This window comes from Sphaerodactylus townsendi, linkage group LG15, assembly GCF_021028975.2.
Source record: "Sphaerodactylus townsendi isolate TG3544 linkage group LG15, MPM_Stown_v2.3, whole genome shotgun sequence".
Taxonomy (NCBI): domain Eukaryota; kingdom Metazoa; phylum Chordata; class Lepidosauria; order Squamata; family Sphaerodactylidae; genus Sphaerodactylus; species Sphaerodactylus townsendi.
The window spans coordinates 30324801-30446696 of record NC_059439.1 but is presented as its reverse complement, the minus strand read 5'-3'; the positions used below and the strand labels follow the sequence as shown (position 1 = coordinate 30446696).

General features: G+C 49.0%; 11 protein-coding genes and 1 long non-coding RNA gene across 24 annotated transcripts; 4 read left to right on the top strand and 8 right to left on the bottom strand.

Annotated features, from left to right (window-relative positions):
- Nucleotides 1-385: 385 nt before the first annotated feature.
- Nucleotides 386-13018, bottom strand: GDPD3 (glycerophosphodiester phosphodiesterase domain containing 3). Its single transcript, XM_048517236.1, has 12 exons — nt 12888-13018; nt 12680-12751; nt 11323-11486; nt 10600-10642; nt 10366-10501; nt 9503-9548; nt 8832-8950; nt 7080-7169; nt 5921-6054; nt 2735-2794; nt 1827-1878; nt 386-651 (listed from the first exon to the last, which is right to left on the bottom strand). Exons 3-12 carry the CDS (start codon nt 11462-11464, stop codon nt 517-519), a joined length of 957 nt encoding a protein of 318 aa, XP_048373193.1. The 5' UTR covers nt 11465-11486; nt 12680-12751; nt 12888-13018; the 3' UTR covers nt 386-516.
- A 6132-nt stretch (nt 13019-19150) lies between these two features.
- On the bottom strand, nt 19151-33682 carry MAPK3 (mitogen-activated protein kinase 3). Its single transcript, XM_048517234.1, has 9 exons — nt 33403-33682; nt 27347-27529; nt 26184-26373; nt 25956-26072; nt 24733-24847; nt 24425-24556; nt 22528-22637; nt 22238-22376; nt 19151-20834 (listed from the first exon to the last, which is right to left on the bottom strand). The coding sequence occupies exons 1-8, from the start codon at nt 33564-33566 to the stop codon at nt 22257-22259; spliced, it is 1131 nt and encodes a 376-aa protein (XP_048373191.1). The 5' UTR covers nt 33567-33682; the 3' UTR covers nt 19151-20834; nt 22238-22256.
- Nucleotides 33683-37131: 3449 nt separating this feature from the next.
- On the top strand, nt 37132-52547 carry CORO1A (coronin 1A). Its single transcript, XM_048518234.1, has 11 exons — nt 37132-37224; nt 38441-38643; nt 44262-44384; nt 45773-45902; nt 46021-46205; nt 47174-47293; nt 48541-48645; nt 50122-50267; nt 50384-50441; nt 51184-51399; nt 51537-52547. Exons 2-11 carry the CDS (start codon nt 38446-38448, stop codon nt 51639-51641), a joined length of 1386 nt encoding a protein of 461 aa, XP_048374191.1. The 5' UTR covers nt 37132-37224; nt 38441-38445; the 3' UTR covers nt 51642-52547.
- Nucleotides 52548-53483: 936 nt separating this feature from the next.
- Nucleotides 53484-55776, bottom strand: BOLA2B (bolA family member 2B). The gene is made up of 3 exons (XM_048518278.1): nt 55613-55776; nt 54448-54545; nt 53484-53781 (listed from the first exon to the last, which is right to left on the bottom strand). The coding sequence occupies exons 1-3, from the start codon at nt 55685-55687 to the stop codon at nt 53679-53681; spliced, it is 276 nt and encodes a 91-aa protein (XP_048374235.1). The 5' UTR covers nt 55688-55776; the 3' UTR covers nt 53484-53678.
- Nucleotides 55777-55810: 34 nt separating this feature from the next.
- Nucleotides 55811-60262, top strand: SLX1A (SLX1 homolog A, structure-specific endonuclease subunit). 6 transcript variants are annotated; one of them, XM_048518275.1, is made up of 8 exons: nt 55811-55967; nt 56579-56781; nt 56920-56971; nt 57098-57427; nt 58547-58683; nt 59091-59178; nt 59303-59330; nt 59528-60262. In XM_048518275.1, the coding sequence occupies exons 2-8, from the start codon at nt 56609-56611 to the stop codon at nt 59542-59544; spliced, it is 825 nt and encodes a 274-aa protein (XP_048374232.1). In that variant the 5' UTR covers nt 55811-55967; nt 56579-56608; the 3' UTR covers nt 59545-60262. The 6 variants fall into 6 exon arrangements, with proteins under 6 accessions (XP_048374232.1, XP_048374233.1, XP_048374228.1 ...); XM_048518276.1 differs by lacking the exon at nt 59303-59330 and having other exon boundaries at nt 55812-55967; nt 56579-56620; XM_048518271.1 differs by lacking the exon at nt 59303-59330 and having other exon boundaries at nt 55812-55967.
- Nucleotides 60263-60923: 661 nt separating this feature from the next.
- LOC125443933 (zinc finger and SCAN domain-containing protein 16-like) lies at nt 60924-68093 on the bottom strand. Of its 2 annotated transcripts, none has more exons than XM_048516315.1 (6): nt 67963-68093; nt 66187-67120; nt 65322-65454; nt 63948-64259; nt 63752-63839; nt 60924-62211 (listed from the first exon to the last, which is right to left on the bottom strand). In XM_048516315.1, the coding sequence occupies exons 2-6, from the start codon at nt 66976-66978 to the stop codon at nt 62196-62198; spliced, it is 1341 nt and encodes a 446-aa protein (XP_048372272.1). In that variant the 5' UTR covers nt 66979-67120; nt 67963-68093; the 3' UTR covers nt 60924-62195. The 2 variants fall into 2 exon arrangements, with proteins under 2 accessions (XP_048372272.1, XP_048372273.1); XM_048516316.1 differs by having other exon boundaries at nt 65328-65454.
- A 4996-nt stretch (nt 68094-73089) lies between these two features.
- Nucleotides 73090-83622, bottom strand: LOC125445084 (zinc finger protein 570-like). Of its 2 annotated transcripts, none has more exons than XM_048517924.1 (5): nt 83355-83622; nt 80037-81124; nt 79153-79279; nt 77978-78082; nt 73090-74783 (listed from the first exon to the last, which is right to left on the bottom strand). In XM_048517924.1, the coding sequence occupies exons 2-5, from the start codon at nt 80904-80906 to the stop codon at nt 73522-73524; spliced, it is 2364 nt and encodes a 787-aa protein (XP_048373881.1). In that variant the 5' UTR covers nt 80907-81124; nt 83355-83622; the 3' UTR covers nt 73090-73521. The 2 variants fall into 2 exon arrangements, with proteins under 2 accessions (XP_048373881.1, XP_048373882.1); XM_048517925.1 differs by lacking the exon at nt 83355-83622 and adding an exon at nt 83081-83273.
- A 2958-nt stretch (nt 83623-86580) lies between these two features.
- On the top strand, nt 86581-94065 carry LOC125445085 (translational activator of cytochrome c oxidase 1). The gene is given in 7 exon segments (XM_048517927.1): nt 86581-86663; nt 88525-88661; nt 88663-88744; nt 90592-90698; nt 91342-91472; nt 92514-92691; nt 93354-94065. Coding segments are annotated over 7 exon segments (840 nt in total). The 5' UTR covers nt 86581-86659; the 3' UTR covers nt 93555-94065.
- A 2039-nt stretch (nt 94066-96104) lies between these two features.
- Nucleotides 96105-97057, bottom strand: LOC125444310 (transforming growth factor beta regulator 1-like). The gene is given in 4 exon segments (XM_048516738.1): nt 96105-96349; nt 96352-96487; nt 96489-96853; nt 97018-97057. Coding segments are annotated over 4 exon segments (786 nt in total).
- A 4-nt stretch (nt 97058-97061) lies between these two features.
- Nucleotides 97062-98846, bottom strand: LOC125445086. The gene is made up of 3 exons (XR_007246265.1): nt 98749-98846; nt 98431-98534; nt 97062-97206 (listed from the first exon to the last, which is right to left on the bottom strand). It is a non-coding gene; the product is annotated as an uncharacterized LOC125445086 (long non-coding RNA).
- Nucleotides 98847-102803: 3957 nt separating this feature from the next.
- LOC125445219 (zinc finger protein 850-like) lies at nt 102804-113729 on the top strand. 5 transcript variants are annotated; one of them, XM_048518157.1, is made up of 5 exons: nt 102804-102984; nt 104422-104507; nt 106175-106275; nt 108743-111388; nt 113057-113729. In XM_048518157.1, exons 1-4 carry the CDS (start codon nt 102976-102978, stop codon nt 111124-111126), a joined length of 2580 nt encoding a protein of 859 aa, XP_048374114.1. In that variant the 5' UTR covers nt 102804-102975; the 3' UTR covers nt 111127-111388; nt 113057-113729. The 5 variants fall into 5 exon arrangements, with proteins under 5 accessions (XP_048374114.1, XP_048374112.1, XP_048374113.1 ...); XM_048518155.1 differs by having other exon boundaries at nt 104419-104507; XM_048518159.1 differs by lacking the exon at nt 102804-102984 and adding an exon at nt 103432-103820.
- Nucleotides 113730-116080: 2351 nt separating this feature from the next.
- On the bottom strand, nt 116081-120263 carry LOC125443992 (urotensin-2 receptor-like). Of its 2 annotated transcripts, none has more exons than XM_048516430.1 (3): nt 119972-120263; nt 118746-119830; nt 116081-116882 (listed from the first exon to the last, which is right to left on the bottom strand). In XM_048516430.1, the coding sequence occupies exons 1-2, from the start codon at nt 119993-119995 to the stop codon at nt 118769-118771; spliced, it is 1086 nt and encodes a 361-aa protein (XP_048372387.1). In that variant the 5' UTR covers nt 119996-120263; the 3' UTR covers nt 116081-116882; nt 118746-118768. The 2 variants fall into 2 exon arrangements, with proteins under 2 accessions (XP_048372387.1, XP_048372386.1); XM_048516429.1 differs by having other exon boundaries at nt 118760-119830.
- Between the last annotated feature and the right edge of the window lie 1633 nt (nt 120264-121896).

Here is a 121896-nt window from a genome sequence, read left to right as displayed (position 1 = left end):
ATGTTTCCCTTTATTAGTCCTAATTCTTCCCCCGAGCATTTTCAATGTATCCCCCTGGTTTTAGTATTGTGAGAGAGAAAAATCTCTCTCTTGTCAACATTTTCTACCCCATGCATAATTTTATAGACTTCAACATATCCCCCCTCAGACCTCTCCAAACTAAAGAGTCCCAAACGCTGCAACCTCTCCTCATAAGGAAGGTGCTCCAATCGCTCAATCATTCTTGTTGCTTGGTCAATGGAAACATAATACATTTTAATTACAAAAAGAGAGAAAGACATCTGACCATTACATGCTTCCGAAGATGCCAGCCATAGATGTGGTGAAATGTTAGGAACAAAAACTACCAGAGTGCAGCCACACAGCCCAGAAAATCCAAAATAGCTAGTTAGAATAAGTTTATTTGCTTTATGGTTTTCAAATCCCCCCCATCTTTCTGGGTTTAATACTATACTTCATCTAGCAAGGAACATGTTTGATTCCATTCCCACCCCCAAGTCCGGTTTCCCACCTAAATCATTCATTGAAAAGAGGCGGGTGGCTGTCCAGGTACTTTCGGAGGTAGGAGGGGTAATCGGTCATCACACCGGAAATCCCATAGCTAAAGGCTTCATCAAAATCTTTTTCTTCGTTCAAAACCCAAAGAATAACCTATGTAGAAAAGAGAATCCATCTCAAAATTCAGTTCTCACAAAACGTTAAGAGAGGTTTTATTCTATGTACTTGTAAATGAACAGATCCTGCATGTGAGCTCCCAAAGGCACCTGGTGGGCCACTGTGAGTAGCAGAGTGCTGGACTAGATGGACTCTGATCTGACCCAGCAGGCTAGTGCTTATGTTCTTATGACCAGGTGCTTGGGAGCAGCAGCATCAGAAGGCCATTGCTTTCACATCCTGCAGGAGAGCTCCCAAAGGCACCTGGTGGGCCACTGCGAGTAGCAGAGTGCTGGACTAGAAGGACTCTGGTCTGATCCAGCAGGCTAGTTCTTATGTTCTTATGACCAGGTGCTCGGGAGCAGCAGCAGCAGAAGGCCATTGCTTTCACATCCTGCACGTGAGCTCCCAAAGGCACCTGGTGGGCCACTGCGAGTAGCAGAGTGCTGGACTAGATGGACTCTGATCTGACCCAGCAGGCTCTTTCTTATGTTCTTATGAACACACAACTTTTCATTATCTGATGAAGCGAACACTGATTTTTTTTTTTGAAAGCTTATGCTGAAATAGATGTTATTCCTCTTTAAACTGGCACTGGACTCCTGCTTTATGAAGATAATCTAAAATATTTTAAATTTCAGATTTAAATCTGGTGCCTGTGGAGAAGCTGTGGCAGGTGGCAAGAAATTAAAAGTGTACATTCTGACCCTAAAACAGTGACAGACCTAACGCTTGTTGAACGTGACAAGGTTAATCTCCTTCTCACAGCTGTTGCAAGAATCAACAGTACTGTTTTCTTTGGTGGTCAAAAGTGCCATCAAGCCACAGTTCACCTAGGGTGACCCCATGGGGTTTCTAAAGCAAGAGAGAAACAGAGGTGGTTTGCCACTGTCTGCCTCTGCGTAGTGACTCTGGACTTCCTTGATGGTTTCCCATCCAAGTATTCATCAGGACTGGCTCTGTTTGATGAGATCAAGCACGTCCTTGAACACCATGTAGGAAATACGGGCATCACACAGTTATAACAAGCAGGAATGATGTTTAATCCCAAGTACCAGAATCAAAGAAGATTTTGTTATAAAACATTTCCTTGGACTTTGGCTGGCCCTCAAAGGTAGAGCCTACAGAGTCCCGCAATCCTGACTCCAGTTTCCAACTCTGCCCCCGCTTACCTGTATCCCTCTGTCTTCAAGATGCTTTAGAAGCTTTTTCCTCATGGTCACCCTGTGTGAAGGAGAACAGAAAGAATACCAAGAGTTTAACGAGAGGAGGGATTCACACCGGGCCCTACCTTTTGCCTTGGAGGCCAGCCAGTGAGAGAGCCAAGGAGGCTCAATGGTTGGTTCTGGACCAAGAATGGCGAGGCTTGCGTTCACTCCTCCCACCCCCCGTGCCCAGAGCCCCGTGCCCAGAGGTGGGATCCAGCAGGTTCTCACAGGTTCCCGAGAGTAGGTTACTAATTATTTGTGTGTGCTGAGAGGGGGTTACTAATTGGTGCTTTTGCCACGTGATTTTTGCCTTACTCACGCCCCTCCTCTGCTCCTCAGCAGTAGCGCGCAGAACTTGAAGCAGTCTAGCGGGAGGTGCACCGGCGTGCGTGGCAGCCTGCGCCTGCATGCATTCGTTTCCTTGCCACAGCCCCGCCCAGCAATGCCCCGCCCCCAGAATGCCCAGCCACACACCCGTCGTGCCCCGCCCTACCCCATTGGCGCTACGCCACTGTTTGAATCCCACCACCATGGGAACCTGTTACTAAAATTTTTGGATCCTACCACTGCCCGTGCCCCACCAAAAGGCTTTCTGTGGGGGATTTTGGTCTGTTCCCTGTCTCAGTTTAGCCCGTGTCAGAAGTTTAAAAGGATGGTAGGAAGGATGCTGTAAGCTGCCCTGAATTTCCAGGAGAAAGCATGGAATGGAAATGTTTGAAAAGATAAATAGTTGTAAAAGATAAAAATGTGCAGGAACGAGGAAGAACAGCGTAGCTCTCTGGAGACACAGAAATGAGAAGAAATGCAGATTTGAAAAAGGGCAGAATTGCTTGTAAAACTGAGCAGGTCAATCATTTAATGCCATCACTCACTTGTGAGCAAATTTAGCCAGCAGTGCTCCACAGTATCCCTTTTTCACTGGAAACATTGTCCTGTGGGTGTAAAAAATAAAAAGGGAGGGTTCACTGATAAGAAATGCTGGTTCCCTGCCTTCCACCCTTCAAATGACTGGATCCCTCTTCTCAAAGGAGCCTACAGTCATAGTACCTGCTTTTTCTCCTTTTCTTGTGTAATCACCACTTTTTAATTATGTATGCTCTTTTCCTTTGAGGTTCAACTTTATAAACCTTCATGCACACTTTGGGTGGGGAGAAGAGGTTGGAGGAAACGTTGGCGGAACAACCCAGCGATGCTAAGGAAAGAAGCCTGTCACTCTCCCTAACACCTAAGGCAGTGATGACAAACCTTTTCGAGACCGAGTGCCCAAATTGCAACCAAAACCCACTTATTTTTCGCAAAGTGCCAACACAGCAATTTAACCTGAATACTGAGGTTTTAGTTTAGAAAAAAGGTTGGCTCCGAGACACGTGTTACTCAGGAGTAAGCTTAGTGAAGCAACCGTGTAATGCTTCAAATGGGTGAATCACGATCCTAGAAGGGTTTACTCAGAAGCAAGCCCCATTGCCAGCAATCGAGCTTCCTCCTAGGTAAAGGATCATGCCCAGGCCAGCCTAGATGTGTGTGTGGGGATTTTCCACCCCCCCACATGATGAACTCTGTGCGCGAGTGCCCAGAGAGGGCTCTGAGTGCCACCTCTGGCACCCGTGCCATAGGTTTGCCACCACTGACCTAAGGTGTTAAATTTATCTCAGGACTGTACCACTTCAAACTTTGGATGATTTGTGTGCATGCTTGAATTTTTCACCGTACCAAAGAAATGCCCTCTACTAATGTGGTGGAGAGAGCCCCTCTTCGTGGCAGGCAGCTTTTCAAAGAGACTTTTTTTCCCTTTTATACGTAGGAATATTTAATCTGCAACCCGGAAACAGGTTTACTACCCTATTTCCCTGAAAATAAGCCCTACCCTGAAAATAAGCCCTTGCATGATTTTTTTGCGATTTTTGGAGGATGCTTGAAATATAAGCCCGACTCCAAAAATAAGACCCAGTGACAGATTATATTGAGAAAATAAATGTTGACTGTTGTTCATGGAAAAAATAAGACATCACCTAAACATAAGCCCTGCCTCTTTTGGAGCAAAAATTAATATAAGACCCTGTCTTATTTTCGGAGAAACTGGGTACCTGTGCCCTGGAAGAGGATGAACAGACAGGAAATCCAGCATCTGATCTTCCCTTCCCCTTCATTTTAAAAGAAGCAGCAGTTTTGATGGCAGCACTGTCCCTGAACGAGGGAATATTTAACTGCCCTCTCCATAGCTGCTAGTTCAGAGGTCTGCAACCTGTGGCTCTCCAGATGTCCGTGGACTACAAATCCCATCAGCCCCTGCCAGCATGGCCACAGGTTGCAGACCCCTGCTCTAATGTAGGCCATGCTGCCAGGGGCTGATGGGAATTGTAGTCCATGAACATCTGGAGAGCCGCAGGTTGCAGACCCCTGTGCTAGTGAAATAAAAATACCACTGCCTCCTATACCTTGGCCCTGAGAACTAAGCCTTCAATTCTAGCAAAGGGAGTCTTGACTCTTGAAAGCTTATACCCTGGAAATCTTGTTTGTCTTTAAAGTGCTGCTAGACTTGAATCTTGCACTCATACTGCAGATTAATGTGGCTACTTGCCTGGAGCCTTAAATGGTAAGTGTTCTGGTAGGGGCGCTGTCAGGTCTGTTTCTTGTAATGCGCTGACATGTTCTTCGTGCACATGCGCATGCAGAATAATGCACTTTCAATCCACTTTCACAACTGTTTGCAAGTGGATTTTGCTATTCCGCCCAGCTGCAAAGTGCATTGAAAGTGGATTGAGAGTGCATTGTTCTGCATGTGCGGAAGGGGCCTAAGTCCTCGGTACCTGATCTACTGTACTTATCAGCCCCCCCACTCAATAATAACTTTCCCTATCTTAAGCAGTCCTCCTGCTTTCTGTGACAGACACACTATGGTCCCTTCCGCACATGCAGAATAATGTATTTCAATCCACTGTGCACGCTGCAGCTGGATTTTACTGCGCGGAATAGCCAAATCCACTTGCAAAAAAATTGTGAAAGTGGTCTGAAAGTGCATTATTCTAGCACAGGGGTCCCCAAACTTTTTAAACAGGGGGCCAGTTCACTGTCCCTCAGACTGTTGGAGGGCCAGACTAAAAAAAACTATGAACAAATTCCTATGCACAAATGATTGTGAAAGGTTTGATTTCACCTTTCAGCCTTTCTGTCATGGTCTACTTTTAGAACAGGGACCAAAGTATGTCAAGTACAGGGTGGGCTCCAAATATTGTTGGGGAGGCTGTGGAATACCTTCCCCTGTAAAAAAAAAAAAGCAGAACTTTCCCAATGAAGCATTCCATCTAACCCAGGATCAGGTATCTTCCTGGGCTCTTTCCTCCCTAGCAGCCAGCGAGCGATTCGCCAGCCTGGCTGATGCCAATGGGAGTGAGGCGGAACAGAAAGCCTGAGAGCAACACATGGAGTAGCTGAGAGGGAAGGGCGGAGCAGGCGTTGCCACATGTAAGGTTTCCAACTCTGGGTCAGAAAATTCATGGAGATTTGGGGGTGCCATCATGTAACTGCAATCAACGGCCGTTGGGGCCGGTTCCTCCTCTCCCTCGAGCCCCCACTGCACATGAATGGAGCCATCGCCGCCATGCCTGGCGGGCCGGATAAATGCCTTCAGGGGGCCACATTTGGCCCCCGGGCCGTAGTTTGGGGACCCCTGTTCTAGCATGTACGGAAGGGGCCTATGAGTTTCTGCATCCTAAGACCAATATTCTCACTGTCTGATGAAAAATGAAGCCCTGCTCATGAGACTTTCTTCTCTATTTTTTCTTTTTTTAAAATGGGCCCCAGAGAAACTTCTGATTTTATAGGAGGACTGCTTTTGAGGAGAGGGTAGGCTAGGGTGATGGACCAGTCCCTCAATATTCCCCCAGAGTGAACCGCCTGCAAATCCTGTTGCCATGGTCATTAATACGTGTCACACATATTCCTTCTTACCTCTGGGTAATAAATGGGATCAGATTTTGACATAGGGTTTCTAGTTCCTCAAGAGCCATTGTATTTCTCCTCCCCCTCTGCCCAGCCCAGCCCAACCCATCTGTCATCACCTGTTCATGATGGAGGGTAGAACAAACTCAAGGAAAGATTCTTTCAGTGGTAGGAAAGGCAGTAGTCCCACATAGTAGAGGAGTAGGATGGTGATGCCACGTTGCATGGAGAAGATATAAGGCATCTCTTTATTCTAGAGGATCGGAAAAGAGGAGAATATAAGTTTTTCCCAGTATCTACTAAGAGGGTGTGTAATTTCTAGATTGCTTAATTGGGAAGAAGTAACTGGACTTATTTACCCATGCCAGTCCCTGAAGCTCACAGGTTCTCAGAGTCAACTTGAATGATTTATAGAGGTAACTTCCTGCTCTTTCCCTGAATTGTATGGCGGTGTTCCAGTGACGTTTCACCTGCATCCGAGGATCTGGAGAATGATGCCAGCCACAGATGCAGGCAAAATGTCAGGAGAAGATACTACTGGAACACGGCCATACAATCCGGAAAACTCACAACATCCTAATGATGTTGGCTGTAAAAGCCTTTGATAATGCAGATCCTATTTCTTTGGGGCTCTTCAGTAAAACATAACATATACTGTACAAATGTAAACCTGTTACCATTAAGTCTTCCTTCAAAAATGTAGAAATTGTAGATCTATGGAGATACATCACTCTGTTGGGGATCCCAGGCCCTTTCACAGAACTGCAATTTCCCAAGTTCTTGGACAGGGACCATGACAACTTTTAATAAGTTTTAAACTTGTTTGGGTAAAGTGGTTCCCTGCCCAGGGGCCACAGAAATATTGCACGGGATCTGCAAATCCATACGCACACTAAACTTTCCATTTTTATCTTTTTGTCTTAATGTATTTTCTTGACCAACAGATACTAATAGTATAACTACTATTGTTGGGGGAGAGAGTCCATTAGATGTTTTGAAGTTATAAAGGGGACATCCTACTCAAAAAAGCGGGGGACCTGAACCATTGTTCCAGTATATAATATGGACAAAGCAGTCAGCTGAAAGAGTACAAAAGCATCCCTTGGGCAAGTTCTGGTTAGCTTACTATAATTAAGTACTTTTATCTATAATTTCCTGGTGGATGGAGAGTCTTGTAGAACAATTGGAACCCTGTGTACTCTTCTGTTAGTCCAATTAAAATATTTTCCTGGTTAGAGACAACCTCAATGAAAGAGCTGAAGGGCCATTATAACATACGGCTCTGCGGCATTTCTTCAACACTTCTTCATCAAAGGATGCCCAGATGGTGATGTGAGAGCGGTCGTATTGGCGGACGAGATCTGCTACCTGTACGGAAAGGAGGTATGCATGAGTGGAAGGATACAGACAACTGTTTGTTTCGCAGAAGGAGTGCAGACTTACCCAAGTTGCTGAACTGGTGGGAACAAAGGGGACATTTTTCATTGCCTGAAGGATTTCATTGCTGGAGGATCTTTGCAGCTACCACTCATTGGGAGAAGCTGAATTTGTGCAATGTGTTGTCGAAGGCTTTCACAGCTAGAATCACTGTGGTGTTGTTGGGTTTTGGGGCTGCATGGCCGTGTTCCGGTAGCATTTTCTCCCGATGTTTCACCTGCATCTGTGGCTGGCATCTTCAGAAGATGCAGGCGAAACATCAGGAGAAAATGCTACTGGAACACGGTCATAGAACCCAGAAACCCCACAACACCCCCATTGAATTTGTGCAGTTTGTTCCAACACAGTTTGTTCCAATTTGTGCAGTTCGTTCCAATGCAAACTATCTCACATAGGAGAAACCTTCAGACAACTGAATTCTGCTTACTTGACCCTGATTACAAAGATGAATGTATCTTGGCAGAAGATCTGGTATTTGTCCTGACAGGTCACAGGTTCTGGATCACCGTTCCCTATGGCTGCCAACCTCCAGGCAGCACCTGGAGACCTCCTGCTATTACAATTGATCTCCAGATGGCCAAGATCAGTTCCCCTAGAGAAGACGGCTGCGTTGGAATGTTTAAAAATGGCATCAAAATCCACTGGAGTCCCTCCCCACCCTCCGCAAACTCCGCCCTCCTCAAGCTCCACCCCCAAAATATCCAGGCTTTTTCCAATCCAGAGCTGGCAACCATATTGTTCCCTTCCCTGCAGTTTGCTAGTTCTGCTCTCATCTTAGTAGATCCATAAAGAAGTCTGTATGGCCAGGGCCCAGCATTTGCTATTGAATACAGTGTTTTCCAAAGTGATGAGCCTGGTTTTTGCCAAGGGAATGGAGTATGAGAAGACCAGGAGGGATTCAAAATTGACATTGGGCAGGGCAGGGTGGAATTTGAATGTGTCTAGGCCTCTGCAGTCTCACTAGTGTTACTGGATTATAGAGTGGGAGAGGCAGGAATGGTGTGGATGTCCTTGAAGCTGATCTTGAACTAGGTGTACAGAATCCACTTCAAGAGATTATGCAAATGTGCTTCGGCCCTGTAAGTACCAAGGGGAGAAGGAGGGATCTGACAAAAAAAAGGATACTACTGGGCAACCAAAATAGTCAAGTCTGGAATCCATGCCCTACAAGGAGAGGCTTTGGGAGCTGGGTATGTTTAGTTTGGTGAAGAGAAGGTTAAGAGGTGACATGATAACCAGGTTTAGATATTTGAAGGGATGTCATGTTGGTGAGGGAGCAAGCTTGTCTTTTGCTGCTCCACAGACTAAGACAAAGAGTGTTCAAGATGAAGAGATTCCACCAAAACATCAGGAAAAACTTCCTGACAGTAAGGGCTGTTTGACAGTGGAGTGCATGACCTCGGAGTGTGGTGGAGTCTCCTTCTTTGGAGGTTTTTAAAGAGACGCTGGAAGGCCATCTGTCAGGAGTGCTTTGATCGTGTGTTCCTGCATTGCAGGGGGGTGGATGGCCCTTGGGGTCTCTTCCAACTCTATGATTCTATGACTAGGGTGGAGAAGCTGGAGGGGGGATGCTTGACCACAGGTGTGCCTTACCTTTTGTATAAGTCTGTCATTCACCTCCTTAATTTCAATGTTGATGGGCATCCCAGGGAATTTCTGAAAAACCTCCTCCAAGCGTGCAATACGGTGATCTGAGCCATGGGAAAAACGGCCTGGGTGGGGGAGAATAGGGTAGTTTCAGGAGGAGTGGTGCTTCCTTTGCTGGACTGAAATCCCACCAAAAGTTTGTATTAGTTGTTTCTGTCTTTCCTGAACTGTGAGAAATTCAAGGGGCAACATCAGATGTGTTTCTTTGCATAAAAGAGAGCATTGGAGATTTAGCCTCTTCAATGTCTCAGCCACCCTGAGCCTTGCCTTTGGCTGGGGTGAGCGGGGTAGATATATAATAAAATAAACTACCATTAAACCAGAGGTGTCCAGCTTTGGCCCTCGAGATGTTCATGGACTACAATTCCCAGCAGCCCCTGCTATTAGACTGTTCCCTTTCCCCCTCTGTTTCAGAGTCTTCCAAATTAACAGTTGCTCTGAAGACCAATTCCCAGCTTTTAGGAGACCCTTGCCTGTTCCAGCAGCAACCTAACTATCTTGGACCATTAACCCATGACCAGTCTAACAAAAGAATGCTTGGCCAATAACTGCCAAAGACCACACTTTCCCCTACAGTGCTCCCCCCCCCAAAAAAAAAATCTCTCAGCCCTGCTCACCTGGTGAGAAGGTCACCTCCAGATGATCCTTATAAGGAGGCAAATCCTATGGGAATACAATTAGGATGAAGATTATGGAGCCAGCACTGTCTTAACAGTATTATAAAAGAAGAAGAGTTTGGATTTATATCCCCCCTTTCTCTCCTGTAAGGAGACTCAATGTGGCTTACAAGGTCCTTTCCCTTGCTCTCCCCACAACAGACACCTTGTGAGGTAGGTGGGGCTGAGAGAGTCCTGAGAGAACTGTGACTAGCCCAAGGTCACCCAGCAGGAATAAAGGAGTGCGGAAACACATCTGGTTTACCAGGTAAGCCTCTGCTACTCAGGTGGAGCAGTGGGGAACCAAATCCGGTTCTGCAGATTAGAATCCACCTGCTCTTAACCACTGCACCAGTACATGAGATATGTACTCATACATGCACATGTGGTCACAGAGGTGACTGTGATAGTAAAACAGAGGCGAATGCTAATGTCCTCTTATCATAATGTCCGCCCAGAGCCCCTGGGGATGGGGCAGTATAAAAATCCAAATAATAAATAAATAAATAAATAAAATAAAAATTAACAAATATTGTTCATTATCTTTAGTAAACCACACGCGAAATATGTATTTTCCAATAACATATTTACAGCTTAGTATAGTCTTGACTGATAGCAGGTCACAACATACGTAGATTAGCATTGACCTTCTATGCTTGTGGGCCCCAGGCAACTGCCCAGTTTGCCCAGTGTTAAGACAGCTGTGGGGTAGAATGGGGCAATGTGTGCCAATAGGACCAAGGGTGTTTGAGTTCTATTACTGGGTTCATGGGGGGTAAAGGTGGAGCACAGGGGACAGCCAGCGGCTGCTGGGTGCTGCTCACCTCGTAGTCTGTCTCACTGATCTTGATGTTGTGTCCCGTCTCACGTTCGAGATTGTCATCGTGGGACACAACCACAACTCCGTCTCTTGTCATGAAGCAGTCGATTTCCAACAGATTCGTTCCTTGGCTCTGAGCACTAGGAAGGCGGAGAAAAGGGTCAGGCAAAGGCTAGATAATCACAGTCATGGAAGGGAACCTGATGGTGAGCTGGGGGTGGTGGTGGGCGTCACTCACTGTCTGAAGGCTTCCAAAGTGTTTTCAATCCGCTCTCCACAGCCTGGGAAGGAAAGCAGAATGTTGGAAACCACACTGTCTTTCTCTTCTCAGATTAAATACACCCGTGTATTGTCAAAGGCTTTCACAACCAGACTCAACTGGTTGTTGAGGGTTTTCCGCGCTGTGTGGCCGTGGTCTGGTAGATCTTGTTCCTAATGTTTCACCTGCATCTGTGGCTGGCATCTTCAGAGGTGTATCACAGAGAGAAGTGTGTTACACACTTCAGGGGCGCATCACAGAGAGAAGTGTGTTACACACAGTGTGCAACACACTCCTATCTGTTATACACGTCTGAAGATGCCAGCCGCAGATGCCGGCGAAACGTTAGGAACAAGATCTACCAGACCACGGCCACACAGCCCGTAACAGCCACTTAAATAGCCCATTTTCCCTCTTTAGCCCTGCTGAGGGCTCCAGCTTTCGATTCTAGGAATGTAGTAATACAAGTCTAGAACAGTGGAGCGGAAAAATATATAATAATATATTCTATCCCGGACAGCAACAAGGAATTGAGGGCAGAATGGCTACTGGAATCTAGGACTGCTTTTTGTCTTGGTTGCCCTGATCATGGGCTGTGTTTTATGATTTGGAGCACCCTCACCCGTCTCTCTAAGATGGAGAGAGGGCCCACCCAGGCCCACCCACCCCAGTCGAACGTCCACTCGTCCCAGCTGAACTTACCTCCCCGGTGGGACACGTGCCGGCATCGAACAGGAAACTTGTGCGGTTTATGCAGCAGGTGCGGTCTCTTTCGCAGGTAGTTGGAGGCCAGGGCATAGATCCCCAAGACAGGCAGGCCAAAGAGGAGCAAGGGGTAACTCATAGCGGAAGGCCGGACTCCTGGGCTAGGGTTAAAGCAAGTTAAGAGAAGGCAGGTGCCAGGACACCTGGATTTTTTGGAGGGTGAGCGGTGCTCACTGGGTTATGAGAAAAAAAAGTTGGTGGGAAAAAAAGTAAGGTTCTGTGGGAGAAGCGTGGCACCTGACTGGTTGAATCCAATAATCTGGAAGTCTTGCGCTCCTAGTTCTTAATTGCAAGGAGCAAAGGCTGGGGAAAGCTGACTAGACATCCTCTCCAGGTGTGACTGGCCAAGCAAGCTCATGCGAATTTGAGGCACAGGAGCAGGAAGAAATGTGGGGTGGGTGTGGAAGGGAGGACAGACACTTGCCCCACCTCCTTGACTGGCAGGACCTTCCTTATCTTATTCCACCTGTTCTTTCGCCTGAATGACTATGCATACACACAGCAAGTCATTCTCCCTCGAAGTCCCTCCCCTTCTCCTGCACTTTACAGTGTTGACTCTCAGAGGGTAAAGAGCAGCTCTCTTGGCAGCCGCAACCCAAATCTGGGCTGTCCTTGCCCTAATCTCTCGATTTCGTTCCTTCTCCAGAAACACCTGACAGCACTGTTGCTCACTCAGTCAGGTATGTTTCCAGTGTCTCGGCTCACCTTCTTTTACAAACCAGCGTTTCTTGTTCCTAAATAGGAAGTGGGATGGATTTGATTACCAGTTTGTAAACAATATTAGATGACTGGGATCAGAAATTGCAATCAGATCATTTTCATCGGCAACCGTCTGATTGGGAAAGAGAGACACCTCACGATTTGGAGAATGTATGGTTGGAATTTCTACAACCTGTGGAAGATAGGATCAGCGTTGCCGGGTCGCGCCGCAGAGCCATCGAGTCCAACATCTTGTCTTGCACAACGTTTGCAAACTGTGCATTTCTACACAGTTGGCGTAGATGACCTCTGTGGTACCTTCCAATGCTGATTCTAGCAAGGCGACATTTCTCCCGAATGACCTGTCCCCAGTTTGCTTGTTACATTGTCTTAAAAAAACCCAAAAAAACTTGGAGGGAATTTCTGCATCTGTGAGCTGGAGATCTGTGGAGTGTGATTCTCTCTCTGTGTGTTTTTCTAAGGAGGATATTTCCATTGAAGCTAAACTGTCTGGATTCCTGATCTCCTCTTTCCCTCCCACAGATGACATTCCAGGTTCATGCAAGAGTTATTAGACTCAGTTGTCTCTGCGTACCTGACATAAACCGGGCGGCGTCAGTTAGATAGAAACAACCACACCTTCTGCAGCTCATGTTCCAGGCTGTGCCTGTTAAGAAAGAACAATTCCTTTTCCGGAGCCACCTTTTTCTGCAGAGCACTCTGAACAGATCTTCGGCCGCTCTTTCTTATCCCTCCATCCACTGGGATGGCCCTCTGCACTCTTCACCCCCCCTCCATCTTACACGTGCGCCTTCGATCTCCTCTCCCAGCTAGGACCGCTTCCTCATACTCTTTCTGCCTCCTTGTGTTTCTCTGGTGATGCTTCTCCGCAGCCTGACATGGCTGTATTGCAAAGTCTGGGGGAGGGAGGATGCGAGGATAGTTGGCAAGGAAACCCAGAGGATGCAGTCTTCAGTTGCGGTTGCCTAGCAACCGGGGCATATGCTTGTCCTTGGCTGCCCAACCTGATGAAAAATGGCTGCCCAGGCCCAGATTAGCAGCAGTGCTGCTGCTGGAGAATGCAGACGCAGTGGGGGCATCAGATGGCTCAACAATTGGCAGGCTGGCCTTGTTACAATCAGACTTTGCACAGATACAGGAGGAGGAGGAGGAGGAGGAGGAGGAGGAGGAGGAGGAAAAAGAGTTTGGATTTATATCCCCCCTTTCTCTCCTGTAAGGAGATTCAAAGGGGTTTACAATCTCCTTTCCTTCCCTCCCCCAAAACAAACACCCAGTGAGGTGGGTCAGGCTAGGAGAGCTCTGAAGAACTGTGACTAGCCCAAGGTCACCCAGCTGGAGTGTGTTGGAGTGCACAAGTTAATCTGGTTCACCAGAGAAGCTTGCACAGCTCAAGTGGCAGAGCAGGGAACCAAACCCGGTTCTCCAGATCAGAGTGCACCTGCTCTTAACCACTACACCACGCTGGATCTCTTGTGGGGTGTGATTCTGTCTCTCGGTGGGATTGGTGCCTAAGCGTATATGTTAAGAGAAGGTGGGGGGGGGGGGGGTTGCTTATTTGCTTTGTTGAAGGGATTTTAAAAACATTATTTGCTTTATTGAATGGCCCATAAAAGATGTAGCAAATGGAGTGATAAAGTGTGAAGGATAACACTTGATCCTGCGATGTTTGCTGCTGGTTGCTTGGATACGGCTCCTTCATCTAGGAGAGTCTGTGTAGAGAACAGTGACATTTTTTAAAGAGACAGTGTCAGCCATTTTAGAGCTGAGAATTCGGAAAGTGGCATTTTGGGGAGGTCCCAAAAATTGCTTTGCTGGACTGTGTGGATCATAACGGTGGTCCAGCAGTCTGTCTCCCAACAGTAGTTAGCATATTGCTTTTAAGCAGCTCACAAGCGGGGCTTGACAGAAACTGCCACTTCCTGTGAAATGATCGAAGGTAGACTGTTCCTGAATGTGGAAGTGTTGTTCTTAGCTTTTGTGGGCTACTGCCTCTTTGTCAATTGGTCTAACTGAACAACATTCTAATTCTGTGGCCACAGTATCACCTTGTATACTCTGTGCACATAAAGATCATTGTAGATTGCATATTCCTTTACCACAGAACAAAGCATGGTGGATCTTCTTTATTGTAGAATGTTCTGTCCGGGTCGTAGAGCTTACCTAGCCCCGCTCCCTCCATCAGTTTAAAAGTTTGAAAGTAAACATACAGGTTGGCATAAATGCTCTTGTACCAAGTACTATGTTCAGCAATGCACAAAATAATGGCTTTGACAAAGGCAGTGCGTAAAATGAATGACAATTCTCATATTCATTCGGGACTATATTCTAACGTGGAAGCATACAGCTTTATTAACCGCTGCTGCACCTCAACTGACCAAACTATTATCTTTGTGTGAAACAGAGTATTATAATAGCAATTCCTTTACTTGAATGGCCCAGGCTAGCCTCATCTCCTCAGATCTTGGAAGATAAGTGGATTGGCCTGGTTAATAATTGGTTTGGAGACCACCAAGGAAGTCCACGATCGCTACAGAGAGGCAGGCAAGGGCAAACCACCTCCGAATGTCTCTTGCCTGGAAAACTCCTTGAGGTATTGCTGTACGTCAGCTGCGGCTTGATGGCATTTCCGCCACCAGGAATAAAAAGAACACTTTGCCTTTATGGGGCAGTTCAGATTCTTCAGATACTTTGCGGCATGTGATTCTTACTCAAAACCCTGTACAAGCGGTCAACATTGCCCTCACAGCAAAGGGAAGCCTGCCTTAAGGCGTACAAGCAGTCAACATTGCCCTCACAGCAAAGGGAAGCCTGCCTTATGGCGTACAAGTGGTCAACATTGCCCTCACAGCAAAGGGAAGCCTGCCTTATGGCGTACAAGTGGTCAACATTGCCCTCACAGCAAAGGGAAGCCTGCCTTATTCCCTGTGGCAACTGGGACTGCAGAAGAGATGGGGAAGATGCTCCCCCATCATGAACTGGTGTCTTCGGGCTGGTACCCTGGGTAGCTGCATCACCTCCAGTACAGCGAAAACACGTGCAAGAAAAATCAGCCACCTGACCTTGGTTTGTTGTTCACATCTTTCCACTGTTCTCACAGTATCAAACAGGTCTCCCTCCTCCACCTCTTCTCCCATGTCCTGCCCTTTAAGCTTGTTAACCTGACGGAAGGTCCCTATCTGACATTAATCTATGCACAGCGATAGTGCTCTTAAATTTTCATTGCCATCGGCCCTTTCAGGAAACATTTTGTACATAAGGCGTGAGACTGAGCAAATAGAGGATCGCCTGAAGCCACTTCAGTGATTCACGACAAGAGGAAGCTCTGAACTACACAGCGCCCCTCCCCCCCGTTTTAAGGGTGAGGAGTTAAAATATACATAAAAACAAACATATAACAGCAGTGGATCTACATGCACATTTCTATCAATGGTTTCCTGTCCATTTCACCCTGAAGGATTGGATGGTGTGGATACAAAGATGTATTCTTAAAAGAAGTAAGTGGAGCAAGAAAACATCCAACAATTGATGTCAGTGGCAGGTACCTGGTCCACAAACACATGAATCTATGCACAGCTATCTTACTAATAATAAAGCGCTAAAGGATGGAATGTCCGACAACGAACCCTCCACCAATAAGGGAGCAGAATCCTGGACTCTGCTCCCTTATTGGTGGAGGGTTAGTCGTTGGGCATTCCATCCCTGCCCTGGAGCAGCAGCCCCTTGCTACCACTGCTCTGGGGCTCCAAAAGCCCCCTCCCCCTCACAAGCCCTCCCTGCTCTACCTGCCCTCACCCCTGGCCAATGTGGTGTGGTTAACAGCAGGTGGACTCCAATCTGGAGAACTGGGTTTGATTCCCCACTCCTCCACCTGAGTGGCAGAGGCTTATCTGGTGAACCAGATGCGTTTCCACACTCCTACATCCCTGCTGGGTGACCTTGGCCTAGTCACAGTTCTCCCTGAACTCCCTCAGCCCCACCTGCCTCACAAGGTGTCTGTTGTGGGGAGAGTCTCCTTACAGGAGAGAAAGGTGGGGTATAAATCCAAACTCTTCTTCTTCTATCTAGGCCTGCTGTATCTCTTACCCTACAGCGGGCTTTACTGCTAGTCTTATACTAAATCAGAACATCAGTTCATCGAGGTCAGTGTTTTCTACTCAGACTGACTGGTGCCCTCCAGAGTCACCAGTAGACACTCCAGTCCAAAACGAAAAGGCTCTTGAAATTACTGAGGCTTTGACGCATTTCCAAAAGGGTGTATTAGGGGCTGTCAAGTCCCTTCTGATTTATGGCAGCTCCATGAATCAGTTACCTGTGAAACCTTCTGTGGTTACAACCTTGCTCAAGTCTTGCAAATTGAGGGTCACGGCTTCCTTGATTGACCAGTCCATCGCATGTTGTCTCTTCCTCTTTGTTTGCTGCTTTCACCTTTGCTTAGCATTATTGGCTTTTTCAGTGACTCTTTTGCCTTCTCATAATGTGACCAAACAGCCTCGGTTTAATTATTTTAGCTTCTCGGGAGCATTCAAACGGGATTCGATCTCAAACTCACTTATTTGTCTTTTTGGCAGTACCCATAAAACTCTCCTCCGACATCACATTTCAAATTAGTGTTGTATTTGTCAGCGTTCTTCATTGTCCGACTTTCATACCCATCCTTAAACATAATTATGCTACGGGTTGGGATGTTGCGACGACGAACCCCCAGCCAATGGGGGGCTGGGAGAGGACATGGATCAATCAGGAGGGGGCTGGGGGTTGAAAGTGCATCTCTTACATTCCAATCCCTCCCCCCGCCTTCTCCCAACCCTCGAACAACACGCTCCTCACCGAGGCCAGCGCCTTCCCCATCCCCCCATGCCCTCACCCACCCCCCCCCCCCCCCACACACACAACATGTTTGATGTCAGGGCAGTGACACCTTGGCCCAAATGGTATTGGCTCAAATTATTTGAAATCTTTGGTAAAACTTATCTTGTATCCTAGTTTGCATAAAGAGCTCGTTTGTATAACTGAGACAGAGTAAACACACTTGAAGAAACAGTTGAGGCCATTGAGGAGTTCTAAGGAATTTTAACCACGTATCTTTTCCTTGCTTGACCCTCAAGATTACAAAGGCCACTCAGTTGCACAATAACAAGCTTGCTCTCCCCACATGAAACAGAATGACCATGGGGACACAATGAACTGTGGGACACATTTGAAAGGAGGAATACACCCTACATTGAAGGCCTGAGGCCTACAGGTCACCTGTCCCTGGGATTAACATCATTTCCTGCGACACTTGCACTAATTCTGCAGTTATCTACGTACAGCTATTGTTGGCCTGTTGTTGCCGATTGTTCACAGGATGCCTGTGGTTTCCTGTCGGTGGCAGTCAATGTCTGATTGATATGAAGAGAGAAGGCAGCGTAGAACCACTGTGGGATATTCCACCTCTTAACTCTGTGCGAGCATTTTGAAGAAGTTGACTAGAAGCAGGCAGAGCCTCCATCTTTTTCTTAGTTCTCTACTTATTTTTGTCCAAACTATTTTCACCACGACAGCCCTGTGAAATAGATAGACCGGGGGGCTACTCTGGCGCTTCAGATGTTCCTGGACTACAATTCCCATCAGCCCCATGGACACCTCTGAGGTAGACCAATCACTCTCAGCAGCAAAGAGTAGCCAGTGTGCTTCGTGCCAGGGAGGGAATGAGGATGTGGAGCTGCCAGATCCGGAAGGTTAGCTTGTGCAAGGACAATCTCCTGGCGTTTGCGACAGAGATGAGAGGGGGGGGGGGAGCTACCTCTTTCCCCCATGAGTGGAAACCCCAGGGCTAAAGGGAAGGAGTACCGATTTCTCTCAGATATGCCACAAACAAGATAAGCTGGCAGTTCTTTGTTTCTCTTATTTCCTTGTTGGCTGGAGCTCTACCAGTCAGAAAATTTCAACCCAGAGCACACAACGCAATATCAAAGGTTGAAAGAAAGACACACACCCCACCCCACAACATATATATAGGAATATAGGCATGAACTACAAAAAAAAAAGAAGCAGCAGCAGCTACAAATACATTCCCAAAACTGGCTGTTGTGGGTTTTCCCGGCTGCGTGGTCTGCCAGCTTTTGCTCCATGTGTTTCGCCTACAGCTATGGCTGGCAACTTCAAAGGCATGGCATGGTAAGACGTGTTTCTCTTAGTTATGTTCTTTTGAGAGAAACACATCTTACTGAGACATGTTTCTGAAGATGCCAGCCATAGATGTAGGCAAAAATCTACCCAACCGTGCCTACACAGCCCAGAAAACCCACAACAGCAGCCGATTCCAGACACGAAAGCATCCAACAATATATTCCAAAACCATTAATCAAACTATGTAGTAGTGAATATTTATAATCTGATTATAGCTTTTCGAATATAATTGTAGCTTCTTTGCAACTGACTGTATTCCCATACATACAGTAATCCATTCTAGAATGTAATAGCAGTGAATTCTAGGGCAGCGTTTGGAGCGAAAGATCCGTGCAAAGTCTGTTGCGCTTGAAACCATAACATTAGCACCGATTGTGAAATGCAGAATGCCAGGGGAGCTTTCCATACTTCTGGAAGTTTCTGTTTTGTTTGTGGCGGTTTCCTAGTCCGCCAAGAGCGGAAGCAGTTAGGAGAAGGCTGCCATCTGCCCACATACGACGAGTCAGATAATCCGGTGCTTTTGTACAAATCCTCCAGGTTAACTTCCCTGTCTCGTGACCGACAATCTCTCTCTTACCGCTTTGCAAACTTTAAATCGGCACCAAACCCTTGTTTACTAAGCTGGTGCAGCAATGAATTTGCAAGCGTTCCCAGAATCTCAGTTGTACATTTTTTTTGGTTTCTCATTTACCCTGACAAACCACTTTTGAAGCCGAGAACAAGAAATGTCTTCATGTTGGAGCTAAATTTCACTCTGGAGCGTTAACAGGAGCAGATGACGGAAGGTTTATCATTTTTTGTTAATCGGCACTTACCCCTGTCTGGCCACGTCTTCCCCATCTCCTTCCCAAAACATAAAAATCAGACACCGAAGGAATAAAGGAATGATTTATTTCAGGGTCTTTATACACTTTGAAGCAGAAGGGGGTGGGGAGGCATTAATTCCCTTTCAATCCAAGCTCCCTCAAAAATATTTCACCAGCCCCCCTAGTCGAGAAGCCCCGTCGCGTGTCGTCACGGCTGGGTTCTAGACGAACACGCAGCGCTACCTCGGAGAAACCTCCGCCTCCCTTAACCGGATTAAGAACACCAGAACATCCCACGTCCCAGTTTTCCTGCTGTCAAGAACTTCCTTCTTTCGAGAACCCAGAGATTCCACCGGTCTCACTCATCCAAAAGAGCGCCCCAAAATAGGGGCACTTGGAAATGGAAGGACATCGCCAACAAGTTAGTCCATCGGAGCGGCGGGGAGGGGAATCACGTGTGGACCGAGCGGCTTCCTTCCCACTGGGGGCTTCAGTCTCGCCACCGGCTCCTTCGAGCGCTCACGGATCTGAAACGCCTCCTCCACCCACACAGTCGAGTCGTCCCGGGGCAACTGGGCTGTTCCCTCAGGACGCACAGATGTGACCGTCCGTCATCTTCCCAGCCTCTCCCTCCCTTAAAGTCACACTAATGGATCCCGTCCCTTTCGGACTTGACGCAACCCAAGACTGGGATTTTTTTAAAAAAACCAAAAAACTTAAAACGCCGTTGTTTTTAAAGTACAAATCGAGGGGGAAATAAAAAGGGCAGCCGTTGTTAGGATGGTAGCAGCGAGATGGCAAAAGTGCTGTGCTGTTGTTGAGAGGCCGGTTGGTTTCTTACGAGTCTGCAACAGTCCACATCGGATGATGCAAAGTTGGGGGAGGGGAGGAGAAGTGGCGAACAACCGCAAGCCGGGCTCTGCCTCCCGCGACAGGAAGCAGACAAAATTGAAAGCCTTCCTTTTTCATCTGCACAGCGTCTCAAAACGGTAGAGTGAGCCGAAGGGAGGAAGGGGGAGAATTTGTGCCTCTCCAACACTGGGCACATTTTTTTTCAGTGCGGCTAACATCTTTCCCATGCAGCTTATCAGATGCTATCTGTAGCGATAGCTAAGATTAGCTGTGCATTACAAGTGTTCCAAATTGGCACTGATCGGCAGACAAAAAAACCCCCAAAACGAAACAAACAGGCATGCCCTCCCTCTGAGCAGGAAGAAACCAGGATTCCTGGGTTCAGGTGGAGTGTTACTGGGGGCCAAAACTCCTGGATTCTGCTCCCAATTTTGGAAAAGTACTGGGGTTCAGTGGATTATAGGGGCAGCGCATCCAGGAGCCACGATTTCACGTTCACCTCCCTTTGCGAATAATGCCCAAGGGATCAGAAAAATGGCCCTGCTAAAAATCAGCATTTAGTTTATTAACAAAGACAATAAGATGCCAAAAATAGGAGATGACGTTCCCCTCTTCTGTTTCATTGAAAGGGGAGGGGGACATTTCCTTTCCTTCCTGAAAGGGAGGGGGGGAACCCCCTCCTCTCCCCCAACTTGGGCGCCAGGGTCTCACCCCAATACATCACATTAAGGGGTCCAGAGATGGGTTACTGGGGTTCACAGCCACGTAGCAAAGCGCAGTTGTACAGCAAGTCGACAGGGGCACCCCCAAATCAGTACCCCTCCGAATCCTGTGCTCCCCTCCATAATCCAGTAGGGGAGCTGGGTACAGTCCCAAATCATCTCCTGGTGAAGTAGAGACCTGCAAGGAAAGAGACCCCCCCTTGAGGACCACAACAAAGAGCTCAGGAGCTGTCGAGCTATAGAACTGTAGTTCACATAAAAACAGCAGCATCTAAGAACATAAGAACTAGCCTGCTGGATCAGACCAGAGTCCATCTAGTCCAGCATTCTGCTACTTGCAGTGGCCCACCAGGTGCCTTTGGGAGCTCACGTGCAGGATGTGAAAGCAATGGCCTTCTGCTGCTGCTGCTCCCGAGCACCTGGTCTGCTAAGGCATTTGCAATCTGAGATCAAGGAGGATCAAGATTGGTAGCCATAGATCGACTTCTCCTCCATAAATCTGCTGTCCAAGTCCCTCTTTTAAAGCTATCCAGGTTAGTGGCCATCACCACCTCCTGTGGCAGCATATTCCAAACACCAATCACACGTTGCGTGAAGAAGTGTTTCCTTTTATTAGTCCTAATTCTTCCCCCCAGCATTTTCAATGAATGCCCCCTGGTTCTAGTATCTAAGCACTCGTTCGCAACTTACTGTGAATTCCAAGGAAAGGAGCCTCTGGCCACTATGTGGAAAACAAAAGCCAATCGCCTTTATGCACGCACACAATCGTTACACCCAGGGATCAAAGTCTGGGTAAAATATGTGTTCCTTTTGCCCGTCTAGCCATCCACAGCAAACAGCCCAAATGTTGGATGGAAGCTGCAGTGAATACCTTCACACAACACTACTCCTTTATGGAACGTTCATATGAACTATTCAGGTCAAACACATCTCTCAAACTTTCGTCGCGTGCTGTCCACACTTAGAAGAAGAAGAGTTTGGATTTATACCCCACCTTTCTCTCCTGTTAGGAGACTCAAGGTGGCTTACACACCCCTTTCCCTTTCTCTCCCCACAACAGACACCTGGTGAGGTAGGTGGGGCTGAGAGAGTCCTGAGAGAACTGTGACTGGCCCAAAATCACCCAGCAGGAATGTGGGAGTGCGGAAACAGACAAGCGTATGCCACTCAGGGGGAGGAGTGGGGAATCAAACCCGGTTTTCCAGATTAGAATCCACCTGCTCTTAACCACTACACCACGCTGGCGTAGCAAGAGTTTCATATCGGTTACGGAACTTACAAAACTGGCTGACTACACAGTCTGGCTCCACTATGTGGGAAGCCACCAGGCCAGTGACCGACCAGTTGGGGCGGGGGCGCAGCGGCACCTTGGGAGGAGGCAGAGCCTTTAATGACTTGAGGGGAAAGTTGGTTGTGCTGGCCAAGCTTTTGATTGCAGAAAGCTACCACAAAACAATTGGCCTTAAACCGCGTGAACAAAGTTTTAGTCAAGGTACTATGTGCTGCAGCGGCCTAAGCGGAGATGCTGCAGTAAATCCAGCCCTAGACCAGCACCACCTGCAGCCCATCGGCTACACTCACCAATGGTCCAAATAGCCACTCAAGGCCCTTGGTAGCCCGGCTGGAATCGTGCTGTCTCCTCAAATATCAGTTCTTTCAGTCTCTCTTTGGGCAGGTCGTCCAGCTCCATATCAAAGGTGAATGGTTCCTCAGCAATCGGCTAAGATGGAGAACAAAGGGGGATGTCTTTCAGGAATCCTGGCGATCGAACCTCATCCTCCCCCTCCCCCCGCAAATCCTAATCCATAAATCCTGAGCATCCCCCTCCCCTCCCCTCCCAACAAAACTTCATTCCTGAACCCTCGTGTTACCTCATCCGAGGGGTCGTAGTACTGCTCTAGGTAAGAATGGGCCAGGGACTCCTCCACTGTGATGCGCTTGTTTGGGTTGAAGGTCAACATTTTGTCAAGCAGGTCCAGTGCTAGGAAGAGAGAGAGAGAAAAAAGGGACGCAATATTAGCAATCGGACGGCAACAGGAAAACAAAACGGTGTCATAAAAGGAACAAGTCGGCAAGGGTTTGGTATGTGCGTTGTAACTTGTAACTTGTGTGCTGACCTAACATGGATTGGACCACTAGCACCACCCCATAACAACTCTTAACACCAACCGTGCATCAGTCCAAAATCCTTTTTCCATTAAGGTACAGCCCATATGCTTCCAGGGAACCACAAGACCATGAGGTCAACAGCTCTTCCCACTTTGTATCCCCCGACACACAAGACTGAGGTATCCGGCCTTCAAACCGTGGACATTTCATTTTGCAATCGTGCCTAATAACCACTAAACTGACTGTTCTTCCTTGCATGTGCCTAACCCTTGAAAAAAAATCACCTGGGATAGCAATGATCAAAACCTGTGCTAGAAAACTCAACATAAACTGCTTTAATGAAAAAAAATCATATATATACCCTGTTTCCCCTAATATAAGACATCCCTGAAAAATAAGACATAGTAGAGGTTTTGCTGAAGTGCAAAATATAAGGCATCCCCCGAAAGTAAGCCATAGCAAAGTTTTTGTTTGGAAGCATGCCCAACGAACAGAACACAGGAAAAATAAGACATCCCCTGAAAATAAGACACAGCGCATCTTTGAGAGCAAAAATTAATATAAGACACTGTCTTATATTTGGGGAAACACGGTATATATTTTTAATTCTATAACTTTTCACATTTTGACTTTCTGAAAATCTCTCAAGTGAATGCTTTCTGGCCTCCGGAACTTCCAGTTGCAGTGTGTTATTTTTCCTCAGCCCCACTGTTTACAGACGCTGTAAACAACGGCTAGGATGCAAACCGTTCTCCAAAAATCTTCCACAGCGGAGACTGGAGCCAAGAATCCATTTGGCAGCCTTGCGATTCTTTGCCCTTCGCATCATCAACTGTAGCCGTCTAAACATCCCGCTGCTTCTTCGAGGGGGGGGGGTTCTTATATAGTTTAAATGTTCCTCAAACTCCCCCCCCAGAACACTTAAATCAATTCCTGTTTGTTTCGCCAGATTTTGTATCATTTGGAAAAAAAATCTTCCAATTTTAGAACGCAAACGTTTCTGTGGCTCTTCGGGCACGACTAATGTCCTCTCGAACTCCGCGCTCCGTTCTTCTCTATGGTATGAATTTTGTTGAAGCCTCTGTTAAGATGGTTTTAAGTGAACTGCCAAGCATTGATTCCCCCCGCCCCCATGCTTAATAAGGCTATCACTGCTAACGGCCTTTTCAGGAAGTGAACTGGGGCCCTGCAAATGCCAAAAGGCAGCATATAAATAAAATTACTTTTTTTAAAAAAAGGGAGAGGGAGATAGAAAAAGCGACCACATTCATGAGAGCTGCCCTATTTATTTAGAAGAAGAGGAAGAGTTTGGATGTATCTCCCCCCTTTCTCTCCTGTAGGAGACTCAAAGGGGCTGACAATCTCCTTTGCTTTCCACCCTCACAACAAACACCCTGTGAAGTGGGTGGGGCTGAGAGAGCTCCAAGAAGCTGTGACTAGCCCAAGGTCACCCAGCTGGCGTGTGTTGGAGTGCACAAGCTAATCTGATCCACCAGATAAACAGCTCAAGTGGCAGAGCGGGGAATCAAACCTGGTTCCCCAGAGACAGACAAGAGGACACCCTGGGATGTGGAAAACAGGATTGTCAACAATAATCTATAAATGCCGCAACACAGCTACTCCCCTTGTATCTTCTGTCCTCTTTTTCCGACCACTTACCTTTGGGGTCGGCCTTAGGGAAGAGTTTCGCCCACGGAACCTTGGGCTTTTGGGGCAATGACTGGAGATAGTTTCGAGCCTTCATGTTGATGATGCAGTTCAGATCGTCTTGAGACGGGGAACCCAAAATGCCTGTAGAAAGGACAGATCGGGCACTCGGCATCAAGTTAAGGGGAGAACCCGAGAGAAGACACAGGCTTCCAAACTTCAAAGAAGGCGGTCTCTGGCAGAGAGAAAAGTACAGCCAAAGACCAGGAGAGGGGGAAATTGGGGGGAGTTTAGAAAACCTCTCCCTTCTTCTCTTTTACCCAAGATGTGGTTGAGCTGGTCCAGGTAGTGCTTGCCAGGAAAGATGGGTCGGTTTGACAACATCTCAGCTAGGATGCAGCCCACAGACCATATATCAATGGACTTGGTATAGCCCTGGGAAGGCGGGGGGAGAAGAGAAAGAAAGAGAGCTCAGGATTTGGGGGCTCCTTGGTTCTTCTCTGTCTTCACCTGCCATTTACTATCCCTTACAGAAACCTGAAACTGGGGCACCAGCAAAAGAACAGTACTCAGCCTAGACCAAAAAGGGCATCATACATACGTAAAACAACCCTCAGAAGGATGAGGAGAATGGAAAAAGGTGAAGACACATGAAGTGTTCTGTTCCCCAAGCAAAACTGTTTCTGGTGCCCTGTGCCCAGCCAGAACAGAGTGGGAGAGTCACAAGCAAGGTTTAACAGTTCAAACAAAAGGTTTAATATTTAGCAGAATGGAGACCTAACTCCTCTGCCTAAAATTAAGGACTTGCTTGACTGGACAGTAGAAGCTGTAGACTTTTGTTCTTTCTTTGACTGCTTCCAGGAAAGTCCACTTCTTTAAGTTCCTTGAGTCTTTATCTGGCTACTATTCTCTGTAAACCTCAACTTTGTGCTCTCTATGCCTTTGACATGACAAAATACTGCTGCCTCCTGACGCCTTAGGCACCTGTACTGAACTGAACTGACTGAACAGGGGGATTACTGGGTAATTAAAAAAAAAGACTGCCTCTTGGGAAGCTAACTAAAATTCCCCTCCCTTTGGAGACTATACAGAGGACTAAACCCATGCAAGCTATGGGAAACTTATACAAAATAATGAAAATAATAAAGGCTTCTGTGGGGGCATGACATGAAGGAATAAGGTCCCAAGGCCTTGGAGAAAAGGCAGAAATGGAAAGCCAAAGAGGGTCAGCCGGAGTAAACCAGGACCCCAGACCTTAAACACTGAGTGGCTGCAACCAGGAAGGACTTTGGAGATCACAGTGGTGGGATGTAATAATATGCAGGTGAAAGAATAAAGATTCACACACTAGATACTGGCTGAGTGTTGAGGTTAACTAAGAACCGTTTTCATGCTCCCTTCCACTGTACTAGATCAACCACTGTTTTCTTGCTAGAGGGGTCAGGAGTCCTGACTCCCGCTTAACCGAGTAGACTCAACGTCACCCTCTTTCCCGGATCAGTAGTTCTGACTCCCAGATCCTCCCCCACCCGAATCCTCTTACCTTTGAATTAAGCATGATTTCAGGAGCACGGTACCAGCGAGTGGCGACATACTCCGTCAAGAAACCCGTGTGGTCGTGGTCCGGATCAGCGATCCGAGCCAGGCCAAAATCACAGATCTGGAGAGACAGAAGGATGGGAAGGCAAAAAAAAAGAGGTTACAGCAGAGGAGAAGGCGGTTTGCACGGAAGAATTAGCAGAAGGCCTGATAAAAGGCTGCTGGACGGCACCTTCAGGTCACACGTGGTGTTGATGAGGAGGTTGCTGGGTTTCAGGTCCCGATGAAGAACGTTGGCGGAGTGGATGTATTTCAGCCCTCGGAGAATCTGGTAGAGGAAGTAGCAGATGTGATCGTTGCTGAGCTGCTGAGTTTTCAGGAGCTTGTAGAGATCGGTCTCCATCAAATCCTGAACTATATATCTGCAAATGGAAACAGCCGATCCCTCAGGCGGAGGGGAGGAAAGGGGACGAATCAAGGAAAGGAAGTTTTCATGGCGGTTGTGCAGATGTGTGCAAGGTCAGCTGAAACGCTGCAGCCAGAAGCCAGCCCAGATAGGCAACTTACAGCACTTGAAGCTCCAGCAGAAGACTTTCATTGTCACATAGCAACTGTGGTCTTGCTCCATGCTGTATGGACTTGCTCAGTGTCCATCCCTTGCATGCCACCCCTCCCTCCCCTTCTCTTTCATGCCACCCCCCCTCCTCCCTTGCATGCCACCACTCACTCACTCCCCTCACCCCGCTAGGGAGGGTGGGCCATGTCCAGATGCTGGGCTCCCTCCCTCCCTTCCATTGCAGAATGAGGACAGCATTCTTGGACAGTATAATAACAGGCAAACAGTATAAGGAAGAAGATTTACACCACACCTTTCTCTCCTGTAAGGAGAATCAAGGTGGCTTACAAGCTCCTTTCCCTTCCTCTCCCCACAACAGACACCTTGTGAGGTAGGTGGGGCTGAGAGACTTCCCAAGAACTGTGACTGGCCCAAGGTCACCCAGCAGGAATGTAGGAGTGCGGAAACACATCTGGTTCACCAGATAAGCCTCTGCCACTCAGGTGGAGGAGTGGGGGAATCAAACCCGGTTCTCCAGATTCGAATCCACCTGCTCTTAACCACTACCCCCACAGTGGCTCTCATCAGACCTTGGAAGCTAAGCAAGGTTGACCTGACATGTACTTGGATAACAGACCACCAAAAACCTGCTCCCAACCACCCCACTGCACAGCAGTATGTTTTGTGGCAGCCGAAGCTGCGTAGCTGCATGTCTGGCTCAAAGGCAGCAGAAGCACGAAATCCTGGGCATAATTCAGTCTATCCACATTCGCAACCACCCGTCCTTGTAGTTTATGCCTCCAACACCAGAACAAACAACCATTTGAAAGAAAGGATACACATCACGCATCTGGTCAATGGTAGGTGCCCGCAGAATGTCGTTGATGCCGATGACATTCTCATGTTTAAAGCGCAAGAGGATCTTGATCTCACGCAGCGTGCGCTGGCAGTAGGTCTGGTGCTCAAAGGGGCTGATCTTTTTGATGGCAGCCCGGATCTTGTTGACGTGATCGTAGGCAGAGCTGCAAGAAAAAGTATGACAAAGACTAGATAAACGTCAGAACCGTCAGGGCCGCAGTCACGAACGCACACTTTGAGTTCTCCTTTCATAATTCCCATCGTTTTTTAAAATCTAATTCCCAAATACCTTTTTGCCCTTGGCTCACAATTGAACAAAGCACTTTTTCTGCTCATAATGGTAAATTAGAGACAGCTCCGACAGAACACTGAATTTCAGAATTCAGCCGATAAGATAACGACTTAAGGAAAGGCGGGGCAAATGGCAGGCTCAGGGTATGAGCAATATGGTACAGTCATAGCTATGCATGAGGCCCAGTTATCTGACACAGACTATCGTGAGTTGGGCAAATGCTTTGCCTGGTGTGAAACCTACAGAGGTCCAAAGCAATGCACCCACAAAAACCCTTGAGGTGTGTAACAGGAGTGCAAAACCCTAGCGTGAAATGATCCTAAAAAAAATGGGTGTGTAGTCTTTGGTACGAGAGGACTGAGAGTGTAAATGTCACAGGTGTCAAAGCTTTTAAATGAATGGTTCTATCTTTTGGCTGCTGTGGGTTTCCCAGGCTGTGTGGATGTGGTAGCACAACCACAAAACCCGGCAACCCCACACCAGCCAGATTATTCTGGCCATGAAAAGTTCCATCTTTACTAATTAGGTGCATTTCTTTTAAGGCCCCAAATGAACAACGAACTTGAAGGCCCGTCTCTCTTCCTTTCTATACCACCTGCCAGTTACAATTTTCTTTTCTCTGTGGCCGCTGCCTGCAGAAGGAAGGCGGACAGCAATCTTTTCAACTTTGATCCTGCCCGTCTTACCTACCAACTGCTGTTTGAGACCCAGTCCTCAGACTGGTTAAGAACATAAGAACAAGCTAGCTGGATCAGACCAGAGTCCATCTAGTCCAGCCCTCTGCTACTCGCAGTGGCCCACCAGGTGCCTTTGGGAGCTCACATGCAGGATGTGAAAGCAATGGCCTTAAGAACATAAGAACTAGCCTGCTGGATCAGACCAGAGTCCATCTAGTCCAGCCCTCTGCTACTCGCAGTGGCCCACCAGGTGCCTTTGGGAGCTCACATGCAGGATGTGAAAGCAATGGCCTTAAGAACATAAGAACAAGCCAGCTGGATCAGACCAGAGTCCATCTAGTCCAGCCCTCTGCTACTCGCAGTGGCCCACCAGGTGCCTTTGGGAGCTCACATGCAGGATGTGAAAGCAATGGCCTTAAGAACATAAGAACTAGCCTGCTGGATCAGACCAGAGTCCATCTAGTCCAGCCCTCTGCTACTCGCAGTGGCCCACCAGGTGCCTTTGGGAGCTCACATGCAGGAGGTGAAAGCAATGGCCTTAAGAACATAAGAACAAGCCTGCTGGATCAGACCAGAGTCCATCTAGTCCAGCCCTCTGCTACTCGCAGTGGCCCACCAGGTGCCTTTGGGAGCTCACATGCAGGATGTGAAAGCAATGGCCTTAAGAACATAAGAACTAGCCTGCTGGATCAGACCAGAGTCCATCTAGTCCAGCCCTCTGCTACTCGCAGTGGCCCACCAGGTGCCTTTGGGAGCTCACATGCAGGATGTGAAAGCAATGGCCTTAAGAACATAAGAACTAGCCTGCTGGATCAGTACCAGGAGTCCATCTAGTCCCAGCCCCTCTGCTACTCTGAGTGGCCCACCAGGAATTGCCTTTGGGAGCTCTCACAGGCAGGAGGTGAAAGAAGCAATGGCCCCTTAAGAACATAAGAAAGGCCTGCTGGATCAGACCAGAGTCCATCTAGTCCAGCCCTCTGCTACTGCAGTGGCTCCACCCAGGTGCCTTTGGGAGCCTCACATGCAGGATGTAGCAGAAAGCAATGTTAGCCTTAAGAACATAAGAACTAGCCTGCTGGATCAGACCAAGAGTCCATCTAGTCCAGCCCTCATGCTACTCGCAGGAGGTGGCCCACTCAGGTGCCTTTGGAGAGCCTCACATGCAGGGATGTGAAAGCAATGGCCTTAAGAACATAAGAACTAGGCCTGCTGGATCAGACCAGAGTCCATCCTAGTCCAGCCCACTCTGCTACTGCCTACTTGGTGGCTCCACCAGGTGCCTTTTTTGGGAGCTCACACATGCAGGATGAGTGAAAGCAATGGCCTTAAGAACATAAGAATCTAGCCTGCTGGATCAGACCAAGAGTCCATCTAGTCCAAGCCCTCTGCTACCGCATGAGTGGCCCACCAGGTGCTTCCTTTGAGAGCCTACTCACATGCAGGATGTGAGAAGCAATGGCCTTAAGAACATAAGCAAGAACTAGCTCTGCTGGATCAGACCAGAGTCCATCTAGGTCCAGCTCTCTGTCACTCACAGTGGCCCACCAGGTGCCTTTGGGAGCTCACATGCAGGAGGTGAAAGCAATGGCCTTAAGAACATAAGAACTAGCCTGCTGGATCAGACCAGAGTCCATCTAGTCCAGCTCCTCTACCGTGAGTGGCCCACCAGGTGCCTTTTGAGAGCTCACATGGGATGAAAGCAATGGCCTTAAGAACATAAGAACTAGCCTGCTGGATCAGACCAGAGTCCATCTAGTCTTCAGCCTCTCTGCTACTCTAGTGGCCCACCAGGTGCCTTTGAGAGCTCACATGCAGGATGTGAAAGCAATGGCCTTAAGAACATAAGCAACAGCCAGCTGGATCAGACCCAGAGTCCATCTGTAGTCCAGCCCTCTGCTACTCAAGAAAGTGGCTCCACCAGGTGCTCTTTGGAGAGCTCTCACATGCAGGATGTGAAAGCAATGGCCTTAAGAACATAAGAACAAGCCAGCTGGATCAGACCAGAGTCCATCTAGTCCAGCCCCTCTGCTACTCTCAAGTAGTGGCCCACCAGGTGCCTTTTTTAAGAGCTCACATGCAGGATGTGAAAGCAATGGCCTTTAAGAACATAAGCAATAAGAACAAGCTCAGCTGGATCAGACCAGAGTCCATCTAGTCCAGCCCTCTGCTACCGCAGTGGCCCACCAGGTGCTCTTTGGGAGCTCACATGCAGGATGTGAAAGCAATGGCCTTTAAGAACACAAGAAAGAGCCTGCTGGATCAGACCAGAGTCCATCTAGTCCAGCCTCTCTGCAAGAGTGGCTCCACCAGGTGCCTTTGGGAGCTCTACATGCAGGGATGTGAAAGCAACCGCCTTAAGAACATAAGAACTAGCCTGCTGGATCAGACCAGAGTCCATCTAGTCCAGCCCTCTGCTACCTCGCGAGTGGCCCACCAGGTGCTCTTTGAGAGCTCTCACATGCAGGATGTGGTGCTAATGGCCTTTAAGAACATAAGAAGAACTAGCCTGCTGGATCAGACCAGAGTCCATCTTAGTCCAGGCCCTCTGCTACTCGCAGTGGCCCACCAGGTGCCTTTGGGAGCTCACAGGCAGGAGGTGAAAGCAATGGCCTTAAGAACATAAGAACTAGCCTGCTGGATCAGACCAGAGTCCATCTAGTCCAGCCCTCTGCTACTCGCAGTGGCCCACCAGGTGCCTTTGGGAGCTCACATGCAGGAGGTGAAAGCAATGGCCTTAAGAACATAAGAACAAGCCTGCTGGATCAGACCAGAGTCCATCTTAGTCCAGCTCCTCAAGCTACTCGCAGTGGCCCACCAGGTGCCTTTGGGAGCTCACATGCAGGAGGAGAAAAGCAATGTCTTCTGGCGCTGCTGCTCCCCCCCGAAAGCACACCCTGGTCTGCTAAGGCATTTGCAATCTCAGATCAAGGAGGATCAAGATGGGTAGCCAGAGATCGACTTCTCCTCCATAAATCTGTCCAAGCCCCTTTTTAAAGCTATGTGCGGTTTGCACGTACTGAGCAAAAAGTTACATCAACAGGCTCACGGCTTGATTTACTGGCCGTGTTATCGGCAAAGGACGGTCTTCAAACTGTATAAAATATAGACTCATTGATACTGGACTCCAAAATCTCTGTTGCAGCAAATAAGTCTTCCTTCCCCTTTAATCTGGGGAGACTTTTACATCTACACCAGGGGTAGGGAACCTGCGGCTCTCCAGATGTCCAGGAACTACAATTCCCATCAGCCCCTACCAGCATGGCCAATTGGAGGTGAAAGCAGAGGTGGCCAATTGGCCATGCTGACAGAGGCTGATGGGAATTGTAGTTCCTGGACATCTGGAGAGCCGCAGGTTCCCTACCCCTGGTCTAAACCAACTGGCCTCCTAGTATCCTCTGAATGTTCCCAACCAACGTAGAGTGTTTTCTCTCACCAGATGTCATGTTCTGCCATCAGCGATTTTATCTGGGAGGTTTTATAAAATCCCATATTTGGGTAGGCTCTGTCCTTATACGATGACCTGTGTATACGTATTTTCTTTTGTTCCTTTCATACCAACCTATTAAAGCCACTCTTCAACAAGACTGTGCATAAAAACCTGGCCGTTTGCTCTAGAGCAGGGGCGGCGAACCTATGGCACGGGTGCCAGAGGTGGCACTCAGAGCCCTCTCTGTGGGCACAGAGTTCGTCATGTGATAATAGTGCAATTATTTCAGGGAGATTATTAGCACTAAACCTAAGACCTAGTTTTGGGGAAGGCAGTGTAGGTAACCCTGTTAAGTGCTGTTAAACCCCACTGATTTTCATGGGAAGAACTAAAGCGTGATCTCTTTACCTGAGTAAGCTCGGTTGCTGGCAATGAGGCTTGCTTCTGAGTAAACCCTCCTAGGGTCGTGATTCACCTGTTTGAAGCGTTGCACAGTTGCTTCAAAGCAAAGCCACTGACTACCACCAAGCTTACTCCTGAGTAACATGTGCCTTGGAGCCAAATGTTTTTTCTAAACTAAAACCTCAGCATTCAGGTTAAATTGCCATGTTGGCACTTTGCGATAAATAAGTGGGTTTGGGGTTGCAATTTGGGCACTCGGTCTCGAAAAGGTTCGCCACCACTGCTCTAGAGCATCCCTGGATTCGTTGTTTAACAGATAAACAGTCTTCTGCTAGTCTGTCCAGCACTCTGAGCCCATCAATAAGGTTGAGAATAACTTTGTTCTGGCCTGGTTATGAAGGGGGCAATAACACAGAACGTGGTGTACAGTTTCTGCAGTTTTCAACGTGCAGATGCAAAAACGCTCGCTGCGGGGTGCTTTGCAGCCTCTTCCATCCCTCAATAAAGGATATGCTTTAAACCAGTTCCTGACTCAGCAGGACTCCCGTGCTGCTAAACAGCCTTGTGGCAAGCAGTTCGTCCAGCATCCCTTCTCCAGCCACGGCTGCAGCGCTCAGAAGAAGAGAGCTCCAGCCTCTAAGCCTGTCACTGGAAAAGCTGAAGGCGCACAAAGCGCTTGCTGACACCTTGAGGCTGGCGCAACGCCAGTCAGAGGCTGCTAGCAAGGAGCATGGCAGACACTGGCACAGAAGCACAGCGAGAGCCAAGCAGTGGGAGGGGCTGGCAACACCACGGTGCCCGGGCAGGGCTCGGGCGTGTCTCTGGGTTGCAAAGCCACCTGGAAGGCAGCACCTGCCGGCGGGCGAATCTGCAGCGAAGGGACACTGCGAGTGCAAGGAGTGGGGAAGGGAATCTCGCTGCAAATCCGCAGCAAAGGGGCTCTGCGAGCGCAAAGGCGTGAAAGGGGGAATCTCGCTGGTCGGTGGGGAAACGCGGGAGCTAGGAACCAATGTCGAGGGTCTCCAAATGCCGGGGCCAGTATTGGTAGAAGACAAGCACGAGGGTGGGGGGGGGGGGACATCGGTAACTAGGAAACAATATGGCGGAAGTCGACTTAAGAGGATACAGTTAAAGCGAGAACCCGATCTGCGGGGAACGTCAGCCACTCAGCAGACCTCAGCTTTTTGGCTCGGTACGGCAAGGGGGAAGGGCCACGTCGGGCCGTTCGCGCTCACTCACCAGACCATGCCGTACGCCCCTTCGCCGATGTACTGGAGATCCGTGTAGCGCGGCCCCACATCAAAAACTTGCCCCTTCACCGTCTCCACTCCCAGCCTCGGAGCTCCGGGTACTGGCACGGGCCCTGCCCCACCCGGGGCCGCTGTCGCCGCCGCTGCCGCCATGGCCGATGCAATCAACAGTCTCCTGCAACCGCTCCTATCACGGCTTTACCCGGAACCGACACCGCCCGAGAACACTGCGCATGCGCCCACTTGGGGAAAACGAGGGGCTGCCACTGCCCATGCGCTTCGCGCTAGCTGCGGCTTGGAAAGCCGTCTAGGGCGCACGCGCTCAGTTCGCCCGCTAGCGCCTGGCAGGCTGCAGCGGGTCTGGATTGGAGTCGGACGTCACAAACTCAACCCGGAAGCGCCGCGCCCAAAACATTCCACTCCAGCTACGCCCTGCCCCCTCGAGCGCTTCTACGGCGCTAGGCCCCGCCTCTTGGCTCAGCGCGCCTCCAATCAACTTCTCTGAGCCAGTCGTTTCATCTCCTTCTCCTCAGGCCCGCCCCTAAAGACGCCCTTGTCTTCGTGTCGCGTGTTCGAATCCCAGTCGCGGCGGTTTGCAGAAGGAACAGATGGATAAGGCCGGCGCGCTCCGCCCGTGGAGGGAGGCTGGGCTAGTAGCAGCGGTTCCGTTCAGGGCAGATGTGCTAGTGCCGCCGGTAATGCGGAGCTGTCCAGCGCGAAGAGAGGGAAGGCGCCTGTAATTTTGTGCCTGACAGCCCAGGGGAGGCTGGCCTCATTTCCTACAAGGCGGATCCGGGTGTGGTGGCCTTGCTAAAAGGAAGCGTCCATGCCAGGCTCCAGGATCCCATTTTATTTAGTGAGGCTTGGTCCCAAGAAACATGGCATAGTTCCATTTGCAGAAACCACCTGCGCCCTTGCTTTTCTTTCAGCTTTTCTTTGCAGCTTTGCCAAGCATTGGTCATAGGACTTGGGAGCCCAGGCCGTTCAATTAAGCATCGGTGGTCCCTGTTATTTATTTTTATTTTTCTTCATCTGACTTATATATTGCCCTTTGCCTTGCAGGCTCAAGGTGCCTTCCAGTCTTTCATAACAAAACACAGGACAGGAAAAACAGTAAATAAAATTTAAACTTTAAAGTCTAATCGAAACTGGTGGCACAAGTACAACAATCAGGAAGAAAATCAAACGGGAAGGATAGAAAAAAATAGAAGAAATAAAAGAAAGTGGAATGGGGGAGGCCACAAGGAAACAGCTGTAGCTGCCTCAACAGTATACCTGGTGGAACAGCTGTGCCTTACAGGACCTGGGTCTCACTGGGCAGAGCGTTCCACCAGGTGAGGGCCAGAAACGAAAAAGCCCAGTCCCTTGTTGAGGCTAGCTGGACCTCTCTCGGGCCACAGATGACCAGCAGATTGTTATTCAGTGGTGATGGATTCAATTTCAGTCGATTCTGCTTTAACCATTTCACCACAGCACTCAAACAACTGGGGAAAACATCTGGGGCAGACTGGTTGTTGTGGTTTTTTTCTGAGGCAGAGTCCAGGTGACCACCCATCAACTGAAAAAGCTGGATGTCATCAGCATACTGATGGCACCTAAGCCCAAAACTCTGGATCAGCCTGGCAAGAGGGTGCACCAGAGGCAGACTCGCCCCTTGTGGGACTCCACACACCACTGAATAGCACACAGAGGATCTTGCTCTGACTGCTACCCTCTGGTCTGGTGGTGGTGGCTGATACGATTTCCCCCCCCCCCCTTTTATGAATTGCCTTGAGGAGGTTTTTGGCAGCCTATATATTTTTACAAATTAATAAACACATTTATTTTGTTAATTGAAAGTTGTGTTTAGGTATTGCCTAATTTATACGGCACTTTTCAGTCATTCGCATCACAAAGTCACCTTGTTGAGGATGGAGGCGGGATCATAAATTGATTATTGCAACCCACTGAAACTGTTATCCAGAAATTCTCCTGCCTTCTAAGTTCTAAGCCTCCAGTCCAGGTGCTAACCCCACCCTTTCAGCCAGATTAGTAGTGGTAGCGTGTGAGCCTGGTGTATTACAGAGCATTTGTTACAGAAGTTTCTTTAAAAGAAGAAGAGTTTGGATTTATACCCCACCTTTCTGTCCTGTAATGAGACTCAAGGTGGCTTACAAGCTGCTTTCCTTTCCTCTCCCCACAACAGACACCTTGTGAGGTAGGTAGGAGCAGCAGTGGCGTAGGAGGTTAAGAGCTTGTGTATCTAATCTGGAGGAACCGGGTTTGATTCCCAGCTCTTCCGCCTGAGCTGTGGAGGCTTATCTGGTGAATTCAGATTAGCCTGTGCACTCCCACACATGCCAGCTGGGTGACCTTGGGCTAGTCACAGCTTTTCGGAGCTCTCTCAGCCCCGCTCACCTCACAGGGTGATTGTTGTGAGGGGGGAAGGGCTAGGAGATTGTAAGCCCCTTTGAGTCTCCTGCAGGGGAGAAAGGGGGGATATAAATCCAAACTCTTCTTCTTCTAGGTGGGGCTGAGAGAGCTCTGAAGAACTGTGACTTGTCCAAGGTCACCCAGCAGGAATGTCAGAGTGCGGAAACACATCTGGTTCACCAGATAAAAGCCTCTGCCACTCAGGTGGAGGAGCGGGGAATCAAACCCAGATTAGAATCCACCAGCTCTTAACCACTACGCCACCTGAGGATCTTACAGTTGGAAGGCCAAATTCACCCATGCTACTTAAAACTCAGCTGCTTTCTTGCTGACAGTGTGCATGTCAAACTGCAAGGCCACGAGGCAGATGTTCCCCCAGGCAGCAACTTTGGCACCCCCTCAAGGCTGTTTTTATGCCTGCTCTCTCCACTTCAGCTGTCTGCGGCTAGAAACCCCTTTCTCTTTGCCCACCCCAGTTGCAATCCCCAGTTTTGCCAGGTGCATCGGCTGGAGCTGGGTGGGGGTGGGCGGAGGAAGCAGCCACAGCCATTAAAATCACCTTTAGCACTTCCTTTGTCAGAGCTCAGATGCTAATCCATCCCTTACTACTTGGAGACAAAACCATGTGATGGACCCATTCACAGATAGCAGACAGTAAACTCATGCTAAGAATCTTCACAGCCTGAAGGACTAGACAGTAGAGTGATGACTTCAGTGGACGTTGGGCCGTTCCCAGGTTAAGATCTGGGTTGTTTTTGTGAGCTCTGATGAAATCAAAGCAAACAGGCTTCGCGGAGGTGAATGGATGAGGAGAGGACAGAAAAGTTGAGAAGTGTACACTTTTTAAAGAAACGTAAAACAATCTCTAAAGTGCTTCAGATTATATTGGGGGTTTTTTTTTTTGGTAACCGATGCTGATGGCAGGGTGGAAATTCTCCGCAGAAATCTTCAGGCAGAAGAGCTCTGTGCATCCTGGAAACCTGCAGCCCTGCGGATGTTTTTTTTTGGCTCAGCCAGGTAATCTCAAACTGTTTCTTGTTCTATCGGCTGGGCAGAAAAATCCTGAGCTATGCAGAACTCTCCTTCGGTCAGGAGCATTGACTCCTGCCGCTCAGAAGCTTGCTTCTCTGCCAAATACTGGGTGGCGCAAGAAGGCAACTATAACTATATGTAACGGTAACGGTGGGAAAAAATTATGGGGAGAAAATTAAAGAAACAGAGGCAGGGGTGGAGTGAAGGCTGGAAGATGGAACGAGATGCCACTTGCTGCGCGCTGGCCCTTTAAGAGACCAACCCTCCCAGCTCTGACAGTTCCAGGGCGATGGCCCTGTTAAAAAGCTCTGAGCCGCTTGCTTCATCCTCAATTCATTGTGTGGCACGTCCAATGCACAGGCTGCAGGTGAGATCTTGGGGGGAGATGGTTTGGGATGGTGGGGAAGCAGTGCAAAGTATGTATATATATGTGGGGGGGACTCCCTGCTTGCACATCAAAGAGGGGAGGGGGTTTCCACCATGAATTATTTTTATTATGCCTGTGGCACTTTCTAACATGCAAACCTGGTCCCGATCTTCATCCCGTGAGGCTGGTCATGTTATAATTTCCATTGTAAAGGCTGGGAAGCGGACGGGTGAGGCAGGCTGATTTGGCACGGCTTGACTGAGGCTTTGATTTCACCCATTGGCTATACTTGGAACCTAGTGGTTTTCCGCCAACTTCATCTACCTCGCAGGGTTTTGCAAGGATCGAACGGGATCGTCCTTTGTTCATTCCTGCCCCATGCTCCTTGGGAGGAACGGAAGGACAGAAATGTGTTGAGTACTTAAAATTTGGTATAATGTGTGGCTTGGCTGTTTTTCCTGAGCTATCCAAACGGCGAGAGCCTGCAGCCCTCTACACACATTTACTGGAAAGTAAAGTCTCATTGACTCCTGTGGGATTTACTTCTGAGTAAACAGATTTAGGATTGGACTGTAGTGTTCATCAAAACATGCAGGCACTTAGGGTAAGCTGAGTGTTGTGGGTTTTTCAGGCGGTATGGCCGTGGTCTGGTAGTTTTCACTCCTGATGTTTTTCCCGCTGGCATCTTCAGAAGCATGTCATGGTAAGACGGGTTTTTCTTACTGTACCGTGGAGAGAAACACATCTTACCGTGACATGCATGCCAGCCACAGATGCGGGTGAAATGTTAGGAGCAAAAACTACCAGACCACACCCGCCCAGCCTGGAAAACCCACAACAGCCAGTTAAATCCAGCTGGGAAGCCTTCAGCAGTTTGCTTATACTGTGCTTGCGGAACTCTCTGCCACTTACTATAAAACAGATGGTGTTGGATTAACCTGAAAGTGAGAGCGGGTGCGAATGTGGATTAATTCGTAGAGAAATCTCTCATGTCAAGATCCTTGGTGTCTGCAGCTCCCTGAAGCTGTGATTATGTCCCAAAGAAACTGGACAGGAGTCTGGGGAGGGGACGAACAGTATTCCCATATTGTCTGGGGCACGGGAGGGCTGACTGAAATTTCAGGCCCATCAGCAGCTCTGAGGAGGGCGAGCTTTCGGTTTTCAATTTGGGACCGACCTCCCTACTAACGGTCGTTGTTTGCCCCCTCTCTGCTAGGAGCCATGAGCCGCAAAGTCGTGAGGTCCAGTAAATTCCGCCATGTTTACGGCCAGCCAGTCAAGGCCGACCAGTGCTACGACGACATCCGTGTTTCCCAGATGACCTGGGATGGGAATTTTTGCTCGGTCAATCCCAAATTCCTGGCCATCGTCGTCGAATCCAGCGGAGGAGGGGCTTTCTTGGTCTTGCCGTTGTCCAAGGTAAGTTGGCTCCCCCACAAAAAAGAGGCCCGCCTCAAAACTTCCTGAATTACTTCAGTCCTGGCTCCCACCACAAAGGGGTGCGTTTTGTTCCCCCCTCCCCATAATCTACAGCAACATGCACAGATGTAAGTTCTGTGTGGCGTGGCACCCCCCCCCCCCACTTCGGGATTCAGGGGAGCGTAGCAATGGCGGCCGGCTGAGTGGGTGGGAGGGAGGGACCGGGGAGTTGTGAAACTGCCGAAGCAACAGCTCTGTGGCACTTTTTCTTGCCTTAAATGGCCTGAAGTTTGAACCTGCTGCGGAAACCGGGCCTAGAGAAAGGGAAGTGGGTTTAGGGCAGGCAGAGGGGGAAGGAAATGGGGAGAGCGGTTGGTACATTTTTCAGCTCTAGTCTTGCTTTGCATCTGTCTGTCCCAACTTCTCTTCTCAGGCCTTGATACATACAACCTTTTAACCACCTACAAAAGAGTGCCGGCAAGTTGTATTTTGGTGTAGGCCAGGGGTCTGCAACCTGTGGCTCTCCAGATGTCCATGGACTACAATTCCCAGCAGCCCCTGCCAGCATGGCCAATGGGATTTGTAGTCTGTGAACATCTGGAGAGCCACAGGTTGCAGACCCCTGGTGTAGCCTTTTCCCCCTTTCCAGTCCCCGCCCCCTTGAACTCTAGTAGGCTCCATCCTTTCACAGAGGAGCCAGAAGAGAACCTCACAGAGGCCCCTTCCGCACATGCAGAATAATGCACTTTCAATCCACTTTGCAGCTGTGCGAAATAGCAAAACCCACTGGCAAACAATTGTCAAAGTGGATTGAAAGTGCATTATTCTGCATGTGCGGAAGGGGCCAGAGTCCCCTCTCCCAAGCTTCTCACAAGTACCCCTCATTGCCCTTTCAACTGGCTGAGGAATCTCAAACTTCACTTCTGCCCCCCCCCCCCCCCGGTCAGCTGGTTATTCTTTCATCATATTCCCCAAAGAAGATTCTGGTTGGGTTGGGGGTGAGATGAGAGAAGCGGCTGAGTTTAGGCTCGGGTGGAGCCTTCTCTTTTCTCCAGCGAGGATCTGGGTTTGCCCCCCGGGGATACTAACATCTCATGACTTCAGCGTGATAGATCCAGGAGTGAGGAGCGGCCGATTCGCACTCCTCAGAGCAAGCGAACGAGGAGGGGAGGGGAAGAGGAGAGAGGAGAAACAGCAGCCGTGTGAGCTTTGGCCCATCTAGGGCAATTCCGTTCCCCCATCCAGCGGGGACGAGTGGTCTTCTGCGGGTCAACCAGGGCCCAGTTCAGAAGACGGCGGTCAAGAGCCAAGTGTGAACCCTATGTTAAGAATGGGATGACCCAGAAAGGGGTGGAGACTGAACGAAGCAGAAGGCTGCAGAACTCATGAAGTTGGAGGAAGCAAGGCAACCGGGCTGGGACCTTGATAGATCATTATAAGCCAGGGGTCTTCAAACTATGGCCCTCCAGATGTTCATGGACTACAACTCCCATCAGCATGGCCAAGCAGTAGGGCTCATGGGAATTGTACTCTATGAACATCTGGAGGACCATAGTTTGAAGACCCCTGATATAAGCTCTTCACACCTTGTTTCAGGGCACTGTGTGTGTAATTGGTGAGAGTTCTTTTGGGGACCTTCATCATCTCAACCTGTGGCTCTCCAGACGTTCATGGACTACAATTCCCATCAGCCCCTGCCAGCAGGGCCAATTGGCCATTGTAGACCATGAACATCTGGAGAGCCACAGGTTGCAGACCCCTGCTGTATACCAAGCCTCTGGAGCAGGGGTCTTCAAACTATGGCCCTCCAGATGTTCATGGACTACAATTCCCATCAGACTCTGCCAGCATGGCCAAGTGGCAGGGCTGATGGGAATTGTCGTTCCTGAACATCTGGAGGGCCATAGTTTGAAGACCCCTGCCTCTGGAGTCTTCATGAGCCACCCACTTGCAGGAAGAAATGGACTTGGCATTATCAGGCTGTAATTAGAGAGGCGTGAAACGAAACTTAAACAGGACCTTGAATTGTTACGTTAAATGTTAATACTTGATGAGTGTTATATGTTAAGGAAAACTAAGCAATTTTGTTTAAAACTTAGTTGTTGCAAAGCTCCTTCCGAGTTCTGCCCCGCTGAACCCACAAGCTGAGGTGACAGGAAATGCTTGGTTGTGACAGAAAATGGCACATTTCTCCGTGGCAGCAGGGAGTTTGTGTGTGCAGAAGGATGGACCTGAAACTGTGTTTTAGGGGCACATGGATGGCCAATGTAGAAGAAGAAGAGTTTGGATTTATATCCCCCCTTTCTCTCCTGCAGGAGGGGCTGACAATCTCCTTGCCCTTCCCCCCTCACAACAAACACCCTGTGAGGTGGGTGGGGCTGAGAGAGCTCCGAGAAGCTGTGACCAGCCCAAGGTCACCCAGCTGGCGTGTGTGGGAGTGCACAAGCTAATCTGAATTCCCCAGAGAAGCCTCCACAGCTCAGGCGGCAGAGCTGGGAATCAAACCCAGTTCCTCCAGATTAGATACACAAGCTCATAACCTCCTACGCCACTGCTGTACTTTGACTTTCTGGGGAGGGGGCTGAGGCTCAGGGGCAGAATCTGCTTGGCATGTGGAAAATCATAGGTTCAATCACCGAGATGGCCAGGTAAAAGATGTGATGTCAAAGATGTCCACCTGAGACCCTGGAACGCAGCTGCCAGGCAGAGTAGAAGACCCTGATCTTGACACATGAAGAGCCTGACTTCATGCGTGCTCGCGTGTCTTCGACCAGACTACACATCTACCATTTTTAAAGTTCTACCATTCCTTCAAAGAACTCACAGTTCCCTTCCTCTATATGAGGGGTCTGCAACCTGTGGCTCTCCAGATGTTCATGGACTACAATGGCCAATTGGCTATGCTGGCAGGGGCTGATGTGAATTGTAGTCCATGAACATCTGGAGAGCCACAGGTTGCAGACCCCTCTATGTTATCCTTACAACAACCTTATGAGGTAGGTTATGCAGAAAGAGTGGCCCAAGGGAGCTTCACAGATGAGGGAGGGATTAGAACCCAGAATTTCCCATTCATAGATTGATTATATCACTACTATATCGCACTATATCATAGACTGATTATATCACCACTATATCACACTGCCGCCTAACAGGCTACTGCTGTTCCGTGATGGCCTGCGGATTTGGGTCTAAAAAGCCATTTAGGAGCGAGGGGATAACTCCTCACCTGTGTCATTTGTCCAACTAGAAGTGGCTTTAAACTTGTATTTGTGGGGGAGACCAGACCCCACACTGTGTCTATTCCCCCCTTAAAGTTGCAATCACGGAGTCCAGTCTGGGGTCACAGTGCAGCGAGCATGGTTTCCCCGGTGCAATTTCCCAGATTAGAAATGTGCCCCTTTCCCCGGATAATTCAGATTGCAGTTATAGCACACGTTGGGAGGGGGCTTCAGTCCCCCGCCACACTCCATTGTCCTGACTTGAAATAATCTTGGAGGGTCTGTATTTAACCATCAAGGAAACCCAGGCCCGACATCTCCCAAACCTGGCTGGGATTGCAGAAACGGAAGCAGCCGATTGTAAGTCAGTCACAGCCGCAGCCCCAGATACTCTGGGGTTGCCAACTCCCTGGCAAGTATCCCAAACCCCCTCTTGCTCCTGTGCACATAACCATAGTTTGGGGTGCAGAAATCAACCCGGGAAGCCTGCAGCCAGACGCAATGGCCTCCCTCATGTGATTCAGCTCAGTCGGAAACAATCTATAAATTGAGCAGCTAAAAATAAATATTCCTACTAAGAATATCGGCCGACCGAGAGGCTGCTGAAAGCGCAGGAAAGGGGCTGGTTGGGAATCTGGCCACCCAAGAGTTAAACTTTAAGAAGCGTGCTGTGGATGGGGGGTGAGGGAGAAGTGGTGGTTACATGTGCGCTCACACAAAGGAGCCATGTGTGCGGCAGGGAAGGAAGGAAGGCAGAAAAGCAGGCGCTTTGTTGGTACACCCGGTGTGGAGGAGCACAAAAATTGGACCGGCACCCAGCTTTGCTGCAGAGTTCTTCTCTTTGGTTTTTAAGAAAATGTTGTTGGCTTCCACACATTATTTGGGAGGGGACATGACACTCCCCCCCCTCCCGGAGTTTCAAGATGTGAGACTGTGTATGGGCAAACGCTAATAGTTTTTGAAAGGAGGGGAGATTCCAGTTCCAAAAAAAGAAGAAGAAGAGTTTGAATTTATATCCCCCCTTTCTCTCCTGCAGCAGACTCAAAGGGGCTTACAATCTCCTTGCCCTTCCCCCCTCACAACAAACACCCTGTGAGGTAGGTGGGGCTGAGAGAGCTCCGAGAAGCTGTGACTAGCCCAAGGTCACCCAGCTGGCGTGTGTGGGAGTGTACAGGCTAATCTGAATTCCCCAGATAAGCCTCCACAGCTCAGGCGGCAGAGCTGGGAATCAAACCCGGTTCCTCCAGATTAGATACACGAGCTCTTAACCTCCTACACCACTGCTGCTCTCCCCCACCATGATTGAGAAACCTCAATCTAGAAGAAAACAGAGGCCCCAAACAAGATAGATTGCAGCAAAGATGATTCCTTCCTAAATTATGCTTCAATCTGGCCATGCACATGACCCGCCAAAATTTTTGTTTTGCAGCGTGCAGAGGCGTATCTAGGGAAAATGTAGCCTGGTGCAAAAGCTGAGTTTTCCGCCCCACCCTTGCATGGGCAGCCGCCCTCCCCCACCATGACCAAACAACGTTTTTTTGCACCAGGTCATCTTGAAGTCACCATCGCAGTGTATGGACTTGGGGGTATGGAGGATTTTCCACCCCCTACATGACTAAATGGTCATAGCCCTGGGACATTTGATCCCGTGTACCCCTGGGCAGTACGCCCCTCGCAAGCTAGCAAAGGCACTAGGAGTTTGCCAAGGAGTGGTGGGTACTCTGCCCATGATGCCCCACAGTGGTGGCAAACCTTTGGCACTCCAGGTGTTATGGACTACAATTCCCACCAGCCCCTGCCAGCATGGCCAATTGGCTATGCTGGTAGGGGCTGATGGGAATTGTAGTCATAACATCTGGAGTGCCAAAGGTTCGCCACCACGGCCCTGGGAAGTAATGGGAGAGCCAAGATCCAGAATTCTCCCTTCCAGCTTCAGATAGCCGCCGTATTGGTCTGCAGCAGAAGAACTAGTTTTAAGTTGAGCACTTTCTTAGAGACCAGAAAGATTTCTGCTTGCGAGAGTCAAGGTCAAAAGGCATCTGATGAAAATCTTGCTGGATTTTAAGGTGCGACTGGACCCAGATCTTGCTGTTTCTTCTGGCTGCTTGTGTGTATGAAGTAGAGAGTTGAGAGAGAAGAGAGAGAATATTTCCGTACCTTTAAGCTTGGACAACCGTTTACTTTGTGGCATTCCTTGCGCTTCTTCATTGTGGCCAGGAGGGGTCACCCTAGCTAATTTGCAAGAGTTTCTCAGCTCTGCTGTGTAAAGCAAGGACCGTTTTTAAAAAAAGAGGTTGAATAAATCCGCACCTTCAGGCTAGGGGTGAGTTCTGGGTCCTGCAAAAAAGTTGCACACTTCTTGAAAGGTGTACTTTTCTCTCCCTCCTCCTCCTCTTGCAGACTGGCCGCCTGGATAAGTCCTACCCCGTTGTCTCGGGGCACACGGCCCCTGTGCTGGACGTGGAGTGGTGCCCCCACAACGACAACGTCATTGCCAGTGCATCCGAGGACTGCAGCGTTATGGTGAGTGAGGAAAAGGGGAAGAGCAGAGTGAAGTGACATCAGTTGTGGGGAGAGGAGAAGGTGTGGCTTGGAGCAAAGTGGGTGTGGCTTATGTGAGACATATCTGGCCTTAGAGAAGTAGAGGCAGCCGAGAAGAACACAAGGCAATAAGACAGAGGTCAGAAAAGGATGGGGTCATTAGATCAGGAAGGGACGGAAACTACCAGGGACAGCAGGTTTCCAACAGGAGATCTTACTGAAACTGAAAGGCGAAACATTGCTCAGGGAGAGACAACTTACAGTCTGAAAAGGGCTGCTCTCAGGCAGTTTTCTGACCCAACCCCCTGCACATCACAGAAGAAGAAGAATTTGGATTTATACCCTACCTTTGTCTCCTGTAAGGAGACTCAAGGGGGCCTACAAGCTCCTTTCCCTTCCTCTCCCCACAACAGACATCTTGTGAGGCAGGTGGGGCTCAGAGAGTTCAAAGAGAACTGTGACTAGCCTAAGGTCACCCAGCAGGAGTGCAGAAACAAATCTGGTTCACCAGATAAGCCTCTGCCACTCAGGTGGAGGAGTGGGGAATCAAACCCAGTTCTCCAGATTAGAATCCACCAGCTCTTAACCTCTACAGTACACAGACTGAGGTCGATTCCGCACTTGCGTTATCGACCAAAGTTCGAGCTGCGTTTGACCTAAGTGCTCCACACAACCACTGGGATCGACGTGGTTTTGTACCAGCTTCGCCCCGTGTAACGGTCAAATTTCTGATTCCAGTTGGGAACTACTACTTTTTCAGGGAACCACGCTCGAACTCAGCTCGATTCCAGTAAAATGCGGAATCTCTGGTGCCAGGAGTCCCCCATTCAGCCAATCACAGCTGAGTGTTTCGGGCATGCGTACAGCTGGCCAATCGCAAAACGCCACCTTCGTCCCTCCATTCCTGTGGCAGTTTTTTTAAATAACGTGTGTGGGGATAGACGGAACATGGCCGTAGAACAGCAGCCAATCGGAACGGAGTGGCAAAGAGGCACAGGATGATTCCGCCCTCCGAGCTGGGATTAAGCTGGTTGCAGTGGGGAACAACAATGGCTTCGACCTAGGTCAGTACCCTTCTTAGGGAACTGGGTCGAACCTATTTTACTCGTGTGCGGAATCGCCCTGAGAGGCATGCTCTGCAATCCATCACAATGCTGCTGAGGGCAGGAGGGTGCGATCCAAGTGGTGCATCCCAGTATCCTCTGCAACACTCCATGAGATGCTCTCCAATTCATCTTCCAAAATTTGTCCCCCATCTGCCGCAGGGGTCGGTTGTAGTTCTGCCAGGAAGCAAAGCATTACTGGGTGGGATAAAATCCCTTGGCTGTCCTGCCACGTCTGCCCTTTATGTTGTCCCTTCTCGCTTCCAGGTGTGGGCAGTGCCCGAAACCGGCCTCGTGCGGCCTTTGAACGAACCCCTGGTGACCCTCGAAGGCCATTCCAAACGGGTGGGCATTGTCGCCTGGCACCCGACCGCCCAGAACCTTCTGCTCAGCACAGGTAATCCGCCGGCAGGCACAGCGGGCGACTGTGAGCCGAATCCAGCCGAACTCTTCTCTCAGGTCTATTCATTTTCAAGCCACCTTCATTCGTCTCTGTGACCTCGCTCTCTCAACAGGTTGCGATAATGCAGTGACCGTCTGGGACGTGGGAGTCGGGCAGGCGTCCGTCACGTTGGACAACCTGCACCCGGATGCCATCTACAGCTCGGTTTGGAACCGGGACGGATCCCTGCTCTGCACGGCCTGCCGGGACAAACGGGTCCGACTGTTTGACCCACGGGCAGGGGGTAAAGTTGCCAATGTAAGTGAAATTAGCACGCTTGATCTGGCAGTGCCAGGGGGTGCAGATTTGGACTAGTTGGGACAGGGGTGTCAAACTCACGGCCCTCCAGATGTTCATGAACTACAATTCCCATCAGTCCCTACCAACATGAGCATTGGCTATACCGGCAAGGGCTGATGGGAATTATAGTTCATGAACATCTGGAGGGCCATGAGTTTGACACCTGTGAGTTGGGAGAATGGAAGGATATATACCAGAGGTGGCGAACCTGTGGCACGTGTGCCAGAGAGAGCACTCAGAGCCCTCTCTGTGGGTACATGCGCCATCGCTCCAGTTTGGGCACTCGCAGAGATGTAGCAACAAGAGGACGGGGGTGCGCGTGATGCATCAGGTGTGCACCCCTGCAGGGGCATGGTGAGGGTGTTCCGGGGGCGTGGTGGGGGCATTCCAGGACTGGATGGGGGCGTGGCAGAGGCGCAGGGCACACACGTGCCCCGGGTGTAGTTCCCCCTCCCTCTGCCCCGGCACTCGATCTCTAAAAGGTTCGCCATCACTGATATATACAAACAGTTGTCTTGTTGAATCAGCTCAAAGACCTAGAAGAAGAAGAAGAGTTTGGATTTATATCCCGCCTTTCTCTCCTGTAAGGAGATTCAAAGGGGCTGACAATCTCCTTTCCCCTCCCCACAACAAACACCCTATGAGGTGGGTGGAACTGAGAGAACTCCGAAGAGCTGTGACTCGCCCCAGGTCACCCAGCTGGCACGTGTTGGAGTGCACAAGCTAATCTGGTTCCCCAGATAAGCCTCCACAGCTCAAGTGGCAGAGCAGGGAATCAAACCCAGGTTAGAGTTCACCTGCTCTTAACCACTGTGCCACTGCTGCTCCAGGGCATGAGAATGTCAGAGCTGTGAGCCTAGATGGAACAGGTGTGGCTCTTATCCACGCTGCTTCTGATGCCCTCTGTTTCCACGTCTCATCAACAGGAACTGCCTCGTCCTCATGAGGGATCACGTCCTGTCCGGGCTGTTGTGGTGAACGACGGGAAATTGCTGACCACTGGCTTCAGCCGCATGAGCGAGCGACAGGTGGCTCTGTGGGATCCGGTGAGGAAAAAAAATTAGGAATGGTGCTTAAGCTATATAAACACGAGCCTTTGGTGGCATTAACAGGAGTGACGAAGTCCTGCCCCATCAGCGGGAGTGAAGGAAGGCAGCCCCTTTCAAACACAAGAAATTCTGGTCCCTGCAAGAGTCACAAACAGGATCTTTGACAAGACTGCAGCAGCCATACTAGATAAGTGTGGGGTGGGGGGAAGAGTTGGTTTAATAATAATTTTTAACAGAATACTTTAGAAGAAGAAGAAGAAGAAGAGTTTGGATTTATACCCCCACCTTTCTCACACAATCACAACTTATTATGAATTCCAAGGAAAGGAGTCTCTGGCCACTATGTGGAAAACAAACGCCAAACGCCTTTATGCACACACACAATCGTTACACCCAGGGATCAGAGTCTGGGTAAAATATGTGTTCGTTTTGCCCGTCTAGCCATCCACAGCAAACAGACCAAATGTTGGGTGGAAGCTGCAATGAGTACCTTCACACAACACTACTCCTTTATGGAATGTTCATATGAACTATTCAGGTCAAACACATCTCTCAAACTTTCGTCACGTGCTGTCCACACTTAGAAGAAGAGGAGTTTGGATTTATACCCCACCTTTCTTTCCTGTAAGGAGACTCAAGGTGGCTGACAAGCTCCTTTCCCTTCCTCTCCCCACAACAGACACCTGGTGAGGCAGGTGGGGCGGAGAGAGTTCAGCGAGAACTGTGACTAGGCCAAGGTCACCCAGCAGGAATGTAGGAGTGCGGGAACACATCTGGTTCACCAGATAAGCCTCTGACACTCAGGCGGAGGAGTGGGGAATCAAACCCAGTTCTCCAGATTAGAACCCACCTGTTATTGACCACTACACCATTCCATGAAGTATACAGCCATTCTTTTATCCATTCTTACAATAGTTCTACATGGTAGGGGAGGTGATCCCTGGATTGCTGATTGGGTTTGGGAGAGGCTGTCTCTGAGGGCAACCTGGTGAGTTCATGGCAGATGTCAGCAGGGACTTCCTGGGTCAAAGCTCCTATCTCTGGCTCAGCAAACCATCAGCAGGGCTTGTCCTTTGAGCAACACCAGAATCCCTGGATCCAGCAATTGTGAAGGAGGACGTTCGCATGTCCTGCGGAAACAGAATAATCTCGGACTTGGACTTCAGCACCTGTGGCTTCTCCAGCTGGAGTCACTGGCCCCAAACCACTCCTTGCGTTTAACTCCCCTTCTCTTTGCTCCGCAGAGGAATCCCGAGGAGCCGTTGACCCTCCAGGAGCTAGACACGAGTAGCGGGGTTCTGCTGCCTTACTATGATCCCGACACAAATGTGGTTTACCTGACTGGCAAGGTAAAGGGTGCTGCGACTCGGTGCTTGACGTGCGGAAAGTTCCTGGTTCAAGACCTGGCATCTCCAGTTAAAAATGATCTAGGGCAGCCATTCTCAACCAGGGTTCCGTGGTACCCTGGGGTGCCATGAGCATGTCCCAGGGGTACTGCGGCAACACTACCCCCCCCCCGTTTTTGTGGTGTCTCCCACCGGCACCAGCAAGGACATGGAGCTGGCCCATGGGGTCAGCAGCCACCCCCCCCCCCCCCAGTGCTTCCCTTCACCCTGGGAGGGGAAGGTGGGGGGGTGTGGCAAGCAGGGGCAATGGGAGGGGAAGGTGGAGGGTGGCGGCAGGGGTACTGTAAGATATGAAGAGTGAGGTCAAGGGTACCCTGACCTTGAAAAGGTTGGGTTGGGAAACACTGACCTAGGGGATGGAGGTGATGGGAGAAATCTCTATCTGGGACCTTGCAGAGCGGCTGCCATCTGAGTAGACCAGGGGTAGGGAACCTGCGGCTCTCCAGATGTTCAGGAACTACAATTCCCATCAGCCTCTGTCAGCATGGCCAATTGGCCATGCTGGTAGGGGCTGATGGGAATTGTAGTTCCTGAACATCTGGAGAGCCGCAGGTTCCCTACCCCTGGAGTAGACAATGCTGAACTTGACGGAACAGGGGTCTGATTCTGTATAAGGCAGCTTCGTGTGCTCAGGTGACCTGGATGAGTGCGATTTGGTCTGGGGACAGACTGAAGGAACAGCTGGCAAAGATTTCATTCAAAATGGTCACAGGTCTGGAGCCCATGCCTACGAGGAGAAACTTAGGGAGCTGTTTAGTTTGGTGAAGAGGTGCTACAATAGCCATGCTTAACTATTTGAAGGAATGTCATGTTGGGGAGGGAGCAAGCTTGTTTTCTGCTGCTCCAGAGACTAGGACCAGGAGTCATGGGTTCAAGGTGAAGGAACAGAGATTCCACCTAAACATCAGGAAAAACTTCCTGACAGTAAGGGCTGTTCGACAGTGGAGTGCGCTACCTCAGAGTGTGGTGGAGTCTCACTCTTTGGATGTTTTTAAAGAGAGGCTGGATGGCCATCTGTCAGGAGTGCTTTGACTGTGTGTTCCTGCATTTCAGGGGGTTGGACTTGATGGCCCTTGGGGTCTCTTCCAACTCTATGATTCATTCAAACATGTAGCTGCAAGTTGAGATTATACACCACAGGGGAGACAGCGGGGCGGAGTGGGGCGGGGACTCTGAAACTGACATTGCAATAAGAGTTTGGGGACTAGAAACTGACATTGAATATAAGTAAATAAATGCAAAACAGCAGGCATTGGTGGAGATGGGAAAATAGCATCCCCGGGGGGATCTCTTCTAAGGCCATCTAACCCTAACCCCTAACCCTCACCCCTAACCCTAACAGGACAAAATGGCTTTTCAAACAGGAAAGCTTTAGAACAGCGAAGAAGGATCAGCACTCCAAATGTCCTTCCTCCACAGGGTGACAGCAGCATCCGCTATTTTGAGGTCACAGGAGAGGCTCCCTTTGTGCATTATCTATCCATGTTCAGCTCCAAGGACTCACAACGGGGCGGGGGCTGGATGCCGAAACGCGGCCTGGATGTCAGCAAGTGTGAAATTGCCAGGTACGGTCTGGGGAGGGAGAAACACCGTGATTCTTGGCTCCCAAGACGCATCCTTCTCTCCCCCCCCCACTCCCAAAAACTCAACCATCCTTGAGTGACATTCTTGTCCCTTTCAGATTTTACAAGCTCCACGAGAGGAAGTGCGAACCCATTGCCATGACTGTGCCTCGGAAAGTAAGTCAAGATTCCTGTGTTATTTCAAGTCGGGCTGTAGGGGTGGGGGGGAAACAGATAGTAAAGCGGACTACGCTAGTGTGGTAAACCTCCGCCCTCCCCCCCTCCTGGCCTTTTGTCAAGGTGGCTGAGTTTAAAAGAAAACTTCCTAGAGAGGAGTCTCTCAGCCCCACCTGCCTCACCAGGTGTCTGTTGTGGGGAGAGGAAGGGAAAAGGAGCTTGTCAGCCACCTTGAGACTCCTTACAGAAGAGAAAGGTGGGGGTGTAAATCCAAACTCCACCTCAAGGAGCCAGCTTGGTGTAATGGTTAAGAGCAGGTGCACTCTAATCTGGAGAACCGGGTTCGATTCCCCGCTCTGCCACCTGAGTTGTGGAGACTTAACTGGGGAACCAGATTAGCTCGTGCACTCCAACACATGCCAGCTGGGTGACCTTGGGCTAGCCACAGTTCTTTGGAGCTCTCTCAGCCCCACCCACCTCACAGGGTGTTTGTTGTGGGGGAAGGGCAAGGAGATTGTCAGCCCCTTTGAGTCTCCTTACAGGAGAGAAATGGGGGATATAAATCCAAACTCTTCTCTTCCTTGCCACATTTCTAACCTGGGAGATACTTTTCAGGCAATTCTGGAGGCAGAGAGACTCAGCAAAGTTCTGGAGTGCTTTAAAGTTCAGGAATGGGGGAAAAGCTCTTCATCTCTCTGAAAGAGGCCTTTTTTGTCCTGATTTGTCTGAATTTGTTCTACAGTCAGACCTGTTCCAAGAAGACCTGTATCCTGACACGGCCGGCCCGGACTCTGCCCTGACAGCAGAAGAATGGCTTTCAGGGAAGAACGGCCACCCCATCCTCATCTCACTCAAGGACGGCTACACTCCCCAGAAGACCAGAGAGTTCAAGGTCAACAAGACCCTCCTGGAAGGGCCAAAGAGAAGCCAAGTATCCCAGGAAAGGGCACAACAGGGGGTAAGGAAGGAGAGGCCCACAAGATGTGACTGGGGTCACTTGCACTGTATGGGGCTCAGGAATGAGAATATATTCCGGGGGGGGGGGGGAGAGGTGCTGTGAGTCGTAACCGAAGATGACCGTCTCGTCTCTTGCAGGGCTCTGCTTTAGAGCAGCTCTCGGACGATCTGAAGCGGCTGCAAGCCACCATCTCCGAACAGGAACGGCGCATCTCGGAACTGGAGCACCTTGTGAAGAAATAGAAACTGCTGTGCTCCCCACCGGACCAACCGATCTGCTTCCCCTTCTGTCCCACCAGACTTGATTCCAGCGGTCTTTCAAAAACCCTCCCGTCTTTTGTGGGTGGATCCTCAGGGCATTATTAAGCTCCACCCACTCCAAAACTCAGGGCAGGAACCAGCTTCGCGGGGGGGTGGGGCATCTGTCAGGGCCATTTCCCATTGCAGTTTGCTAGTCTGACAAGCTCCAGGCGTGTCAAACTCGTGGACTACAGTTCCCATCAACCCCTGCCAGCATGGTGCTGGCAGGGGATGATGGGAACTGTAATCCATAACATCTGGAGGGCCACGAGTTTTGACACCTGTGAGTTAGACAAATGCTGTATAATACCTTGGAGGCACTAGGCTTCTGGGAAATTGAGGACAAATTCCGAAGCCCTCCTCTTCCTGAGGCTGTTGTCTCTTAGAGAGCAGGAAGGGTACCTGCTTTCTCACCCTTCCCTTCACCCTTTCCTCAGCCGAGGACTCCCTTCTCCAGAATGTCTTCAGGAAGTATTAGGAGATCAACTCCTTCACTTTGACTTCGGAGGGCAGGGCCCTGACAATTAAGCCGACGGCCCAGTTGATTAGAAATACACCGATCAACTAAAACTGTACCCCTAAGTATGTATATGTACAAACCCTTTTAAAAAACGAACAAGTACTTCCATTGAAAAAGCCCTGCAGATGGTAAAGCCCTTTTAATTGAGAGCCGCGCCCTCCCCCCCGCCGTGCGAGAGGACGAATGTTTCTTCCTTGATGCCTGCTGCAGCAAAATACGCGCGTCATCTCAAAGCAAAACAAAGGGCCGACTTTTTCCTTGTAGAGCTATGGTTTTTTAAAAATAATTTGCATATTTATGCAGATTGATTAAATAGATTAAAACATTAATTGACTACGATTCCTTTGCGTGACTGCCCCAGGTTTGACTCTTATCCTAGGGGACAGTTGGGTTTCTACGTTTGCAGCCTCGTGGGGAGGTCTTGGAGGCAGGACGGATGTTATAATACCACCACCATTTTTTAAAACCTAAAACTCAATCAGGGAGATTTGGCTCTTGAGCACCACCAGAGGGCAGTAAATGTAAATCTATCATTGCACTATTTTCCTGTGTGACACACAGAGCCATATCGGACTGCTACTTCTTGGAGAGTCGTAAAGGCAGCGCTCCACCCAAATTTCCAACAAAGTCCTGGGATTGAAAGGGGGGAAAATTGAACTCCTTTTAGTGCTGTAAACAGCCCATTCTGTTTATCAGTTTCTTAATAGCTAGACTTTGCTATGTACCAAAAGGCCTTTCTTTTTCAGACTGCTAATCTGCCTCTTTGGGGAGCTTGAATAAAGCCTGCACATAACTGCAAGCAGTGTATTGTCAAAGGCTTTAACGGCCGGATTTAACTGGTTGTGGTGGGTTTTCCGGCTGTGGTCTGGTGGATCTTGTTTCTAATGTTTCGCCTGCATCTGTGGCTGACATTTTCAGAGGTGTATCACAGAGGGAAGTCTGTTACACACTGTGTCCAGTGAGAATCGGAAATTCCCAGCCACAGATGCAGGAACAAGATCCACCAGACTACAGCCACACAGCCCGGAAAACTGCAAGCAGTGTTTCCTTGGGCCCAGAGCAGGAGGCAATGGGACAGCTCGACCTTCATCTTCCTAAAAGGTTTTAAAGCATACAATCAGGCTCGATCTCACATACATACACATTTTCATAATCTTCAACTACGTCTGTTCCCATATCTTTTCACTAAAAAAAATAATCACGGAGTTTTAAATTATAGGTAAAAAAAGAAAACTTAACCAACCAGCTAAGACACACACCCCATATACTCAGGGAACCATTTTTATTTGCCACTGCATGCTTTATTTCAAGTCCTCCTACCACTCCCCGCTGCTCGGGGTCGAGGGGCAGGCTAGTGTGCTGGACGGGTCCCACATCTCCCTCATACATTCATCCCACTGCTGTCTCTCCCTCCTCTCGAGGAGCTATTCTGGTTTTCCTGACCATGGAGGTCGCAGCTCTCACTTGGCTTCCTGCTCTTTGGCCCACTGTTCCGGCGTCAGAGTTCGCTGTTCGAAGGCATGGATGTGCTTCAGCTCCTCTGCTAAGACTTCGTTGACCAGCCTGAGAACAGAAAGCGAAAGGGTGGAAATTGGGACTCTCAAATGGAGCGTTCTGAAACAAAGGCGGTCCAGCATGTGGCACATGAAGTCACAACATTGTTTTTTTCTTTCGGTGAGAAGAAGAAGAGTTTGGATTTATATCCCCTCCCCTTTTCTCTCCTGTAAGGAGACTCAAAGGGGCTTACAATCTCCTTTCCCTTTCTCTCCCCACAACAAACACCCTGTGAGGTGGGTGGGGCCGAGAGAGCTCCGAAGAACTGGCTAGCCCAAGGTCACCCAGCTGGCATGTGTCAGAGTGCACAAGCTAATCAGGTTCCCCAGATAAGCCTCCACAGCTCAAGTGGCAGAGCGGGGAATCCAACCCAGCTCTCCAGATTAGAGTGCACCTGCTCTTAACCACTACGCCACACTGGCTCTCTGAGTATAGCAACAGCATGCTGGCCTTAATCTAACAGGGCTCTTAGGTAGAAAATAGGACTAAAAGGAAGAAATAAATGAATAGAGAACAAAAATGGGATTTACAGCCTTGTAGTTCCTGAAGTTGAATTCTTATAAGCCTTTAATTGTCCAGATTGTGAATGCTAAGGCTCTGCAACACAATTTTAGCCATCAAGAATGGTTCATGGTTTTCTCTCAAGCAATGATATTTTTACTAAGTTCAACTTACCTGTGCCTCTGGAGCAGTGGTTTCCCCCGGAATCGTGGGGAAACTACCAAGACTTTGAAGCTTGTTGCACAGCGTCCAGGAGTTGTATCTTCTACTTCCTTTGGGGGCAAGGGGAAAAAAGAAAGATGCCATTTGGAAAATGGAATTTTGAAACAGATGTGTCACCCACTTCACTGCAAATGCATTTTAATTTGGGATACTGGCACATCATGAACTAACTCGGTGAGCTAAAGCAGAGTACGCAGACTGCAGTTCATTTGGGAGAAACTGACACATGTGGAACGAGGGAAATTAAGAAAGAAAAGGTTTTGAAAGAGAGTTAGCCAGGATATTGGTCTATATCGAACCATGCAGTTGTGAAGACTTGCTTGTGCTTAAGTTACAGGTCCATCTTTCTCTTAGACGACTGTGACTGAAGGCAGGTAACACAAAACAATTCAATATTAATCAGTAAATAACAAAGCATTCGATAACTACCAAAGGGCACACCACAGCTTGCTACTCTACCTCCACCGAGGTTCACACTGCACCATTTTTGCAGGCATCACCCTGCCATTTCTTTACTCACATTTCTGAATGAGAATCACACAGCATTTAGTTACCACGTCGCCCTTTTTATCCAGCATGCCTGACAAAATAAGAAAGGTGCTGACAAGGCTCCCTGGAGGAAGGGCAGGGCCCTAAAACACAAAACAAAGCTGCTCCATCCCTATTCCACACCCAAAATTACAACCCGACTCCAGTGTGGTGTAGTGGTTAAGAGCAGGTGGATTCTAATCTGGAGAAACGGGTTTGATCCCCCATTCCTCCACCTGAGTGGCAGAGGCTTATCTGGTGAACCAGACGTGTTTCCGCACTCCTACATTCCTGCTGGGTGACCTTGGGCTAGTCACAGTTCTCTCAGAACTCTCTCAGCCCCACATGCCTCAGAAGGTGTCTGTTGTGGGGAGAGGAAGGGAAAGGAGCTTGTCAGCCACCTTGAGTCTCCTTACAGAAGGTGAGGTATAAATCCAAACTACTCCTCCTCCTTCTTTACCTAGTAGGAAGCCTCATTAAACCCATTGGGACTTCTTTCCGAGGAAAACAAATACTTTTGCAGCACAAGAACAACAGGGGAAGAGTTAACAAGGGGTGGAGCAGCGGCTAAGATCAACCCCGCACTTACCACATGCTCGGCTTCCAGGCCTCGCAACAGCCGCTCCCGCAAAGACTCCGCACTGAGCGCTTCTGACACCTCCATCCTATTTGCAAAGGCTCTCCGAATGAAAGAGAACAGCCAGTAGCTCCATTTCCGCCTACAGTTTACGTCACTTCCGCCCCCAGGGAAGTTGCCTCCTTGTTCAGCCAATCAAGCCCTCGTGGTTTCTAACGTCCCTTCCAAGTTTCTGTCACGCCTGTTTCTTTGAAAGCGCAGAGCGACCCGCAGCTTCGACTTCCGGTGGGCATGGGTGCGGCTCTCTGGGAGTTGAACTTTATGATGAAGTCCAACAAACGATATGATTGACAGCCCTTCAGGACAGGTGGGCGCGCCCTGTGGATGGAGGGATGGATGAAAGGATGGCCCCTGTTTATGCAAAATGGGGAGGGGGCTGTTTGCAAGCCGCAGGGCGTGATGGGAAATGTCAGAGTTGCAAAGCCGGGCTCTGGTAGGAAGTAGCATTGCAAAGGAAGGGATGCTCCAGGCTTCCATTAGCTTTCTCATGTGCTGGGGAACAGGCAGAAGTTCAACATGTGGAGCTCTCCCCGTCCCGCACCCTGGAGATTCTGCATTCATACTTGTTATAATGCAGCTGTTAAACTTCCAGGAGCTGCGTCGGGATAAAGTGGGACAATCCCATTGGTTGGGTTGCCAACTCTGAGCTGGAGAATTTGGGGTGATCGAAGGGCAGGGGGTGAAGGGTGTGGTTTGGATGTGAAGGATATGATGCAATAGTGTCTGCCCTCCAAAGCCGTTGTTTTCTGCAGGGCAACTAATGTCAGTACTTAAGCTGTAATTCCAGGAGGCAACCCTCCCAACAGGGGACAAAGCAGTGTGGGAAACCAGGAGGTGCTGGAATGAAGTTAGAACAAGTGTAACCGAGACACTGCAAGATGGTGGGCTCTTTAACTCACGTTCTCTGTTTCCTTTTAGATCTCTCAACCCTAGCCTGCTTTGGAAGCCATGGTGGTAGAGGTGAGCAGCTTCTATGGAGTCTACCTCCTGTACTGCACCAACCCTCGTTATCATGGCCGAGTTTACGTTGGCTTTACTGTCAATCCTGAACGACGGATAGGTCAGCACAACGCCGGGAAGCGTCGCGGAGGGGCTTGGAAGACGAGCGGCCGTGGGCCCTGGTAACTCCTTTTCCTGTCTGCGCTTTCCTTCTTACGTGTCTTGCTTTGGAGGCAAGCCATTCTGGTGCATGCTAGGAATTGGACCTCCTGAGCTGTGCAGGCTGGGAAATTGATCTCTTCTTTATTCTCTTCTCGTAGGGAGATGGTACTGATTATCCACGGCTTCCCCTCAGACGTGGCTGCCCTGCGGGTAAGGCACTTCTTTGTTTCTACTCTCGGGGATTGACTCACCTTAGCGAGGGGATGTTCCCCACTTTGCTAACTTTACACAAATCTCAGCGGCAAGCTGATTTCCCGTCTTGTCACTCTGCCGCAGTTTGAGTGGGCTTGGCAGCACCCGCACTCCTCCCGACGTCTCACCCACGTGACCCGCCGCACTTCACGAGAGCGCCAGTTTGAATTCCATCTGCGTGTCGTAGCCCACATGCTCCGGGCCACCCCCTGGTGCCGCCTGCCTCTCACCGTGCGCTGGCTCAAGCAGGAATACCGGAGAGACTTCCCTCCAGGCTTGGAACCTCCCTTACACATGCCAGTGGCTTTTGGGCAAGTCCGTGCTGTCAGAGGAACCAAGGGAGCAAGACCAGAGTCTGATGAAGAACTACCGGTAGCTCCGAAACGCTGCAGCGTCTGTCTGAAAAGGTTCCAGGTAACGTCGATTCTGCAGGGTTGGGATCCTCACAGGAGAACAGTGGAGAAGGGAGAGGGGCTAAGAAGCCCGGCCTTTTCCTTCATTTGGGAGGTTTGCTTTATCTAATCCAGGGGTCTTCAAACTATGGCCCTCCAGATGTTCATAGACTACAATTTCCATGAGCCCTACTACTTGGCCATGCTGGCAGGGGCTGATGGGAATTATAGTCCATGAACATCTGGAAGGCCATAGTTTGAAGACCCCTGATCTAATCAAACAAAAGGTCTAGGTCGCTGTGGTATAGCAGCTAAGAGCGGTGGGTTCTAATCTGGAGAACCTGGTCTCATTCCCTGCTCCTCCGCACGAAGCTTCTAGGTGACCTTGAACTAGTCACTGTTCTCTCAGAACTCCGTCAGCCCTACCCCTCTCAAAAGGAGCCTGCTGTGGAGAAATGAAGGGAAAGTGTCTGTAAGCTGCTTTGTGACTCCTTATGGTTTAGAAAAGTGGGGTGCTGCTGTTATTACTATCAGTAGATTGTTAGGTTTGCAGTGTTAAATCACCATCTGAAATTTGGCTTTATTTTAGTCTTATGTATTTACTCATCATAATAATATGTTTTGTTTACTTATGTTGTTAGCCGCCCTGAGCCCTTCGGGGATAGGGCGGGGTACAAATTAAATTGATGATGATGATGATGTACCCTGTTTCCCCGAATATAAGACATCCCCTGAAAATAAGACGTAGCAGAGGATTTGCTAAAGTGCAAAATATAAGGCATCCCCCGAAAGTAAGATGTAGCAAAGTTTTTGTTTGGAAGCATGCCCGACGAACAGAACACAGAAAAATAAGACATCCCCTAAAAATAAGACATAGCGCATCTTTGGGAGCAAAAATTAATATAAGACACTGTCTTATTTTCGGGGAAACACGGTATGTATGAGAGTTTGGTTGTAAGTAAGAGAGTGAGGATCATATGTCCTTCATGCTTCTGGCCAGATGGACTGAAGCCCCTAAAAACTTGATGCTCTGGTATATCCATTACGTCTTTAAGAGCAGCATCAATCTCTTTGGCTTTTCTTGCACAAAACCAAACCAATTAACTCGCTGTAATAGGAATCTCTTGTTCTTGCTCCGCAGGATGGGGAGGAAGATGGCACCCCCTTGCGCTGTTTCCATACCGGCTGCTCCATGGCAGCCCATATTACATGCTTGGCCCAAGCTTTCCTACAGCAAGAACCAGATCAATTCATACCAATAGAAGGTCAATGCCCAGGGTAAGCAACTCCTCCTGTACATGGCCAGAATTAAAGATGTGGCTCGTTGTGACTATTGAACCAGTTTTTCCTCTCAGTGAACACCCCCGTTTAAGAGCAGCAGTGGCGTAGTGGTTAGGAGCAGATGCACTCTAATCTGGAGAACTGGGTTTGATACCCCGCTCTGCCACTTGAGCTGTGGAGGCTTATCTGGGGAACCAGATTAGCCTGTGCAGCACACGCCAGCTGGGTGACCTTGGGTTCGTCAGTTCTTCGGAGCTCTCTCAGCCCCACCCACCTCACAGGATGTTTGTTGGGGGGTGGGGAAGGGAAAGGAGCTTGTAAGCCACCTTGATTCTTCTTACAGGAGAGAAAAGTGGGATATAAATTCAAACTCTTCTTATTCCTCTCCCCCCACCCCTGCCTAGCTGCAAGAATACTGTGCTCTGGGGAGATCTGATTCGCCATTACAAGGGATGCTATGGAGACCTAGAGGCTGACCCCACCTCCTCCCAGGTAAATTTCTGCCAGCAGAATTCTAAGCCTAGTTCTATGTCTGGAAAGTACGACCCTCCCATTATTTCAGTTCACGTGAACCTTTTCTCTTTGTAATTTTCTGGACATGCTTTCTTGGCTCCAGTTCAAGAAGAGTAAGAAAACCTGTACAGGTAAGAAGGTAACCTGTTTCTGAAATTTGGACTTCATCATTCCCTGTCCTAGTCTCATAGAATCATAGAGTTGGAAGAGACCAGAGGGGCCATCAAATCCAACCCCCTCCCATGCATCGGTTCCATTTCCATCAGTTTCACTTTGATGTCTTAATTGCCTCCCGAGTAACTGCCGGCCTTTTCCTTCATGTCTGCAGGAACACTGGGCCAGTGAGCTGAACCGTGAAGGAGTCAGCAGAAACGCATCTAACGGTGACTCTTCTCCTTTGGTGGAAGATGACCTTGGATTCCTAGCAGCTGGGACAGCCCTTCCTTAAACCCCTGCTCCTCTTCCTGGATGGCTGGGAGTCTTCTTACTTCTCTTTCTGGCTGGACCTGTTAAACTTTTCACTCCGCAATCAAGTTCCAAGAGAGAAGACTGGTTTCATTTTAAAGTGGACCAATTAAATAAAGAGACCGAGACTGAGGCAAGATCTCTGTGAAAGGAAGAAAAGGGCGGGGAACCAGGTGCTTAAATTTACTGAGAAGAAAGGATAATCCAGAAGAACTGAACTAGCAAGAACCTGTCTTTAGACGGGACGCTAGAAGTCCTTGTGTCTTGTGATAGGTGTCCAAGTCGTGCCACGGAGGTTCAAAACAGCACAGCCAGAATTAAGTAGCCTGTGAACTCTCACATGCGTTGGTAAAGAGAAAGATCAGTATCAATATTTATATTTGCAAGGAAAAGTGGCATACATGTATTTAAAATAAATTATACGTAATGTGCATTCCTCCCTTTCTTTCTGTTGTAACATCATGTAGCTCCTACCATCCTTCTTTCCTGATATATGTTTTTAGAGGGACTTGTTAGCAGGCGCCATCTTGGTCTACCATTAATATTAATATTAATTTATAAGCTGCATTTTAATGGGGTAGGGTTTATTTTTATTAGAGCCATCTTAATTCATATTTATTGTATTCTAATTTGATTGTGCTCTACCTGTACTGTACACCGCCCTGAGCCCTCCGGGGGAGGGCGGTCTATAAACCCAATAAATAATAATAATAATGACCACAGAATGGAATAACTTGTAACTTGACAATGCTTTGCATAGGGAACTTTAGGTGAGTGTCCAAAGCTCACTGGAGCAGCAGTGGCATAATGGTTAAAAGCAGGTGCACTCTAATCTGGAGAACCAAGTTTGATTCCCCACTCTGCCATTTGAGCTGTGGAGGCTTTTTCTGGGGAACTAGATTGGCCTGTACACTCCTAATACATGCCAGCTGGGTGACCTTGGCTGAGTCACAGCTTTTCAGAGCTCTCTCAGCCCCACCTACTTCACAGGGTCTTTGTTGTGGGGGGCGGGGGGAAAGGAGATTGTCAGCCCCTTTGAGTCTCCTACAGGAGAGAAAGGGGGGATATAAATCCAAACTCTCCTTCTTCTTCTTCATGTGTATTGTTTTAGGAATCCCAACAGTATGGCCGCATGACCATGTCAACGCATCCTCTCCTGTTTGCTATTTGGACATGCTAAAAAATATTCTGAACTCTACTCCAAGGAAAGTTCCAGAACATGACAGACACAGCGTTGCTTCCAAAGATCATCAACTACGGCTGCTTGGGGGAGTGTTGATGATTCCCCCACAGATTTTTATTACAGCAGATATCTGAGTATATGATTATGATCAACACTTTCTATTCAAATCTTGTGATGTTTGTCTCAAAGAGTGGGAAATAAGTTAAGCAGCCACAGAATCAGGTTTTGTTTTGTTTTTAAGTAACCGTTTTGAACATAGAAGCACATTAACAGCCACTAACTTAGAAACAGCAAGGACATGCTCCCAGCCAGCAAGGCCAATGGCAGGGACAATCGGCTTGCTAGGAGGCCCTGAAGGAACCCTTCTTGGCACACATGCATAGAGCAGCATCCCAACAGCGTGAGGCTAACACGCTTCTGGTGTCCCCGCCCATTCCTCCCACCAAGTTCACCCACTTTTCAACCAATCACAGCAGCTGCGCCTTCGACGGCTGTTTCCTCAGCCCAGACCAGCAGGTGATAATGTTCATCTTCCATAAAACCAAACGCGCCACGCATCCACCCATGCACACGGGACTGCACAGAGAGGCCGCCCAATGGCAAACCTGAAGGTCAAGACTGACTGCCCTAGAGTTTATTTCAAGCCGTGGGCCTGGTCTTGGTGCAGCGTCTTCAAACTGTCCCCAGAGGCAACGAGGGTGGGGTTTTTTTTTGCTCTTGTAGCATATTTCGCTCCCCAAAAGCTCCCCGCTTGAGAATGGCTCACTTCAGTTGCTGATCCGGCCAGGTAGCAGAAGCATTATGTCTACCTGTGCACAGAAGGTCGAAGTGCTAAGACGCTTCCAGCCAACACCCACTGTTATTTGTGGGGAATCTAGGGCATCCCTTGCCCCATTTAGGCAACACAGATGTACGCATCAAAAGGATGCCCTTCCTCAGCAAGGGTAATAATATAAAATACCTGTTCAAAAGGCATTAGCACAGCTCGATCTTTCCGGCTGTGCTCATCACTCTGAAAGTACATAAAAAGATGTCCGCCCACCCAAACTGGCAAATGCTGCTTGGATCCTGTTTCTTTCCCTTCAGTCTCTTGCCACAAGGAGGGTTCCTTTCCCCACCCTGATTAAAACAGAAGGCCTTGAAAGGAATGGCTTCTCCTTGGCTCGTCACCAGACTTGAAGTGCACGTGAGTAGGGAACTCTCCCAAGGTCACTCTCTCTAACAGGTTAGCGGACGTTCCCAGCGTCGTAGCCCAACACATCATTGCTCTTGTCCTCTGAACTGCAGGGTAAAAATGCTTCCACGTTCTTCCCTCCGTCGTACATACGAAGTCTCGCCGGATGCTCCATCAAGACCTTCCTTGGCTGCAACCGAAGCAGAGGGCGCATCGTTAGAACAAAGGAAGCAGAGAGTTGCTCTCAGTCAATTCAGGTTATCGTTGAAGGCCCAAATTGAACAAGAAATCAAGGGCGACGGGGCCCAAGGCTAAGAACGACTCAACATGGGACACAAATAGAAAACTATCACTCCAGAGAAAAGGCAAGCATTTAAAGAAGAGGTTTGGGGGAAAACATTATTGGGTTCTTCCTCTAGAGGACAACGGTAAACAAGCTTCAAAAAGCAAAAAAACTTGCCAGCCACTCCTGATCTTTCTTTGCAACGCGCAGGAGCTGGGGAAGGTAAGATGTGCTGTAGGTTATATCTTCAGTACATTGGAGGTGAGAGTGAGGCAAACAACATGGAAACCTAAACCACTGGTCTACAGCTGCTGCAGGAGAACCCAACATTGGGTTGCAGGCTTTGACACACTAGCTCAGTGATGGCGAACCTATGGCACGGGTGCCAGAGGTGGCACTCAGAGCCCTCTCTATGGGCACTCGCAAACAGAGTCCCCCCCCCCGCCGCCCCCCCCCCCGCACACACACACATATCTAGGCTGGCCTGGGCTGCTGGGCTCGATTATTAGCATTAAACCTAAGACCTAGTTTGGGGGAAGAAGTGTAGATAACCCTGTTAAACTGATTTTCATGCGAAGAACCAAAGCGCGATCCTTTACCTGGGAGTAAGCTCAGTTGCTGGCAATGGGGTTTGCTTCTGAGTAAGCCCTCCTAGGGTTGTGATTCACCCGTTGGAAGAGTTCCACCGTTGCTTCAAAGCAAAGCCACTGACTACCACCAAGCTTACTCCTGAGTAACGCACGCCTCGAAAATTTTTCTAAACTAAAACCTCAGTATTCAAATTAAATTGCTGTGTTGGCACTTTGGGCACTCGGTCTCGAAAAGGTTCACCATCACTGCACTAGCTGTTCACAGGAGGTGAATTTCTGACCCGAGGGGACATTTCATTTAAATCCGTGCATACTGAGAAGCCCCTACGAGCCCGCTTTGGCAGAAGAGAGCCAGATATTAAGAAGAATAAGAGTTTGGATTTATACCCCACCTTTCTCTCCTGTAAAGAGACTCAAGGTGGCTTACAAGCTCCTTTCCCTTCCTCTCCCCACAACAGACACCTTGTGATGCAGGTGGGGCTGAGAGAGTTCAGTGAGAACTGTGACTGGCCCAAGGTCACCCAGCAGGAATGTAGGAGTGCGGAAACACATCTGGTTCACCAGATAAGCCTCTGCCACTCAGGTGGAGGAATGGTGGAATGGAACCCGGTTCTCCAGATTAGAATCCACCTGCTCTTAACCACTATGCCACACTGACTTCAACAGGCCTCCCCACTGGTGGTCCAAACTGTGATCAGGCTGCTATGCACGTGGTTTTACAAAAGAGGAATGAGGAGTTTTGCTCATGGAGATCCCAACATTGTTCTTAAATGGGCATCTTACAGAAGGCCCCACCAAACACCATCTGTTCCCAAATGCAACCCTAAAGGGGAGAAAAGGAGGACACTGGTTCTTACCACGAGTGGCGCCTCTGGTGGTTGACCACGTGCGAGCGCCGCGTGAACCTCTTCCCGCAGTAAGTGCACTGATGGGGTTTCTCTCCCGAGTGGATGAGGAGGTGTTTCGTGAGGGATTCGTGGTTCAGCTGCTAGGAAGCTGTTTCCCTTGCGACTCAAGGGGCGAGTAGGTAGGGGTTTCTCAGCAGCTGCGTCGTGTGGATCCTCTCGTGCCTGATGAGGTCCCACTTCTTGCGGAATCTTTTCCCGCACTCCTTACACAGGTGCCGCTTGACTTCCGGGTCAGCAAAGACCCCGTCGAGGTCTTTGTCCTTCAGCACCCTCACCGAGAGGCAGCTCTTCTGCGGTCTCCCCAGGCTCAGCTCGCTCATGGACGCTCTTTTAGGGTCAGCTGTCGGGAAGGAATCCTCTCTAAATCCTCCCTGAGGCCTCCTTCCCGGCTCTTCTACCTGAGACTCTCCCTGGTGGGCCTCCTTGGCCCCAGTTCTGTTTACAAAGTTGCTATGGGCTGGAAAGAAAACATCCAGTGAGTCACGTGAACAAATCGGTCAGAGGTGGGATCCAGCAGGTTCTCACAGGTTCCCGAGAGTAGGTTACTAATTATTTGTGTGTGCCGAGAGGGGGTTACTAATTGGTGATTTTGCCACGTGATTTTTGCCTTAGTTACGCCCCTCCTCTCAGCAGTAGCGCATAGAACTTGAAGCAGTCTAGCAGGAGGTGCACCGGCATGTGTGGCAGCCTGCGCCTGCATGCATCCGTTTCCTGCCCAAGGACCGGCACAGCGGCTGCGTCCTTGCCACAGCCCCGCCCAGGAATGCCCAGCCACGCCCCCGTCGTGCCACGCCCAGCCCCACTGGCACTACACCACAGTTTGAATCCCACCACCATGGAAACCTGTTACTAAAAATTTTGGATCCCACCACTGAAATTGGTATACTGCCATTTCGGACAACGGAGACTAGGGTTCGAATCACCGCTCTGCCACGAAGTCACCTTTGGCCGTTGACTTTCTCCTCCCTTTCCTTCTGAAACTGTCCCCATTAAAATGTGGAATGATTTCTTCTTAATACCATCTGAAGATGTGATCTCTTACTCACAAAAGCTCATGTTGGAATCTTGTTAAGTCTTCAACATGTCACTAGCCCAGGGAAGAACTACAGACCCTGGGATCCACAGTGGAATGCCCCATATTGCCCCCAGAGGATGCTCCAGTCCTCTGATAAAAACCTTCTGGTAGCCCCTGGCCCAAGGGACATGTGACTGGCCTTGACCAATGCCAGGGCTTTCTCTCTCTGCCCTGGCTCCTGCCTGGTAGAACTCTCTGTCAGCTAACAGGGCCTGCAAGACAGAGATGTTTCAGTGCCATTAACCTCTTGGGCATGAAGATTTGGGGTGGAGTATGCAGGGGTGCTACATATCACCTTGGCACTTTGATCCTCCCCCTCTTCAAGGTAAATCCCCCCTCACACTCCTATGGATATCCTTATATTAATTCTGCCCCTCGTTTTTGCTCAGCGTTACGAAGATGCTGATTTTTCCATGGCAAGAAATATTCATCCTCAGCACTTACGGGTACCTTCGGAGCTGCCGTTCTTCTTGTCCGCTTGGTTGGTCTCCTTGGCAGGATGTCTCGGCACTGTGTCAGAAAGAGCCTGATCTACGATAGGGGAGTTTATGATCACCATCTCAACAGGCACAGTTATCTGGTGGGGAAAAAAACAACCAAACAAAACCATGGAGAGTTGGGATAGCAGAGCCAGTGTTGTGCCCTTGGACTGTTCAATAACGAGACCCTACATTCGGATGATTTGTTTTACTGAAATCGGTATCAGGAAAAAAGCATGCAAGACTTCTATTTCCAAAACTGAAGTTTAAGCCGCAAAACAGCCACCATTATGCCCACCCCCCTCCATGTCACATAATATCAACTCTCGGTACCAGTTGCTATGGGGAAGATGGGTGGATCAAAGAGAAAAATTGGTTGAGGTTGGATAAAAAAACTGGCTGGATCAAAACCTTATGTTCCCAAAGCATTTCTTTTCACCTGCAAAATTCATGAGAGCAAATGGCAGGAGATGGGGAAAAGGGTTCTTTGTAAATAGTAAGAAGCTTTCTGAGCTGGAGTGGAAACTTTCAGCTTGGGGAAAGGGTGTGCGCAACCTTTAGGAACCAGTGGAAGATGGTTTTATTTAGGATTGCATGTAAGTAATTTATTGGCAGTCCTGAATCGTGATTTTACATTTTGGTTTTTTAAAGTGTATTTTCTGTATTCTACTAGATGCATTTTATCTATTTTGTAAGCTGCCTTGAATCCCACAAGGAAGAAAGGTGGCTAATAAATGTTTGAAATAGACATGCATAAATATAGAGTTCCCTTCTTAAAAATCAAATCCCGCTGCCTTGCCAACCAAGATCGGAATTTAGAAGTCCCTCACCTGTTGTTCCCATCTCTCGGTCGCTTGCCGTTCCTGCAAAAACTCCTCGGCGAGGGCGACTGCTCTGTCGCAGGTCTCCGGCCCACGCTCTCGAATCCACCTCTGCATTTCCTGCGGCAGAATTACAAGGAACTGCTCCAAGATCAAAAGATCCAAGATCTGCTCTTTGGTCTGACTCTCAGGCCTCAACCAGCGATAGCAAAGCTCCTGTAGCTTCTGGCACGTCCCCCGTGGCCCCTCAGCATCCTGGTAACAGAAATGCCTGAAACCTTGGCGCTGTGTCTCAGTGGCAATGTAGCTGTCCAGCCTCAAAATGGCCACCTTCACTTTCCCATAGTCCCCTTTGTCTTTTGAATCCAAGCTAAAATATGCCTGTTGGGCTTGCCCACTGAGGACAGGCATGAGCCGGGTCACCCAGTCTTCCCTGGGCCACTGGGAAGCATCGGCCACCCGCTCAAAAGTGGTCAAGTAGGCCTCAGTGTTGCCTACTTGTGGAAGAGGAGGCAACTGTGAATTGTCCCACGGTGGGGCAATGGCGGGAGTTTGCACCACCTCCAGCACTCGCTGCAACTGGCAATCCCAGCTGGGAAATTGTTCCTCCGCCAGCTCCTGCTTCACCCTCAGCATGGGTGCCCCTCTTGAAACCTCCTCAGCGCCCCCAGACTGGATCATATAAGGGGCCTTTTCATCTTCTCCTCTCGTGCCATCGTCTGCTTGGCACTGGGCCTCCAATTTCACGTGAATCGGCGATGGCAGGCCCAGGCCCATCGCTTCTTCTGGAGAAGTGGCCATTTTATTTCTCAAGAGACTGTCGTCGCCGGCTTTTCCACAGCAAGGGAATCCTCTCTGCTTCTTCCACTTGGGAGGAAATGTCAGGTTTCTGACTTGGGTCTGCTGTTAGAGAAATCTGCCGCCAGTCAGGGCAGGCATAACCCTGTCAGGGAAAAAAATAAACAAAAGTATTAGTTTTAGTCAAATGATGTATCTCCAGCACTCTTGACATATAGCAGCGGTTCTCAACCTGTGAGTCGCGACCCCTTTGGGGGTCCAACGACTCTTTCACAGGGGTCCCCTGAGACTCTCTACATCAGAGTTCTCCATCTGTAAAATGGATAAATGTTAGGGTTGGGGATCACCACAACATGAGGAACTGTATTAAAGGGTCGCGGCTTTACACTCCCACACACGCCAGCTGGGTGACCTTGGGCTAGTCACAGCTTCTCGGAGCTCTCTCAGCCCCACCTACCTCACAGGGTGTTTGTTGTGAGGGGGGAAGGGAAAGGAGACTGTAAGCCCCTGTGAGTCTCCTGCAGGAGAGAAAGGGGGGGATATAAATCCAAACTCTTCTCTTCTTCTTCTTTAGGAAGGTTGAGAACCACTGACATATAGGGTCCAGGACGCAAGAGGGCAGAGCATCCAAAAGACTGACACCAATCCCGCGTGCAGGGGGGGGGGGCGGGGGGCTTCCATCAGATCCGTGTCTAATCTAGCGTGTCCGGCTGTCGTGAGAACACCAAAGCGGGGCACGCGGGGTTTAATGCATTGCAACCAGCCCAAGATTTAATGCAATGCAACCAGCCCAGGATTTAATGCAAAACAGGCTTCTCGCATCCCAAAAGGATATGGACTCCCCACCAGGAGAAGAAGCGAGAGAGTCTTTGAGGGTCCCCAGGGCTCCACAGCGAAGGAGAGGAACTTCCCCAGCTTGCAACCTTGAGGGTCTTTGTAGTTTCCGCGCAACCCCCCACCCCCCACCCCGCCATGCACCGAGCTCACCCCTTTTCCGCCGCGCAGCCCCGTCCTTCCTTTGCAGCCGCTATTGCAAAAAGCAATTCATGAGCCGAATCACCTTCCTTTCATAGTTTGGGCGGAAAAGGAAAGCGAGGCGACATTTTGCAGCCCTCCTCTAGAGAGCTCGGAGCCTCTCTAGGAGCCCGGCGGCAGTTTTGATTTTTTAACCCTTTCAGGGCCTGGACAAGCTGCAGCCCTATTTGAACGCATGTCCGGGATTTAAAATCCCATGTGCTTGCGCTGCCACTCACACGGCCAGGAGTTCGAGCCCCCTGTGAGTCAGATATCCTGGCAGCTGGCTCATGGTCAACTCAGCCATGCATCCATTCCTTGGTCTGTAAATGAGTACGTAGCTCATAGCTAGGGGTTGAAGAATAGCTGGGGAAAGCAATGGCAAACTACCCCACAAAAACGGCTTGCCTATGAAATCACTGCTTGCAGTGGTACCCCAGGGTCGGACATGACTGAAGGGGAAACATTACTTTATTTGCGCGCAGGGTGGACCAGGGGTGATTTAGTAGTAACACTTCTTCTATCATCGCATATATAATTTGCTTCGATTTTATAGACCGCCTTCGGGGGAGGGCGGTCTATAAACCCAATAAATAATAATAACAACAACAACAACAACAACAACCCTGTAAGGTAGGCCAATGTTACAATCTCTATGCCAGTGGGAAATGTGGGCTAGGTTCGACAAATCGTTTTGTTATTTTGTATTTAGTCATCTAAACGGGTATGTTTTAAAACGAATGGACGTTTTATGATAATTAATCTTGTTCACCTCATCTGCCATCTTGTTTGCTGATCTCCGATCCTGACAAAGGCTGAACTGATGGTTTTAAACGAGTTCTTAAAAGTAGTAACGCAGACATTTTTATTTCCCGTGGTTCAGATTGGAAGCTGGGAGAAAGGGAGAGCCCTGATCACGTGGGAAATTGTTTCTGGAACCACCCAGGCTCTTGTCAAATGGTAAGTATACTGGGAATTCTGAGCTCCCAGTCGTTTTTAAGGCTTAATTCCTGGATATACTGGGGCCGGATTCAGATCAGAACAGCCGTTCATGGAAACAAGGAAACTTAAGTCCCCTCCATTCCAGTAATTGGATGAACAGCATCTTGTCTATTCCTTCACACAAGGTTCCCCATTAGGCAGGTATTGGCTTCTCCTGCCTGTTTCAAGTTGAGAAAACAGGTAAGGGCGGGGGGAAGCTCTTTCTTTCACCCATTGCAATCCTCTCTGTCCACTATCGGCATTGAGACTTTAATGTCATAGAATCATAGAGTTGGAATCGACCCCAAGGGCCATCCAGTCCAACCCCCTGCAATGCAGGAATACACACTCGAAGCACTCCTGACATATGTTCATCCAGCCTCTGTTTAAAAACCTCCAAAAGAGATTCCACAATTCTCCAAGGCAGTGAATTCCACTGTCAAACAGCCCTGACGGTCAGTAAGTTCTTCCTGATGTTTAAGCGGAATCTCTTTTCCTTCACCTTGAATCCATTACTCCTTAGGACTGGTGCCAGTTGAACAACAATTACTGTTTTGTTTAAGTTCTAGAACACCATAAACTTTGAGGATGACAGATAGGCCAGGCTGGAAAGTTGTAGGGAGGTATTACGGCAGCCGCTAAATCAGGATATTTAATTAGAAAGATGGACCTGTACAGACTTGCTACTGAGGCAGTGATTCTATAAGAAGAAGAGTTTGGATTTATACTTCCTCCTTTCTCTTCTGTAAGGAGACTCAAAGGGGTTTACAATCTCCTCCCCCCCCCCCAAAAAAACACCCTGTGAGGTGGGTGGGGCTGAGAGAGCTCTGGAGAATTGTGACTAGCCCAAGGTCACCCAGCTGGCTTGTGTTGGAGTGGACAAGCTAATCTAGCTCACCAGATAAACCTCCACAGCTCAAGTGGAAGAGCGGGGTATCAAGCCCAGTTCTCCAGATTAGAGTGCACCTACTCTTAACCACACCACCACGCTGGCTCTCACAGAGAAGGGCTCCCATACAGAATGGAGCTTCAGCACAGCTGTTAGAACTTGAGTGTGGTTTGAATGCAGTTCGACCCACCCTGAAGCATTTTGAGAAATTTGGGGAACTCTTCAAGCTGATCACTCCTGATGATGGTTACTAACCTTTATGCTGGTACTTTGTACTGGACCATATTCACTCATTTGTATGACAGCTTGAGCCTACCTCAATCCTTTGTTCTTTCCTCTTTTTATCTACTGTGAAACCACAAAGTAGCCATTTCCGGGCGAGCCATGGTGATCTCTCGATCTCTCTCATTTTTATTCTACCTTCCCCGAAGGAGAACAAAGAGGTATACATGTTTCTGACTTCTGTTCACATTGTATTAATATCATCTCTGGGCGACATTAACAAGAAACAATAATACTCAGTCGGTTTAATATGTTTATACATCCGACAGTTTATTTCTCATTTTCATCTAAAGCCCATGGCTTCAAAGTTTAATTCATAGATCATTCCCCCCCACCCAAACTCCAATGCCACATACTTCAAAATAATACATGTTTTGTAATCAGGGAAACTCCAAGGTATAATTCTCCACTACAGTATTAACCCAGCCTCCTTCCAGCTAATTCACCCACTACTGTATTTAGCTTAAATCATATGCCCTGGCCTTGAAGAAGAATTAGCTTGTTACTGGTTGTGGTGAGTTTTCCGGACCGTGTGGCCGTGGTCTGGTAGACCTTGTTCCTAACGTTTTGCCCGCATGTTCCTAACGTTTCGCCTATGGCTGGCCTCTTCAGAGGCGTATCACAGAGGGAAGTCTGTTACATCCTGTAACTGGACACAAGGTGTAACAGACTTCCCTCTGTGATACACCTCCGAAGATGCCAGCCACAGATGCAGGTGAAACGTTAGGAACAAGATCTACCAGACCATGGCCACACAGCCCGGAAAACCCACCACAACCAGTTGAATCTGGCTGTGAAAGCCTTCGACAATAGTTTGTTCCCATTTGCCTGGAGATTATTCTTGTTCATTCCAAGAGGTTGTTTGCAACCCTGAACCAGTAAATCTATTCACTGTAGCTACTGATCCATCCTACCCTGGCATGGATGGCCCAGGCTAGTCTGATTTTATAAGATCTTGTAAGCTCAAATAAGTTCTGGCCTAGTTGGGATTTGGATGGGAGATCACCAAGAACATCCAGAGTGGCTACACAGAGGCAGGCAATGGCAAATCCACTTCTGTTCCTCTCTTGCCTTGAAAACCCTACAGAGTCACCATAGTCGGCTGTGGCTTGACAGTATTTCCCACCATCTCATTAGTTCATCCTAATTTCTGCAGTGTAACTTTTAGTCCACCTGAATCTCAGGAACATTCCCCCAAAATTGGCCTCCTCCCCACCATACTGCACCATTCTTTTATAGTTTATTTTAGCAGACATTGCACCTGTGAATTTGTGAATCTTTAAAAACAGTGGAAATCGAACATTAAATGAAAATATCAGTGGTGGGATCCAAAAATTTTAGTAACAGGTTCCCATGGTGGTGGGATTCAAGCAGTGGCACAGCGCCAATGGGGCTGGGCGGGGCAGGGCACGATGGGAGCGTGGTCGGGCATTCTGGGGGCGGGGCATTGCTGGGCGGGGCTGTGGCAAGGACGCAGCCACTGCACCGGTCCTTGGGCGGGAAACGAATGCACGCAGGCGCAGGCTGCCACGCACGCCGGTGCACCTCCTGCTACACTGCTTCAAGCTCTGCACGCTACTGCTGAGGAGCGGAGGAGGGGCGTAATTAAGGCAAAAATCACGCGGCAAAATCACCAATTAGTAACACAAATAATTAGTAACCTACTCTCGGGAACCTGTGAGAACCTGCTGGATCCCACCTCTGGAAAATATCCCCTTCAATCGGCTTGACCCCAGCAACCAAACGTTTGCCCAAAGTTCTACGGAAGCAGAGAGCAGCTACTGAGCACTGGAGTTCCACTGGCTCAAACTGGGAAAGAAGTTAATCAAACAGTTGCCAGTTCGTCTCAACTGCCTCTTTCATTGCAGCTGTTAAATTCTGGGACTTTTCCAGAACTCCGCATCCTCAGGAGATACAGTGACAGGACACAGACTTCAGCAATAGATAGGAACATGCTATACAAACTTGCGCAGGTGTATAATATAAGCATTCTTGACAGGAACACACAAAATGAACCCAGGCCCACGCACCCAGGCACACACACACCCTCATGCAAATACGTCCAATGGTGTATTCACAAAACCTCCAAGGATGATATAAAGAGCCCTTTGGGGATGGGGCGGTATATAAGTCCAATAAAATAATAATAATAATAATAATAAATGTAAGGAGGAAAAAAGCTATCATGCGGGTTATTCAGTCAGAAGAGCAAATTTGGGGTACAAAATTCCAGTGAAGATGACAATGCGCAGGAACAGACAAGACGGCGGCAACCTTGAAAATTAATCTGCGCAGGTTACTAGTCCACAAAGGTTTACCCAACCTGGCAGCCGCATCATTTTACAAAAGTCTGAACACACAATTCTTTACTTTCTACTTATCAGGGCTGGGCCTATTTTGAGGCAGTTTTCTTGGGTGCCATTCAAGGGGAGCAAATTGTCTGGTATTTATTCTATTGTTATCAAGTATTGTTTATCCTATCGTGTGTGTTGAGCGCCGTCTCTTCCAACTTGTGGCAACCAGATGAACGACCTCCAAAACATCCTATCATCAGCCCAGTTTTGCTCATGTCCTGCAAACTGAGGGCTAAGGCTTCCTTTATAGTCAATCCACACCGTGCTGGCCTTTCTCTTTTCCTGCGGCCTTCCACTTCTTCCAACATTATTGTCTTTTCTTCTCATAACGTGACCAAAGTATGATAGCCTCGGTTTAGTCATTTTAGCCTCTAGAGAGAGTTCAGGCTTGATTTGATCTAGAACCCACTTACAGCCAGCGAGGTGTAGTGGTTAAGAGCCGGTGGATTCTAATGTGGAGAACCGGGTTTGATTCCCCACCTGAGTGGCAGAAGCTTATCTGGTGAACCAGGTTTGTTTCCCCACTCCTACATTCCTGCTGGGTGTCCCTGGGCCAGTCACAGTTCTCTCTGAACTCTCTCAGCCCCACCTACCTCACAAGGTGTCTGTGGCGGGGAGAGTAAGGGAAAGGAGCTTGAAGGCCACCTTGAGTCTCCTTACAAGACAGAAATATAAGGAAGTATAAATCCAAACTCTTCTTCTTCTTCTATTTGTCTTTTTGCCAGTCCTTGACATCCGCATTTATTCTATTATTCATTCACTCAACAAAATCTTCCTTGACCCACAATCTGAGTAAAACGACGCTTCAGAAAGCGAGAAATAAGAGCATGCTTTGTTTTTAGAAGACGGTGCTTGTTGCATCTCGGAGTTCTGTCTTAAAAGAGCCATGTCTTTCTTTTTGAAAGGTGGGAGCCGTCTACAGTTTTTATATTTATGATTTGAAAGATAACTGTTGAAAAAATATATTTCCGGTTTAATCAGGAGCACTCTACTAGACCACTGAGGGGGGTGGTTTGATTGAGTAAATCAACTGCTTTGTGTTATTCCGCAAGGGTCGCTGGAATTCGGCTGCGTGATCTTTTGCCGGCCCAGAGAGGAATTTGTTCTCTGGGACGGTGGCCCCCTGGCCCCCGGGTGGACGCGGGTGTGTTTGACAAGATGTGAAAGCTGGCAGAACCGTTGCTTGCAGACCCGGCAGGCGTACGGCCTCTCGCCCGTGTGCGTGCGTTCGTGCTGCACCAAAGTGGATCTGTCCCCAAAGCGCTTGGGGCAGAAGGAGCAGGCGTAGGGGCGCTCCCCGGTGTGTGTGCGTTCGTGGATGATGAGGATGGAGCGGTGGAGGAAAGACTTGTTGCAGAAGCAGCAGCGGAACGGCTTCCTCCCAGTGTGGATCAGGCGGTGCGTCCGCAGGTTGCAGCTCTGGGTGAAGGCCTTCCCGCACTCCGGGCACTTGTACGGCCGCTCGCCGCTGTGCGTCCGCAGATGAATGTGAAGGTTGCTCGGGTGGCCGAAGCGCTTGTCGCACAGTTTGCAGGCGTACGGCTTCTCCTTGGTGTGGACGTAGCGATGGCGGCGCAGGTCGGCCCTCTGCTTGAAGGCCCTCCCGCATTCCAGACACGTGAGGTCTGAGACCACCGAGGTGCAGAACGGCGGGTGCCACGTGGTAATTTGAGTGGTGGTCTCCTGGAACTTCACCTTTATGGACAGTTCCTTCTTCTGAGGCTGGCTCTTCTGCTGAAGAAGCGTATCGCCTTGCTTCAGCCTTTCCTTCTTCAGTCTGGGGGGGTTATTGGTCGCCTCAAATTTATTTCTCAGTTGGTGGGGTTCCCCTAGCAATAACGGCTGCTTCTTTAGCTTCGGAGGTCCGCCCTGGGGCACCGGTCTCTTCTGGAGCTTACGGGGCACGGGGGTTGCATTCGTTGTGTTGGCTTCCTGATTTCCAGATGTTTCTCCTTGCACCTGAGTCACCTGCGGCCTGGAATCAAGCGTGCTGATTTGGGGTGTCTCCTGTTTTTTCCTTCTGTGAATCTTATCTTTAGGGACTAACGCTTGCCCTTTTGTGGGGCAATTTCTGCCCGGCGACAATCTTGTATGCCCCTGTTCGTGGTGCTTAGGAGACTGTGGCTTCTCAGGGGTGGAAAATTCATTGTCAGCCTCATCCTCTGGGCTCGAATAGTCCTGAGTTGATTCTGTTGCTGTGGACTGACTCATCTCCACTAGCTGGGCTCTCTTGGCTGCCGTCTTCTTCTCCGTTATCAGCTTCTTAAAGGCTTGAAGCAGTGCCTTCCCTGCAATAGAAAGAACAAAAGGTTGGTGCAAGATTGTCTCTGAAGGGACCTCCCCCAATACCGTGTTTCCCCGAATATAAGACAGTGTCTTATATTAATTTTTGCTCCCAAAGATGCGCTATGTCTTATTTTCAGGGGATGTCTTATATTTCTGTTTTCTGTTCGTCAGGCATGCTTCCAAACAAAAACTTTGCTACGTCTCACTTTTGGGGGATGCCTTATATTTCGCACTTCAGCAAAACCTCTACTACGTCTTATTTTCCAGGGATGTCTTATATTCGGGGAAACAGGGTAATTCCTAGTCCAGATTTCTAGTTAACGATGAGAAAAAAAAATGAATGCAGGATATGAGAAGGAAAAATCATATATATATATATTGCTTTGGAACGGGAATAAACATCTTCCCACTACTGGGGGGGAAATAAGTCCCAAAGCTACCATACGCTCAAGTTCCTGTACTTTCTGCGGCCGTCCTGGTTCACCTGTTAGAGACCTAACCTAATGAAGATTTGTTATCTGTAATAAAGGACTCCAGAGATTACCAGAGGCAGAAATCTTCATTTTTTTCCTGCTGCTATTGAATTTTGTGGGGAAGAAAATATTTGAAGAGCAAGGAAAAGATCTGAGACTTCAAAAGCAGGAATTGGATTGACTTCATTTATACTTTGCCTTTCTCTGCAGTGGAGACCCGAAGTGGCTTATATCCTTGCCTCTGTTTCATCAACAAAACAACCATGTGAGGTAGGCTAGACTGAGAATGGGCGACTGGCCCAAAGTCATCCAGCAAGCTTTGGGATCTGAACCTGTGTCCCCCCAAGTATACTTTAACCACTATGCCACACTGTCTGCCACACTGGGATTCTAACTTTAACTCTTCTTTCCTCATAGCAGCTATCTAACCTGGATAGCTTTAAAAAGGGCTTGGACAGATTTATGGAGGAGAAGTCGATCTATGGCTACCAATCTTGATCCGCCTTGATCTCAGATTGCAAATGCCTTAGCAGACCAGGTGCTCAGGAGCAGCAGCAGCAGAAGGCCATTGCTTTTACCTCCTGCATGTAAGCTCCCAAAGGCCCCTGGTGGGCCACTGCAAGTAGCAGAGTGCTGGACTAGATGGACTCTGGACTGATCCAGCAGGCTAGTTCTTATGTTCTTATGTTCTTATGTGTACTCCAGGTGGGTCGCCTACTGTGTTTTGATTTTCAAGGCCTTGTGTGTTTATTCAGCACTGTCTTTTTTAGAAGTGTTTTTGTGCTTTTTTTAACCTTTTAAAAATTGCTGTGTGAAAGAGGAAAAGACGTGGTTTCACAGTTGACAAAAAGGAAATCGATGTTGTGCAATGTTGGTTTCTGCTAAAAAGTGGAGACGAACAGGTTCCCCCGGCTGTCATTTCTGGGAAGAAGGTTATGTATATGCCGAAAATGCGCTCAATGAACTGCCGCAGTTGATTTACTATTGAAATTATGAAGACTCGGAGACACCCTAAAGCCATGAAATCTGTCCTTGTCTCACTGTCCTATGCATGCAGTGCTCACCTCGTGGGTTTTTTTTTCCTCAGTGCGGTTTTCACACTGTTTTTTGTTTAAACAGATTTTCCTGCTGAGAAGTGTTCCCAGCCAAGCCAAGCCTCCATTTTGCCTGCTCCCAGTTCCTTGTTCTTACATGCTAGACCAGTGATTCCCAACCAGGGTTCCGTGGTACCCTGGGATGCTATGACAATGCTACCACCTGCCCCCCCACACCAGAATCAAATGGATTTTAAAGGGGGGGGGGGTTTGGAAGCCTCATGGGCTCCCTTTAAACAACACTGAAAAACAGCATTGTTTTATTTGCCTAAATTCGGCGTGGATTGGGGGGGGGGGTAGATTTAAAGGGAGCTCTCCCTTTAAATCCCCCCCATCCATGCTGAATATAGGCAAACAAACAACACCGCTGTCAACGTGGCTTCCCCTCCCCTCCCCCTGCTTGCCACTCCCCCCACCTACAAGCCAAAAACGGGAAAAACCCTAAAAAATGCAAAAAAAAAAATCAAACGAACTTCAAGGGTACCCTGAGATATGAAGAGCGAGGTCAAGGGTACCATGACGTTAAAAAGGTTGGGAAACACTGTGCTAGACCATGTAAGATTTAGGTCAATTTCAAGGGTCTATTCCTTAAAGAACAGACCCTTAGCATTAAATTTTTTAAAAAAACAACCCAGCTCTTTTAATCTTTCTGAAGTGGTGCCTGTGAGACCAGGAGAAACTGCTGCTCTGTGGGTGGGCAAAGCCGAAGGAGTGAGACCCCCCGCCCCCCAAAAAAGTGAAATGCATATTGATCTCCTTCACTCTCCCTGTGAAGGGAGAGGGAAAGTCACACTTTCATAGGTTTTAGAAATCATGGAGATTCTCTGATCTGAGGTGCTGTGCATTTGGGAGAGGGAAAAACATGTGCATATCAGAGAATCCAACCCAAAGGAAGGTCTCACTCCATTTGATAGAATGCTTATCTCACTACAGATGCTAATTTCCTCCCCCCTGCCAAGCATTTCTCCTTTGCTCTAATCAAGCTAATTACTATGTGCATTGTAACTTATGGAGCCTGAAGCAAATTACAATATATTATATTACTCATTACAATTTTACTCGGTGCTGGAACTTACATCCCTCGGGGCCATTTCTGGGCCAGATCGTTTTGCCTGTATGCAGTTCATGCCCCCTCACCCCTGTATTTTACTTGCCTGCCCCCAACACCCATTTTGCAGAATGGATAAACAAACCAACTGGACTGACTTGTAGGATTATCCCTTCCCCGGAGGAGTAGGAGTAGGAGTTTGGATTTATATCCCTCTTTCTCTCCTGTAAGGAGACTAAAGGTGTCTTACAAGCTCCTTTCCCTTCCTCTCCCAACAACAGACACCTTGTCAGGCAGGAGGGGCTGAGAGAGTTCCAAAGAACTGTGACTAGCCCAAGATCACCCAGCAGGAATTTAGAAGTGCGGAAACGCATCTGGTTCTCCAGATAAGCCTCTGCCACTCAGATGGAGGAGTGGGGAATCAAACCCGGTTCTCCAGATTAGAATCCACCTGCTTTTAACCACTTCACCACGTTGGCTGTGCTTTTCCCAGTGACATCAAAGGCTGAATTCCCACACTCGGTTCCCACACAGGTGAGCCACCGCTAAATTTCCCTTCTCACCCCCTTCCTTGAACTGACCTTTTCGAGAATTTTCTCTTATCGTGTGTGGGCTTTGATCTTGGAAATATGGTTTCCCCCCTTGCTGTATCTGGGTGATTAACTCAGGTTTTTGCCGAGACACTCCTGCAAAAAAAAAAAAAAAAAAAGGAGAAAAGAGTTAGGGAATCAATCAATTATTAACCCTTTACTGGCACACAATATAGATTCAAACAGATAAATGTAAAAACAGGATAAAAAAGAGACATCTTAAAATCAGATACTGTACAACATACCAGAAGTAAATCATCAATTCGTTTCCATCATCACATATAAAAACTTGGCCCCTGCTTCACATTGAGTCAAGTTATTATTGTTCAGTAAGAGGATAATTTTTTGTCGGCCCGACATTTCAGTATGCTGTGATGTTAGAAATGTCAGGTACTTCGTCCTAGCTTTACTAAACCTTGGGCAGCAAAATAACAGATGCTGTACAGTTTCTTGTTGATCTGAATCGCATGGACACAGTCTCTTCTCTCTAGGGACTCCTTTAAACCTGCCTTGTAGCATAGCAGAAAGTAATACATCAAACCTAGCACAGGAATAGGCGCTTAGGGAATCAAGTTCTCCAGAGTAAATCTGCTTGACAGGGAAAAGTGGGTTGGATCCAACCAACTTTTCTACTGGCAAAAAAGTACCAAGGCATCCTCTTTGACCTACATGTACCCAAACCATTGTCAGATGGGAGTTGTCATATGCAATAGAGACTGTGGCCCCTTCCGCACATGCAGAATAATGCACTTTCAGTCTATTTTCACAATTGGTTGTGGTAAGTTTTCCAGGCTGTGTGGCTGTGGTCTGGTGGACCTTGTTCCTAACCTTTGGAACAAGATCCACCAGACTACGGTCACACAGTCCGGAAAACCCACCACAACCACTTGAATCCAGCCGTGAAAGCCTTCGACAATACACTTTCACAATACACTGGTGAAAAATAATACAATTGTTTGCTAGTGGATTTTGCTATTCCGCACAGCTGCAAAGTGCATTGAAAGTGGATTGAACGTGCATTATTCTGCATGTGCAGAAGGGGCCTATGTGAAAAGGCTGAATGGATCTAAGCCAGTGTATTGCATCGTTAGGCCTCCAGGTTGATGACGGAAATAGGAAAGGGTCACCCCTGGTGCTTGTTGCCTAGCGACCAGGCCGATTCTCACCCAGTGTAGACACGTTCTGGAAGTTCTCCAGCATGACCTCGCAGTACAACGTTTTCTGCTCCTCGGACAGCAAGGACCACTCGTCATCAGCAAACTTCACGCAGACCTCTCTGAACGGCACCGCTGGCTTTCAGAGGAGAAAAGAAGAACCTGTTCAGAAATGGAGCGGGAACGCACAAGCCAAACTCCGCCAGACCCAAAATACACTGACGGAAAGGCCCCTTTCCCCAGCCTTCTGACACAGCAGCCAGCCCCAACTCAGCTATGGGATCTAGACAGTGTCCCCAGACATAGAAGATTGGATCCAGCCAGCTTTCCAGAGGTGGGATCCAGCAGGTTCTCACAGGTTCCCGAGAGTAGGTTACTAATTATTTGTGTGTGCCGAGAGGGGGTTACTAATTGGTGATTTTGCCACGTGATTTTTGCCTTAGTTACACCCCTCCTCTCAGCAGTAGCGCGCAGAACTTGAAGCAGTCTAGCAGGAGGTGCACCGGCGTGCGTGGCAGCCTGCGCCTGCGTGCATTTGTTTCCTGCCCAAGGACCGGCACAGCGGCTGCGTCCTTACCACAGCCCCGCCCAAGAATGCCCCACCCCCGGAATGTCCGGCCACGCCCCCGTCGTGCCCCGCCAAGCCCCATTGGCTCTACGCCACAGTTTGAATCCCACCACCATGGGAACCTGTTACTAAAATTTTTGGATCCCACCACTGCAGCTTCCCCATTGAATCCACCCTCCAAAACATGCATTTTCTCTGTAATCTGAAGACGAGCTGTAATTCGGAGACATCCTCAGATCCCACCTGGGAAGAAACGAATACATGAAGGCCTCCTTTCTCGTAGGGAGCAGCAACTTCTCTCCATCTCTCCCTCCTTCCCCTCAGTTACCTGCTTTCCCAGCTGGAAGCTTTCGGCAAGATCCACCGCCTGGGCACAGGTGTCGGGGCCGCATTCCCTGACCCAGCTTTGCATTTCCTGCGGCAGGATTGACAGGAACTGCTCCAGGAACAGCAGCTCCAAGATCTCCTCCTTGGTGTGTTTCTCTGGCTTCAGCCAGCGGTGGCCGAGCGTCCGGAGCTTCCCGTACGCCTCTCGGGGGCCCCCAGCCTCCTGGTATTGGAACTGCCTGAAGCACCGACGTTGTTTCTCTGGAGTGACGCCATACAGGTTCAAGATTCTCTCCTTCGCTAGGTTGTAGTCTTGAGTAGAGAGGGACTCGGGGACATTGCAGGCCAGAAGAGCTTGGCCGCTCAGACATGGTTTCAGCCGGGCGACCCATTCCTCCCTGGGCCATTGGGAGGAACACGCTATCCTTTCAAATGCGTCCAGGTAGGCCTCGATATCGTCCTCCAGGTGCAAGTTCAGCACCCACGTGTTGTTAAACGAGAGCGACAATGTTGGCACTGCCTCAGAAGAGTCATCTATGTCTGTCAGATCTTCTTGAGATGTTCTTGCTGGTTCCGAGCACATTGGAGGGCACTGGACTTCCTCGGGCTCCGGCTTTTCACTCCCAGAGATACACGGCAAGGATTGGGTTCCCATGGCTTGTAGTATTTGCTCCCAAGAGTCTTCCCAGCACTGTGTCATCCCAGCATGCACCTGCTCCGGAGCCACACAATGGAGTAGCTCTTCAATTGTGCCACATTGCACCAAACTGGGCAGGATGGCCAACCTTTCTAAGGCGTCGGCCTCCTCAGGGGCTGGTTCTGGCAGAACATGAACAACGAGCATAGGTACGGTGTTTACCTCGGCAGCCATTTTCTCAGTCTGTCCAACTCCGTGCCTTGGACCAGTGAAATCTGTTTCTCGGGGAGTTGCTGGGCTGCACCCAGATGCCAGCTTCGTGCGCTGGGCTCAGAGTGACGGGACTGAAATGATCAGTGTTGGTCTTCTGACATGGTTACCACAGAATGTGCTCAAAAACAGCGGAGGGACAGTCTTGTCTGACGAACCGAAGGCTTCAAAATGTTCTCTTTCTATCCAAAAAGAGCAAAAGGGGCAAAATGTTTAATCTGTAGACAGATGGCCAAAATATAAGCTTCTCAGGGATGCTTTAACATTGCGGACTATACGTAGCTGTTCTCCAAAAGCGAGCATTGTAAAACTACTGAATAGTAATGATCCTATGGTGCTGGGGAAAACAGCCCAGTTTCTACTGCAGGTCCTGACGGTAAGAGATATTTAACCTATTTTGTATTTGATTTGTTCGTCTTTCCCTGCTGTGATTTTTTGTCTTTTTGGTATTTATGCCTACCTAATAAAGGTTTTTTTTGGTACTTTGATTAAGCGTAAATAATAAAACCCAATAGCTTGGGGAAAATATTAAAATTGTGTTTGTAGAGATCTGAAGGGAAAGAAGAAGAAGAAGAAGAGTTTGGATTTATATCCCCCCTTTCTCTCCTGTAGGAGACTCAAAGGGGCTTACAATCTTCTTGCCCTTCCCCCCTCACAACAAACACCCTGTGAGGTAGGTGGGGCTGAGAGAGCTCCGAGAAGCTGTGACTAGCCCAAGGTCACCCAGATACACTTGTCATGAGAACTGGGGTACCTCGGGGCTTTTGTTTATTTGTTTGAATTTATATCCCACCCTCCCACCACAAAGCAGAAGAACTGAAGAGTTTTTTTTAAATACCCCACTTTTCTCAATGGCTCATTCCGCACATGCAGAATAATGCACTTTCAAACTGCTTTCAATGCTCTTTGAAGCTGTGCGGAAAAGCAAAATCCACTTGCAAACAGTTGTGAAAGTGGTTTGAAAATGCATTATTTTGCGTGTGTGGAAGGGGCCAATGTTTAAAGAGTCTCAAAGTGACTTACAGTTGCCTTCCCTGCCCCTCCCTACAACAGACAGACCTTGTGAGCTATGTGGGGCTGAGAGAGCTCTGAGAGAACTGTGACTAGCTCAAGGTCACCCAGCAAACTTCATGTGGAGGAATGGGGACACAAATCCAGATCACCAGATTAGAGTCCGCTGCTCATGTGGAGGAGCAGGAAAACAAACCCTGTTCCCAGGTTAAAATCTACCACTTTTAACCACTATACCACGCAAGCCCCCCTTTGTTACCAGGTGATCCTCTCTCCCAATTCCTTTGATACACTACCAGATGCTTCCATGTATTGGCTCTACAACAGTGCACGCCACAGATTGCTATTCTACCTCTGCCTGGGTTCACATTGCAGCATTTATGCATGCATCAGCCTGCCATTTCTTTATTCACATTGCTGAGCCGGAATCACACAACGGTTAGTTACATATCCCTCTCAGCACTGCCTAAGGATTTGTCCCTTAAGAAAATATTGTCACGAAGTGGGGAGATCAAGGGGACTTCTATGCTGTTCCTAGGTATTCTCTCAGAACTTCATAACCTCAGGATATTTCCACATAAGAAATATATTTACCACATTTGTACCCCTCCCTTCTACCCAGAAGTTCACAGTAGCTTTTTATCTTCCTGATGACCCTGCAAGGTAGGATAATCTGGGAGAGACAGGCAATGGCTGGCCAAGCAGATCTCGCTCCCCCCTTTCCCGAAACAACCTCTCTCTGACATTCCCTCCCTCCCTCCTATAACCGATAAATCCTCACCTTCCTCTTCCCACCCCCTGTGCCCAAATGCTAATTCTCCCTGTATGCCAATCCCACAGGCATACCCAGGTGTTAATATGTCACTTGCTTCCTTGATGCTTGTGTTTGTGCCTGGGGCCACGTTCCCCCAGCCCCGGGCAACCATGGTAACCCCCCAGCCATCTCCCTTTCAGCCCTTACACTCACTGTATGGCCCCTTTGTGGGAACCTGCAACTTACAGCAACTAACTCCCAGCGTATAACAATCCCCCATATTCCACCCACTTGGGAGACCAACGGCTCCTCCAGGCATAGCTTTTTCTGTTCTCCCACAATGCATTTTGAGCTAATACATTAAAAAATGTACCTTCTTCCTCCACAGAGCTGCTTCCAGCAGACAGGATTCACTCATCTGATCTAGGTTATTTCCCAGATCTCCTTGCGCCTCCCTCCATTCACACACGCTCCACTTTCTGCCTGCATTTTGTTCGTCCAGGGGATTGCTCCACTTCCCCAGTCGCAGCTCTGCGTGAGTCACAGAGCAGCCTCTTCTGCGGCATTTCCCCTTTCTACTTCCCTGGATGTGTTTCCTCCCCCTCTCACAGTGCCCCCTCCTCCCAAATCCAGCCCCTCTGCCTTACCTGCAATTTCCTCTCTTTCCTTTCTTGGTGAGATCTGTCCCTTTGATCTCTTCTTTTTTCCTCCCACAGTCCTGTTTTCAGAAAGGGACTGATCTTGCTTATGGCACTGTCCAATGGTATGTGCCCGGAGGAGGTTATTTCAAGACCCCTCTCTGGCTTCGGGATAGGCTGGGGAGCCTGTCACTCAGAAAGGCACCGGGCAAAGTGTGCCACCCTCTTTCTTCCTCCCTTCCTTTCTTTTTGTTGTTTTGTTTTGCTTCTCTTTGCCCTGCTTACTTTGGCTCACAGCTCAGCCCGGCTCTGGCCAATAGACAGCTGCTAGAGGGCAGCCCCTCCGACTGTGAGACCTAAGCAAGGCTATTAATCATAGAACGTCTGGGAGGTCATTCATTCACAGAGTTGCCATTGGTCAGAAGTGGCTTCACTCACTCACTCACTCACTCACTCACTCACTCACTCACTCACTCACTCACTCACTCACTCACTCACTCACTCACTCACTCACTCACTCACTCACTCACTCACTCACTCACTCACTCACTCACTCACTCACTCACTCACTCACTCACTCACTCACACACACGACAGTATAAACCAGAGCTGTAGTTACAAGGGCTGGATATGACATAAATGTGACTTGGTTGGGACAGGCTTTTTTTGGGGGGGGGACCTGCCTCGGCTGGCCCCAGAATGGTTCTGGGGGGTACCTGGACTGGTGAGCCTGCAGCAGGAAGGGGGGCTTAGGGTTAATCAGACCCATGAGCCAGCTAAGGCAACCCTGCCTTTGCTCACAATCTGGAGCAAGGGGGATTTGCTCACAATCTGGAGCAAGGAGGGATTCGCTCACAACCTGGCTGAGGGGATTCCTCACTACAATCTAGGGATCTGGGCCAATGCATCTAGGAGCAAGGGGGGATTCGCTTCACAATCTAGAGCAGGGGATTGCTCACAATCTAGAACCATGGTGGCTTAACCTTATATTACAGGAGAGACTTCCAGATAGTTATATCAGTTTTTCCCCTGCCAGCATGGCCAATTGACCATGCTGGCAGGGGCTGATGGGAATTGTAGTCCATAACATCTGGAGTGCCAAAGGTTCACCACCACGTTTCTAGGACCAGGCAAGATTAGCTCACACCTAGCAAGGGGATTCTCACCCATCTAGAGCAAGGGGATCTCAAGCCAATCTAGAACAAGGGGGGATTCGCTCACGATCTAGAGCAAGGGGGATTCGCTCACAATCTAGAACAAGGGGGGATTCACCATCTGGAGCAAGGGGGATTCGCTCACCATCTGGAGCAAGGGGGATTCGCTCACAATCTGGAGCAGGGGGGGAAAGGTTGCTTCCACTGGCTCACGAGCCTGATAATCCTCCTCAAAAGGCCGGATTTGGACCCCAGGCCGCATGCTTGACACAGCTGGCATAAACTGCAAAACGTAGAAAAAGACCACCCTCTCCTTCTGTATTCCTCCCTTTAATCCCCACCCCAAGATTCTAAGAAACTCGCTGTAGTAACCTTCGGGACACGTTCTACTCAATCAACGTATTTTCAGGGAAGAGAAAATGTCAGCAAATGTATGACATAGACAGTAACTGTTTCCAGGGTCAGATCTGGGTTTTTCGAAATACGGAAGAAGAGATCAACGGAAAAGGCAGAGGTTCAGCTAGATGAGATCAAACTAACCCAAGGGAATCTAGGTCAGGACTGTTCCTGCAAAATTTCTCTTGTGGGACAAGATTTGATGAAAATGGGAACCAATCTAAACCGGATGTCATCCATTGCTTGGCCCATTTCTGAGTAAAGCGATACAGAGATGGGCATTCATGCAGCTCCTTTCGATCCATCTAGGAGCCATCTTTGAAGTGCTCTAGCCAGTTCAAACAGAGCTGCTATTATTTTCCTGCCTTTTTTGGCAGGATGTTACTTTTTGGCTTTCTAAAAAACATTCTAAGATGAGTACTATAATGCCTGAAACAGTTGCAGCCATGTCATTCATTCATTCATTCATTCATTCATTCATTCATTCATCCATCCATCCATCCATCCATCCATCCATCCATCCATCCATCCATCCATCCACACACCCACCCACCCACCCACCCACCCACCCATCCATCCATCCATCCATCCATCCATCCATCCATCCATCCATCCATCCATCCATCCATCCATCCATCCATCCATCCATCCATCCATCCATCCATCCATCCATCCATCCATCCATCCATCCATCCATCCATCCATCCATTTTCTTGACTTCCTTAATCGCCCCTCCCAGAACTGGCTCGGGGCGATTTACAGATCAGCAACAATACAATAAAAGTGTCTCAGCATACACAGACCCGTAAAATTGGAAAACCGAGTAACGATCTAAAATTGATAATATAATTAATTCAGTTATAATTAAAAGTGCCCAATTAAAATCTAACAAATATTTAATACATTTAATAAATAGCACTAACTGTCAGATGGTGGGCCAGTAAATGATGGTGATAGTCACAATACTTCACACCTACAGTGGAGCAGCACATACTCACGGGGGAAACATGGAAACAGCTGGGCCTCAATGGAATGGTGCCGTTACGACCCTGTACTGCTACAGGGCTCATCTCCAGATGTTTTTTAAAAAGCTGAAAAAAGAAAATTGGAATGTTTCAAAATGTTATATGTATGTTTGCTTAAATTGTGAGGTAATTGCAGGGCTTGAAAGAGGGATGAGAGAGCGAGGTGATTGGTTAACACTGGAGAGTGACTTGAGTAGAGGCTGTGCTGAATGAACCGAGAGAGAATCAGTCTGCACACTAAGGCCTCTTCCGCACGTGCAGAATAATGCACTTTCAATCCACTTTGCAGCTGGATTTTACTGTGCGGAATAGCAAAATCCACTTGCAACCAATTGTGAAAGTGGATTGAAAGTGCATTATTCTGCATGTGCGGAAGGGGCCTTACTTCGATCCAGCACTACTGTTGCACCTTCAGTAAAACATTTTCCCCAGTTATTGTCCATTGCAGAAGCGAGAGAAAATGCACAATTTGTTCCAGCACAGTTCTCTCGGAACTCTTTCAGCCCCACCTGCCTCACAAGGGGTCTGTTGAGGGGAGAGGAAGGGAAAGGAGCCACCTTGAGTCTCCCTATAGGAGAGAAAGGTGGGGTATAAATCCAAACTCCTCCTCCTCCTCCTCCTCCTTCTTCTCCTTCTCCTTCTCCTCCTCCTCTGACAAGAAAGGGTTAACCGCAAGCACCGCCTGCTGGGGGCGGAGCCAGGACAGGAAGAATTCTGGGGGTCATTGCAGGAGCTTTAGATGGGTGAGTCGGGACTTGCCTGGGAAGGGAAAAGGGGGCAAAGAAATGCCGGTGCTGGAGGCGGGGGTCTTCCGGGCTCGGAAGTGCACGCCCTTAAGATCTGTTTCCCTTTCACGTGTATTAGTTACAAGCAAGCGGAGATTCCGTTCTGAATCTTCTAGTACACGTGTACCCTGTTCTCTAAGGCTCGTGAGTACAGAAGCAGGGCTGGATCATCATTTGAGTTTTCTTTGCTGGAAAGGAGAGGAATCGATAGGATGTTTTGGTCCGTGCACGCCTTAATAAACTTAAACTCTCTCTTGCACATGTGGCGATTACTTTGTGTATTTTTAAAAAACCGATTTCCCAATATCTGGTGGGAGTTTATGCATATGATGATTTCTAGATCTTTATGGGTTGATTTCCATTTATGTTAGAATCGATTCCAGAATTTAATAATAATGCTGAGCACAGACACAGTGCCGCCTTAGTGTGCAGAGTGTTTTTCATTTATGATCTTGTCGTCTTTACAACAACCCTGCCAGGTGGGTGCTGACAGGTTACGTTCAGCTCATGGCAACATTATGAGTCCTCCAAAGCGCCCTCCCCTTAACAGCCTGGCCCAGGTCTTGCAGACTGAGAGATGTGGCTTCCTTTATAGAATCAATCCTGCGAGGTTGGCCAGTATTATTCTCTCATTATGGAGAGAAGGTTGCTAGGTCACTGAAACACTAGAAGGATTTGAAGCAAGCTTTTACTGAGAGCCAGTACGGTGTAGTGTTTAAGAGCAGGTGGATTCTAATCTGGAGAACCGGGTTTGACTCCCCACTCCTCCCCCTGAGTGGCAGAGGCTTATCTGGTGAACCAGATGTGTTTCTGCACTCCTATATTCCTGCTGGGTGTACCTTGGGATAGTGACAGCTCTCTCAGCCCCACCTACCTCACAAGGTGTCTGTTGTGGGGAGAGGAAGGGAAAGGAGCTTGTAAGCCACCTTGAGTTTCCTTGCAGGAGAGAAAGGTGGGGTATAAATCCAAACTCATCTTCTCTCCTTCTCTTTGCTATGCCTTTTCCACCATAAAGATGACAGGAGATTTGAGAATTCATCCACCATTTTCTGGACCATCTTTGTTCTAGAATGCTCCGTTTGGGTCCCGGTGCCTACCTAGTTCTGTCCCCAAGGAACTAGGACCCAAGTGGGGCATTCTAGAACAAAGACGGTCCAGGAAAGGTATATAGCAGTGATGGTGAACCTTTTTGAGATCGAGTGCCCAAATTGTAACCCAAAACCCATTTATTTATCGCAAAGTGCCAACACGGCAATTTAACCTGAATGCTGAGGCTTTAGTTTAGAAAAAACTGTTGGCTCCGAGGCGTGCGTTACTCAGGAGTGGTAGTTGGTGGCTTTGCTTTGAAGCAACCGTGCAACTCTTCCAATGGGTGAATCACGAATTTAGGAGGATTTACTCAGAAGCAAGCCCCATTGCCAGCAACCGAGCTTACTCCCAGGTAAGGGATTGCACCTTAGTTCTTTGCATGAAAATCAGCGGGGTTTAACAGCGCTTAACAGGGTTACCAACACTGCTTCCCCAAAACTTGGTCTTAAGTTTAATGCTAATAATCGAGCCCAGCAGCCCAGGCCAGCATAGATGTGCGTTGGGGGGGGGGGGTGGTTACTCTGTTTGCGCGTGCCCACAGAGAGGGCTCTGAGTGCCACCTCTGGCACCCGTGCCATAGGTTCGCCACCACTGGTATATAGGCTCTTTGCAGCACCTTCTGTAGTTTAAAGCGGCATGTTTGAAATGCTCTATGCTAATGGATGACCTATTTCATGGATGGGTTGCGACTTCTGAGATCTGACTTTACACACTTTTTGTCCTACTCAAGCCATGTCTGTAGGTGGCCCCCTTATGCGGGTTAATGTCCTCCTTCGCCAACACCTTTGGGCATCCCTGGAGCATCCCAGTTGCAGCATCCATGCCTCTTGTGCTGTGTTTGCCGGACACAACAAGTGGTCCAAAGTAAAAAAACGTTAAGGGACCCAAGGATACGGCTCGAAGCCGCGTCTTTCAGAAGCTCTCCATGATGATAAAACTGGCTGTAAGAGGTACGACCCCCCCTCCCCCACTGAGATTCCCAAGGACCCTGAATTCTATGCTGATGGAAGATATAGCATGGTGTAGTGGTTAAGAGCAGGTGGATTCTAATCTGGAGAACCAGGTTTGATTCCCCACTCCTCTGCCTGAGAGGCTTATCCGGGGAACCAGATGTGTTTCCACATTCCTACATTCCTGCTGGGTGACCTTGGGCGAGTTCCAATTCTCTCCAAACTCTCTCAGCCCCACCAGCTTCACAAGGTGTCTGTTGTGGGGAGAGGAAGGGAAAGGAGCTTGTCAGCCACCTTGAGTCTCCTTAAAGAAGAGAAAGGTGGGGTATAAATCCAAACTCTTCTTCTTTTTCTTCTTGTAGTAACCCTCATTTCACTTCTTGCCTTCTGCTCTGGTCAACCAGTGGTATTATAGTGTTAGGCTCATTCCGCACATGCAGAATAATGCACTTTCAAACTGCTTTCAGTGCTCTTTGAAGCTGTGCGGAATGGCAAAATCCACTTGCAAACAGTTGTGAAAGTGGTTTGAAAACGCATTATTTTGCGTGTGCGGAAGGGGCCTTAGACTTGGGCCAGAGAAACAGGAGGTCATGTTTTTCTTCAGCACTGGAGTTTACTGAGCAGCCTTGGGCCTGTCACTCACGAGCGAAACCCCTTAAAATCCCCCACAATAACAAAAGACAAGGCAGTGTTGCTATCTGTACAGCCATTCTGCTCAGTGGAGTGACTAGATGCGGGTGAGAGGGTGGCAGTGAATAACAGGGCTGAGTAGAGAATAGACTGTTTAATAAGAAATTTCAAGGTGTCCAAATTCTGTACAGGCTGTGAGGAAACAAACCTACTCAGGGTCATTGTGAGGTTAAAAGCGGGCAACCCCATTTACTGCTGTCTTGAACTCCTATCAGGAGTGGGGGGGGGGCATCAAAAGGAGCAGCAGTGGCGTAGGAGGTTAAGAGCTCGTGTATCTAATCTGGAGGAACCGGGTTTGATTCCCAGCTCTGCCGCCTGAGCTGTGGAGGCTTATCTGGGGAATTCAGATTAGCCTGTGCACTCCCACACACGCCAGCTGGGTGACCTTGGGCTAGTCACAGCTTCTCGGAGCTCTCTCAGCCCCACCTACCTCACAGGGTGTTTGTTGTGAGGGGGGAAGGGCAAAGAGATTGTAAGCCCCTTTGAGTCTCCTACAGGAGAGAAAGGGGAGGATATAAATCCAAACTCTTCTTCTTCCTCTATGAGAGAAGACGGAATGCAATTAAGAACATAAGAACATAAGAACAAGCCAGCTGGATCAGACCAAAGTCCATCTAGTCCAGCTCTCTGCTACTCGCAGTGGCCCACCAGGTGCCTTTGGGAGCTCACATGTAGGATGTGAACGCAATGGCCGTGAATTATAATTAATGCTCATGCCCAATTTTTACTGAATCCGCAAATGGTGTGCGTTTTATTCTATTCAATCAACATGCTTGCACATGAAACTACAGTAGTTTCAAAGGGAAAAACAAGTTAATGTTTAATACTTGTCACTGTGGACACCATCTTAGAAGAGGCGTTCCCTTCTCTGTGTGGGAAAAAAATGGAGGGAATTCCTCTTCTAAGATGTTTGCCATGTACAGTCTTTTAAAGTGTTCATTTGTAAAACATATTTTTAAATATGAATTTTTCACTGAAATAATATTTGTGGTTGATCAATAGTTCTTTCAACTGGTTGATCAAAAACTGATTCGTTGATTAAAGGCGGCAGGCATAATAATAATAATAATAATAATAATAATAATAATAATAATAATAATAATAATAATAATAATAATAATAATAATCTGCAGTGTCTTTTTGCATCTCTTTGGCAGAAGGAGGTCCCAATCCGGAGCTGAACACTAATTTAGCCAATGTTATTGAGCAATGTCGTAGCAAGAACATGCCGAAGGCCTCCATTGCAGGAGCTATCAGTGTTGAGGTATGTTTCTGAACTTTCCGTAGACCAGGGATCTGCAACCTGCGGCTCTCCAGATGTTCATGGACTACAATTCCCATCAGCCCCTGCCAGCATGGTCATTTGTAGTCCATGAACATCTGGAGAGCCGCAGGTTGCAGACCCCTGTCATAGACAGACTGCAGATAGTACCACCATCCCTATCCCCCCCTTGCTAGTGCAAAATGTGGCTGGATCCAACCTCCTGTCCACTTAAGGAACGGCAGTGGCATAGTGGTTAAGAGCAGGTGTGCTCTAATCTGGAGAACCGGGTTTGATTTCCCACTCTGCCACTTGAGCTGTGGAGGCTTATCTGGGGAACTAGATTAGCCTGTGCACTCCCACACATGCCACCTGGGTAATCTTGGGCGAGTCACAGCTCTTTGGAGCTCTCTCAGCCTCACCCATTTCACAGGGTGTTTGTTGTGGGGGGGGGGGGGGGGGGAAGGGAAAGGAGATTGTAAGCCCCTTTGAGTCTCCTTACAGGAAAGAAGGGTGTGTGTGTAAAAATCCAGAAAAACCTCTCTCTTAACACTGAACCTTGGCCCTGATTTAGTTAGTTCTCCTAAGCACAAGGAAGAACATTGTATCAGGGGCCTCAAAAGATGCTGTGTTTTCCTTTTGGCAGGAAAAATCGAAATCCTCCTACCAGGTGTATGAAGTGCGTGGTCCTGGGGGCTCCTCCCTACTTGTTGAAGTACTGTCGGATAACATGAAGAGGCCCTTACAGGAAATTCGACGCCTTCTGAACAAATATGGGTTAGTCTGGTGTGGCAAGTGGCAAGATCCCACAGATAATCTCTTTGGGTATCCAGTGGACAAGAGGAAGACCCAGGAAGTCTGCATTCTCTAGAAAGGGGGCCTCCAAAGGGTTAATGGTGTTAGTGTGCTGAGTAGACATTTAAAAGGACATAGGAAATCTATACTTCATAGTGCTGGAAGAGAGAAAAACTATGGGCTGTGAGCTGTAGGATACAGGTGTTGGGAGATGGGACTTTTGCCTTTTTTGGGACAGGAGCCCTCTGAGCAAATCATATTCCTGCTGTGGTCCTAATTTTGTCTGGAGCTAGGACTTAATTGAACCAATGTGGTGAATTCAGTTAATACTGGGTACAAGTCCCTTTCCTGCTAAATAGTACTTAATTGAACCAGTGTGGTGAATTCAGTTAATACTGGGTACAAGTCCCTTTCCTGCTAAAGGCTGACTTCAGGCTGGTCACTTACACACGTATTCTGAACTCGCAGGGTTCTTGACACGCTAAAAAAAAGGGGGGTCTATGAGCTCTCTAGAGCAGTAGTGGCGAACCTTTGGCACTCCAGATGTTATGGACTACAATTCCCATCAGCCCCTGCCAGCATGACCAATTGGCCATGCTGGCAGGGGCTGATGGGAATTGTAGTCCATAACATCTGGAATGCCAAAGGTTCGCCACCATAACATCTGGAGTGCCAAAGGTTCGCCACCCGGCTCTAGAGAAATGGCAGGAAAAAATCAAATGGATTAAGAGGAGTGGTTGAGTGATTCTCCCAAGCCTGTTTCTAGATCCAGTGGTTTCCCAGGTTCAACCCCCCATTACATATCCGAAGCTCCGCCCCCCTGGCTGGGCTCCCAGCCGGCAGTCCCTTCTTCCCTCCCCTCCGGGAGGGAAACTGTAGTCCCTGGCCTTGGAGAGCTGCTTTTATAAGCACTGAGGGCAGGGGGCGGAGCTTGGGGAGGCGTGGCCACGCCCCTACCCCATAAAAAATCTATAGCTACGTCACTCAGTGGTCTACTTCCATTCACATTGGGTTTCCCTACAGGGGAGTCCTTGCTGACGGAGCGCGGCACAACTTTGAAAAGAAGGGGGTTATCATGGCGGGCATCAAGGACCGAGCTGGTAATCCCGTGAGCCTGGAACGGGCACTTGAGTTGGCTATTGAAGCTGGTGCAGAAGATGTCCAAGAAGAGGAAGATGAGGAGGAGAAAATGATGCTGAAGGTGAGGTACCATGCCTGGTTAGATGTGGGATGGAGGTGCAGTGGTGCTCTCTGTCGGCGCTGAGGCCCCTTCCGCACTTTCAGAATAATGCACTTTCAATCCACTTTCACAATGGTTTGAAAGTGGATCTTGCTATTCCGCACAGTAAAATCCAAGTGCACTGCAAGTGGATTAAAAGTGCATTATTCTGCATGTGCGGAAGGGGCCTGAGTCTCTCCTGTCCCTTTTGAGGACTCCTCCTTCCCAACCCTTTGCCACTTCTCATGACCCTGAACTAAATATTCATGATTTCTGTAGGAGCAGCAGTGGCGTAGTGGTTAGAGCAGGTGTACTCCAATCTGGAGGAAACGGGTTTGATTCCCTGCTCTGCCGCCTGAGCTGTGGAGGCTTATCTGGGGAATTCAGATTAGCCTGTACACTCCAACACACGCCAGCTGGGTGACCTTGGGCGAGTCACAGTTCTGAGCTCTCTCAGCCCCACCTACCTCACAATGTGTTTGTTGTGAGGGGGGAAGGGAAGGGAGTTTGTAAGCCCCTTTGAGTCTCCTATAGGAGAGAAAGGGGGGATATAAATCCAACTCTTCTTCTTTTTCACCCGTATTTGTTTCTGAGGACTTCAAAGGATTTGTGGGTGAATTTCTTTCTCCCTTTCTTCTGCCCAGTTCATCTGCTCCGTGCCTACCTTGAGGCAAGTCCGTGAAAAGTTGGACGCGCTGGGCCTCTGCTCGCAGTCAGTCAGCCTTGAGTTCATCCCAACTATTACAGCCCAGTTGTCGGACGATGAGATGGATCGGACAGCACAGCTGCTACAGGCATTCGGAGACTGTCAAGATATCATACGAGTATATGACAACATTGCCTAAAATTACCGCCGAACTCCATAAGGTCTCTTCCTCTCTCTCTGAGCTGCCAAAAAACGTACAAATTGAGTGACCTTTCATGGACGTCAGATCCGGGGTGGCTTTTTATCTGTCAAAACTGACTACCTGGGGTTAGGGTTGGCCCTTTGGGCTGCCCTCACAGGTACCATTCCTCACCTAAAGGGAGCCCTTCTAAAGGTAACGAATGTCAACATTTAATGGTAAGGGGATGTCAGGAACAAACCACCATCAGCTTGTAGCATTCGCTGTTGAAGCACATCAACTCCAGCCATATTGATAGCTTTACAGTCTGGCTAATGGCCTCGTGTTGGTCCAGGGATGGCGGCGAGTTGTGAGTATTCCTGAGCCAGAGGCTGGTGTAGTTGTTGAATTGCTTCCTGTGTTACCTAAACCCATCTCAGGAGAATTCAGTTCTTAACTTTTCCTTCAGATGTTATTTCTGGGTGTGATAAGACAGGTAACCCTGGAAAATAAATGCTTCTGGTAACATTGATGCCTGCATTTGGAGGGTAAAACTAATACAGTCAATGGAAGATGGCAATTCCAGCATGTTGTAGTGGTTATGAGCGGTGGACTCTCACTTGGAGAACCGGGTTTGATTCCCCGCTCCTCCACACGAACGGTGGACGGTTATCTGGTGAACTGATTTGTTTCTCTACTCCTACACATGAAGCCTGCTGGGTGACCTTGGGCTAGTCACTGTTTTTTGGAACTCTCAGCTCCACCTATGTCACAAGGTGTTTGTTATGGGGAGAGGAGTTTGTAAGCTGCTTTGAGTCTCCTTACAGGACAGAATCGCAGGGTATAAATCTAAACTCTTCTTGCACAAGGAGGCATTTTTTGTTTTCAGAGTAGTGAAAGTCTATGTGTAACAAATCCCATTTATTTTCAGTAAATGAGCACAGACCAGGTGCTCAGGAGCAGCAGCAACAGGCCATTGCTTTCACATCCTGAATGTGAGCTCCCAAAGGCACCTGGAGGGCCCACTCGCACCCAGTATGCAGGAGTGCTGGACTAGATGGACTCTGGTCTGATCCAGCAGGCTTGTTCTTATGTTCTTATGTTCAGTAACATGTGTACACTGGCGATTCTCCAATTTCAAAAGAAATACTTGGGGCATAACTGAGTAAGAGTACCACAAAGCACACCTTTCACAAATGCCATTTTGATTTCTGAATTCACCAGTTTGTAATTTTTCAGGAGATAGAATTCTACCCTGCCTTCTTCCATATCCCCCTTCCACAGTATGATGCAACGGCTTCCGTGTCCCTTGCAAGCCATCTCGTTGCACTCTACAACAGTCCCACATGTCTTAGTGGCTCCACTAACAGTGGCCTGAGTCTAGTAGCACCTTTAAGACCCACAAACTTATATTCTTAGTATAAGCATGCACAGGAGAGCTTGGCTTGGAAAAAAAGTAAAACCCATCAACGAATCAGCCGTGCCCATTTGTACAGAAATGTAGAGGGATGGCATGGTGAAGCAGGGTAATACACTTTTGATTTTGAGTACCTTACTAGAGAATGGCACCACTTCCCAGCATTCCCATGGCAACGGGATAACATTTGCAAAACCAGAGGGAGAGTTTACCTAACTTTCCCCTGTCCTTAACCTGCTGGTTCCAGCTGTGCCACACTCTTGAGAGAGCCAGCGTGGTGTAGTGGTTAAGAGCAAGTGGATTCTAATCTGGAGAACTGGGTTTGATTCCCCACTCCTCCACTGGAGTGGCAGAGGCTATCTGGTGAACCAGGTGTGTTTCCACACTCCTTCATCCCTACTGGAGTGACCTTTGGCTAGTCACAGTTCTCATCTAGAACTCTTCTCTCAGCCCACACCTACTCCTCACAGAGATGTCTGTTATTTGTAGGGGAGAGGAAGGGAAAGGAGCTTGTCAGCCACCTTGAGTCTCCTCACAGGAGAGAAAGGTGGGATATGAATCCAAACTCTTCATCATCATCACCCTCCTGTGAAATCTGACCACATGAAGCCTTGGTGGTTTGATCCTTCATATCACTCAAGATGTGTTATGGACTACACCTCTATCAGCCCATTCCAGCATGGCCAATTGGCTATGTTGGCGGGGGCTGATGGGAATTGTAGTCCATAACATCTGGAGTGCCAAAGGTTCGCCACCACTGACTAAGCTTAGCTGCCTCACAAGCCGCAACCCCTTGTTTTCAAAGAAGATATAGAACCATACCACGCCACACATGGGGATGTATTCAGAGCATTTTTTGTAGTGGGATGACGGCAAAACTCTACATGAGTTTTCTCCCTCCAGTTAATTTTTTTTTATTGATAATCATTTTAGTTGACTTGGTCTCAAGAATCCGTTGAAATGGTGATACACCCACTGACTCATAGATATAAATTATCTTTTATCCCTATGCATGCTACTTAGAGAGCCACTATGCAAACTACAGTGCCAGCCGCTTGTGACGTCCACATGCAGTTTCTCGACCACAGGAAGGTTTAGGGGCTGGGGGGGGGGCTCCCAGCTTTCCAGTTCCCACCTGGCAAAATTCGAGTCAGTTAATCACTTTCTGGGCTTTCGGGGGGGGGGACCCCCCCCTGTTGGAGCACAGGGGGCAGAAAGAGTTCCCAAGATATCCGCTCCCACCGCTGAGAAGGAGTGGCTTCTAGGAAGTCCGCCACGGCCCCGCCAAGCCCTGGCTCTGGAAAGCTCTGCCAATCAGTGCCCGGCTCCCGGAAGGTAAGGCCCGGTGCGGCCCCCCCCCCCCCCGCTGGGCGGCACACCGGCTGAGACCAGCGGTACCTCTGCACATTTCGCGTTCCCCAGGGCAGCTCTGGATGAGGTGCTGGATAGCTGGGCGCGAGGCCAAAAAATTCAGGGCCTGCTGGTTCCAGCTGGCCGCACCCACAGCTTCCAGGAGCTGAGCGTGACAGAGGCTGCCATGTGGGGCCATCAAAGACGCAACCTGGCTCATCCTCTGGAGCGATTTCGAAGGATGGCCCGGCCCCACCGTCCTTGATCTGGCAGGTATAGAGGCAGCGGCGTGCCGGCCTGCGGGTGCTAGCGAAGATCCTGGTGCTGCAGTAGCCAACAGGGTAGATGGCGTTCTCCGTGTGGAAACCAGAACGGTCAGAAACAATTTCACCCAGGCTGTAGACAGTCAGTGACCCCAATGTGATGGGAAAAATAGGACGGCCAGTAGAATCTAAGGGTAGTGGGGGAACCAGCCGGCGGATCCCTGGCTCTGTTGCGACCCTGCGCCTGGACGCCCGACCGTTCTCTTTGCCTTTAAGGGCCCCCGGGCAGGCTTATGGACAGTTGGCTCTATCTGGAGATGTAGGAGTTAGCTGATACCGCTGGGTGGCTGGCAGGCACGTGGAGACCTCGATCAGTCTGCCAGGAGAGCTTGGAGCTTGCAACAACGGCGGGCTGAGGAAGTTATAAAACCGGCGTTTTCTCGCGACCACGCACCCATGATTGGTTGGCTCGGAAGTCGAGGCAAGCACCCCATCGCACAAGGCTGCGCGTTCATCCCTTAAACCAGCACTTGGCAGCACGGCGCATAAGCGCTTCGAATTTCTGCTGCAAGCCCCTTGACTTTTTCCATTGCGGCTTTTTTTCATGGCCAGAAAGCCAAGGCAACAGCTGGGCAGCAGGTAACTGGACAGGTAATGAAATCAAGGACAGAAAACAGAGTCTCAAAGACAGTTCCACTGTGGATTTATTCCCAAGCCAATCCTATTTCTCAACCTGCCAATAATTAAGGAGCAAAAACTCGAAATAACGCAGCTGAGGTACACCTAATGGCATATCACCATCCCACCTTCCAACTTTCTTCCACAGAACACACATTTATAGATGGGATTTTCTTGATCCAGACCCCAGTTTCAGCAAAACAACACAACCAGCTGTCCTCCAAATATCAACTGGGCACTTTGCATCCCGAAGAGTCCCAGAAGCAATACCCTCCCGCCATTTTAATATTTGTTTTGTTTGCATCTTAGGGCTCAGGGGATAAGAGCTCAATAAACATGTGCGGTTGGTAAGCTTGCTTACATATTGATAACTGCAAGAGCCCCAGCCTCCTCGATTGATCTGGCCTGCAACAGGAGAAGGAAGGCCTATAGCTCAATTGAGGGAATTGCTTATTCTTTTTACAGGTATGTGTAGGGCCCAATAAGAGAGAAAAGTACTTTAGAATTTTCCCAATGTAACGGAAGGGTGTATTAGTTTATCAACTATGTAATGCTCCTGTTGCAGGCCAGATCAACTGAGGAGGGTGGGGCTCTTGCAATGTGTAATATTAAGCAATGTATTGTTGAAGGCTTTCACAGCCGGATTCAACTGGTTGTGGTGGGTTTTCCGGGCTGCGTGGCCGTGGTCTGGTAGATCTTGTTCCTAATGTTTCGCCTGCATCTGTGGCTGGCATCTTCAGAGGTGTATCACAGAGAAAAGTCTGTTACACACTGTGTCTAGTGAGAAGGGAATGTTTGGTGGGGTATATATTGTCCATGTCCCAGGGTGGGGAACCAATCAGGAACAAGATCTACCAGACCACGGCCACACAACCCGGAAAACCCACCACAACCAATATTAAGCAAGCTTACCAACTGCACACGATCACAGAGTTCTTACCCCCTGAACCCTAAGATCCAAACAAAACACAAATAATAAAACAGCACGGGTTATATTAGCATCAGAACTGGGGTGCTGTGTGGTTTCTGGGCTGTCTGGCCGTGTTCTAGCAGCATTCTCTCCTGACATTCCGCCTGCATCTGTGGCTGGCATCTTCAGAGGATCTGAAAGCCTTCGACAATACATTGAGCATCAGAACTGTTTGCCCAGTGGCTTACATGTGGTGGCAGAGCCTGGGTTCCCACTCACCTTCAGTTCATAGAATCCACCCCAACAAAACGGCGCCGATTTAATATTTCCCTCCTCCGAAGCACTGCAGGCTCAGAAAAATGCCAGTTCTGTCCAAATTCCAACTTAAAAAAAAAGAAAAAGAGAACAAGCAGGTCATGAGAGGTGAATGGGCATGCATTAGAAGGGGCATGCATCCTCCCCCCCCCCCCTTTTTAGAAATACCTTTGCAGAAAGAGGCAACAGCAACGGGAAATTTAGACAGAAAGAAAGGCAAGGCCCAGTTTCTATGGGAGAGGAAGGAGTATTCAGAGTAAGCACACTTCTTTGCATGCTCACCTGCAAAAGTGCAAGGGCACACGCCATCCAGCCGGCCCCAAACCCATCCCGCCCAGTCTTCCCTTCTTCATTGCTTACCCTGGGTCTGCTGCCCCCCACTTCCTGCTTATCGCAGGAACCGGAAAGCGCAACACCTCTGAAGTCCCCCTCCGCAGCGTACAAACGTGGCTGCTTTAAGACGTTCCGCCCTGGAAAAAACAGCAAAAAAGAAGTCCTGTCCAGATTTCTGTGCTTTTAATAGATGCGCGAAAGGGGTTGAACGCCGTGCGAGGTTTCTCTGCACAGCGCCTTTTTAGAAGAGGAGGAGGTGGTAGATGATGATGATGAGGTGATGATGGTGATTTTGGATGTATGTCCCACCTTTCTCTTGTATTGTATTATTCGATTTGTATACTGCCCTCCTCCAAAGGGCTCAGGGCGGTGAACAACAACAGTATAATACCAAACATCAGTAATCATAAGCAAAAAAAAAATCAATAAACATAGCGTCAATAAACAGAGGACCCCAGTCCCTGCAGGTGTTTCCAATGGGGTGGGTGGGGAAGGACTCTCACTCCTTCCCATAAGCCTTGGGAGTGAAAGCAGCTCATCAGGGTGGATCTCTGCTTGGCTGGCGAAGGCAGGCAAACCCAAACAGGGGAGGATCTTGGGCAAGATTTATTAGTCCCCTTCCCTTCATCTTCCTACAACAAGACACCTTGTGAAAAGAAGAAGAAGAGAAGAGTTTGGATTTATATCCCCCCTTTCTTTCCTGCAGGAGACTCAAAGGGGTTTACAATCTCCCTGCCCTCCCCCCTGAACAACAAACACCCTGTGAGGTAAGTGGGGCTGAGAGAGCTCCGAGAAGCTGTGACTAGCCCAAGGTCACCCAGCTGGCGTGTGTGGGAGTGCACAGGCTAATCTGAATTCCCCAGATAAGCCTCCACAGCTCAGGCGGCAGAGCTGGGAATCAAACCCGGTTCCTCCAGATTAGATACATGAGATCTTAACCTCCTATGCCACTGCTGCTCCTGGATGGGACTGAGAGAGTTTTGGGTTGAACTGTGATTAGCCTAAGGTCCCCCAGCAGGCTTCATGTGTAGAAGCGGGGAAACAAATCCAGTCCACCAGATGGGAGTTCACTGCTCATGTGGAGGAGTGGGGAATCAAACCCGGTTCTCCACATTAGGGTCCGCTGCTCTTAATGGCTACACCACGCCAGTGGTGATAGATCTAAACAAATAACAGCTATTTAAAATTAAGTTTTCTGCACTGTTCTTGAAAAAGGCAGTGCTGAAATTCTGTTCCTAAAAAAGCCAATCGAATCTTGAACTTGCGTTAGGCCAGGGGTAGGGAACCTGCGGCTCTCCAGATGTTCAGGAACTACAATTCCCATCAGCCCCTACCAGCATGGCCAATTGGCCATGCTGACAGAGGCTGATGGGAATTGTAGTTCCTGAACATCTGGAGAGCCGCAGGTTCCCTACCCCTGCGTTAGGCGAATGATGCATTTTGAAGAAATTCACGATGTAAACATATGGCATTATCTAGCGCAGGGATGTCCAAGTCTGCCCCTCCAGATGTTTGTGGACTGTGGTTCCCATCAATTGGCCATGCTGACAGGGGCTGATGGGAATCGTATCCCATGAACATCTGGAGGGCCAGTTGGACACCCCTGATCTAGGTGCACGGTTACTACTACATACTATACTACTATAGTATATAGTAGTACTATATATTGGTATTTTAATGGTGCACGGTTGACAAATCTGGAAAGAACAGTATTTGAAAATAATAATAAATTATGTTGGGAGCTATATGCCCAATAAAGGTCTCTGAATCTGAATCTTATGTTAGAAGCAATGTTCCCCATGAGAAAATGTCCCCTTAGGAAAGTAGACTCTATGGCATTTCCACTGGGTTCCTTCTCTTACCAGACCAGAGCTCCATGAATTTCCCAAAGCTGTGGCTGTGATTTTGAGGAATGAGAGAAGTGAGAGGCCACAGTTCTGAAGAGTTCATGGTGACTCCAGGAAGGCACACAGACACATCAAGCACTTAAATCCTGGCAGCTAGAGTGGCCCAGCCTAGCCTGATCTCTTCAGATCTTGATAGCTAAGCAGGGTCAGCTCTGGTTAGAACTTGGATGGGAGAAGACTGAGGAACCCTAGGATTGCTGTGCAGAGGCAAGTTTATTGCCCCTTCTGGGTCGTTCTGGACCATTTTTTGGCTCCCAAGGCATTTTGGCCCAGAATGGGGTAAAAGAGGAAGGTTGTCTCTGCGTTTTTTGTTCTAGGTTGTAGTTCTGGAGTGTCTCCAATGCATGCCACTGTTATGGCCCTGTAGCTTGTTTAATGCCCATTCCGGACTGTTCTCTGGCTCTGAAGGCATTTTGGGCCAGAACGCAGTAAGAGAGGAAGGTTGTGTCTGTGTTTTTTGTTCTAGGTTGTAGTTCTGCAGTGCCTCCAATGCTTGCCTCTGTTTGTTGTGGCCTTCTAATTTGTTTAAAGCCCGTTCCAGGCTAGTCCAGGCCATTTTGTGGCTCTGAAGGCATTTTGGCCTGGAATGGAGTAAGAGAGGCAGGTTGTCTTTGTGTTTTTTGTTCTAGATTGTAGTTTTGGAGGGCTTCCAATGCATTCCTCTTTTTGTTGTGTTTGTTTAATGTTCGCTCCGGGCCATTTGCTGGCTCTGAAGGCATTTTGGGCCGGAACCGGGTAAGAGAAGTAGGTTGTGTCTACGTTTTTGGTTCTAGGTTGTAGTTCTGGAGTGCCTATAATGCATGCCACTGTTTGTTGTTGCCTTCTAATTAGTTTAATGCCTGTTCCAGGCTGTTCTGGGCTATTTTCTGGCTCCAAAGGCATTTGGGCCCGGAACGAGATAAGAGAGGAAGGTCGTTTCTGCATTTTTTGTTCTAGCTTTTAGTTTTGGAGTGTCTCTAATAGATGCCACTGTTTTCTGTGGTCCTCTAAGTCATTCATTGCCCTTTCTGGGCCTCTTTTGCGTTCTGGAGGCACTTTTTGTCTTGAAATGATAATAAATGCACGTTTGTGCATTTTTTGTTCTAGGTTGTAGTTTTGGAGTGTGTCTAATGCATGCCACAGTCTTTTTGTGGTCCTTTTACTCATTTAATGTCCGTCCCAGGCCATTCCGGGCTTTTTTTGCTGTTCCGGAGGCATTTTTGGCCTGGAAAAGGTTAATAAATGCTCGTTGTTTGTGCGTTTTTTGTTCTAGAATAGATTGTAGTTCTGGAGTGCCTCTAATGCATGCCACAGTTTTTAGTGGTCCTCTTATTCGTTTAATGCCCATTCCGGGCTTCTTCTTCTTCTTTTTGCTGTACCAGAGGCATTTTTGGCCTGGAAAAGTTTAATAAATGCATGTTCTCTCTGTGATTTTTGTTCTAGAGTGTAGTTTCTGGAGCGCCCGCAATGCATGCCACAGGTTTTTTTGCGGTCCTCTTAACTCGTTTAATCCCAGTTCTGGGCCCCGGCTTTTCAGGGCCAGAGTCGGGGGTGGGGGTGGCTTAGAAAGACAACCAAGAGGATGGAAAAGGGGAGCTAGACTCAGGCCACTGCAAACGCCTGTTTACAATTCCTCCAGTGGTGGGATCCAAACATTTTAACAACAGGTTCCGATGGTGGTGGGATTCAAACAGTGGCGCCGCCGCACACACGCACCTCCAGTCCCCATTGCGCAGGGAGGTTGCTTTAGTAACCCCTTCTCGGCACTCAGAAAAAAAATTAGTAACCACTTCTAGAGAAGTGGTGAGAACTGGTTGGATCCCACCTCTGAATCCCTCCCTTATCAACGGGATCAGGTTTTCCTACCCACTGGATAAATAAACCACTATTCCTGCCCGGGAGGCATCCATTGGCACAGCAGGCCGGAGAGACACGTGGGCGCAGGAGTGAAGCCCCCAAGGTCATGCCAACAACCGGCCCTGCGCTAAAGGGCAACCGGGGGTCCTTCTAACCCACCCCCCCCCTTTTTGGGATTTGCAGATCCCCCTTTGGGATTGGCGCGTCCCCCCCTGCAGAGGTGCGCCCGGGGCGCGCGCGTGCCCCCGGCTCTCCCTGCTGGCGCCGCCGGGCCGGGCTGGTGCGCGCGGACGCGGGGGGCGCGAGAGGGGCCGAGGAGCAGGCTGCCGGAGCAGCGGGCGGAGGCGGAGCCGGGCCTGGCTAGCCGGGTATTGTCTGCAGGGTTTAACCCCTCGCGTGCTGCAGACGGCGCGGGGGGAGCGCCCGGGGGGCTATGGAGACGGTAAGGGCTGGGGAGGGCTGGAGCGGAGCGCACGAAGGCGAGGATCTGGGGGCGGCAAGGGGGGTTTGGAGAGGAACGGGGCCTCTGGAGGGGCGAGGAACCGTGGGGAGGGGAGGGGAGGAGGCGGCTCGGTAGACACGGAGCCGGGCAAAGCGAGAGGGAGGCGATCCCGGGGCTCAGCAATGGGTGCCCTCGGAGGCGAAGGTGCGCTCCCAGGGCGTTTTGGAGCTGCTGCTGCGCTCGTCCGGCGAACATGTGGGGTGAGGGTGGGGGTGGGCGAAGGTGGCGCCTAGCGGGGCCGGGCCTTGGCACGCGGAGGCTGGCAGGCAGCCCTGGGGACTGATATGTAGCTAGCAGGCACTTTTGGGAGGAGGAGAATACGAAGATGCCAAGTTTCCTAGAGGGAGTGTCCAGAGAGGGGCCCCGATTGGGGAGGAAGGGATGACCCTGGGGGGCAGAGGGCCTTGTGGGGCACTGGGGTCCAGCTGCAAGCCCCGCGTGAATTCTGTTTCCTCTTCCCTACGTTGTGAAAAGAAGATGTCTTTGCCTGGGTGTAACACCTTCTGTGCAGAGGTGCCAGACTCCAGATGGGACGGGGGTCACCTAGAACTACAGATTACACAGATCGGTTTCCTAGAGAAAAGAGATCCTTTGGAGGGTGGATTCAGTCGCGTTATACTCCGCTGCGGTCGCTGGCCTTTCCAGGCTCCATTGCCAAATCTCCAGGAATTCCCCACCCTGAATCTGGCAACCCTGTCTCCATATCCCCTATCAGTGTTTAGGGGAAAACACGGCAACTCTAGTGCCACCGTCGTCCCAACGTTCCTGCTCTTAAGGTACCGGCACCCACCTCACAGAAATGACCCAGTTCTGCCATCCATGTATGGCTTACAGTGCAATGCTAAACAGCTGCACCGCTCTGCACCTGTGGGCTTCAATGGATTTAGAAGGCCATGCTTACGTTCAGGATGACACTGCTAGTCATCTGTCTCACATCAGGTTCAAACGGGTGATGAATGCATGATAGAATGGCTGTCTGTCTTCACCCCCCCCCCTTGCTATCCTGTGTGTGTGTGTGTGTGTGTGTGAATGTGTGTTTATGGCCTTGCTTGTGCAACCTGCTTGCTTGTCTTTGTGTGTCTTGAGGGGGAGAAAATTTGGCTTCCAATACACCAAGTTGTGCCCCATCTGTGTGGGCATGAGGAATCTTCCTTGCCTTCCGCACCTCCAAAATAATGCACTTTCAATCCACTTTCAGTGCACTTTGCAGCTGGATTTTACTGTGCAGGATAGCAAAATCCACTTGCAAATAATTGTGAAAGTGGATTGAAAGTGCATTATTCTGCATGTGCGGAAGGGGCCGCTGTCTTGCTAGTGCGCAAGGATTATTCAGTGTTGTTTTCCTGCCGTTGATCTAACTCACTTCCTTCCAAGCAGGTGGAATCAATATCATACCCTGGCTTCCCAGTTGAAGGTGGAAGCCATGACCCCTTTCCTGTGGAGGAGGATCCTGACAACACAAGGTAAAACCTTGCTTCGTTTCCCCTTCTGTTATAATTACACTAGATCTGTCTTGTTATGTTCATTTAGAAGAAGAAAAATTGAAGAGTTTGGATTTATATCCTCCCTTTCTCTCCTGTAAGGAGACTCAAGGTGGCTTACAAACTCCTTTCCCTTCCTCTCCCTACAACAGACTCCTCCTGAGGTAGATGGGGCTGAGGGAGTTCTGAGAGAACTGTAACCAGCCCAAGGTCACCCAGCAGGAAGGTAGGAGTGCAGAAACACATCTGGTTCACCAGATAAGCATCCACCACTCAGGTGGAGGAGTGAGGAATCAAACCCAGTTCTCCAGATTAGAATTAGATTAGTTTTACATAATTAGTTCAAGGTGCTGTATTGACCTTTAAAGCCATTGCTGTCATTGATACAACATACCTGGAAGAGCACCTGCTCCCATGTGAACCTACTTGTTTGCTGAGATCCTCTTCAAGGGCCTTTAGTTGAGTGCCCAAGCTGTCTGAGGCTGGATGAGCAGCAGCCTGTGGAAGGGCCTTATCAGTTGTGGCACCCAAATAATGGGATTGCCTCCAAAGGAAATTCACCTGACCCCCCCTTGTCGTCTGCCAGCGGATGAAAAATTATCATAGTTGTTTGGCTTTCCCTCACTCACGCTCCTTCCTGTTTCAAATTGCTTTTATGATATTTTTTTAAGTTGTTTTAATGATTGCGATTGTTTCCTATCATAGAGGGCCCTCGGTTGGGTGGAAAGGCAGCACAAAAAATGTTCCAAAATCTAAATAAATAAACAATGGGGAATAAAGGCCTGTGGTCCACTTTTGAGCTCATCAGAACCCGGCGTCCTGCAGATGTTGCAAAAATTAAATAACGAAGGGCAGAGGCGTATCAGGGGTAAATGGCGCCTGGAGACCAATTGTCTCCAGGCCGCCCCCCAGGCTCTGCCCCCCCCCCACGCCAGCCCCTCACTACCCTTGACCCCACCCATGTCACTATGGACATGGGCAAGGTCTAGGGTACCCACCTTCCCCCCAGACTCCCCCTGCCGACTGGACTCCCAGCCATCAGCCTGCAGTCTCTTCTGACATCCCCTCTGGGCAGGCCAGAAGAGACTGCAGTCCCAGCCTTGGAGACCTTTTATAAGCACTGGGGGTGGGGCTTGGGGAGCAGGAAGGGGTGGGACTTCCTGCTCCCCAAGCCCCACCCTCGGCCTCAGTGCTTATAAAAAAGGTATCCAAGGCCGGGACTGCAGTCTCTTCTGGCCTGCCCAGAGGGGAGGTCAGGCTGCCGGTTGGGAGCCCAGCCAGCAGGGGGAAAGGAAGGGAGGGGGGAGCACAGGGCAGGGTTGAGGGTGTTTGGAGGACTTCCTGCTGCCTTGTCGTTTTTGTGTGCCTTGGACGGGGTCGAGGCTCGTGAAAAACGACGAGACAGCAGGACTTCCTGGTCACGTGGGAGACCGATTTTGCACCCCCCACATGACCAGAAGAGTGGCGCCCGGGGACAAGGGGTACCCCTTGTCCATAGGCAGATACGCCACTGATGAGGGGGGGGGACATGCTTTCTATATAGTCACTTGTGAAAAGGTCCTTAGGGGTGTTTGGCCAGCCTTCATTTTTTTAAAGTCGGTATCTATGTAGCTTGTATCATACCTGGGTGTCAACGGCTTGTTCTTTAGGTTTCCTGTGGCTGAACCGCATTTTTCCTGGATGGAACCAGGGGATGAGCTGCAGCTGCCCGACCCAGGAGAGAGGCAAGAGCTGACCGTTGTCAAAGCAGGTGGGGAATCCGGATTTGTTGGCCTCATTGCAGCGAAGGGAAGCTCTGCCCGTGTTTGCACAGTGCTTTGAAAATCACAAGCGTTGCTAGGTCTACTACGATCAGTTGCAACAGCATTAACCTACTGGTGCTTCCAGTCTGCGGAGGGCAGGGGTCCATATATGCCTATATGAGCATAGCATCCATGGCTCACTTCTTACCAGTCAAGGGTCCCAGTCCGTGGTGGGATTCAAATAATTTAACAAGCGGTTCCGGCGGTGGGATTCAAATAATTTAACAACTGGTTGTTTATAAGCACCATTTTAACATCCGGTTCTGCCGAAGTGGTGCGAACCGGCTGAATCCCACCGCTGGTCCCTGTCCTTAAACCTGTTCCCTTCTCCATGTGTATTCCGTGCACAAACACTTATGCAAAAAGAAGATTGTACAGCTTGTCTAAATACTGTTTAAAGAAATGTGCGTGTGTGTGTTTGAAGAAGCGGAGCAGGGGGCTATTGTCACAAACGGAAGACTTCTGCTTTGCCCGTTTATCTTGCCTCTTCATAAGTCACATCCATTTTTCCATGCATATTTTAATAAAACATTGTGAAACCCGCCCAGAGCCCCTCTGGATATAAAATTGACAAAATAATACAAAATAAAGAATTTTGGACAGTTCTTATGACAGCAATCGCCCTGTTAGGTAGCCAGTAGCATTATCCTTATTTTGCAAATTGGAGTCTGACGATTTCGTTTTAGTTATTTTAAGATGTTTCCTTTTAAGATCATGGCTGGTTGCCGATTTATATGGTAAGCGAACAATACAGATGTCATGCTCTTGGAAAAAGTAGCAACACTTCTCTCACAAGTGACAGAACTTGTATACTGCTACATACAGTCTTTCTGTCCGCGTTTCGAACGTACTCTTTGATTTGTACTTTATAAATGTCTGGTAACACTCTATTTTAAATGCCTAATAAAGGTTGTGTGGTTGTTGTTGATCAGCATAGATCGATCAAAACAATATACAGCACAAAAATGGGAAATACAACTTTTCCAGTCCATAGAGTACAAACTCCAATATTAATATGCAGCTTCCAGCTGATATTGCAATCAGATGTTATTGGTAAGAGGAATGTAACTGATGCATGGATCTATATAAGAGTGTTGCCACCAAACAATCAGCTAACCCCGAACTATGCAAAGTCTATAGGGTGAAACTCATAAATTAATTAAATCTGATACAATTAGGCATCTATTAGAAGAAGCAGAAGAGTTTGGATTTATACCCCACCTTTCTCTCCTATAAGGAGACTCGAGGGTTACAAGCTCCTTTCCCTTCCTCTCCCCACAACAGACACCTTGTGAGGCAGGTGAGGCGGAGAGAGTTCAGGGAGAACTGTGACTAGCTCAAGGTGACCCAGCAGGAATGTAGGAGTGCAGAAACACATCTGGTTCACCAGATAAGCCTCTGCCACCCAGGTGAAGGAGTGAGGAATCAAACCCGGTTCTCCAGATTAGAATCCACCTGCTCTTAACCACTACGTTACTTCTTAAAATATTACCAAGTGCTCTGGAAAGCAGCCTCATCTCACATCTTCTCAGCATCCCTGCAAATAGTTACTGTGACTTCCCCCAAGGCCACTAAATGAGCGAGACCTGAAATTCGTAGTGCTATCCTAAAGCAGAGTTATACTCTTTTAAGAACATAAGAACAAGCCAGCTGGATCAGACCAGAGTCCATCTAGTCCAGCTCTCTGCTACTCGCAGTGGCCCACCAGGTGCCTTTGGGAGCTCACATGCAGGATGTGAAAGCAATGGCCTTCTGCGGCTGTTGCTCCTGAGCACCGGACTGTTAAGGCATTTGCAATCTCAGATCAAAGAGGATCAAGATTGGTAGCCATAAATCGACTTCTCTCCATAAATCTGTCCAAGCCCCTTTGAAAGCTATCCAGGTTAGTGGCCATCACCACCTCCTGTGGTAGCATATTCCAAACACCAATCACACGTTGCGTGAAGAAGTGTTTCCTTTTATTAGTCCTAATTCCCCCCAGCATTTTCAATGTATGCCCCCTGGTTCTAGTATTGTGAGAAAGAGAGAAAAATTTCTCTCTGTCAACATTTTCTACCCCATGCATAATTTTATAGACTTCAATCATATCTCCCCTCAGACGTCTCCTCTCCAAGCTAAAGAGTCCCAAACGCTGCAGCCTCTCCTCATAAGGAAGGTGCTCCAGTCCCTCAATCATCCTCGTTGCCCTTCTCTGCACTTTTTCTATCTCTTCAATATCCTTTTTGAGATGTGGCGACCAGAACTGAACACAGTACTCCAAGTTTTATGTCTTTTGTCTTCAATGGACTTAGAAGGGAGTGACTCTACTTAGTATAGCATTGCTGTTCTCCTTGGTTATAGGTCATGCTGTATAATATGACTTACGCCAGTCACCAAACGGGAGATTTAATTATAGCTTATCTTCCATTCTTCCAGCAGGCTCTGGCTCATCAAGTGGGGAAGAGGAGGAAGTAGAGGATGAAGAGGCTTCTTGCCCGGAGAGCTGTGAGTGGTCTTTGGAGAAGAATGCCGGATCTGCTGCTTCAAGGGGGCCAGACCCTCGTCGGTTCAGTTGTTCAGAGTGCGGTAAGGGATTCGCCCAGAGTTCGAACCTGGTGAAACATCAGCGGATTCACACGGGGGAGCGCCCGTTCCGGTGCTCCGAATGTGGCCGTGGGTTCAGCTGGAGCTCCTCGTTAGCAGAACACCTGAAGGCGCACGGGGGACGCCGGCCCCACGCATGCGGCGAGTGCGGGAAGCGCTTTGCCCGTGGCTCTACGCTGGCTGAACATCAGCGGGTTCACACAGGAGAGAAGCCCTTCCGGTGCCACCAGTGCGGGGCCCGTTTCTCGCAAAGCTCCACCTTGGCTCACCACTTGCGCACGCACTCGGGCGAACGCCCCCACGCTTGCCCTGACTGCGGGAAATGCTTTGGGCGCAAATCCACTCTTGTCACGCACCGGCGGACTCACACTGGCGAGAAACCCTACTGCTGCAAGGAATGCGGTCGCTGCTTTGGCGTCAGCTCCGACCTCGCGAAGCATGTGCGCAACCACCGCACTAACGGGAGCAGTTGGGGAAACGCTGTGGCAAATCTGTGCCCGCCCGTTCCCCTTTCAGGTGCGCCTCCGAGCATCCGGCAAGTTGCAAAAGCTTCCCCCGAGGACTCAGATCTAGCTGGGCAATATCATGATCAGACAAAGGGGGAGGAAAAGAAAACCTGTGTGTGCCCTGAATGCGGGGAGGGTTTCAGCCAGAGTTCTGCCCTCGCTGCCCATCAGAGGACCCACATGACTGAGGTCCCTGAGGACTGCCTTCAGCGTGGAGAAACCTTCCCGGACAATAGAGAACTGGCGGCCCGTGTGACAAGTCATCACGTAGAAGAGAAACCCCACAAATGCCTAGACTGTTATGCTTGTTTTTCTGAAAGCTCTGCTCTCGAGATACACCAGCAAATACACTGTGGAGGGGTATCCCACTACTGCCACCAATGTGGAGAGAACTTCCCCAGTAGTTCTGAATTGGAGCAACACCAAAGCAACCACGGAGGCCAGGAGGAGCCTTTGGAGAACGCGGAGAGTAGGACCAGCTTTACTGAGGCCACTGATATGATTACACACACCCTGCTTGAGGATTCTCACAACTGCCTCCAGTGTGAAGAAGCATTTCCTGAGAGCGAAGAACTAGCCCTTCACCAGTTGAGCCCCTGTGACAAGGCAGGCAAGGAAGAGAAACCTTACAAATGCTCCGTTTGCAGTTCTTGTTTTTCTGAGACCACAGATCTTGTGATGCACAAGCTGAGCCACAGGGCGGACAAAAGATCCCAGCTGCGTGTCGAAACACTCCCTGACAACTCAGAGCTCGCATCTCGCGCCGCAGAGGCCGCCTTGGACAAGCCGTACGCCTGCACAGCCTGCGGCAAGACCTTTGCCCTCTTTGCTACGCTGGCGGCGCACGAGCGCATCCACATGTCGGACGATGACGCCTACCGCTGCCCGACGTGTGGCGAACACTTTCCCGACAGCGGCAAACTCGGGAGGCACCAAAGACGCCACTTGGGCGAAGAGAGGCCTTTCCGGTGCCCGGCGTGCGGCAAGGGCTTCGTGCTGCTTTCGGGGCTGCGGCAGCATCGACGGGATCCTCCAGCCCGGTGCCCTCAGTGCAGGGAGACCTTTGTGTGGCGCTGCAGGCTTACTGAACACCGACGCATCTGCCACCCAGCAGAGCGCCCTTATAAGTGCCCGGAGTGCGGCAAGGGCTTCGCCCAGAGCTCGAAGCTCCTGCGGCATCAGGTGACCCACACAGGCGAGAAACCATCTGCGCCCCCCCCCGAGTGTGGCAAAATCTTCAGCCAGAGTTCCAACCTGGCCGAGCACCGGCGCACACATGCCCCCGGCAAGGCCCACCACTGCGCCATCTGCGGCAAGGCGTTTGCCCTGGGCTCCTACTTAGCCAAGCACCAGGCCACCCACACGGGCGCCCGCCCTTTCCGATGCACCGAGTGCGGGAAAGGCTTCCGGCAGAGCTCCAACCTCATCCAGCACCAGCGAACCCACACGGGCGAGAGACCTTATGTGTGTGCCTCCTGTGGCAAATCCTTCACCCAGAACTCGCACCTGGTCAAGCACCGGCGCGTTCACACGGCTGAAAGGCCTTACCGCTGCCCGGTCTGTGGCAAGAGCTTTCGGCAGCGCGGTAACCTGGCTGAACACCAGCACCAACATGCGGGCACACGCCCATACGTCTGTGGCGCTTGTGGGAAATCCTTCCGGTGGAGTTCGGCTTTCTCCAAACACCAGCGCACCCACCTGACTTCCTGACATGTGGTTTCTGAACTCTGACCCTGGGTGGGTGGGAGTTAGGGAGGAAAACAGGACGTTCTGCCTCCTGAGTTTGGCCTTTTTCAAACACCAAAAACTTTGCTTCCTCTGTCCTGATTGCGTGTGGCCAAATAAGAAATCCTTCTTGTGGAGTCTGACCACGTTTGAGTACCAGCTGATCCGTCTCTGCCTTATCCCTGACCACAATCCGAAGAGAAAAGGCCTTCCAGTGAAACTCTGTTTTTTAAGCATCTGTCAAATGGTATCCAGTCAAAATGGTCACTTCCTAGCCCTAAATCTGATGCTTCAACCTAATCTTGCACATAAACCCTGAGACCTGCTTTAGTTAAAACGTTAGATTTGTTTTGTGGTTCTCATTAGCATTGGCATATCCACCTTATAAGACTGTTTCTGGTCTGTTGACTCATAACCTGTTAATTCCATCTCTGGAAACGTTCCTCCAGATTTCCCCCTGTTCTAGGACTACATCATATTCTGCTGCTGAAATTTTCCCCAAGATCAGGCCTCATTGATATCTGTCTAGCTCCTGGAGTATTCCGTGAACTACCTCAGATCATTGGTCCTAAATTCTAATAGGCTACGGTTAGGTGAAAGTCAGATAACATTGCTTTAACTGCCTCAAAAAAAGGAAACCCGTCATTCTGACCTGCCAAAGTGTGATGGAAATGTGGTTGGTATTCACGGGATTTGGATGCAGGGGTCTTCTCTCCAGAGTCAGCACCTGGCAGCCAGTCAAAAGTGGTACACCACCCTATCAAATACACCTCTGATTCTTGGGAGCAAAAGTGAGGGCTGTTGGGAAAATCTGAAGGTCTATGCATTTATCAAATGCATTTATATCCTCATATTCCTTCAGAGATCTTGGAAGTGTAGGCTTTTGCTGTCCTCTCGCTGAAAGTGGTCAGGTGGGTTTGGACTGGTTTTTTTACTCAGGGCTACCCAGTATGGTTCATGACTCCGAATTTGAACTTAGGGTAGCATTCAGACATCTGTATAAGCTAAAACATGCACTTCAGCTAACATATGCACAATCTCCGTTTGCTGTCAGGCCTGTTTGTGCTTGTCACTTTTTGTGTGGAGGATCCTGTGTTGTATGAATGCAGGCGTGTGGGTTAACTGGAGTAAATGTCCTCCCCAGAAACCAGGATTGGATGCTGCTCGTAAAGAATGGGGTGCAGATCTGGTGGGAACACTAAAGTCTGACGGAAATATGATTCTGCAGTTCTTCTACCACCTGGTATTCACTACATGCTCTGCTACCATAAAGACCACAAACACATCCTTTTGGGCTACTGTCACATTCTGCAGTGGCGTTGTGGTTAAGAGCAGGTGCGTTCTAATCTGGAGGAACTGGGTTTGATTGGCCGCTCTGCCGCCTGAGCTGTGGAGGCTTATCTGGGGAATTCGGATTAGCCTGTGCACTCCCACACACGCCAGCTGGGTGACCTTGGGCTAGTCACAGCTTTTCGGAGCTCTCTCAGCCCCACCTACCTCACAGGGTGTTTGTTGTGAGGGCGGGGAAGGGCAAGGAGATTGTAAGCCCCTTTGAGTCTCCTACAGGAGAGAAAGGGGGGATATAAATCCAAACTCCTCCTCCTCCTCCTCCTTCTTCTATATGACAAGAGCCAGTGTAGTGCAGGGAGGTTGACTGTGGTTAGAACCAAGTTTAAATCCTGGCTTTGCTGTGAAACTCACTGAAAAAAAATCTTGTGCCTCTCTGTCTCTCTGTTTAACCTACCTCATGAGATAAAATCCTGTGTTGTATGAATGCAGGCTGCCCTGAGCTCATTAGAGGAAAGGTGGAATTTAAAAAATAGTAAATTAACTACAATCCTGCCGTTTTTGTGTGCGGTGAATGGTTCTGAGTTCAGAGTTTGCACCCTAACCACTCCCCTTTATTTTACCACAGAGGTGAGCTTGAGCACCACAAAGAAATCAGGACATTCCTTTGGAATCATCCATTATCTGTGAGCGAAGGATGTGAGGACGAGGAAGTGGTTTTGGGCCTTTCAACTTTGCAATGAAAATCAAAGCACCCCTGTCTTAATTTTTTTTAATGATCTTTTTGAAAACTGAGAAGAATGGCTAGTCCCCCAAACTGGAAGAAGGCAGAGGGAATCGCAAACGAGCTCATATCTTTAATTGCATTCTTACACCTTGAAAATGACAGGCTGGAAGTAGGATTTCATGAAATATACCTTCTAACTTTTTCTCCACTGTTTGGAAACTGCTGATTTAATCGTAGGAAATTCATTTGAGAGTCGACATGCAGAAGATGAAATAGAGGGGAAATCCCGTTACGCTCAAGACCTGCGTTGGAATGGAGAAAGGGGTTGGAATCCTGGTTGGATTATTCATTTGCAGGAGAATTTTGTCCGCTGGGATCTTTCGAATGAGTCTTGTGGCCATTGTGGGAAAAATGCTTGAGCCTGATGCATTTGAATAAGTTTGAATTAATGACCGGATATTCAGAGGTGGGATCCAGCAGGTTCTCACAGGTTCCCGAGAGTAGGTTACTAATTATTTGTGTGTGCCGAGAGGGGGTTACTAATTGGGGATTTTGCCATGTGATTTTTGCCTCAGTTACGCCCCTCCTCTCAGCAGTAGTGCGCAGAACTTGAAGCAGTCTAGCAGGAGGTGCACCGGCGTGCGTGGCAGCCTGCGCCTGCGTGCATTCGTTTCCCGCCCAAGGACCGGTGCAGCGGCTGCGTCCTTGCCACAGCCCCGCCTAGGAATGCCCTGCCCCCGGAAGGCCCGCCCACGCCCCCGGAAGGCCCCGCCCACCATGGGAACTTGTTACTAAAATTTTTGGATCCCACCACTGGATATGATTCTTGGGCAACGGGAGGGGTGGGGATGAGGAAAGGAGAGCCGGGACCCTTCTGGCATGAATCTCAGTTAATCTCAGACCCATGAGCTGGAAAGTCCGTGGTCAGGAATGCCTTGAACATGTTAATTAAAGGTGCTTAAGAATTTGTCTGTAGAAAACCGTATTGGAGACTCATTTTTGTAACTAACAAAATACCTGATTTGGGGGCGGGGGGGGGGGGGAGGTGAGTTACAGAAAAGACCTGTGCATTGCATGAATCATTTGCGACCCACAGATGCAGATGGAAACCACTGAGAACTTGAGTTGCCTCGTTTATATAGCCCCGTCCTGAGTTCTGTTTTTTTGGTCACTTTACAGCAGGGGTCTGCAACCTACAGCTCTCCAGATGTTCATACCCTGTTTCCCCGAATATAGGACACCCCCTGAAAATAAGACATAGTAGAGGTTTTGCTGAAGTGCGAAATATAAGGCATCCCCCGAAAGTAAGACGTAGCAAAGTTTTTGTTTGGAAGCATGCCCGACAAACAGAACACAGAAAAATAAGACATCCCCTTAAAATAAGACATAGCGCATCTTTGGGAGCAAAAATTAATATAAGACACTGTCTTGTTTTCGGGGAAACACGGTGGACTACAAATCCCATCATCCCCTGCCAGCATGACCAATTGGCCATGCTGGCAGGGGCTGATGGGAATTGTAGTCCATGAACATCTGGAGAGCCGCAGGTTGCAGACCCCTGCTTTAGAGTGTGACAGAATTCAGAAGTGTCTTTTATGTGTGCTTTCTAATCACAAGCTGTCCTTAGTGTTTCCAGCCACCAGGTGGGGATAGAGGCCTTCCAGAATTAAAACAGACTGCAGAGATCGATTCCCTTGGAGAAAAAGGTAGCTTTCCTTCTCTACCTTATCCCTTTTCTTGAAAGCAGGGAAAAACAATAGAAAACTGCAACCCAGATGGAGCATTTGGAATCTGGAGCAGTGCTTTTGACTCTACTTCTTTCTCTGCCTGCCAGAATTCTCCTTAAAGCCCCAGCTCTGTCTGTTTCCCCCAGCTGGTGTTTAAAAAGGAAACTCTACATCTCCAAAGGTTCTGAAAAACCTTCCACTTGGAAGAGACTGCATGGGTGAAAGAATCCTGTGGTTTCTAGGTAAAAGCAAGCGTGACTTCCAAGTATTTTCACTTTTGCTGACGGGAAATGAAAGCTGAAATGCCCATCCTTTTGCACTGTGGAAAATTACAGGGGAAAAACCTCCCCACACCCAGGGGACGAGTTCTTCCAAAATAATTTCCAACCTCAATAGCAAAGATCAAGAGTCCTGTGGCACCCTAAAGACTAACTCATTTATTGCATTGTAATCTTGCCTGATGCAGAAGATACATCCGCAAACTGTATCTGAACAGACCACCTCACAAAGCTGTACCAAAAGATGCGGCTGTATTGGTCCTTTGGAACCAAATTGTCTGGGTTAGTGACTATACTTTTACTGCCCCTAGAAGAATCACTGTGGCTATCCGTGACGGCATTTATTGAAATTTTCTTGGTACAAGCAAGGGGACATGTTTATAGGCTATTTAAAGGATTGCAAATATTGTTTTGAGCTTCGGGATGTCCGAATAATTATTTTTAGGGTTGGGTATAGCATGACCATATGACAAATCTCTTACAGTTCATGCCTCACCAAGGAACTTGCAAATATTGTCCTGTTTGGGAGTTCAGAGTTCAGGTTTTTGCCAGTTTCTGGGGCTCTTTGTGGGAAGATACTTCAGATGCCCTGGTGTAAAAACCAACTGAAATGTATAGTACAGATATGCTCACAGCTTCCGCCTTTCACCTTATTCACAAGCACCATTGTCTAATCGGGATTCTTAGGGGTTTTCCCAGGGTTTAGGGCCCTGCACTTTAAATCTACACGGCACCCCATATCTTTTCTGCTGGTGCACCCTTTATTTTCTCAGTGCGCTCCAGGGTGCATCTGGAATAATATGGAAGCACAAAGACAGCAAATTTTTCTTCTGCTACTGCTTCAAAGGAGGGAGTGATGCATATTCATAAACAGACAAGTGATACTGAGGGATGAATACATCAGGCACAACAGGAGCAGAAAGCGTTCCCTTTGTTTATCATCCCAAAGCACAGCGTAGTTGCTAACTGTGAAAGAATAACAGAGGGATATTTAGAGACGTGGGTAAATGTACAATTTAGGGATGGATACTCTGTTTCCCCAAATATAAGACATCCCCTGAAAATAAGTCATAGTAGAGGGTTTGCTGAAGTGCGAAATATAAGTCAACCCCCGAAAGTAAGATGTAGCAACGTTTTTGTTTGGAAGCATGCCCGACGAACAGAACACAGAAAAATAAGACATCCCCTGAAAATAAGACATAGCACATCTTTTGGGAGCAAAAATTAATATAAGTCACTATCTTATTTTCGGGGAAACACGGTATGTGCATAATAGCGTGTTTGAAGGTCAGGAAGGGGGAAGAACACCCCCACCCACCCACCCGGACACACCCACAGAGATTCATTCATCCTTAGTTAAGTGTACCTCTTCGGAGCAGCACAAGTGTGCTATTCCAATCTTTGATTTGCTATTGTAGGTATAGGAAGCGGATAGATGCAGAAGCAGTTGTGCTGTGGATCTGGAAAAAAACAACACGGAGGACTTTTCCAAAACATGTTTCTGTATGCACTGCGTTGAGGGAAAATCCTTCACCTGTTGGTTTTCTGTCTGTCATGCAACTGCAGGGCACTCCCGAGCTTCAACGCGTAGCCTCCATCTCATTTCATCAACCTGCCATTCTTGTTCAAGGAGCGAGCAACAGCTCAGGGGCTGGAGTTCAGAGAGAGTGAGGGGATTTCCTCCGCAGGGGTCCTTCCTTCAGCCACTGGTTGTCAAGAGATCTGCAGCAGAGAAGAAGGTAGAGAAATGCTGGCGTTACTTTGCTCCAGCAGTGGCGTAGGAGGTTTAGAGCTCATGTATCTAATCTGGAGGAACCGGGTTTGATTCCCAGCTCTGCCGCCTGAGCTGTGGAGGCTTATCTGGGGAATTTAGATTAGCCTGTACGCTCCCACACATGCCAGCTGGGTGACCTTGGGCTAGTCACAGCTTCTCGGAGCTCTCTCAGCCCCACCTACCTCACAGGGTGTTTGTTGTGAGGGGGGAAGGGCAAGGAGATTGTCAGCCCCTTTGAGTCTCCTGCAGGAGAGAAAGGGGGGATATAAATCCAAACTCTTCTTCTTCTTCTTCTTCCTGACCCCCAACCCAGGACTTTTTCAAAGCAAAGAGCCGATCCTGCCCGTCTCCCTTCTCCATGGAGAGGTTAGCGCTTCAGAAGATTTCGGGATGTGTCACCTTTGGGTCTGCAGTGAGTGTTCGTTCATACGTTCTTGCTCCCATCATAGAAAGGTACTTGGCTTAGAACCTCGCAACTTTTCTCAAGTGCTCCCCATGGTAGCCATTTTGTGACTGGTCCCATTACTCATGGTGGCCATTTTGTGATTTGCCGCATCTCTCATGGCAGCCATTTTGTGACCAGTCCCATCACTCATTTGGTGACCTGCTTGACTTACGGAATCTTTTCTCTGCCCAAGGTGCATCTCTCCACCCATTTCTCTCTACAGAGGTTATTTCTCCACCATGAGGAAAAAGCCGAGAAGAAGCAACTGGGAGGGGTGGACATTAATGGGTGAAGAGTATCCTTCACTCTTTCCTGTCCATTTATGCTTATTACCTCTCCACCTACATTATGAGTATGACCTGGATTGAATTATGCCACGTTATGTCTAGTAGTGCCCTGAAAACTCACAGGTTCTATTTAAGAGAAAGCGAGGTTCTAGCCCTCATTGATGAAGAGGAGTCTATTTTTTATGTGCTATAAAATTCTCCTTCATTCCACTCCATTTTATAGTGGAAATTTGGTGACATAATTCTGATACAAGCATTCCCCCTGCTGCCATGTCTAGCCACTCCTGCGAATTGGAGGTTTTTGACAAAAAAAAAGAGAACCCTGAAATTCCTTATATAAAGCAGTGGTGCGACTGCACTTGGAGTACTGTGTTCAGTTCTGGTCGCCACATCTCAAAAAGGATATCGAAGAGATAGAAAAAGTGCAGAGAAGGGCAACGAGGATGATTGAAGGATTGGAGCACCTTCCTTATGAGGAGAGGCTGCAGCGTTTGGGACTCTTTAGTTTGGAGAGGAGACGTCTGAGGGGGGATATGATTGAAGTCTATAAAATTATGCATGGGGTAGAAAATGTTGACAGAGAGAAATTTTTCTCTCTCACAATACTAGAACCAGGGGGCATTCATTGAAAATGCTGGGGGGAAGAATTAGGACTAATAAAAGGAAACACTTCTTCACGCAACGTGTGATTGGTGTTTGGAATATGCTGCCACAGGAGGTGGTGATGGCCACTAACCTGGATAGCTTTAAAAAGGGCTTGGACAGATTTATGGAGGAGAAGTCAATCTATGGCTACCAATCTTGATCCTCCTTGATCTCAGATTGCAAATGCCTTAACAGACCAGGTGCTCAGGAGCAGCAGCAGCAGCAGAAGGCCATTGCTTTCACATCCTGCATGTGAGCTCCCAAAGGCACCTGGTGGGCCACTGCGAGTAGCAGAATGCTGGACTAGATGGACTCTTATCTGATCCAGCAGGCTAGTTCTTATGTTCTTATGTTCTTACATAACCCACTACCGGTCAGCCTTTGCACTCTGATGTGTGACACCCCCAGGGTGCAATATAAGTGTTGGTACGTACCCTGTGTTTCTTACCTGTCCTGCTCACACCTCTGCATCTTCCTCCTGAGGCCGGCCTCTGCTTTGAAGGCACCGCAAGGAAGCGCGCAACGTCCCCTGTTGGCGGGCCCGCAGGTACTCGCGGTAGTTGCGTGTCAGCAGAGTGTAGAGGAAAGGGTTGATGCAGCTGTTGCCGTAGGTCAAGCAGGTCACCAAGTGGTTGATGGAGATCTCCGTGTGGACGGGCAGGCGGGCTGCTAGTGGGCAGTAGAGGGGCAGAAGCTGCCAGATCCAGAAGGGCAAATAGCAAGCCCAAAAGGCCAAGACGATGACGAAGATGAGGAGGAAGACGCGGTTCTTCGGAGAGCGGCCCAACCCACCTCGGGTCTGGGAAAGCCAGTAGGTCCTTGCCAGGCGCCAGTAGAGCGACCCGATGACTAGGCCCGGAGCCACGATGCTGGTGCTAAAGAGGACGCTCAGATACACCCGATACTGCTCCTCGCTCCAGGTTGGGGAGCAGAGACGCCGGACGACCGCCCCCTCGCCCATTATACGCTCCTCTTGGTGGATCATGACCATCATGGGCAGGGCGAGGGCAAAGGAGAGGAGCCAAATGGCAACGGCCAAAGGCCGGCGGCACCGTCGTGCGCGGCGCACGGCCTGGAAGGGGTGTGCCACGGCGGTGTACCGTTCGCAGCTCATCAGAGTGAGCAGGAAGATGCTGGCGTGCATGGTGAGGAGGTCGAGGCTGAGGAGAACCCGGCAGCCCGCCTCCCCGAAAAGCCAATCCTTCACCAACCCGTTGTGCACAATGAAGGGAGCCGTCGAGAGGTAAAGCAGGTCAGCCAGGGCCAGGTTGATGAGGTGGACGCGCAGCGAGGAGGCTGGTGGGGAGGCCCGCACTACAGCCAGGGCGTAGAGGTTCCCGGCCACCCCTGTGGCACACATCAGACTCAGCACAGCTCCCAGGGCTGCTGCTGACTCGCCCCCTTCCAACGCAGAGGTGTTGCCCAGCGGACTCCACAAGGAAAAATTGGTCGGTGAAGGCTCCATAAGAAGACAGTATCGGCTGGATCTCTGGCCAAACTTCTCGATGCTTTTTCTAGTCTTCAAGGAAAAGAGAAGTTAAAGCATCTGGCAATTCCTTTCCATTGCTCCCTATCTGCTGAGCCACATCTGTCTCTCTAGATATTTTTTTACTTTCTGATCTAGTGCACTTTCTGCCTTATCTGTTTTTCATTCACTCACTCGTGGTTTCCTCTGTTGCTCCATCCCATTCTTGCAAATAACAAGTTGCAAAGGATATCCTGGGGGTTCGCCCCCTCCTTCGTCAAACCTGCCCAGGTCGCACGGTTACAGCTCCCCATTCGGACACGAAGACATGTTTGTTCAGTCTCTTGTTCCTTTGCTTGGAGCGTCTGAAGCCAGTGGTGGCGAGAGGTCTGCAGCGTGTGAGGATCGGCGTGTGTCTGTCTGGGGCTGCGAATTCTCTTCTCTCGCATTCCTCGCACCCTGCTAGTGTCGGTATGTTGGGGTCGAACCTGGGTGAGACCCCTCGTGGGGAGTGCGGCGCTCAGCTCCTGTCTGGCATTGAGGAACCTGTTTATTTCATCCGTGGGGTGGGATTCGGACAGCGTGTCCGTGATAGGCACGTCGGGGCGGGTGATGGGACCGTCTTCGGGGGTCCGATTGGTCCGGAGCTTTGAACAGTCAGAATCTTTACCTCCACCTCCTCTCCCCCCCGCCCCCGGTAGACTGACACGGAGGGCCCAACTCCCCGCTGGCATAACCAAGCTGCTTTCTGCGGAATCACGCCAACCGGGAGAAAAAAAAAAATAACTAAGAGATAGAAAGATCAGAAGGAAACTGTATGGATCAATAGACGAAAGAATCTCATAAATGCAGAGACAGAAACACATCTGACAAAAAGGACGGGGGATGAGGGGTTTAAAAGACAGCTTTCCGTATTTTTACCATTTTCATTTCTACCTCTAAACCAGTGGTTCCTAACCTTTTTTTCACTTACGTACCCTTTGGCAACCCATTTCCCTAAAATTGTACCTCCATATTAGCAAACCCATTAGGTAAGCTCCAACTGTGAGGCAGGGCACGTATAGAAGAAGAAGAAGAAGAAGAAGAAGAAGAAGAAGAAGAAGAAGAAGAAGGAGGAGGAGGAGGAGGAGGAGGAGGAGGAGGAGTTTGGATTTATATCCCCCCTTTCTCTCCTGTAGGTGACTGAAAGGGGCTTACAATCTCCTTGCCCTTCGCCCCTCACAACAAACACCCTGTGAGGTGGGTGGGGCTGAGAGAGCTCTGAAAAGCTGTGACTAGCCCAAGGTCACCCAGCTGGTGTGTGTGGGAGTGCACAGGCTAATCTGAATTCCCCAGATAAGCCTCCAGAACTCAAGCGGCAGAGCTGGGAATCAAACCCGGTTCCTCCAGCACCTCCTTTTACTTACATGCAAGGAAGCCGGCCAGCTACAGCTCCTGTGGCAAGGGCTTTTTAAGTTCAATCCCACAATCACCTTTTGAAGGTCATCCAAATACCAAGCCTACCAAGACTGACCCAGACTACCTCTGATTACAGTCTATGCAAAACCAGACATTTAAAATGAAAATATAGCAGACTTGAGTGTTGCCATACTTGGGGGTGGTGGGGAAAGCTTCCCAAGAATATTCTAGCAAAGGTTTCTAGCTGGGGTTCGTACACAACTCTGGACTGGGAAATTTCTGGAGGTGTGGGGTTGGAATAATAGAACCAGAGAGTTGGAAGAGACCACAAGGGCCATCAAGTCCAACCCCCTGCCATGCAGGAACATACAAAATTTGGGTAGTTTGGGAAGAGGGGGGGGGGATTGAAGAAGGGAGGGATCTTAGCGGAGTGTCATATTGTGGAATCTACTCCCCATACCAAGCATTTCCTCCAGGGCACTCGCGGCCCTCCAGATGTTAATGAACTACAATTCCCATCAGCCCTTGCCAGTTTAGCCAATGCTCAAGTTGGGAGGGACTGATGGGAATTGTAGTTCATGAACATCTGGAGGGCTGCGAGTTTGACACCCCCGCTCCAGGGTAACTGATCTTTGTCCTCTGGAGATTGGTTGTAATTCTCATAGGACTTCAGGGCCCACCTCATTCTTTTCATAGGCAGGTGTAATTTTATTAGTCTCAGA

Bases quoted from the DNA above. Each gene is read 5' to 3' on its own strand.
- GDPD3 (XM_048517236.1), bottom strand. From the start codon at position 11,464: ATGAGTTACCCCTTGCTCCTCTTTGGCCTGCCTGTCTTGGGGATCTAT. The intron at 9,549-10,365 runs GTGAGCAGCACC...GTATTCCCATAG, and splicing joins TCAGTGAGACAGACTACGAG to GATTTGCCTCCTTATAAGGA. The intron at 6,055-7,079 runs GTATGTTATAAT...CCGATCCTCTAG, and splicing joins TGAAGAAATGCCGCAGAGCC to AATAAAGAGATGCCTTATAT.
- MAPK3 (XM_048517234.1), bottom strand. From the start codon at position 33,566: ATGGCGGCAGCGGCGGCGACAGCGGCCCCGGGTGGGGCAGGGCCCGTG. The intron at 27,530-33,402 runs GTGAGTGAGCGC...TTTTTCTTGCAG, and splicing joins GGGGCGTACGGCATGGTCTG to CTCTGCCTACGATCACGTCA. The intron at 22,377-22,527 runs GTAACACGAGGG...TCTCCATCTTAG, and splicing joins ACTACGACCCCTCGGATGAG to CCGATTGCTGAGGAACCATT.
- CORO1A (XM_048518234.1), top strand. From the start codon at position 38,446: ATGAGCCGCAAAGTCGTGAGGTCCAGTAAATTCCGCCATGTTTACGGC. The intron at 48,646-50,121 runs GTAAAGGGTGCT...CTTCCTCCACAG, and splicing joins TGGTTTACCTGACTGGCAAG to GGTGACAGCAGCATCCGCTA. The intron at 51,400-51,536 runs GTAAGGAAGGAG...CGTCTCTTGCAG, and splicing joins AGGAAAGGGCACAACAGGGG to GGCTCTGCTTTAGAGCAGCT.
- BOLA2B (XM_048518278.1), bottom strand. From the start codon at position 55,687: ATGGAGGTGTCAGAAGCGCTCAGTGCGGAGTCTTTGCGGGAGCGGCTG. The intron at 54,546-55,612 runs GTAAGTGCGGGG...TTGCCCCCAAAG, and splicing joins GCCTGGAAGCCGAGCATGTG to GAAGTAGAAGATACAACTCC. The intron at 53,782-54,447 runs GTAAGTTGAACT...TTCTGTTCTCAG, and splicing joins CCACTGCTCCAGAGGCACAG to GCTGGTCAACGAAGTCTTAG.
- SLX1A (XM_048518271.1), top strand. From the start codon at position 56,609: ATGGTGGTAGAGGTGAGCAGCTTCTATGGAGTCTACCTCCTGTACTGC. The intron at 57,428-58,546 runs GTAACGTCGATT...CTTGCTCCGCAG, and splicing joins TCTGTCTGAAAAGGTTCCAG to GATGGGGAGGAAGATGGCAC. The intron at 58,684-59,090 runs GTAAGCAACTCC...ACCCCTGCCTAG, and splicing joins ATAGAAGGTCAATGCCCAGG to CTGCAAGAATACTGTGCTCT.
- LOC125443933 (XM_048516315.1), bottom strand. From the start codon at position 66,978: ATGGCCACTTCTCCAGAAGAAGCGATGGGCCTGGGCCTGCCATCGCCG. The intron at 65,455-66,186 runs GTGAGGGACTTC...TTTCCCCACCAG, and splicing joins CCGAGAGATGGGAACAACAG to ATAACTGTGCCTGTTGAGAT. The intron at 63,840-63,947 runs CGACGCAGCTGC...TCCTCATCCACT, and splicing joins CAGGCACGAGAGGATCCACA to CGGGAGAGAAACCCCATCAG.
- LOC125445084 (XM_048517924.1), bottom strand. From the start codon at position 80,906: ATGGCTGCCGAGGTAAACACCGTACCTATGCTCGTTGTTCATGTTCTG. The intron at 79,280-80,036 runs GTAACTGAGGGG...CTCCTCTGAAAG, and splicing joins GCTTCCAGCTGGGAAAGCAG to CCAGCGGTGCCGTTCAGAGA. The intron at 74,784-77,977 runs GTCAGTTCAAGG...TTTCTATTGCAG, and splicing joins AAGAGAAAATTCTCGAAAAG to GGAAGGCACTGCTTCAAGCC.
- LOC125445219 (XM_048518155.1), top strand. The intron at 104,508-106,174 runs GTAAAACCTTGC...CTTGTTCTTTAG, and splicing joins GAGGATCCTGACAACACAAG to GTTTCCTGTGGCTGAACCGC. The intron at 106,276-108,742 runs GTGGGGAATCCG...CCATTCTTCCAG, and splicing joins GCTGACCGTTGTCAAAGCAG to CAGGCTCTGGCTCATCAAGT.
- LOC125443992 (XM_048516430.1), bottom strand. From the start codon at position 119,995: ATGGAGCAACAGAGGAAACCACGA. The intron at 119,831-119,971 runs GTGAGTGAATGA...TTTTCCTTGAAG, and splicing joins AGCAACAGAGGAAACCACGA to ACTAGAAAAAGCATCGAGAA.